The sequence below is a fragment of the Ammospiza caudacuta genome, chromosome 3 (genome assembly GCF_027887145.1).
Source record: "Ammospiza caudacuta isolate bAmmCau1 chromosome 3, bAmmCau1.pri, whole genome shotgun sequence".
NCBI classification, from domain to species: domain Eukaryota; kingdom Metazoa; phylum Chordata; class Aves; order Passeriformes; family Passerellidae; genus Ammospiza; species Ammospiza caudacuta.
The window spans coordinates 50,848,656-50,992,834 of NC_080595.1; the positions used below are offsets into that span (position 1 = coordinate 50,848,656).

General features: G+C 41.0%; 1 protein-coding gene and 1 long non-coding RNA gene across 6 annotated transcripts; both read right to left on the reverse strand.

Annotated features, from left to right (window-relative positions):
* Positions 1-444: 444 nt before the first annotated feature.
* On the reverse strand, positions 445-116,738 carry SASH1 (SAM and SH3 domain containing 1). 5 transcript variants are annotated; one of them, XM_058800820.1, is made up of 20 exons: positions 116,643-116,738; positions 93,751-93,879; positions 57,240-57,290; positions 57,069-57,118; positions 45,804-45,844; positions 44,426-44,503; positions 43,016-43,128; positions 41,305-41,406; positions 27,113-27,245; positions 22,238-23,073; positions 18,571-18,642; positions 16,120-16,263; positions 13,953-14,088; positions 12,902-13,071; positions 11,605-11,814; positions 10,764-10,914; positions 8,129-8,242; positions 6,178-7,316; positions 5,512-5,643; positions 445-4,686 (listed from the first exon to the last, which is right to left on the reverse strand). In XM_058800820.1, exons 1-20 carry the CDS (start codon positions 116,736-116,738, stop codon positions 4,426-4,428), a joined length of 4,158 nt encoding a protein of 1,385 aa, XP_058656803.1. In that variant the 3' UTR covers positions 445-4,425. The 5 variants fall into 5 exon arrangements, with proteins under 5 accessions (XP_058656803.1, XP_058656804.1, XP_058656802.1 ...); XM_058800821.1 differs by having other exon boundaries at positions 22,727-23,073; positions 44,426-44,512; XM_058800819.1 differs by having other exon boundaries at positions 44,426-44,512.
* A 13,951-nt stretch (positions 116,739-130,689) lies between these two features.
* LOC131555104 (uncharacterized) lies at positions 130,690-139,921 on the reverse strand. Its single transcript, XR_009274513.1, has 3 exons — positions 139,825-139,921; positions 138,274-138,422; positions 130,690-131,094 (listed from the first exon to the last, which is right to left on the reverse strand). It is a non-coding gene; the product is annotated as an uncharacterized LOC131555104 (long non-coding RNA).
* Between the last annotated feature and the right edge of the window lie 4,258 nt (positions 139,922-144,179).

Consider the following 144,179-nt stretch of genomic DNA (forward strand, 5'->3'; position numbering starts at 1 on the left):
TTATTCCACTGCAAAGTGGTAAAGCTCTCCAGGGGAGACCTGGGAGGCCCCTCACACATATCTCACTGAGCCCAGCATCTGGACATTCACAGGATATAACACACAAAGTTTGGACTGTGCTGATTCACATAATATAATTTAACAGCTGCTTCTAGTCCTGAATTACCTGGGCTTTGAATATTTTAAATTTTTTAAACCTTTTCCTCCTCCTGTAAATGTGTTGACAGTGGTTAACAAGGAGAGGAACTAGAGGCTTGGTAAGCTACAGGGTGAGGGGCAAATAAATAAGAAAAAAAATTACATCACTGGACATCACCGCGTAAGCATTAAATAGAGGATCTGTTAGCGAAAATAAAAACAACAACAAAAGAAAAACAATAAAAACAAAACAAAACCAAACAAACAAAAAAACCCCCCAAAACAGAAAAAAAGAGAGAGACCATGGAAATTTATTTACTTTTTATCTATGAACAGTATGACATATAATTATAGACAAGTTTTGATACACAGGAAAACCCTTTTGTCAACCATTTTTTTTGCTAAATGAAACAGCACAATAATCTTTACACATTCATATTTTGTTTTTGTTTTTTTTTTCTTTACAATACACAGCTTTCTTGGGTAGAAGCAAACTGCAGGACATATTGAGTACTGGTATATTACAGCTACTTACATCATTTAAGAACAGCAAATGGAGAAAAATAAGTTATTTAAATATTGATTTCATATACAGAAAGTGCAACTTTGTTAGTTGTTACATAACTTGCTTAACAGTTTTGATTCCCCAAAGGGTGTCAATTAATGCTAAAAGTATCTTGGACTGAAAGTATTATTTATTCTAAAAATAATACAGTACAACTGCACAGCTGTGACTTGGTGAATTGACCACTATTGCTGCTCTTAGACATGATGGCCTGTTTGAATAATGCAATGTTTAATGCTTCTGATCATGCTCCCAGTCTGCATCCACAGCCAGGCTTATAGAAGAGCACAGGGAATTGCCACCTGGGTAGCAACAGCAGGTTATTGATCAAAGCATATGATTATGATGGCATTTGGTAATATTTTGGGCTTGCTGCTTCTATTGTTAAATAGCTGTTTGGGTTACTAAGATACAATGGATAGATACTTAACATGGTGAGCCTGAGTAGAGCAGATTAAGATTCCAGCAGCAGGTTTCTTCTGTGCTTTCTAAGAGTTAATGAGTGAACTTTTGCTTAGAGCACTGAAGGTTGCAAGAAGATGCAAGAGGTTATGGCTGTCACAATGCACCACCTCAGCTGCTTGGGGAATGCCACAGGTCACTGAAACCACAGCAGGGAAGCTCAAACACTGAGAAGCTTAAGGCTTTTTTTGATTAGAATATAAACTAAAATTGTAATTCAAGTAAGACTACAAAGCACGGTCTATAAAAGAAAACAAAACAAATATTAAAACTCATAAATCTCAAACTGCTCACTCCAGTCCTGATGGGTGTGATTTGGTTTCCTTGGGTCACATAATCATTAAAAAGAATGGATTTACAAAGAGAGTTTGGCAAACAGGTTCAGCTTATTCCCATAATTCTCCTTCTGTTATTAAGAGAGGGGGGAGTGATTAATATGGGAGAGCTTTATTATATGACTTGTCTTCCCTGCAACACAAGGAAATTTGTTTCCTTTTTTTATTGCTATAGTCAGCATGGACTTTTCCCTCGCTGTAATATAACTGCTGTCCACTTACTTCTACTCTGTTCTGGTCCCTGCTAGCAATCCCAGGAAGTCTCAATACTCTTTCCATGTCCTGCTTACTGATAGTCACCATGTAAGCCTCAGAGAAGAACAAGAGAAAAAAAAAATTTAAAAAATCAATTAAAAAAAATTCTTTTATCTTTTAGAATCATAGAATATACTGAGTTACAAAAGGGAACCCATCAAGTCCAACTCCTGGTCCTGCACAGCACCATCCCCAAGAGTCACACCATGTACCTGAGAGCATTGTCCAAACATCTTTTGAACTCAGACAGGCTTGGAGCAGTGACCACTTCCCTGGGGAGCCTGTTCCAGTGCCCAGCCATCCTCTGGATGAAGTACCTTTTCCTGATAGTCAACCTAAACCTCCCCTGACGCAGCTTCAGGCCATTCCCTTGGGTCCTGTCTCTGGTCACCAGAGTGAAGAGATCAGTACCCGCCCCTCTGCTTCCTTTCATGAGGATGTGCAACGAGGTCTCCCCTCAGTTTCTTCCAGGCTGAACAGACTCAGCTGCTTCTCACAAAGCTTCCCCTCCAGACCCTTCACCATCCTTGTGGCCCTCCTTTGGATGCTCCCCAATAGCTTAATGTAATTTTTATACTCTTGTGCCCAAAACTGCACATGGGACTTGAGGCAAGGCTGCACAGATTTTCACCAGCTGTACAAAACATGTGTCTGCTCTGTCTCTCCTGATTCTGTCATATGAGAACATGCAGCTTATCAGACACCAAGAAGAATATTAGAGCTTTGCTTGAGAACAACTTCAAGTTGCATCAGTGACTTAGTTGCCTTCATATGATGGCATGAGAGACACTGGTGAAGTATGAAATGTGGGAAGTAAACCTAACAGCTATCAATTCTACCAGAAGGCAAATTAGTTATCATCTGTAGTAAAATGCATCCACTTAAAACATGACTGTGAAGGGCCAGATATAGTAAGGAATCATGGAGTAACCACAATCTTTCATTCATCAATCTGACAGCATTTTATCATAAGTCATTAGCTCAGTATGAGCTGGGATATCCCAGTATGAGACTGGGATAATTGGAGCACCAAACAGTGAAGTGCCTTGTCTGGTTTTATACAGTAAATTGATGTCAGAACTGATACTGGAAACAGCCACACATCCCAGCCTGTGCCCAGGTTTCTATTCTGTGCCCAGGTTTCTATTCTATCTCCCTTTAACTGCCAGACTAAGCTTGCTCTGTCTTCCACAGAGCATTTGCCCTACAAGAAGCTGAAGGACACACCACATTTAGACCCCAAAGAAAAATCTGGTTATGTGCTATTCATGATCATTTGTATTTGGTATATAAAACATGTACCCAATATAGAAAAATAAAATCTGTCATTAGTCACATATGCGACTGGAACATTTCACATGGAGGCAGAAAAATATCATTGCGTCATGAGAAACGGTTCATCACATTTGCCAGAACAATGCTCTTTTCCAGCAAGAGGTAATATTAATGCAGTGGTGTGTTCTAAAAATCACAGTGTTATTCATAAGACTATATGGGAATTTTCTTGTCCATGCCATGGAATTACTGGGTCTAATGATTTCTATGGGACACAATTTGCTTTTTCAATGCAAGTGAATTTTCATTTGTAGAAACCCACTGTTTGGAATCAATATGGTCAGGATACCAAGTCAAAGCTGCCGCATAATGATTGACAATATAACACAGTACACAGAATATGATTAAAATGAAAAGCAGTTACATATATACAAGGCAGTATATCTTGGAACAGTTTAGTAACAACAGTAAATGCAAACTGTAGTGAACAAGGAGTTAACATGACAACTGAAACCTAGCATATCCCTGCATTTGTAAAAGCACCTCTACAGTACAGGAGATGTTATGATGAGGCATTTTATAGAAGCTACTTCAGCTGGAAATCACCCTAAATGCAACTTAAGTGTGACAGGTTGAAACAAGGCTTGGAAAATGTGAAAACAGGTAAAGTGAACACTAGGTAACTGCTTAAAAGCTTATTTTAAGGCAAATAAAAAGCTGATTGCTAGAAAGCAGTTATAAAAATTATCTCAGCTCTGTACAAATAAAAAGAAGCTTTCTGACTCTCTGTGGGTTAGTTGCATTGAAGTGACAGAGATGGACCCCACTGAAAACTAATTTCAGTCCATCAGCTTCAGCCTAGCTAAAGGCTTCGTAGCAACTGGGACCTACACCAAGCAACAGCAAAGATGACTGGGGAGGGCTTTGTGTTTAGCTCTAGACTGCTGTAATAAACAAAAGACATTTGCCAAACAGCTTCTACTGGAATTTGCACCTTGATTTGTACCTGGTCTTTAGAACTGATTTCAGGTACCTGGAACCTAGATGTACAAAAGACCTGTTACTAGTATCACTATCACAAACTTGAGGAAAATGTGCAAGGATCCCTTAATTCTGTGAAGCTGTCTGATTCTCAGGCCAACCCTGTGCAGTTTATGAAATAGGAATACTTTAGATGGGAGTGAGGGGGGAGGGAAGTACCACATCTATGTTACCTGGTGGTTGCCTCTCTTCTCCTTCAGTGGCCAAATACTTTCATATCTTTTGAAGAAGATATCTGCCTGTCCTGGGGGGCCAACTCCTTGATCCCTTTAGCTATGTGAAGTGATTAGAGTGGTACTGGTGCAGGAAGAAGCAGTGGATTCTCGACCAGGCAATGTCACCCTATGGAGCATGTTAAATTGCCTCTGGATCAAGAGGTTTGAAGAGTCTTGCTGCTGCCAGGAGCTTGCTTATGTGCCTTTCCTCTGTGATGCCAGCTTTTTGAAGGCAAGTTTGTGACAGAGAAGGCACTTTGCTCAGTGTGTTGAATCCTGCTTCTGTGAGCAGGCTGGAATACATAGGCAGACCAATGGAAATCAGCCAGTCAGACACAGAGGTGATGAGTCCCGGGGATACCGGTTTACGGCAAATTTCTGTGAGTCCTCCACTTGGAATCTGGGGAGTGAAAAAAAAGAACAGAGAACCCTTAATGGTAAACACATGTGCTTGTTTTACAACAAGTCTTTTTTTTTGTTTGTTTTCTCTTCCAAACTGGTAGAATTTCATAGCAGATGTTCTAACTTTTCTCATGTCACATTTGTCAGTATGAGAGTGGTGTGGGCTGAAAGGCTCAGATCCCTTGGCCAGAAACACGGACAACAGTTTTGGCAATATAGACACAGTGGGCAGTATCCAGCTGCTTGGCTGACCTTCATGTACCATTCTGAATCAGTCTGAGTTCAGTAAAGAATACCCAGTAATAAGACTTTTCAGAGTGATGCATTTAATTTCTCAGTAAGGCAAGAGAATACCAATTTTGCCTAATACCTCCTCAGACAGACAAGTTCTCTCAGAAGAAGCCATTAAAGTTTTTGATGGTTTCTCCCTTCTGCTTTTGCTAAGGAGAAGTGGACACTAGTGCAGGTTAAAAAATGAAAAAGGAGTGTAAAGCCTTTCAAATTTTAATACAGAAGCATTTACTACATGCCATCCTTAGTGAGCAAGTCTCTGTTACCACTGCTTGCAGTCTGCTTAGACTTTTAAGATCATTATTTGGTCAAGAGAATGCTATCCACTTTCCTTTCAACTACTGACTGTCCTCCTTTGGGACTGGGGGAGGTACCTCCTGCCCCAGCAGTACTTCTACCTATCTTGTACCTGCTGGATGAATATAAGGAGTACTTCTGTACCAGGACTTCTGAAGTATCTCCCTTTACTACTAGCCAGTCCTTTTAACAGTCTGCTCAGAAAGGAGAAAATCTGCTTTATGGAAATACTCACTGCCATGCGATGCTGCTTCCTCAGCTGCTTTACCCGGATTTGGTCCATGTTTGTAGCCACATCCTTTTCAGGCTGCTCTAAATCTTCAGAGTACCTCTGTACCAAAGCCTCAGGAATGCCACAGCGACCATGCTGAATGTTCCCAGCCAGACACAAAGGAGAGAGGACAGGTTAAAGAAGTGTAGCTATACAGACCAACCAATGCAACAGAAAGAGAAGTGTAGGATGGAAGCAAGAAGGAGCTTTCCTCAAGGTTCCAAGAATACTAAAAAAGCGATCCCTAAAATATTCCTTCCTTCCCTCCACTACAAAAAGACGTACTAATTGATGCTATCAATTCAGAGTTTCTTGGAAACATAAAATCTAATAATTACTTCCTTTTTCAGCTCTATTCCCCCACATTAGCAGAGAGAGACACATTCCTATGTCCAGTGCCACCAAGGCACCAGTGGTCTGAAAAGATGATTTCTGAGTCCTACAACACAAGAACTACTTTAGTCATAAAGTGTGATAGCAAAGACAAACAAGAGCTGTAGAATATCTAATGTCCCAATGATTGTTGGTTTATCTAGGCCAGTTACCCACAAAAAATGACAGATACAATGAATGACAGACTATCCCTTGGAATGCTAGTGGAATAAAACCACTGCAGTGATTACCACTTACCTTGTCTGAGTATGGTTCTTCAGTAAGATCAATGTCTTCAGACTGCAGCTTGTTTTCTATCACCATTTCCAGATCCATTCCTCTGCTGCATGAGACTTTCCTTGCTGATGCAGGACCAAGCTTTACCACATGCTGCTGAACACTAGCAGTCTCTGGGAGCTCCGACAGCCAGGGTGGCAGCGGGCTAGGAGGGCTACTGGGCTCCTGCTCAGAAGATGTCCTGTGGACAGGTACTCCATGACAATCAATGGGAGTGGATGAGCTTGTCTTTTTTACTGGCAAACATGGTGCTTCTAAACTTGAGTGGTTTCCACTTGTGGTCGTGGGAGGATGATATAATCCATTAGAAAGGCGTTCTCGGCATTTTTTGGCAGGGACAGGTGGTGGCTGAGAGGGATTTTTTGGTTGCATTCTTGCCTCATTTGTGCTTTTTTGCTCAGCTTCTAGACCTCCCTTGAGGACTGGAGCATAATCAGCCTGTGCAAGGTCATGAAAACCTTTACTCTGTATTTCCACAGGTGTCCTTGTTGCATGATGCATCACTAAGGCAGGCTGAGCTTCACAGTTTTTCAGGGGGAACGGAGCAGGCTTTCCACCTGCAGTCTCCATTACAGAGCAGTTCAATTCCTTAGCTCTTCCCTTCTGAGAATTAGCAGCCCCTTTGCCTTGCTTAGCCATGACATCATCTACCTTACAGCTGCCTCCGTGAGACTGAGGTGGCAAGGCAGAGCCAGTTGCCTTTTTAGCTGTATCCAGTGAATCCTGAGGAAAAGAACCTACTTTCTTGTTAGCGTCCTGTAAGTTGGTATTGGGTTCTCCCTGGAGATCATCCAGTGAGTGGGATCTTGGCCACGTATCTACACCCTGGGGGCCATCCAGAGTTTCATAGCTTCGACACACAGCTACTGGTAAACTTCTGCGGTTCTTCTTCAGAGCCATGATGGCTGGAGGCTTGACAGAGCTCTTCAGAGCACGATGTGCACAACCCAGCCGACTCTCTTTTTCCCCTGGCTGCAGAGTTTCTATTGACTGGCTCAGTGGAAGAGTGGGATAATTTGATAGCTGGTTTCTGCTGAAATCCCTAAAGCTATGCTCAATTGCTGATTTAGAGGGTGGAAGACAGGACCTTCGTGTTTTACCTAGGAACAAATAAATCCACCATTAAAAATAAAATCTGAAGCATAATAAGAAATCCCTGTCAAATGCTTCTGAAACAAAATTATTTGTTCCCTTTTTGTTAATTTTAGTGTAGAAGAACTCAATGCCATTTCAAGCATAAAGATTTGATTTGACCTTCAGCTTTATTAGTAACTGTTATCTGTAAAGTAAAATACATCCAAAATACTTAATATCCTTCCTACTCTCCAAATGGCACAGATTTGAGGTTTAGCTCACATAAACCTTGTTCAGTGTAGAAGTACTGTATCCTACAGTTAGAACTGATACCCTATGCTCATTGTACGAAGTGGTTTGACAGGCCCCCCCTGAAATACCTCAAAAGATGTACATTTTTTTCTTTGTCTCTAATCTTAGTATATAAATAATGATGTTCATCTTTTAATAAAGTTTACTAGTTTACATAGGATTTTTTAAAAAACACCCTGTTTATGAATTTTTAAATTATTTGCCAATATAGTTATTTCTTCTTTTAAATGAGCAGCAAACTATTCACAATGGCAAAACAGAGAGCAAGAAAGTGCATGAGGACTGGTTTTGCATCGGCCCCTTTGGAAGGCTATTTGCAGTGAAGGCAGAGTTTTACAGAAAACAGTAAAAACCAATGAAAACCAATGTCTCAAGCCAAGAGGGAAGGAGGTGGTAGTCAGAGCAAGGGACAAAGTCAAGTGGGAAGTAGCTTGTGTTAGCTAGGGACAGGAGAAAAAGTATATGAAGATATCTTCTAAAAAGAAAAGACTGCAGGAACTGTAAGGCTCATTGCTGTCACCATTACCATTCTCCAGATTTTCACTGCTTTCATAGCAGCCAGAATCCCGAGGAGAGCATCCGCTTAGGCCTTGGCCTTCAATGAGAAGTTTCTCCTGAGATCCTGACTGGTCGCTGTTACCTAGAGGATGTGAGAACACAGTGAAAAACAGCCAAACAGAAAATGCAGCTGAACTTCTCAACCTTCCATTTCAAACACCATTATCTTGTGTGTTCAGAGAAGGGCAACACAGCTGGTGAAGGGTCTGCAGCACAAGCCTTATGAGGAGTGGTTGAGGGAGATGGGGGTGTTGAGCCTGGAGAAGAGGAGGCTCAGGGGAAACCTAAATGTCCTCTAGAATTGCACTGTTGTAGCCAGGTGGGGGTCAGCCCCTTCTGCCAAGCAACAAACAACGGAACTAAGAAGAAAGTGGCCTCAAGTTGTGCCAGGGGATGCCTAGTTTGTGAATTGAGAAAAATTTCTTCACTGAAAAGGTGGTCAGGTACTGGAACAGGTTGCCCAGGGCAGTGACTCAGTCACCATCTCTGGAGGTATTTCAAAGACATGTAGATGTGGCCCTTAGGGACAGGTTTAGTGGTGGACTCGATTGGACTTGGTGTATCTAAAGGTCTTTACCAACCTAAAGGATTCTATGATCTTTCCTTTTGTATTATTTGTATCAGAAAAGAGTGAGCATTAGGAAAGCCATCACAAATGTCGGAAACATTCATCCTATTTGGTAAATTATCAACAACAGCCTCAGCAAGAGTGTGAAGGAGCAGCATGGTACACAATGAAAGCAGAATGGAATTCCTGTGCTCCTCAGCTGCCTTGGGGCCAAGTTCTGCAACTTACCACCACAGAAATTTATTTAAAATGCTTATGTCAAAGTTCTTTCTAAGACTCAAAAAAATCCTCCAACACCTAAAGCAGAACAAAAGAGCTGAAAAGAATCAAGTCAAGTGGAAAATAAATAAAAATCCTAACTCTGAATTACCTTCCCAGAAGACCTGGAGGAAGGATCGAGACTAAGTCTGGCACATTAGATAATTGTCGCCTAAGAAAGGACAAAGGCACATGAAGGAGACTAATGATGCCAATTCCTTCCTTCCTCGGTCTATGTAAAAAGCCAACACTCAAGTGTAGTCCATCCAGCTTGCATACACTGGATTCCAGGAATTTACCCAGAATTTTTGGCAGGAACCATATTTCATAAAGAAGCTAAATCTGGAGCTGAAGATACAGAAAACCAGTGTCATGATACAAGAACACAGTTTATGCTGTGGTAATTTTCCCTCTACAATGAAATGTCAGAAATGGCTACTCCCATTCCTACTCTCAGCACATGACAGGTAATTATGGGGTAGAACTATGTGCTGTTGCCCCTCCCAGATTCCATCTGTCTGGTCTCCATTTCTCTTTCTCCTCATCATCCTGACTTGGAGCTGGAATTTGTACTTTCCAACCACCAAATCTTCAAGTTTGCAAACCAAAATTGAAGGATCCTGAAGAAAATTATTACTTCAGGGAAGTTCAGCATTCTAAATAGGTCTGCAAATAATGAAGAGAAGCTCATCTGAGGTGACAAAAAGCTACTCTGATATAAGTGAAAAGAAACTAATTCTGTAACTGCAACTTTATTAGTAGCTAGAGGAGGGAAAGGAAAGAGTGGATTGCCTCTTTGGGAAATGAACAAGAAAACTACACAGGCCACACAGCACTGTCTAAAGATGTTCACCACACATATTGCTGTAATTGAATTAAGCATTTCCGATTTAATAACAGCTGTTTAAATAGCTGCTATGGAAGTTTAAGCTAAAACATAGGAATTTGCACAGAAGCAGCTGAGAATGCCCTCACACAATCCATTCCACTGACTCTGCTTGGTAGATATCAACCTTCTGCTGATACTTGGGGATGAAGGGAAAATTCAGAACTGTCTTAGGTTGCTGCAGCTAGGCTCTGCTTACTTCTGTGCAGCAAAGACACCCTTGCATTTGACTGCCATGGCTTATTCCACTTTTCCTTGTCTTTGCAACCGCTTGCCCAAGACCACGGGGTTCAGTGAGCAAAACTGCACTGTTGTACATAGATAGGTGGGTCACTGTTTTTCACTCTGCACTTGACTGATATATTTGCTCCCTTTGAAAATTGCTGTTGTCATATACACAACTGAAGCTACCTTTACAATCCTGCAGTTAACAGTCCAAGAACCAAAAGCATGTGATAAAATTAATTCACATTATAATTTCTCCAGAGCCCTCTGGGATTTGACTTTTTTTAACTCTTGATAATTTTAGTCTCTTCCCTCTAATCTAGAAATTTTTTCTTTCTTATTCTCTGTGTCTCAGTCTCCTACTTTAAGTAGGTAATCTCATGATTTATTCTTGAGCATCAATATTCTGAAGTGTTATGTGTTTTTACACTTGATATTTATTAAATAAGTTGGGTGGTAAGGCTTACACGAACAGAGTAATTCCAGCAGAACCAAAAAAGTCTTGCGTCACCTCTCAAAAATCTAATGTTACACAGGATTACCCTGGAAATAACTATATTAGGAAAAAAAAGATCAAAATCCTGGAACAAGTTTTCTGGTTTAAGGGGTTCACAAGGTTCTTGGCAGAGCTCTAGTAAAACAGAAAACCTCAAACATTCCACGTACTATCATATTCCTGAAGAAGTTCCACTGCTGTGAGGAGAACAGCTCTGTGCTCAGGATCTCGGATGTTCAGTTCGTCCAAATCTTCCTCTTCTAAAAGCTTAAAGGTATCCAGATCTTCATAACCATTGAACAGAAAAGTGGGCATGTGCTCCTGCACAAAGGGAAAAAAATGAGTGGTAAGACAACATATTAATTCAACTTATTTTGTCAGTAAAGACACTAAAAGAGATTTTTGCAACCAGCAAGAAAAGCAGTAAGTTAAGTAAGTGCAAACCAATGCACAACAGCAAAATTATAGCATTGTAGTTTGCATAAGCACTGCTCTGAGTTCAGGGAGGTGGCTGTGCCAGAACTAGAACGCTGCACATACTGTTGTGTTTGGAATGCAGTGCATTAGATGGCCTGAGTACCATGCTACCTGAAGGCACAACGTGGCATGGCTCTGTATGAGGGGACAAGTATGAAGGGAGAATGACAGCCACATCAATTTATCCCAAGCACTTCTGAATAGAAACATGGAAAAAATGTCCTCTTTTAAGACAGGATAACTGTTGTTATTTTACACTTTTTGCTTGCCTCTGGAGTGTGCTAGCCTGTGGTCATACTGTGCAACAATTTCCAGTGTCTGAGTGTACACGACTCACAGCCTGCAGCACTTCATCAAGCCTGACAGGCAGTTCTGCACTTCAGCTATTTTCATTCTGCAGCTAAGACCCGATTCTGCTAAGCAGTGTGACAATCCTTAGGATTATGAATCTGGTGTGTAGCTTCCAGACCTAACAACTTCAAAGGCGTGCCAGAAAAAAGTGAAAGGGTAAGCAGAGACAGAGAGAATTTGGACCTTCAAATTGATGCGATCCAAGAGATCCTCAACTGACTTGGGCTGGGGTGGTCTGCTTTTTCGCCGTCTCCTGGTGGGCCGCTTCGGCTTCTCTTCCTCTTCATTTAGCACATCCACATAGATAAATTTGAAGGTGCCAACTTTGTTGTTCAACAGACCCATCCAAGTGCCCATGGGGGGTTTGCTGATTATATCAATGATGTCACCTTTCTGCAGACCAAAGAAGCAAGAAAGCCATTTAGCTTTCTGACAGGTATTTCAGCAAACACACCCACTTGGATTTCTATGTACATGGGATGGACAACACACTTCAGTTTAAAAAGGTTAACCACAGCAATTGCAAAGATGTCTGATTAAACTTGTTTTACAAATGGAAGAAAAAGAAATTTGGTGGTATGCCTCAGAGCAAGTCAACAAAAGATCCTGGAATGGACCCCAACGGTCCAGATTCACAAACCCACTGACATCTCTGTAGAGCATCAGTGCTGTTTTGGTACAAAAGTCTCTATGCTTGCAACTACCTGAAATTGTGCAAAGAAGAACACAGTGTATATGAGCAGAATTTCAAATCAGATCTCCTGAGCAAAGGAAGCCAATGCAGAGGGAACTGATAAAGTTGCTTTTCCTAATGTGCTCCTGACCGTAACGAAGAAATGGACATGCAACTGCTTTTGCATGCCTCAAGAGATTACCTTACATACATCTGGTTTAATAGGGATTAGCTGTCCTTGGAATTTTAAGTAATGAATGTAAGGAGTCAGATAGTTTGAGTTGACTACAGCATAACTAAAAATAATCAGAGCTGATATCCAGAAAAATTAAAGGGTGGTGACCACTCAGTTAGCAAAGTATTTCAATATTAACTCAAAACAAGTTATATTAACTGAAATGCCTTTAAGAGACACTGTGTGCAGGTGCATGCACATTTCTTCCAAGAGTTCTGAAAATTTTTCCATTGAGGATTATTTCATTGGCAGACAGAGTACTTTTCCAATCTTTTAAGCAAAATGGAAATGAGTTCATGGCACATCTTTAATTTTCCAGAGACTAAAGACACAAGTGTCTTTCCATGGATGCAGAGAAACACTAGTAGTTACTTACAGTCTATAACACTTTGCTATAGTTCTGTGATTGCTATTTAAGGAAATCTTAAATGTCGAAGACAGGTTAAAGGCCTTCAAAAACATATAAGAATTCATTAAAAGATTAAGAATTCTATAGTTTTTGTAAAAAGGTCTTAATTTAGAATTTTAGCAAAATAAATTTTTGATTCCTTAAAAACAGATATAGCTGGTACCTTGAGCTTCAGAGAATCTGTATCATAAGGACTCGGAGTAAAATCAGTGTGAACCCTGGCTCTTCCACAGAAAGGTCCTCTGTAAGGAGGCTCTTCATCGTCACCATCTTCTGATTTCACACTCTCCCTGTTGCTGGTTGAGGAATCTGTTGTACTCACTGTCTGACCACCTGTGTGAGGGACATTGGATCAGTTCACAAAAAAGTTTCTTTGTGAAGAAGCTTCACAAACAGACAAGACAGAAAATGGGTCTTCTTTCAACAAAACATGGTAATCAAAGTTAAAAGCCCTCAAATGCTGCTTCTTCTTATACACACGTGTGGATGGGAGAGTTAGCAAATTACTCTGCATTCCTGCTTTCCTGAATTCACCCCCTCAATATTTAACAGAGAAGCTGTTCAACAAGTGTCTCATCTACGGCACATCACAAGAAATTGACGACATATTTCTGGGAAGTTTTGCTCATAAAACGTTTGTGAGGAAAATAAGCTCTGAAGCCTGCAAGAGGGTTCCAGAATCCCTCTCAAGTCCAGAAATTTGGTGAATAGTGTAGCAAGTTCACATCACGTGTGTTCCATTTAGGCTGTTTCCTGTAGAGACAGTCTAAACCAGAGAGGTTTTAAATACTACCCTTCCTTTAACTAGTTGATGAAAGAAACTCAAGGTTTCTCTCAACAGAGAGTGGAAGGCCCTTCTGGAGCCCTCAGGAGAAATTCAGTGGAAGATGAGCCTGATTACTACTTAAACAGTAGTAAACACGTTAATTATTACATTAATTTAATATTAGAATATTTATATTGTAATAGCAGGACCCAGTAGATAGAAAGCAGGATTTCATTTTTTCAGGGTTCTGTATAAACATAAAGCAAAAAAGCACTGCCTTTGCACCAAAGAGCTTACAGTTCTTTGCAAACCCCTAATGACTAACCCTTCAGCCTTTCCACGTTTTAACCACTGTTTCTGCTTTGACCTTCTCTGATTCTGCTTACAGTGGAGATCTCTGCTCCCTGAAGCCACGGAAATGGAGCAACACAATTACAGCTGAACTTACTCATTGAGCTCTGACCACTTAAGGAACTCCTCAGGCTCTCCACCGAGCCGCCAGCTTTCAGCTTGGGTTTGTCCAGGGAGTCAGTGTCTGGTGGTGGCGACTGCGGGGAACCCGGCACGATCCCAGGGCTGGACTCCTGAAAGGGGTTGGACCATTTAAGTTTGATAAATGAACACAGCACTGACGGGAGCTGCTTGTCCGCCGCCAAGGAAAAAGATTCTATTTCCCTGCTCTTTATCAGACAGGCTGAAAACTTGTAAGTAGAAAAAAACCCCTTACACAAAACTCTCAATTCAAGGGTTTTCATGACACATTACATTTTGGACAGCGGTACTTGCAAAACAGCTAGTGCCAAATTCAGGTCTCTGAATCAGAATTTTGTACAAAGATTAACTCAAAAAAATCAGACAATGCAAGTAAGATATGAAGCAATGTTTTTGGGGGCTTTTTTTCAGCTATTTTTTATATCATTGCTCATTTATCTATAAGAACAACAAAAAAAAGAATTAGCTAGAAAATGCAGCCTATGCATGGTACAAATACTCACAAACATAAATGCATAAATATAAAAAGATTTTGCTACGTGTATATCCTGGTTGCTACAGTGTACAATAGTTGAGATAATTTCTCTTTTCATACAGTCAAACATTACTGAAAATCAAAAGGGTCTTTCCTAAACTGAAATTCTGTCAGCCTTTGTGAAGTACAGTTAAAGCAAAGCAGCCGATATTTGTGGCCAGCATAGCTTTTGCTTGTTTAATGCATGCAAAAAGAGATACTGGAACATACTTTGAATCATGATGCCTGAAAGTTATAAATATTCTAAACCAGCTGTGCCATAAAGTTTGAAAACAAAATAATTGTAGCTTGCATACAAGTGTGTTTTGTTGAGATGTATGGTCATAAAGCTTTTAGATTAACACTATTATTTGTATGGTGCAGAATCATTAGGAAAATCTGATCCCAGCATTATGACTTCAAAGGTTAAATCAATCTTAGAGTGACAGAGAGCAGAAGTATTGCTAAATCAATGTAAAGCAATTTCTCAAAGGATCCCTTTTCTTTGGCAGACTTTGCAGAGGCACACTGGAAAGTCAGTCAGACACCAAACCATCTTCTTACAAATATTAAATCATGTTATACCTTAAAATATTTTAAGTTTAAATTAAAAAACCATAACTGTAGCACTGCCCCGGTTATGAATAAGCATGGCTAATAAACAGTTCTGCAGGAAATGGATTCTGTAGTCACAAAGCACTGGCCATATTTCTGCCTCTCTTGGTGCCTCTGGATTCTTCAGTTTGGGGTTGTTACTACGAATGGTATGAAGTGCTCCTTTTACAGGCACTAAGGCTTTGCATCAAGAGCAAAACTTCCATTCCCGATTTCCCACGACTGCGAGCATCCCCCGCGAGCAGTCCGAGCCCACTGGGGGGCGGTGTTAACCAGGAAGAGCTTTGCCTTCCCTGCGCCTCTCCAACCTATTCCTTACACAATCCAAGTGGCGAGCCCGGTTTTAAACAAATGCCGAAGATTTTTGACACTCCACTAAAGGAAAAGGAAAAAAGACAGCAATTGTTTCTAGGCCACTGAAATTCAAAGTCTAATTTAGAACTAATGTACTACAGGTTCGCCTTTAAGAATAGACTATAAAAATCTGTAATGAAAGAATAATAGGAAAATCTTCTGACAGATGCCCCTTTCTGACTAGACTGAGCCTTTGTTTTAATAGACTGCTGCACAGGGCAAGGTACAATGGAGAAGAGACCTGTAATAGCAGAGAAGAGCTGTGTATATGTGAAGTTATGCTGGGAATTTAAACTAGGGTGTGAATTGCAGATTAAATATATTACTGTGACCCTGTGTCACAGGCTGGTTCCCTAATAAATTGTTATAGAAAAGAAATGGAAATAGAGAGTGAGGTGTGTAATGCCATCAATGACAGACTTCTGATGAGCTACTTAAATGAAAATCTGAAAATGCATTTTCCATGGTACTGGCATCTATAGGAAGCCATTTCATAGTGAGGGATTTTATAAGAACATAGGAATAAGTCACACCATATAATCTTGTTAGAAATTTCTTCAGAGATGCCTTGATGTGTGGGAATCAATATTGATTATCACTTCCACATTATTAAGTGGATTCCACTGCAGACCTTACATACCTGCTCAGACAAAGAGCTGCTGTATTTTTTTGACATCCTTTTCTTCATGGTTTCTTTTACAGACTTCACCTTTTTGCCCAGAGATATACGGGAGGCAGAGGGTGATTTGATCACTTCTTTATAAACAAAGTCTCCTTCTTTGCCCTGCAAAATAAAACAGGGCTTAAGCCTTTAAAACAAAAGAGCCATTTTCTCCCTCAGCCATCAGTTACTGCGGAGATGTCCAGGCAGACACAGGACAGCAGCACACTGCCCTGATGCCTGTTTCAAATTCACTGTTGAGACCTTCTGCAAACCACTGCAGTAGTCCACTGTTGCTTACTCTTAAGGCCTGATTTGTGACAGTATTGTGTGTGGATGTGCTGAGGACTGTTAGGATGCCTTTATCCTTTGAATTTCAGTAGGTATTTGATGTGATAGAAAACCCTACGTTTCAGGCTAAGCCTTTCTAACAGGACACACAACAGTAGTTGTGGCTCATATTGTTCAATGCTACAAAGAGTTTAGCAGGAATAAAGGTACCTCTGAGATATATATACACACAGGTACCTCTGTGTGTATATATATATGTGGATATCTACATTTGACTACCTAAATTTACTTTTTATTTTCAGACAGGCATTCTGCTAACCTCTGTGGTTTTACTATTCACCCTAAAAAAAAACAACAAAAACCAAACACCACAAAAAATGTACTAAATCCATCAATCATGGTAGGTTAAACTTGCACTGCTTTTTTAAGGCACACAACAGGGTACTGACAAACTAAATTAGCTTGTCCCTATATAGTGGATGACAATGACCAGCTGCTTTGAATTCACTTAACCTTTTCTAAACCAGCTTAAGGTACTGAGCACTTACTTTTATCACAAGTACACAGTTAACATGGATCAGCTGACATTTTACTAAACTTGTATGATTCAGCCCTTATTCAGATTGTCCAGGCAGGACATTAAACATGTTCTACTCTGTTTCAGGAAACACTGAGCAATGCAGCTCTATCAGATGTTTTCCAGCACCCTCCATTGGCAAGGGTACACCAAAAATCACAGCACAAAAAAGGACCAAAATCCATCGGGCCAGAGAGATTGACTATTGAGTTTGGTCTCTGATCTAGTTAAATTTCGCTACAAGAATTTAGCAAACCTTAAAATAAATGTACTATATTGTACATTAAAGATTTATCTTTTTTCTAAATTCATGTATGTTCTCTACTTCATCAATGTTCTTACAAGAAGTTTCTCTGAAATTCAACTTAAAAGTTGTTCATAATTACAACTTCCTTGGTAATTTTCATCTTTTTCCAGAAATTAGTGACAGCTTTTTGCCTAATATTTTGAAAAAAAGTTCTACCTAATGGATTTATATGTTTCCAAGAAAAAAAACACCCGCTTTGATCTGCATGTATTGATCTAGTACACTGCATCTCTCCCACTACTGATGCTCCCAGGGATAAATCTAGACTTCACACTTTCTTATATTAAAATCAATCTGATCAAAACAAGTATCTATGTTTAAAGATAAACACTATTAGTTCAGAAGTTAATTTGTTTGCTGAGTTGAAAATTGAAGACTAAAATAACCACCCACAGATTTAGCAAATTTAGGGGTAATTTATGATGTTAAAAAAAATAAGGCAACAAAAAACATGCCCAAAAACTCCAGCTGACATAAAAATTAATATAATTCTGGCATACAAAATGGTTGAAAATTTAGACTTGATTTAAGTGGACAGGAAGGTTATCAAATCCAATTCTGAAACAGAAAAGAAAAGCATATATGGGCAAAAGGAAAAAATATGTTTGCAATTTCATTTGATATAATGTTCTGGCTCATTTCTGTCCTGTTATTTTTGGCCACAGGCCAACCAACAGTAACAGTGGGATCAACATGACTAACATAAAATGGAATTAATTCTCAGGGGAGATGTGTTTTTTTTAAAAATACAAAAATGCTCTGAGATCAATTGCGCAGCACCCAGCGCAATGGGATCCTGGTCTACTCCAGAGCTCTGAGATACAATGAGAAAACTAATAATGAACTTCTTGCATAACAACTTCCATGCAAATAATTTGCAGATCTTCAGTGAAGTTAGCCTCATCATTCCAAATAGTAAATATTTTTACCAAGGAAGTATAGCAAGCACATGTTTTGCCTTGGGTGATGCTCTGAGGAAGTCAGATATAAGAATATCCACAGATGTGCCCCCAGATCTGTGCTTTGATCACTTGTTCCTACCTCTTTGCACATACTGTATATAAATACTTATACACACGTGGATATGGGCGGGTATGTTATTCTCAAAGCTAAGGAAGTTTGAGGTTAACAAAGATGCTCTGTTTTCTTGGATTCCCAAACTATTATTACAGACCGAAATTACACTTCAGTCTATTATAACTCTACTGTGCATTTCATTTTATGCTATTTCAAGCCTGCACCTTCTCAAACTCACCATTTGGTCAGAACTGTTTCCAATATGAAGGGAACGATTTGTCAAGTCAAAGCCTCCAAAGCTACAGGTTCTCTGCAAGAAACCAAGGATAGATAGTTTTATCACCATAATTAGCTAACTTAGAACATCTGCAGTTTGGAGAACACCAACTGAAACACAAATGTCTGCAAAAATGGAAAGAAACAAACAAACAAAGGGATGAGAGATTATAAATCAGGAAATCTGTTGCAAGGCAGTATGAGTCTCTCTTTTCCAGAGACAACTCCTTGGCCTAAGGTCTGCTGCTGTTGAGTCATCTACTGCCTACTCCTCTTTTTAAAAAGAAAAAAGACTTTTTGGTCTGAGGAAACTGTTGATCTTATGCATCAAGTTTTCCAAGGTGCTGGCAACTCCATCTCTTCACTCCCATCTGGCTTCATAAGTAAGTCCACAGCAACACTGAAACAGAGAACCACCAATCTTCTAAATCTTTTAAAGCACTGAATAACCTACCTTCTGAATAGCGGCATAGGCTGCATTTCCACTGAAATACAGGGAATCACTGGAAGCCTAGTAGGGTAAGCCCTTGGTAAGAGGAGGGAAAACCCAACTCAGCTATCCATAAGCATTGTGTCCCCAGAGACTCAGCTGATTCCAGATTAGTCACTTTCAGATTTTTTTTTAAGAGGTAATAAAACCTGACCAATGAACAACCAGCTGCACAGTACTCAAGTAACTGGCCTTGGCACAAGTCTCATGGGGCAATGCAGGGAAATGAAGGTATGGCCATTACAATAAACTTGCACAACTTCAGCTCTGGGCTCTGAGTGTGGCTTTGAAGACAGGCAGATGCCTGCTGTAAGAATTATTTTCAGAATCAGAGCTGAGATAAACAGGAGGCAGAAAATCAACGCTTATGAACTAAAAGTTCTTAGGGTCTGAACTACCCAACAGAGTAACTTCAAAGACCCTTTAAGAATCAACTAGGTATTGATTAGGTATTGGCTCAGACCTACAAAGGATTGAGTCAGTGAAAACCCACCACCTGAGAAGTACCAGCTCACTTAATCTATTAGGAAGAAGCAAGCTGTATAAACTGTGACACTTAATAAACAATTATAAGAATTCATTCATTTAAAGTAAACACTCTTTCTGTTCACCACTTAGAAGCTTTTAAAAGGTCTTAATAGCTTTTAAAAGGTTTTATTTATAGCTTCTTGCTGCTACACCCAGCAAACTTGGATGACAGTTTTTATACCTACTACAACTCTAGTGGAACTCCGAGCCAGCTTTGTCTAGGCCCCACAACATTAAAGAGAATGTTGTGATGTAGACTTTTTCTAAGTGTTTTTGTTTTTTTTTTTTTTTCCAGAAGGTAATGTGACTATGGCATGGGTTTTAAAAATTGTTTTTAGAAAACATTAGAGACCAACCACAAGTAGTGAGATCAGTTTCTAAAGCACAGCATGTTTAGCTAGGAGTAATTTGGTCCTTCTGTGAAGAACCATTATAACTAATCCTACAGCATATGGTAATCCCATCAATGAAGAGAGGATGTCTGGAACTGCTCTGAGCAACTTGTCTGTCAAACCAGCCAGAGCTCCTCCTAAAGAAGTCTTCTTGGAGAGCAAGACAACTGTTGGCTAAAAGCTTCTGAGTAAATGTACCTTATTAAAGATAATTGATGTTTCACTATGGACCTGCCCATACATGTAAAATTTAACTTCCATCTTCAGATTCCAGTAGGGACCCTGGCAATCCTACAGCAAACAAAAGGTCTGTGGATGAGGAGAGGGATATTCAATGGAATGGCCATGCAATCAAAAGTATTATTCTTCTGGGAGAAAAGAAAAACTGATGCCATTTGAAAACTTCATGCATGTCCAGGCCACTGAAACAAATATAAATGACAAAAATGAATGGCAAGGCAAGACAGAGTGACCAATTCCACTGAATACAGAGGCATTGCAGTTTCCCTGAGGTTGCAGCAAACAAACAGTAAGCGTTTCTAGGAAGGAGCAACATTAGTTGAAGCTTGTCAGCTATTTGCATTTTTAGGAAGTGCACTGAAAAAGTTAGTAAGGGCAGCAGGTCTCCAACATTTATCCCATTCACACAAGGCTGGAGAAGCAGCTGACTGAGAAGTTCCTCAACAACAAAAAAGCACTGTCCATTTCTTTAACTGTATCTCTGTGATTAAGCAAAGGTCAGTGCAGATAGTTTTCATAATGAAATTATTATGGCGAGACAAGACTAACTTGTTAGAAGAACAAAAGAGTTGTTTCTGTCATCTGTATTTATGAAGACAGTTTTAGAGGGTATTTTTCATTATGGGGCACCTCTAGAACATCTCAAGTATGCTTTTTGGTTTAAGATAACCTTATTATTCAACCCACAGAAGGATGAGCAAGGTTTCTCCTAAAACTGCAACATCCTTTCAGGAAAACAACATCATCTGAGTACAATGTCTGTAGTGATAGACAGTTTCCTGCGAGAGGCAGGTAAGCAGTCAATGCGGAAGGAACAGTAAAGCTGCCAAGAGAGAATGTTCATGGTGTTGGATAGAAAAAACCTCCCTGTATTTTGTGGCCAAAGAGCAAAAAGTGAACCATGAGGACTTGGTCACCTCCCACAGGCTATTCAAGCAGACCACAGCTGTCACTCTTGTACCTTATATCAGAAGAAATTAAGCAGAGACATCTCAAAAAAAAAAAAAAATCTATTATTTAAGAGGAAAAGCTGTTTCTACTGTATTGTTCACTGGAATATCTTGCTTAATGTTATGGGTGCAGTGCTGTTTCCATCCACTAAAGCAGGGAACGTTGTCAACTACACAACAGACTAGCTGGCTCAGCTTTGGAGATCTGGCACCAAAGGCAAGTTCCTAGGAAACTCAGAATCATGGTTAATGCAACTGTCAAAACTGGGTCATATACTCAAAAAGCAGCTTTGAATCCCTCTGGAGTGTTCAAATCACTTACATTTCTCACTGTAAGCACAATTTCCTCTTTTGGCCGCCCCTTGATCCCTTTCTGTAATGCTCTGAGGGAAGGTACCACCTTCATTCCATGCTAGAAAGAAGCAGCAGCCGTGACAATTCTGGTGGTGGTGAGCAGCAAGCAGGAGGGCAGTGACTACCTAGTGCCAAATTCTCTATCTTTCTGCAGTTGTGTATGTAAGGGAGAACACTGACTGGGCGAGTGAACTGATGAGATGCAATCTGAGAAGGGAAGGGCCAATTTAAGGCAATGACAGCTGAAGAGAAATAGAGCTCAGTTAAGTAACAATACTCTATTACTCTGAAAACCTTGTTCATCTCTTGGTACCTCTTGAAGAGAATACTGACTTCCAAAGCATCACAAAGAACATATTTGTAGCATCTCAAACCTTCTCTGTTCACTGGTGATCTCTACTTCTGCGCTAGGTGAATTAAAAAAGGAGAATTTTGTCATATTTGCTCACTCTCACTGAGTTATTCTGTACACACAGAAATGGCAGACTCAACAAAACTCTTCTCTGACAAGATTTTATCAAGCTCTTCCCTTATACCTGCATTACAGTGCTTAAGAGTTTCTAATGGCAAAGAAAGCAGAAGCACTGAATTTTAGTTAAAAGTACAAAGCAGAAAGTGTTCACTGCAACCTCACAGAAACTGGAAGACCACCTTCATGGCAACTCTTTGACTCACAGACTTTTGGTGGATTCTCAAGAGAACCCTTTTAGTACAGCGATCCACTGTGGCAGCCCACTTCCTCTTGGCCTCCTCATCCTCCTCCAGCAGGCATCTCCTCAGGTCCTGCTTGTCGGCCTTGCTCAGGGTCCTGTCAGTAACGGGACGCACCAGCTGTGAGAGGTTGAGGTGACTGTACAGGCTTCTCTCCACCACATAGGTAATATTGAACTCGCTGACAGAGGTGCGCCCTCGTAGCCTTCTGTTTGGGAAGCCACAACCTCCACCCCCTTTCGTTTTGTGCCGCAGCAATTGCAGGTCGCAAGCTGTGGGGGATGCTCCTTTCCTAGCAGGGCGCTGGCAAAGAAAAGCTCTGGAACAGGAATAGTTAGTATCCATTTTCTTCAATCGGATCTGCTTCCTTACACTCTGAATCTCCTCCAGGGACACCAGAAGATGGTGCTTGTGCCTGTTGCTGTCATAAAAGCAAATGCTTTCTGTACTTACCCCATGGCTCAGTGAGCCGAGGCTCTTCTTCATTTCCCCATCTGTCAAGGAGCGGCAAACTTTCTGGGACTTCTCCTCTTCTGGGTAAGAGAAAAATGTCCCCAGTTTCTTGGGAGGCTTGATAAGGCCACGGCTATCAGTTTTGCTGAAGGTCTTCACAAGCTTCCGGTTAGCTCCCCACGTATCAAGACTGCTGGATGAGGGAGAAGTAGTGAGTGAGTCCGAGTCGTCCTCTGGCTGCTTTTCGCAGGAGCTGTCAAAGTAGAATTGCTTCTTGTGAACTCCAGAGTAAAGTGCTGATCTGTCATCCAGTATAGGAGAGTTGTCAAGTGGGTGCTCTTCCACACCTGCAGGGGACAAAAGCAGCACAACACTTGTCATTGTTCATAATTCTCTAAGAGGTTTCCCTGTGGAGTCTTACTGTATTTATTCAAGATATCAATCACTTAAATTGGAAGAAAACTATTTTTGAAGTAAATTACTCAGAAGTTATTTTTGAGTGGATAAACTTGAAGCAGCTCCTTCCATTTGTAAAGTGAGAATGTGGGATTAGTTAACAGACAGAAGACAACATCCTGTAAGTAAATTCATCATTATTTTAAGTTTCTCTCTTTCATCTGCTGCTAAGACCACAGATGTTCCAACTAACAATCCCTTAAAAGCTGGAGCTGGAATCTGTTTCTCTTGTTTTTCTTCTGTTACTTGCATATGATGCTCAGCTCTAGTGAGCTTACAAAAGGTCAGAAGTACACCCAGGTATTAAAACCCAAATAAGTAGCTCTCAGGTCCAGTTTTACAATACTTAGTTCTCCTTTGGCTGCAGTAAGGAGTATTTTTCACAGAAAGTTATGGAGCTGAACCCCAGGATGAAATTTATTGTTCTGGGGTTTTGATGGGAGAAGAGACACCAGTTTTAATCACACAGAATTTATTTAGCAGATGCAAAAACAAAGAAGTAGGTCAAACTGCAGATGTGCCAACTTCAACAGTGTCCTGGTAATGAAAGAAACACTTAGTTTTCACCAAATTTTTCCAGAAAATATTTCACAGGAATATTTTGCAACATAAGTACTGGACATGGGCAGAGAGCCAGGTTTCCTTTTCAGAATGGAGAGAAGAAAATAAAGAACTTCAAACTGCAATTCCTTTTAACATTTATCATATAAGAAACTTTTCTCTGGTGTTTTCTTTTGAGCAAAGTATAGGCACAGGTTTTAGATGCAGTAACAAGGTTAGAGTAAAAAAAAGTACACATCCTCCTCTGTCTCCCTGACAAATTCCACAGCATTCCTAGCTTTGTATCAGACACACATACACACACAAATGTAGCTGTAGTTATTTCTTGCCAAAATAAATGTCTCGATGACATAACTTTGCCTTCATCTTTGATTGCTTCCACAGTATTACAGCAGAGTAAAATTTGAACTGTACCAAAATACCTACAATTTACTAAACAGGCTCATTCAATAACAAGGGACACCTTTCACAATGACAGATTAGCAGCCCTGTATAGGATTCCTGCCTCACTTTCAGTTCACTCTGTTGGCAAAACATTTTTAAAATATATTTGTTGAAACCTAAGATGCTATTTTACTATGATAAGGATCATCATGATATTGAAGGGATAGTGGATCACATCTGACATGCAACTTTCACTCTTTAGAAATTTATTGGGGTAGGTCTGTAGATTGGAGTCTTGTTTTGACACCACTTTCCCTGGACTGTCCAGCTTGCGCTTCTCCCCCTCTACATCTTAATTTGAACAGAAAATAGACTTTCTCCTGGGACTGAGTATGTACTGATAAACAATTTTAGTCCACTAAGTAAATATGTTTTTAAATGGCTTGTAAAATATGCATTGTGTGTCAACACTGTAACAGATGTTATTTGGAGTGAGTCCATGACACAAAGCCATAATGACACAGATGTAGATGTGATATATAAGAATGGTGCCCAGGAATTAGGAAGTTTCAGTTATTTGGCTCACTAAGGAGCAGATTAAGACAAAATACATATGGATTCAGATACTGGCAAAATCTAGTGAGTTTCAGCTCAGCCAAATGTGCATTCATTGTGATAACACAGTCAGTAATAGAAATGTGGGAGCAGAATCTGAGATTAGTGTGCTTTTCTTTAAAATCTACAGGAACTCATAAGGGAAATCCAGCAAAGTTGTTCTTTGTGAAGAAATTTTTGAGTAGGATTTTGCAGGATCTTTCTTCCAGGAAACTGCGTGTCAGTTTTCAAAATAAGTCTATTCTTATACTATACTAAAATCTGTTGAACATTAATGAATTTGTTTAAATTTTAATTATGTTATTCAATCAAATATTATAGCCAACTCCCCAAAACCTAGTCACCTATGATTTCACATTACTTCATATGCATAACACAGATTCAACGAACCATAGCAAACAGCTCAAAAATCAATCCAGTCAACTGCAGGTAACTTAGAAGGCCAGACAGCAATCTCAAACCTGACCACCCTATTTTTTGTCATCTTGCATAGCCCGTCAAAGGGCTCTCTGACATATGTATGGGAATACAGACCTCTATTATGAGAGATTGGGTAAATTAAAAGCACTTTTAATTTACCGCATGAAAATTTGTGTGTTGAATTTCCTGACAGAAAAGTCACAGATATCTACTGCTAAGGCCTGGCTACTTAAGGTGCCTTCCAGTTATACAGAAGTTATAATATATATAATATATAATCCGTGTTGTTATTTAGCACTAATTGGTCCTGCTATCAAGTTTTTTAAGAATAAATCTACAATGAAACTCCAGAATGATAGATAAAGTACAAACTCAGAGTTACAGATAATTTAATCAGAGAAGCCTAGAGCTAGAGAAGACAGACAGCAGATGGGAAAAGAAGGAAGGAGAACCAACTTTTTGTAATACAGTTGCTAGTTCAATGCTTTTTCTGCAGGGGTAGGGGTGGAAAAACTCTAAGGAAATAAAAGCCCTGGAAGGAGTGGCACACTTAAGTGAAAGACTGAGGGCTGAGAAAGGAAATAAGGAGGTAAAGCACTGTAAGAGAGGATACAGAGAGCAAGACAGATAAGTAACATGCTGAAGAAAAAGTCTGGTCCAACTGCAGCAAGGCATCTGTATGCCCAGCAGTCCCTGAGCTGCCTGCTCCTATGTCTGCTCACATCCCTGCAGCCTCCTCCTGATTGCTCCCTGCAGCTTTTCCCAGATCCCTGGGGAGAGAAGGAGGAGGTAGGACAGGCTTCTCTGAAGGCTATCTTTCCCCAGAGCAGTGGAAAACCAGTCCTATTTTGTTTGTCCCATCTCAAAATCCTCATCTTTGTTTCGAAGGTATCTGGGCTTTATGCTCACCATATGAAGTGATAAAACCTTTCCAGGCAGAGACAGCTGCCCATTCCAGAGCTCTAGACAGACTGTGCCTTCCACACTAGCCAGTAACACCAGCCATAATGTAAGAGAGGCAGGCTAGATCACAGATCTGCCAGCAGCTTCCTGCCACATACGCAAGATGCACGTGTTCTCCTTAAATGCACTAGGGAAGAATCAACATGCTGCTCAGCTCACTGCAGAGCTGAGGGGAATTGACATCAGCCGGGAAGGCCACCAACATAGAGAGGTGCCCACAATTCCAGGGAGGACTCAAGCATAGCTGTGCAGAGAGGCTCCTGAGGATCAGGCTCCATTAATCTGAGTGCTCACACATGCATACAGGTCATCCGGAGTTAATTCTGCAGCATCGTGTTCCCAGGGCCTGAACTCTGCTTCCCTTTCCCCACCCTTCTCCTCCTCCCTTCTCTCCCCCTTTCTGTAGGGAGCAGGGCTCATTTAGATGCCAAATTGCAGACAGAAACCCCTGGAAGTAGAAGCCACAATGCAGCCTCTATCCCACAAGAATGTCTGATAGAGGTTCTGTATATTTGCCACAGGGTGATGCCATGTGGTTCAACTGCACCACCAGCCAGCTGCTGCCCTCCCAAAATGAGCAGGAGCTTCACCTGTGTGCCACCCAGGGCGTGGGAGGAGGGAGCAGTGTGGTAATAGCTCCACTTACCTCCTTGCTGAGCTTGTGGGGCAGCTGGCCGGGATTGCTCCCAGGCTCGTTCCCTCCCCAGCATGGGGCATAAAACAGGACAACTTCTGATCTCTTAATGAGGGGCTCTCCAGCGCTGCTCTGAGAATACCAGATCAGCAGTAACCACATTCTAGGCTGTCACTTTCCTCCTTCTAAAGCCTAAAAATTCAGTAACTTAAGGCATGCACAATAGACAAGGCAGTTGTTCCTACCATCCCTTATGAATACTCCACCCCTTCCTCCCCCAACCCTCCACTTTCTGTCCCCTGTCAACAGAAACATGAATTCACACAAACAGTTTTAACCACGTTGCTTTTTACCTTCTGTGCTGGGTTTTTTCATTTCTTCAACTCTTATGAGTTTCTTCCTGACTCTGCGAGTAGAATTCACCAGCTTGTGCAACCTCTTAAACTTCACCGACTCCTCTGTTTCATCATCGGATTGTTCTCTTGACTGGCAAAGAAACAAAGGGAATATTAATAAAGCAGGAGTTCCATGGCTTGCTCCTTCAATTCAAGTTAACCCAGCTCATCTGCTGCGCTGTGTCAATGCAGCTCTGTAACTGGTGTTACATTTTCAGCTTGGGTCAGACAGAAACATTTAAATTACTGAGTTTTCTTTCTTTCATTTTTTTCTTTTTCTGAAAGCATGACGTACCATTTTGATTTCTAAATCTGTGCAACGTAAGATCCTAGGCACCGAAATGCATTCCTGCCCTTGTCTTTCTTCATATGCATTGTGTAATAACTACTTCCACGTCCTCTTCCAGTATGTTTCAGGCAGGGCTCTTTTCCAGGGTTCTTCTTACCATACCAGTTATGCTGCCGTGGTTTAGTCAGTCCCTGGTCTGTCTGGCATCTCAGAACTCGCTATTTAAATCTGGTTATAAACAGCTTTTCCAAACTGAAGCTGTCACTGACGACTTCTCTTTTTTTCCCCCCCAGTCTTCCCAGAAAATCAAAAACAGCAGCACAAGAAAGGGATGGGAAGGAAAGGAAGGAGGAGACCTCATCTGCCTCACTCACTGACTGCCACAGCTACAGAATCTTCCCTTTCTCCTCCCTGTTCCTTACACTCCTCCTTAAGGCTCTTGAGGCTTAAGATGGACAGAGCATTCCTCCAGCACTGACCAAGGGAAAACTCTGACCTTTTCAGATATACAGTGCAGTCCATATTCCCCAGCATCCCGTTTCGTTTTGCATCTGATCCAGTATGCTCAGTTCCAGCTGTTTTCCCTCAAGTATCAAACATTACAGAGACAAAAAAAAATTCCCTTCTCTCCAGCAGCAGTGACACAACAAGCTGAAACAATCCATTCCTTGTGAACGAGAAGACAACTTCGATTTTCGAGCCAGATCCAATGTTCAACGTGCTACTTCCTCTGTTTTAATCAGTTCAGAATGTGGAAGGTGGCGGGGGGAAGGGCAGGGAAGGGAGAGGAGAGGAGGCCAGCAGGGCTCTTGGGCTTGGCCAGGACAGCCCTGGCATCCTGCGCCGCTGCACATTCCTGCGCACAGCACAGGCTCCAGCTGGAGTGCAGTATGGATCGTATACCTTACTTTGTTTGCACTCACAGTCCCAGCCAATTCACAGCATTCCTAATGGCCAGCTCTAAAAACCCTCATGCAACTTCCTGTCAGTGCAGCTATCTGGGTTTCCACAGTGTGCTCATCCTTTTTTCTCTTTCTCCTTAATTAAACTTTCAAAAATAAAGATCCCCAAGAGATGTAAGCCAAGTAAAAACAAACAAACAAAAAAAAAAGCCATTCCCTTCTCTTCCCAGCAAAAATTCTGTCTGCTTATCTGGAGGATGAATAAGAGAGGCCAAATATAAAAATGCTTTCTACTTTTGTAGTGCACTTAAATACCAGGATGAGGTACTGAACGCAGATGCCATGGGGCAGGACATCAATTAGCAGCTGCACTGGAATGCTTCCAAAGGCACACGCAGTGCCTACAGAGCCAGGGCAGTTCTGAAAGCCTACCTCCCAGGCATGCACCTCACAAGGGCCCCAGAACGACACCAGAGCAAACTTCAACAAATTTCTGCAAGGGAAGTGTCCATTACCAGCTTCCCACGAACTTTGCATTACTCCAAAATAAGGAAGAATACCAAACTGACCACATATGGCAGTGGGAATTGTCAATACATCATCCAAGAATTGCACAAATGTGTTTACTCTGGTTACAGACTGGCTAGGTAATTAATAAACTTCCTTCGGGAAAAATAGGACTGTAAAGAGTACCCGGGTTGTTTACATGAAGTAAATTAAGCAACTCCATGACCATTAATTCCAAGATTATGCCTAGGACAACTTAGTGATATGTCAAACAAGACAGACACATTTAGAGAAGATGATGAATGGATTATTGACTGTAATCAAGAAGTTCAGTCACAACTTCTTGGGCCATTAAGTGCATCCTGGCAAGCAACCATCATGCACATTCTGCACTCAATACATGTTTATATTAAATGCAATTATTCTAGGAGATTGCTTTCCATCAATACTTTTTGTACACCCTCAGTTTGCTAGACTACTGCTTTTGAAACTGTGAGCTCTGTAAGACTTTGAGAACAGCACACACCTGATCCTCCCACCCAGGATTTCATTGAAGAATAAACAGCTGGTCCTGCTTTGCACCACTGATATATCTGATAAGGAACGGTACCCCCTCAGGGTTATGAAGGTTCAACAACAGCAACAACAAAGAGCTTTTAAAACATCTGACACTTGCATTCACAAGTACCACAGGAAGAGCAAGTGTCAAAACAGCCTCAGCACAAGGTACTGACATCAAACCTGAGTGGGTAGTACAGAGGGTGCTCACCATACTTCAAAATAAATAAAGTCCAATCACAATTAGGTGCCAGCTGCTTCTCCCCAATGCTTCAGGACTCCTAGCACCCTTTAGAGCTGGGGTCTTCCACAAGCAGCAACAGATCATTTCTATCCCTTGTGCTTCGCAGGTAGGTGAGAACAGGTCATGCTTTATGGATACATAAAAGACAGTCTCCCTCCAGAATCCTACTTCCTATCATACTAGGTAGCATGTAACAGAGAAATCTTCTATAGTGAAAAAGGATCGACAATAAGTTTATGCAAAAAGGCCTAAAAATTGCGACTGCACCAGTGCTGCTGCTCGGGAAACTTTATTGTCAGATAACGCCAATTCCTTGAAAATGAATTCATTTTCAAAAGGGTTACTCTTCACTTCCTGTTTTTGAATCAACTTTTTAAGAAAGGCCTTGGAATTATCAAAAGTTTCCACTTTGGCACATGGGAAACAGAGCTTAATTTTCCAGCTCAAACGCTCAAGCAATACTTTGTTTTTCAGCTAACATTAAAGAGAGAACAGAAATGTAAAGCATTCAGGCCATAACTGAGATATTTGGAAATCATTGAACTTCCCCAACACATTCTACCCTCCCCTCTTTCATGGTGACTGAATTGCTTTTTTTGGTAGCTTTCCCTGACTTCAGAGGGGAAATTACCCCAGTGTCCCCAAAGCATGGTCGGCTGGGCAAATGGCTTCCTGGGCAGCTCTAGCAGCACGGCCTTGGCAGAGGGCTTGGATGTAGCCAGTTGCCAGCCCCCTCTTGCTCTCTTCCCCTTCACAGGCACTCCAGCGTGCTGCGGCCCTGCAGAAGGGTAGACATGGTCTGTTACGGAGGGGATGGGTCTGCAAGATGCTCAGCCACAGACAGGCTCTCTGGCACTGGAGGAATCCATGCTGAGCTCTGTCCACCAACGCCTCCTGGCCCTGGCACATGGCTCTTCCACCAGGCCACGCCTCGGTGTCCCTAATGTGCCGATAAAACAGCCAGAGCCCCTCCAGCTCCCTGTCCCCCCGTGCGCAGCCAAGGTACGCCTCTCCCTGTGCCCTCAAGGGGACAACAAACAGATTTGCAGCACTGCAAATAGGAACAACTTAACTTCCATCTCCTCTGCTCCAAATTTTTCCATCCGAAAGCCCATATGGCTCAACTTTTAATTACTTTGGCTAATGCTGTATGTAGTAATTCTGTGGTGAATGCTAAAGTGTTTCATTTCTGGTTTCCAGAGCAACATTACATCAGATTGCAGACAGCTGGCTCCACAGCCCTAAACCATAGCAAATTGGCCAAAGCCGAGGCACAGCGCTGCGCTGGTTGAAGGGAGCGCAGGGCTCGGCCGGGCTGCCGGGGACGCGGCACAGCCCGCGGGGCCCCTTGGCGGGGCTGGCCGGGCGGAGCCGCCCTCCCCGCGCCTTGGAGCAAGTGCATCCCGCATCTGCGATGCTCTCACGGCGCGGAAACCCGCCAGCTCGCACAGCTTGGCTGCACGAACGAGCGAAGGACTGTAGGGAAACGGGGAATATATTAACAGCATCTGGAAATACCAAGAACTGCATGCAGAGGACTGCAGGCACCACGTACCACACGGCTGGAAAACTACAGAGAGCCACGGCCCATACCCACTGCTCAGCTTTTCACTGCAAACAAATGTGGTCACAAACAATGAAGATGCTCTCAAATCCCCTCTGCCACCTCTCGCCTCCCTTCACCTTGGAAAACTCCCAACTCGTGCACCCCCAAAGGCCACGCTTTGCATCACTTCATATGTAAGATCAAAGCGAAGAGCTTTACGTTCAGGAACAAATAGGAAACTAGCACACATAGTCTGACATTCTCAAAGCTCTTACAGTTCTGCTCCTGGCACCCTTCTTGCTTTCTCTCCTGCTTTTCTCACGCAGGCTCTTTGCTGCTGCTTGCTTGGGAGGCAGGACACACGCCTTGCTCTGCTGCTCTCTAGCAGCCAGCCCATTTCACACGCCACAGAAATAACAATCTTAACCTCCCTCTTCAAATTAGTGCTTCACAGAGAGAAAGGGAGAGTGAGAGAGAGAGAACTAACATTTATTAGTGTTCTTGGAATTAAATGGCAAAATGTAAACCAGAAGTAAGTAGTTGACTTTCGACAGGACTATGTTTGGAAACACTTCAGGGTTATAGCAGCAGCCCTTAAAAAACAGGCAAAGCTTGGTAGCCATGTCCCAATAAAAATGTGTAAGAAACACTAGGACAACATCCAGTTAAAGCTATCAAAACTGATTAATTTGCTTCAGCTCCAGAAAAAACCCAAACATATATGACTTTTACATGAGCCATGTAAATCCATTTAGAGAGATGTTAAAATTTTACAGTTCACTTTATGCCCAGTAATTCAGCCCCAAACTGAAATCTCTAGGAAACCCTCCATCTAAGAAAAAAGAAAATCTTTTAATACCTGCATAAACTTAAGCTGCAGTTCTTCTTCGCTATCAGACAATTCTTGTTCAGCAAAGTGGGGCAAAAATCCACATTTAGATTCAGAGACACATTACATCCCCCAGCCCTGGCTAGCTCACCTCAGAAGTACAAGCTCTACAGTAAATGTGGTTTTAAAAGAGACTTTGCTGTTCCCTTTAGGAGATGTAGCTACACGTGGCCTTTCTTCTTTCTAACAGGCTTCCCATCTGCCAAAAATCCCAACCATTCTAACTTTAAAAAGTTTTTCATTAAGGATGCCTGGATAAAGTCAGAGACAGGAAAATAGAACAGAAAAGAACTTAAAAGCCCAAGGAAAGGAAAAGGAAAGCTGAGAAAAGCTATGCATGCTGCACTGTGCCTAAGAATAACCACAAAAGCCTTTTCTCTTTCTCCCTCTCTGAGACAGGAGGCACATCCTCTGCACATCATGCTGCATGCTCAGTCACTTACCAGCTTCGGCATTTATAGGCCTAAAGCTCAGTTTCGAGTATTTTCCCCCGAGTCCTCAACCGCTGTCAGCTTTGTAACCCTAAAATTTAGGAGCAGACACTTCTTCTTAAGTATTGAATTTGCTCTGAATCCTGCACACAAAATGCCTCTTCTCTCGAGTTACATTATCAGACACCAAACTGGCTCCGATTCCAGTGCTGAATATGTAAAGAACAAGAAAGCGTGATGCTGGACTCAATTAGCTGTTTTCTGCTCACTGATTGATTCCCCCCGTTACTCGCTAGCTGCATAACTTGCAAGAAAGGCATAAGTCATCAGCTCTAAGCAAATCTTCTATTCACCACAAGGAAAAAAGGGAGTGTTGTACATGGCAAACAATCCCTGTTTTCACTGACGAAGGCTTGCTGACCTCTTGCTGGCCTCCAGTTCCTTAATTACTGTCTATGGAATTTCAGTGAAAGAAAAAAATACAGAGAATCTCTGCAAAGCCAGGACGAAGAGTGACCCTCAAACACCACCACTAGAGTGGAGGCTGTGTCTATAGGAAATGTAACTTAAACCCTTTACCAGGCTTTTTTTATTTTCTCTTTTTTAATTCTTTTGACAAAAACCCCTGGAGAATTTCCTTTTATAAAGGGCTAATTTGAAAGGAAAATAAACCTTGCTTAAATGTTTTTTAACTTGGTGAACTTAGATACTTTTTTTTTTTTTTTTATATTTCCCCTCAGTTTCAGTGCTAGAAAAGAACATAAATAAGAACTGGAAAAAGAAATGCAGGTCCAGAAGTGGTGGCTTTATGAAGTATTGTAGTGTGACTTTAAAGTTCTCTGCCTAGGCTGGGCTCTGATCTCCCTTCCTAAGGAACAGACTCTGAGATGCTCAAGTAACTTGGCATGCCTTTAACCAACCACACCTTATCCCAAACCTCACAAAAATCCAGAATTTGGACATTTCTTCTCGGAGCACATGAAAACAAGGACCAAGACTGCTGTTTATTGGGAACACTGCTATCCAGGGGTGGAAAGCAGTAGCATAGGCATACCACAACAGCACTCTCTTTAAGCCAGGGAAGATTCTCCTTTATCAGGACCACACTATAAGTGGCCTGTTTATCTGGATTTACTGCAAATTAATCATACTGTTAAATCATAGCTGGACTAAATATCTATTTCCTTTGACGGATAATTTTAATGAGCCCCCCCAGTCAAATAGCCTTTTTCAATTTCTCAAATCACTTTTTTAGTAGTGACTGTATGCAGCTTTTCTACTCCCGAGTGGTCATGTAAACTAGATTGACTAGTGTGCTGTAGCTGGGTTCTTACCCTTGAATTACTTCAGCCCCAAAACTCTGATGTAAAGCCCTATAGAAAATTCTAAGCTTCAGATAAAACCAGCTAGTGTTCTCCAGTTTCAATAACATACAAGCCCACATCAAGTGAAACATGACAGCAACTTCCTTGAAATGTATCCCAGATTCCCTTAAAAGTTCATGGCCATGAGTGAAACTGATTTAAGTTAGGGGCTTTGCAACTTGAGTTTTAAAGGCTTTGGGTTTCATTAAGAAAGCTTCATAGACCTCTAATCCTTGCAGAGGCTGTTTAAGAAAACTGCATGAAACTAAGATGTGATAATCTGTATCATCTCCTGAAGTTACAAATAACAGCCTCCAAAATTTTAAAGAAAATTAACAGAGGTCATCAATATATTTTTTTCCAAGAACATGCATTACAAGGGCTGTGCAAGTCTAGAATGTGCAGTGTCAGAACCCCTAGGTAACCACGTCTGGGTTTGGTCTGTGATTACTTATAAGAAAATCAAAAGAGCATCCAACGGCTACTTTGGTGAGAGATATATTACACATTAGCTGGTGACGACACTGCTTGCTGAAATTAGTGGGAAATATTTGTCATAAGTAACCAGAGCATAAAAGTTTAATTCTCCCAGGAGGTCTGCCTTGATACAAGAATAGCTGCTTAGGCAAATTCCTAGCTGTTAACTGTTTCCAGGTTTTAGTTTAATTTTGAGAAGCACATTGCTGACATTAGTATCTGCAAACTAGACACATTTTCTCATGGCAAAGTGCTTCTCTCACTGATTAGCATAATTAAATTTAATGAAATTACAACTGTACTCATGTACCACTTGTCATAGGTATATGTAGCAGAATGAAACTCTGTATTACATTATTTTGTACCTGTTACAATCCAACATTCTTTTCCAATTGTCCTGCAAACTCCTCTATACATGGAATCAAAAGTCTTTAACAAGACTCTCTCAACTGAATCTTATGTTTTGGCAGGGCTAAGAAGATTCAGGGAGAATTCCTATACTTGGCATAGGCTGTACTATTAATGAATGGAGTACTCCACTGGTGCTGGAAATTCAACTCTTGACATCTTGGAAAACCAAGGGTGAAACAGCAATACATGAAACACAGCAAAATTTGTATCAGAATTTTGTATCAGAAACCTTAAATCAATCAGGCTGTTAATGTTACCATCGAAAGCAGGAGGAAGGAAACACCAGCACTGGGAAAGGGGCACAAGTGGTAACCAATGAGAGGGCAATTAAAATTTTCTGTTGTACCACAAGGAAAGTTTATTCAGCCTGTGTCTGCCAAATAGGGCAGTGAAACACATGGGTTTTGAAATTCCTAATTTTTGAACTGAGCAAAGCCTTGTTCTAATTTAATAGGCTTGGGGGCAGGGAAACCACATTATGGATTATAGCATCTCCTGCTGGCTGATGCATGGAGGACAGGAAAAAACTGGTACCACCCCTCACCCTCTAGGTAGTAAGCAGAAAAAATAGGCAGCTGCCAAAAGCCAAGAAATGTATAAAAGTGAGCTAGTATGTTAAAATAAATATTAAATTAATTTGCCTTCCCATCTCCTATCCTCTTCAAACACATGGCCAAACATTTTGCAATAAAGTAATCCAACAGGGCTAGTCTGAATGCATGCAAACAGAAGTGGTTATGAACACGCCCAACTGCAGCCACTGCTTGGGTGTTACAGTAAGCTCTGAGTCATGACAGAAGGCAGATTTTTCTCAGAGACTTTACAACAGACTAACTACAGGAGAAACTCCTGCTGGCAGCGAGCAGGAGGTTTACTTGGGCTACATTCCTGCCAGCTGCTCAGTACAATCCTGTGGTGACAATGTCTAGCCCTGCTAGAGACACAAACCTAGCCCAGCTGTATCTCATAACAACATGGGTGGCTCCTGCAGGGTAAATAATGCTTCAAGACATGACACAGTTTTATTCTGAATAATTTGCAGCTGTTTCTCCTGCAAATTCTGAAGTGTTCTGGAAAATTTCAGAAAAAATAGGTAAGAAACTCCGTAAGAGTGTTCTACAAAAGCAAATACAAACACATCAACGGTCTCATGCTTTGCTATCATCACTCCCCAGCACTGACCTTACTTTGGGTTGTGCCATGGGAACTGTAATGACGATTTCCATTTCTCTCATGAAGGTTTTTGTATCACTGTACCCATGAGAATTCCTGCTCTTATGCATAGATAGAGAGGAAAGATCATAACAAAATATGCTGTAATTCTTCTGCTACCAGCTTTCACCCAGAGGTGCTTGACACTGTCCCTGTGATCAGTGGAAAAGGAGGGCAGCCAATACCTCTCAGGACAGGTCCCTGTGACAGGCACATAGTGTGGGAACTCACCATTACCATTTTGAAGCATGTCTTATTATAGGTTCTTTTTCATCATAACTGTTACTAAGCACTAACAGTATTACAGGAATTTGGGTAGTAACAATAAATACGCCACCCAATAGAATGAGGCACATCAGTGCCTTTCAGGAAATCTTAACAGAAATTGGGTCACTAGATTCTTTGGAGCAAAGATGAAAACTCTGCATTCATTCACAGCCACACTCAGCAGCAGCTCCTCTCTGTTACTTGAAAGAGCATGCAGGGCCTGGAGGCAGCAACAAGTTCTCCAAGAAGAGCTAAAACACAGAAAAATCTTCTTCTACCCTTTAGCCTTTTAATGGAAAAGAAACCTTACCAAAAATGGTGAGTCCTGGGATAACAGCAAAACCAGGGCTAACACTTCAAAATATTCACATTGCTTCAAATTAAATAGTACTGATTAAAGTAAAACAAACCTCATCACACCCTACTCTCTATGATACCCAATGCCGATTCCCAATATTCATTGACTCTGAGCTGATTTAAAACAAATTAAACTGAAAATGCCAAAAGAATAACTTTTTTCTGTTTATGCTAACAGTCCTGTATTATGAGCAATACTGATGTTAAGCAATGGTTAAAATTTTTAAGGATCCATCTGTACTATGAATAAAAATCAGTTAAAAAAATAGCTGCATTTAGAAAGCATCCACATACTGAAATACAGTATTACCCTGAGTAATGTGGATTTGCTGTAATTATGCTTAGATTTACTCTTGAGGTAATTGGTGCTACAGAAGTTACACTTTCATTATTTCTTTTCTTCCTATTCTTCACACTCACCAAACCCAGTAATGACTGTCATGTGTCAGAGATAATTATATCAGACTTATTTGTCAGAGTCAGGTTTGTACCGTGGGTAACACAATCCTGATTCAACAGCTTCAGCATCTCTGAGACTGAAATGAATACAGCCCAAAGTCCATTCTCATCTGTTACTCTGCCTTTGATGCCTGTAGCAGACAGAAACTCAATTCTGCACAGCCTTTCAACTTTTATCCATATTTAACCACTTGCTAAAAAAAAAAAAAAAAGGAAAGTAGAGGAGCAACAAATTATTGTCTCAGTTCAGCTATATCTGTGTGGACTCCATGGACCGCCATCTGTTAAAAAATGGATCTATAGAAGACAGAAGAGAGAGGCAACACAGGAATTGTACCCAACATCAGCCTCATGGCAGCTGCAGATGTGCACAGCACACTTACAGGTCTGCACCACTGCTGCCACTCTCCTCAGAGAAACCAAATGGGGTGCCAGTTTCCTACTGGTAAGGTAATGATCCTGGGAACACAAGTGTTGGGAGGGCAGGGATGCAAAACAGCACTGCAGGCCTACCCACTGCCTATGTGTGGGCTATATTATTGGAGGGAAATGCTGCTTTTGTTCTCCCCACTCATAAATATTATGGCCTCTCTCCTGAGGCTGCTAAGGCACAGCTGGTAGGTGGGGTGATGTCAGACAAGCATGGCACAGCTCACTGTGGCACCTTTCAAATGAAGGCCAGCTACACTACCTTGAACTTCCCTGGATGGGTGAGCATTACCCGCTGATCGAAACCAAAATACAGAAGATGAGACCAACAAACCAGTTTGGTTCAGAGATAATTACAACTTCATTCAACTTGCATCTACAGAAACTGTCAGTGAACTTAATTAGTGGTTTGTGTCAGTGTCAGCACGCATATGATACACACTTCTGTCAAGCTCCCTGGTGCTTCATCTTCCATTTTCCCCTGCATGAAACATGGCAAGTGGTACAATTCGTGGTCTTTAGCAGAGGGCACAGTAAAGAAACTGACTGCCACACTGAATATACTGACTTCTCCTCATGCATGGGCTGGTGCCATAGCAGCAAGGGCTCTGAGGATGAAGCAGCCCTATTTTAGATGAACTGGGAATGTCAGCACCCAAAAGTTATCAAACGATCTTCTATCTTTAGGAACCATAAAAGGCACCTCAGTGTAAAGAAAGAATGCGATACAATTTAAAGTCCTCTCTTTCCCTGGACTTTCTGACTCCCGAGGACAAATAGGCCCTTATCTACAATCCAGAAAGAGATCCATTTGTAATCTGCACCTGCTTTACATCCCAATGCTTGGCACAAGGCAATGAAAGCTTGTCTACTGTTAATGTGAACTGCCTTCACTGCAACAGAGATGAAACGTAAATATTCAGAAATAAATTTGTAAGAAAATCATGAGGCTTTTTATAGCTTTGATACATCTGACTGAAAAGAAAAACAGTTTCAACTGCATACCCACATTAGCAAATAAAGAACACACATATTTTGTTGTGAAACAGGGGGACCACAGTAGTGAGACTGAAAGCTACTAATTACTCCATAGTGGCAAAGAACCAGGTCACCTACTGGCTTGGGAAGGCTTTTGTTTGTTTATTTGTTTCTTAAGAACAAACAAACAGGACATACAATTAAGAGCACAGCAATGACATTGGACTGCCTGCCTTGGGATGCTGACCTTTCTACTCCTCACTCCTTTGTGGTTCATCTTTAAGGTTTAGTTTTATTGAGGGTATGAAACACAAGTTTCCATTTCCTGGTAGAGTAATTTAAAAGAGGAGAACCTGGAAAATAGAATCCTCAAATCAATCCTTAAAATGAGAATCTTTAAATCAACACCAGTTATGGTAGTCATAAACATGATAGCTATAAAAGCTTTTTTTAAAAAGTGGTCTTTTCCTAAAAAGGAAAACGATAACTTATGATATATGCACTTTAGATATTATTTGTAGGCTGTGGGCATGGCTGACTTGAAAAGAAAGGATGACTTAAAACCTTAGAACACTCCAGACATTCTGCCTTCATTTTTAGATTCTCTCATTGCTTAGATTCCAACTTGTTTTTGTTTTGTTTACAAAATGATCACATTGTTTCATAAAAAACTGCCTAGTAACAACTTGGCTGTGAGACTGAAAAATAAATAAATAAGTTTAAAAAGCAAACCAAACCAGAAGAATCATTGCCCAAGGACTTCAAATTCAAACGAGAAATGTTTAGCTCAGGGACTTGTATTTTCAATTTCTTTCCTAGTGTAAGTATACAGCAGTGGGCTACCTAAAAGTGTATTTTTAATATATGGAAGACCATCTGTGCCTCATGGCCTATATAAAATGAGTGGGGAAATTTTAAGTTGAGGTTCCAAATATGCAGAATATAAATCACACAAATGGCACTGAAACTCAAACCAAAACTCTTTCCCAAAAAAATTTGGGAAAGACAGGGCTTGAAAACAGAATAATCTTTACATGTCTCAAAAGCTGCTCATTTCAGATTAGTAGAGAGGTCCTTTGGCAAAAAAAGTATGAGTGAACACATATCCTATCTCTAGACGTATCTGATACTTTTCTTTGTTTGTTTTTCCCTTTTGTCAATTACAGCCCAAAGTCCTTCACACCAGAGTTAGCCTCAGTTTCATTCTTGTCCATCAAAAAAAAAGATCAGGCTGAGTTTTGTTCTAACATGTACTTTCATTTCTGCAGATGATCCTGTTTCCTTGAAGGCAAGCAGTTTCACAGCTTCTGTTAAAGTCAATGGGGACAAAAATCAGGAGCAAGGGCAAAAGTCTTGAGAATTATCTACAGTGATTGAATAGAAATCCTTGTAGATAATTACTGAAGTTAGCAGAAATTTGGTTCAAATCCTACCAGAACATCAGAGAGAGGCAACCAAGCTGTTGGCTCAAAGTGCAAAGATGGCTTAGGAAAATAACTTTAGAGAAAAGGTGCCAAGGCATTCCATTAGGGCAGAAATACTGAATCATGTTCAGTCCTCAAGAGATACACACAGCTTTCAGTAATTCAACACAAGCGCAAACCACTATCAGAAGATTTAAGAGAAATTCATTATCCTTCTGAGATTTGACCATGGTAAATGAGAGTTTTGAGGGGCTTATGCTATAGGTACCCTGGACAAAAGCCTTAAAAGAAGGGAAAGTTCAAGCTATAAATACTAATGAGGAAAGATCAGACATCTTTCAGCTGGCTAAACAATCAGTTCAGGAGAGTCAGGATCCTTCCTTCTCTATTCTTTGCACATTTTTGATATATCAGAACAGAGTGTAAGGCAACATCAGTTCCCCTCTGCTCCAATGTAACTAAAGATGGGCATATTTTTTTGAACACAAACAACAAAATCTTTCTCTGCCACCAAATATGTTAAACATCTCATAAAATGACATTGCATTCCTTTTTTCATTGAGGAAGGAGGAGCTAACTGGCTGCTGCAGTTAGCAGGAAATTCCATTGACAATAAAATAAATAAATCAACCAATCATCTCAAAAGCCTATGATTCAATTATATGGGTTACAAAGAGCTTGAATTTGACAGTCAAATGTGTTCTTCTGTAAGATTTATCTGTGAACTTCCAATTAGAGAACTGAAGTGGAATAAACTAGTCAGTGAAAATGAAGATATCCGGAAGGAAAAAATAATTAATTCAGCATGGCATAACACAAAGACTGTCTGGTGCCCATAAAAACAACAGAAGTTAAACAGCTCAGAAGGAAAAAAAAAAAGGGAGGAAAGCTGCCTTACTGTTTATGGATCTGACAAAAGCCACAAACTCTGGGCTGTGAGTTTGCAAATGCAGAGACAGAAGTGTTTGAAGGCAGCAGGCAGCTAGGATTTAGCCAGTTCCTCATCTAGAATGTATCAACAAGGGCTAGAAAAGCCTGAGAAATTCTACTGATGAATCAACAACTTCCCTCTAAATGACCTAAAAGCTATTTTCTGTGGGTTTTGACACGAGGGGGATTTTTGCCTGGGACAACTTGTGTTTCAAAAGCTCAGTGACAAAGGGGTGAGATTTAAAAAGAAAAAAGAGATATTATGCAATAAGACTGTTGAAGTCTATGACAACAGATTTTGAAGATTTCAAATGCAAGTTAAAGATTCTTTGCACACAGAACAGAGCATCACAAGGTCAGTGATACATTTGCTATTAAGGAAATTGCCAGGTAAATCAGGATATTTCAGTACTGCAATGAAAGAATTTAAATATTAAATGACACTAGGCAGGTATATCACAATGACAGGTACTTACATTACAATTGGAAGACCCATCAAGTGTCGAGTAAGAGCCATCAGGCCATTCTGTAACATCTACAGCACTCGATTGCCTGTGCTGGGCTTCATACTCTTTCAGCTGAAATTTGAAAAGACAGAAAGAACATTTTCCAGGGACAAGAAGAGATCAATCTTCATTAAAATACCAAGAGTTAATGCAATTTCATTCTTTCCCCCTGTATCATTGTGGATCTGGGAAAATCTGAATTTTTCCACTGCACATCTCACTTATCCAAAATAAATTGTCCAACAATGGGAAACAAAAAAAATGAGTTGCTGGGGTTTTTTTCTTAGAAGGAAATGACCTGTAAATACTGAAATTTGATGACCTATTGTTGGTAAAACATAAATTATATGTCCCCATCTTAGAGGCAGAGTTTACAGTGGACAGACTAAATCACAATGACCTGCCAATTTCCTTCATAAAGAAAATGATCTGCATTAAAGACTAGGAACCATTCTTTGTAAGGAAAAAAAAAAAGAAATCTCTCCCATTGTCCAATAAAAGGCTTCAGACAAAACCATTACTAGAGGAGTCAAAGTGTTGTAAGGATAAGAACTGATATTTTAAAAAACAAGGCTGTTGCTAGTAGCTCAGACCACTAGAGGGAAACTCTACCAGTCCATAGATGAACTATCAGATTAGGTACAACCCTTTCACCCCACAAAACTTTAACAGCAGAGAAGAAGAACTATTCCCAATATTCCAACCCAGTAATTTTAAAATCTTGCATTTTTCAGTATATGATTTCCAGCTAAGCAATATTTTATTCAGACAATAACATAAATTTATATTCTACAATAATCTATTTCACAATGTAGTATGTCAGTAAAGATATTTATCTGACTGCCAACCAATCTAAATGATGTTTTCTCCAATGGAGCCCATACAGAACATCCTGTGTTCCATCACAGTATTTTACACAAAGGTTGTGTTGAAACTTAAATCTTCCTTTGGTTCCTGAGCAATTAAAACCTTGGCCCTATTGCTGCACAAATGCAGTAATACTTTATAGTTCTTTTTCTTGTGGGTTATTAACATTTAGAATTTGTAAAGAAACACTTGTGACAGCCACCCCACTTATAAAAAATATCTGTGTTTTTCATCTGACATAATGACATATGTAAAAAATGGGTGAAGATGTTTTCTTGAGTGTTATATAAGCAAAAAAAAAAATCTCCTTTTTGGCTAAGAAATAGGCATAAAAATTTTAGCTTAAAGGAAAATAGTAAGAAATATATATGTTCTCTATTGAGTAAGGCAAGTTCAGCAAAACCTGAAGCATTTCTGTTGGTACTTAAACCTATGAACATAATAACTAAGAGCTAGTACAAGTCAGAGAGATTCTTCTCCCTCACTTTAGGCAGCTGCAATGAAAAAGTCTGCACTTAATCTTTTCTCTGATTAGTGCTTTTATTGTTAATGGAGAGAAGCAATGCTTTTAGGACTCCATTTACCACGTACTGGCTATCAATTTCTGGTTGAGTGAAATCTCACTCAATAAACAAATCTCACTCAATAAACAATGGAATTCCTACCTAATTTATGCTACCTATTGCAATGGGGCAAACAGGCAGGCCTTCTCCACCTTCTCCTATGTTTTGTGAATGAAATAAAACTCCAGATTGATACATCCTACGCTCTAAAACATGTTTGTCAAGGAGACTGAAGCATGCACATATCATACCCTAGCAAGTGCTTCCTCAATGGTGATCATCTTCTCTTTCACCATCATCATCAGCTGGATCCGTTCCTCATCACTCATTGTGATCTCGCTGGCCACATAACCGACATCTTCTCCTGCACAAAAAAAGCACAAATATTTTAAGCACGTGTAAGAATTCATACACAGGGCAGGGTACATTGAAACTGGATTTTACCCAGTGCTCTAAAATCTTGTTGTCACATGGATCTGGCAGGCCAGAAACACACCCTCCCTACAGCAGGCTGATGGTATGTTTTCAATAGACTGACTGATTCCGAAGTAACCGAGCAATAAAAGGAAGCAATTTAGAACTACAAAACAAAGTCTACTTTGATACTGAAAGCAAGGACGAAAAGGAGAAATAAAAACTGACCATCATCACGTGGCTATTGACCCTGAAAGACAAGAATTAAAGGAGGAGGTGCTAATGCTGGAAAAGTCAAGCACTCAGCCCTGAGGATTACTGGAATCAGCTGCCAGAACTTGCCTGTTCAGGAATGTTGAGCTGGGCGCTTGCAGCTCTCTGCTGTGGACTGGCCACTGCTTGTGATCTATCCAGACTAGCTAATCACCCACTAATCTGGCACATGGTATCAGATGTACTGCACCCTCAGCTACTTCACCTGCTATGTGCTTGGCATGCCAGCACAGACATTTAGAACTTGCCTTGAGAACCAGCAAGGACCCACACTTAACTGCAAGTGTGTCCCTTCTGGACCTACTGAATGGGCTTTTGTCATCTTTCACAATCTACCTGAACAGAGAGACATGGGGAAGCATCTGCTTGCAACATAAGAAGCTAACTGATACACATGGGGAAACAGAAATTTTCTGTGGAAAGAGAAACACTCAATGCAATCCTCAGCTGCATCTTATGCAGGAGAACTAGAGAAAGACACCTGACAGTTTAAGTGGAATCAAGCCTACATTTGCACTGGTCTCCAGAGACACTTTTACTGCTCCTTCTCGTAGTGTCTTCTGCTATGACAGGCTGGATTCAAGCCTAAAGCAAGCAGGTCAAAGTAACGAAATGCCAAAGAAAGGAGAAATATCCTTCTAATTTAAGCAGAACAGTATTCCTCTTACCAAGTCAGGACTAGGGGGGAAAAAAAAGGCATCTTCTTTAGATACATCTATCACTTATATATTAACTGCACCACTTCACATGTGTGCCATCACTGGCAGTAAGGACCAAAGGCAGCCCAGCTTCCTGTCTGCAGTCTCAAGGATTTGACTTGTCATTCTGAGCACTGCCACAATGAACCAAACCTGTGACACTTCCAGAGCCAGAGACCCCAGCTGCCACACTATCACAAATGCATTTTATCCCTTTGTGATGCTGGCTCCTTATGTTTTATATGGATAGCATGTGCACTACTGAAAAAACTTTACCTTTTGAAGTCTGCCTCATTAGTCCTTTCTGGTTCTTTCGGAAATTCTGCCAAAAAAACTTATTTTTCTTTTTCCAGTCTGCTTTCCCTAAAAGGAAAGTGGAGTGGGAGGATGAGGGGGAAGGGAAAAACAATTTTAGAAAGAAACATTAGTTAGTAAATTCTAGAGACACTTTCAAACATTACATTCCATTTTTAAATCAGAAACAAGAATAAAAAACCCTCCATTTTTCTGGTTTTCTTGATTTATCCCATACTAGAACTAAGTTGATGTAGCTATTTCAGGGCAATGCCCATTCTTTTATAATTGCCAATGCTATAGAGGATGGAGATAAGCCAGTAACTTACATATTTTGAATTATAAATATAAAATATTTTACATCAATTTGGATGTCTTTTGAGTTGTTAATGTCAAGTCTGGAGGTGTTTTTGAAGTATTTTGTTGGTTTGCTCTCTTTAACTGAATCACAATTACGCAGCCTAAGCCACAACCCAGGTAAGTGATTTTCTAGTGTATCTGTGCATATCTATCAAGAATAATTAACATATATATACATGCATACACACACATGTTCTGCTACTTGGCATGAGATCATCAGCTACACCTGACCCTTGCTCTCTGTATGCCTGGACTGTACAGGGCTGGGTCTCTATGTCCACAAGCACTGGATTTCCATATGGATTGATGACCTCAAACTAAATAATTTGGTCTAGAAAGACAAATGAGACCTAGCTCAAAGTAGGGCATATATATCTGTTTTCTGTTGAATTAACCAGGGCACATGCTATAAAGTTTATGCCACCTACAAATGAACATACTGTGCCTGATCTGGCAGAAATGCTACTGACAAAGAGCTATTAGTATTTAAGATCTCGCCCTGGATGACCTAGAGCTGAGCTTCTGACTCTCTGAAATACTGCTTAAGTTTAGACTGTGTGGACATGTCCCTAGAATAGCATTAAAAGGAAACAAAAAAGAAAAACCTCCTAAATTTATTTTTCTTTTCCAATAAGCAATTTCAGAAACAAAGAAAGAAACTCTGGCATGATACAAACAAAAATAACAAAGAACCTCCATTATTTACTGGTGGTGGTAATTTTTGGAATACAAAAGGACAGGCTAGCTGTGATCTAACATGCAAACATTTTCAGTTCAATATAACAAGTCAAAAGATGCATATTTATCACATGATAATGCTGGCTGGGCAGTTTCAGTGATCGCTGAGACACTCAGCATCAAACTGAAAGCTGCTGAGACTAGCCCTCCACACGCACAAATGTTGCTGACTTCTGCCAGCTCTTCACATCCCAGCAGAAGCAAAACTCAAAAGCTGTTTAAGAATTCCATAGGAGTATCAAATAAAATGAAATATACTGACCTACAGAGCCTTCTTCTGAACTTGATTTATGAATGGAAAGCCTAGGACACAAAAGAGAAATGGACTTATTGATGCAGGCTTTTCACATTTCAGGGGAGTTGTCTGGTTACAGTAAATTATAGTTTCCAAACAATATATCATGAGCTGCTTTCTCTTCCCTTTTCTCCCCAACACAGCAAGTTGGAAATGAAAACTGAACCTACTGGTCTGACCACAGTAACTGAGTTTCCTTCTGAAATCAGCCTTTTGTGACCAGCATAGAAAAATATATACTGACAGAAACCAACAGTTAAGGCAAAGGAGTCCAAGGATTCCTCAGAAAAACAATTATTCACATAGTTTCCCCGCTTGCATTTGTAAAACAGTAATTTTGCTGCCTTAGAAACTGTAGAACTGGGACACTGCACTTGTTTAGCTGTACATCAATTTTCAGTTCTATTTGGTTTTTATCTGACAATCTGTGTAAGTATGTGCTCATTACACCTCCAGAAGCCACCATGTGGAAGACAGCAGTAGAGATTTAAAGACAAGGTGGAGAAAGTTTGTCCAGACCGTATGAAGTGCAACCATAACTGACTGGAGACTACAGCTTCTCCCAAATCCCTTCTGCGTGTGCTTTCTCACCAGGGTACGCTCCCTTCCTCGAAAGCTAGCTGGAGAGACTTAGCCAAGGCCAGTACATGGGCTTTACAAACAACTCACTAAAATAGCAAATATATCTTTTGTTCTTGGTCTTTATGTTCACTGAACCAGTTTTCCACAATGGATTCCAATTCAGTGCCAACAGTTCATTGTGGGATCTCTGATGAGACAACATCACCCCGCTTCACTGCCTTTTTATTCTGTCTGCATAAATGGAGCTAACAGAAATTACCAAACCTTGCATTATTCTTTGAAGCCTTCCTGTGGGAATTGCCATTTAACCACGCTGCAGCAAAGCAGTGAACAACTTCTGCAAACATCAAGGGCTTTGCTGGAGGCTCCATGTGCAAAGCATCACTCCAGTGTCTTTGCTGCGGGCTCAGCCCCGTGACACACCAATGTCCCATTGTGTGGTGGCTGTGCTGCAGCCAGGCACGATGGAAGCACACACACCACAGCGTACCAAGCAGACCTCAAGCCAAATCATTCCCTGAATGAGGCCATATAATAACACACACACGACACACTCTTGTTGCTGTCCATGCACACTGTCTGCATGGGCTCCCTGAGCTCTCTCAGACCCCCGGCAGAGGGCAATAAAGAGTTTCTGATCAATTCACTAAACCACTTGAAGGGAAATTACAGTTCAAGCCAGGTCGGTGTTTAGAAGAAACACGCAATTACTGGCCAACATCTTATAAGCAGGAAACACATCAATTTGCAAAGGTATCATTAAAGGGGAAACGAGACAATACAAAGTTTCAGGGTGATTCAGTAATTCATCTAGACAAGGAGGGTCTGGCATAGTGAAGCTCTGAAATACTCAGACTGCTCAGAAATTTAATCCACCACAAACTGCAAACTAATTAAGGCAAACAAACGTCAAATTTTTAGTGCACCACGAGAAGGGAGACATTTAGTGTCTTCCTTGCTGGTTTACTCTTGAAGGGGAAAAGTCAATAATATACCAGCAGATGCTTAATTTTTAAGAAGCCTGGTGAAAGGTGAAAAATACAAACCCCATACTTTCGGGATGAAAATTTCCAGCAAAAGCCCTTCAACAGCACCAGGAATTAATCCAGACACTTCAAAGTAAAGTTGTCAGCAAGTATTTTTCTAAATAAAGGTAAATCAGATAAAAAAATTATGTGGAGTTGGAGATTTTTCTTTTTATGAAAGCCAAGCTCTGTTGGAACTGACAGAATTAATCTGCTACATTTTTTGCAGATGAGCATGGACTCCACCCATCAAGCAGTTATTCTATTTATTTTAAATTAATTTAGTATCCATGAATTGTACCAAATCACTATCCTCAGAAAATGAAATCTGTTAATGATAAGAACTCTGCGTCACTAGTGAAATCACCCTTAAAGTGGAAAGGCAGTCTCTTGTGTTCTGTGGCCTCCAAATCCATTTTTATCCTTTTCTTCTCTTGCACAGTTGCCAAGAACGATGCAAGTAAGCAGCAGGTGTAGCGGCAACATTTGTGATGTGGACATCTGTTCAGTAAGAGTTAGCCTGAGGCCACCAACTCATCATAAACTGGCCTCCAAAGAAGGGGAAGGGCAGTAGGAGCGAACATCTGACACGCCCGAACCAGAGGGGGCAAGGAGGAAAGCAGGATCCACAGCAAGCAGACCACCTTCTCATTTATAACTGATTTAAGAACTATGCTGAGTTTCATCAGAGGATGCAAATTCCAATTATCATTTCATGCATTCCTTCAAGAGGAAATCTTCCATGCCTGGGCTGACCTTGAAAATGCTAGCAGCTGCTCTGAAGAGATGGAAATGCCAACAAAACTTACCACATAGTGCCTGATAAGGCACTTGCGTTTCAGCTCCACCTGACAATTCCAATGCTTAAAAATCCTCAGTGAAGTCAATCAAGCATTTTACTTGCTAGATGTCTGGTGAAAAATTCCAGACTACCTTGGTGTCGCTGTATGTTTGATTTGTAAATTACACTCCCTTACTCTGTTAAATCTGCAGCGCTTCTGTGAACGTGCCCTGAAAGTGATTTGTGTTCTTCCATTCATAGACTGATAACTTGTACTGAAAGTTAATGATGCAGTGACACTTGGCAGAAGTTTCAGCACTGTGTGTCTGAAAGGGAGCCAAGTGCCATTACTCCACCATGGAGGCCTTCATTTTTGTTGTGGTCTGATGTACAACTTCATTAGCAAACTTTCACATGAAATGCACTCTGTCACTGCATAAAGCAGAAGAAATGTATGGGTATATGTTCACACAATGAAGAACAAAACAAGATTTACAGCTAGAGGGAAGGAGTATTTTCTTATCAAGCCATAATCTCTGGAAGCGGGCAAGAGATGGGGTCAAAGCTTTAATTCATTAATCTCACAAACCCAAAACCATCTCTAGGCCAGTACTTTGTGCCTCTTCAAGCCAAAGTGCTGAAATAAACAAGTGAGAAAAAACCTCACAAAATCCAAAACAGAAATTGAGCTACTTTTTAGAGTACTCAAATATTACTGCCTTAGAGAGTTGATGGGTTTGAGCAGAACTTAGCAAACTACATCAGGCCACTAAGTGATCAGTGACACAAAATTTAGTAGCAACAGCTGGAGCAGAGAACCTGAACCAGGAACTTGTTGACTAGAAGGACTGGCTTAACAGAAATGAGTTTACATTCAACATTAAAGTGTTCAAGTACACAAGACAGACACAAAAGTCAGTCTTTCAAATGCTGGAGGTCTGCAAATGACAGAGTACCTGGGGATATCAGGTAGAAGAGGATGACTGAGAAAAAAACCTACATATTATTCCTAAAAGGCGTAAGGATGGAAAATTCCAATGGCAGTAGGAAGACTATGAAGAACTATATATGGGAATGGCTGTACAACCATCATTATTCCTGCTCAAGAAAGACAAATTCAAACTAGATATGGTATAGAGAAAGCTGTTAGAATAGCTAGGGAACTGGACAGCTGATCTTACAAAAGAAAGCTACGAAGTTTTGCCTGTCAAATTGGAAAGCTGCAAGAAGATTAACTTACTGCCTATTAATAAATCAGGCACAGAAACAAACAGACACATGCTGGAAAAAATTAGAAAAAAGAAGCTAACATTTCCTAACTATTTGGACAAACTTCCAACAGTAGGCAGAGAAAGGGAGAACAACTTAAAAAACTTATTTAACTGCTTTTACAGAAGGCTGCTTGAAAGATATGACACCAGACCAGACATTTTAAACAGACCAGACGAAACATCATCATAGGGATTGCCTCTGGAGGGCACTTTTGGTTCTTGTTTTGCAGCCTGGGGGCTCTGTAAGAGCAATGTCAAAGCCTGACATCTAAAATGGTCTCTGAACTACCTTTCCATGAAATTGCTGCAGTGGGGATAACACTGTTACACCTAAGCAATACCTTTGAAACCTGGAGGTGGTCTCCAAAATTTGGTGTGCAAGGAAGACCAAATGCACACATTTGGTCACAAGCCAGCCAAGCCTGTCTGATTATTAAGACTGGTTTTAACTAGGCTACAGCTTTCCAGTTAATACTTTACTGATTCTGATCTCAGACAGAAAAACACTGGGGCTAATCTTTCATAGAGAGTGGTTGATATTACAAGAGACACAGTCATACGTGCCCCAGGAATGTGCTGGTACTCCACAGAACTGGGAACAGAAACAAATGACACCATGCGCTGCTTTCATGAATGTGCCTGTTGATTTTTGAAATCTCATCATTCCCAAAACAGAACAAATATGGGAAGTGAGAATGATGGGCATTTGTATTTTAAATGCAGATGTGCTTTAACAAATGTCCGTGTCTCATTTATGGGCCATAAAATCCACAGGTGCACAGCAGCGTATGATGATGAAACCACTGCTGTTACAATCTTCAATAAACTGACAGTGCCCCTCTCATTCCCTACCAATGATTACTTATAGTACTCTTTGGAAAATTGTATAGATGGGAATTTTAGTATATGAAATTTATTCATATTCAGAGTGGTGAATAAACCAGTGCAAAAGCGCATGCTGGCTCTGCTGCAAAGCCATTTGGTTATCCGTGTGCATTAGAAATGGCCCACTTACATAATTAGTATGAAAAACTGACAGACTTGTAACTGCTCCTGACTGAATACAAGGTAATTTATCTAACTGGAGCTGGCACAGGGAAGAAAATGGGCCTTTGGTATTTTTATCAAATTTGCATGAACCTGAAGAGAAAGGAGGCCTGCAAGGTTCTGACCTTGCTGGCACCAGTGTGAGAAAGGGATGGAAAGCAAAGAGGTTTCATTCAATTATCTTCTCATTAGGTTTCCATAGCAATGGCTCTTTAAGCAGGTCAAAACTTTCTCAGTGGAAACAAACACTGAGCTGCTTGTGGGCCATGCGTGTGTATGCGTACCCTGTAGCATGGAAGTCACCACACTGGTCCCGTGGGCTTGGTCTGCGGACAGGCAGCAGGCTGACAGGGGTACACCATGTATTTAATAACAGAATACTTGCTCCCAGCCAGGGGGCAGATAATTGCCAGCTAAAAACTCTTCGAGAGCAAAGAGCAGGGCCCAACGCTGCAGGCAATGCTTCCCCTCCTATCCATGTATAGCTCACTCTGTGCCATCTCAACTTGCTGTGACAAGTCAGACTTTCTCGTGAAATGTGCCCTTCATACTTCCTTGTACAAAATTACCAGGCTTGAAATCTTCTTCCAGCTGCTCAAAGGCACACTGGTTTGCCTCCTCACGTGTCCCAGGCAGCATTTTGGCTGGCCTCGCACTCCCATTGTGTGGGTTATTGTGGGAGTTTCCTGCCCTACTTCTCTCGAGGAGGCTGTTTAAAGGCAGCATGAATAATTTGCCTTTGACTAAATCAGGCCTCAAACAAGTGAAAACAGGGCCATACACATTCAGTGATTTTTTTCAATTCCTGCAAGGACAGGGTACAAAAAAAATATATCTTAAGTTAAAACATCTCAAGTAAAAACCCTCTTCTTTTTCTTCCAATATTCTTTTCCATTTTAAAACTATGCAAAAGAAATAATTTATTCTCTTGGCAATTAAGTGCAGCCTTTATCTACCTCAGTTTGGGGGATTTGTTTTTTGCTTTGTTATTCTCAGCTTCTGCCCTCTCTCAGCCGTACATCCTCTTTCAGACCTGCACTCCTCTTTTTTTGGAGATGAGCTTACAAATACCTGCCAGAATTAATCTGGGCAGTCTGAGAAGCTGCCAGAATCTACATTGATAGAATTTAAACCCCCCCCCATCCATGACCTGGAGGGATGATTTAATAACCTCCTCCATTCAATTCTTGACCTGCAGTTTGGATGCTGCAGGGAAAGAAGACTAGGGAATCAAGCGTTAAAAGCTACTGGCAAAGGCCAGTAGATGAATGTACCACCAAAGGGGGCAGAACTGAGGCTTGGATGAACCTTTCTGCAGCTTTCACTAAAAATCATTGTGGAAAATAGGAACACTGAAATGCAGGCTCTATCCCAGCCTTAGGTTGATACAGAGTTCCAGTTTATGCCACGGGATGCTGGAATGGCCGTACCACAGCATATTCATTGCAAAAAAATTCTTAAAGACCGATTCAGTCAATCGTGTCTCCTGCAATGACAATAGATTCAATGCAGATAGGAGCCACTTGTGCTGTGGCCTCACTGTTTGCCTGCTAAGAACCCCAGAGAAAGCCATAATGCCCGAGGAGCCTGCAGCCCGTGCTGAGACATTCCCAACAAGGCACCAGAGATCTGGCCAAGCTGCATGAGTGGCAGGCATGAGTGGCTCAGTACATCCTGCACACACACAGGGTGACAGCCATCGCCCTCTGGAGCAGCTGAAGGAGGAGCTGAGGTGCAGCTGCCAGAGGCACAGCAGCTCCCGCATGCCGGGGGAATGCAAAGCCCCTGAGAGATGCTGCCCTGTGTCACCTGCACCCCACACATGCCTGCTTTTCTCCTTCTGCCTGACATGTGTGCTTCTGGCCAGTTCCCTGCTCTGGCAGAGTCTCAGATTTAGGTCTTGAGTAGCACAGGGTCAAGAATGTTTGAACTGTACTGAGCCACAGCCTGAGGAGTACAGCAGGATGAATTGTGGCACTTGATATGAAGGGTGACAGTTTACTGGTCAGGAGTGCACTTGATTGGTACAGTTCAAGGAAGTGCAGTAGATCAGCATAGAAGGCAACAATTCATAACATCCACTGCCACACAAAGGTGGTGGAAACGACTGAAACATCAGAAACAAGACACAACTGTTACCTCACACATTATTTTCATCCTTTCTTTCTCTAGCAGAAATATTAGAAAAGAGAAATATTAAGGGACTTTGAAAAATATTAGTCTATAGGAATGTCTGTACCTCGTCCTATTTGTATGCAGTGCTCCTGAGTCTCTCACCCACTTCCTTTTCTTTCCCAGCAGATCTCAGATACAACATATCTGAAACACAGCCCAAAGGCTGATGGAGCAAACAGTGACAGCAAACAGATCTATTTCCAAAGAGGGAAAACACACAACTTCCTTTCTGCAACATCCCCCCAGTTCTTCTAAAAACAGGATGAGAGTCAGGATGCAGAAGCCTGAGTTCAGGGGACTGGGTTTAACCTGGATTTCCTGGCAAACATGCAGAGCTCATCAGTCTGTCATGTAGACTTGAATGCTCAAAAATGGGAACAGGCTAAAAGTTGGGTTACATTGTTTAAATGCTCTGTTTACAATTATGAGAAAACTCTGCTCAGTCCCCTATCTGAGTAAACATCCTTGGGGTGTTGCCAATCTCTTCGAAATAATAGGAATTGTATATACAATACATCCCCAGATGAACAAGGTATGGGGTCAGAGAAGTAGCAGTAATTGCTAAAGAACACATTTACTGCATGTTTTCTACACTAATGATTCTTCCAGCAAAAGCAGAAGTCAATGTGTCTTTTTAGAAGCACCTGTGATTCTGGGGAGATTTTTGTTTAAAATTTAAAATATCACTGTTAAAGATGCTGTTGCTACTTTACTGAAGGCACACTGAGAAACAGCAAAGTTACACTAGCACCACAATTGTCAGCAAGACCACAGTTTAAAAGATGGAAATCTTGGAAAAGGCAGAGGAAAGTGAAATTTATTATTCAGAGAAGAAAGCTACACCTCATTCCGTGCTCTGCATTAGTTGCTGAATATGACATAACTTAGAAACCTGGCAAACTGTTTCAATTTACAGAAGGAACTCCAGTAAGGCCAAAAAATCAGAGCAGTTGTGAAGCAAAGCTTGAACAAACATGACTTTGTTTTCTGTTGTTTATGGCCAGCTTTTCAGGCCACATAAGTACCCTTGCTGTTATTCACATAAATCTCAGAGGGCTTTCCCTCTGAGTGAAGATTTTTCTTTCTTTGTCAGAACCAGTCAAACAAAAGGCATATTTGGTAGGGCACATATAACACTGAGTAGGTTGACATATGCAGTCTTTTTTGGTAGCTTCATCTAATTAACAGGAACACTGTTGCTATCAACAGTGGAATGTAGTACTGCCCCAAATGACTTAGGGGGTGGGGGGGTGGTGACAATGACTCACAGTGACAAACACTTCTGCCTCCAGGTTCATTTAATCCCTCTTGCCTGCCTACAAGCTCTGCTGCTGCTTGTCTGTGTTAGAGCACATCACTAGACAGATGCTTGTTGAGCAACTTGCTGGACTGAGGGCACTGACTAATTCTGCACTGACTTTACACCACACTGGGCAGCAGGGTTAGTAAGACTCAAGGCAAGACTGAACATCCACTTCTTGTCCACACAAACAGGATTTTTTCCTACCACAGACCACCAAGGTTAATCTGTTTTCAGTGTGGCGTACAGTGGAGCCTGTTGGGCTCTCTCTTCCAGCTGAGCAGCACAGAAAAGGAAAACCAAACCAGGTTAAAGCAAACATTGCTCTTCCCAGGCTCCCTCAAAGCTTCTTTCTGTCTGGAATGTCTAAACTCTGGCAAATTAAACAACCATCCAGATGTGTTATTTTAAAACTTTAGACGTTGGTAGCATTAAGCTGTAGGGTGTGTAGGCAGCAGTGCTGGGTGAGGGTGCTACTGAGAGTGACTGTATTCCAGCCAGACACCTTCTCTCTCCTTATTTTACTATATATTTTTCCTTGGGACTGCCCTTATTTTCTAAATCAACCTGCTCAGAACACCAGACCAGAAACAACTAATTTCACCCTAGGAAAACATTTGGATTTTCAATATGTAGAATTATAACTGTTCTTGGATAAGGTCTTACTTGTGGAAGAGTATTCAAAAAACCACTTTTCCCAGCTCCTGAAAGTCTGTATGTCAAGTTTTGAACACATTTTTCCTTTCGCCCCCCAAATCTTTTGTGAATAGGAGAAACCAGTGTACCTCTGCATCAAGTTTCATATTTGGCAAATTAGTCTTCTTACAACAAAGGAAGTTTTGTAGAAAGTTTACCACACATCTTTCATGCAGCATGAGATTGACATAAAAACTGTGTCCCCAAAGGAACAAGCTTCCATGTTTAGCAGCACGCCCACATGGAAAATTCAGATGAAAGCCATATAATGAACACCACAAAAATCCCTGGGGCCTACACAACATCCTTCCCTGAGAAATATTAAATTCAGCATGTTAGTAGCAAATACAGGTGTATTGATACAGGATGGGCTTGAAGTGGTCATTTTCCTGCAGATCAATTTTATGAAGCTTTCCTGCCTGGAAGGGGCAATTTCTGTGAGAATTCAAGTCTTCCAGGCTAGAGGGGTGAAGCCAACACTGATCTGTCAGGCTGTCACAAATAGGCACAGACTTGTATAATTTCAGGTTTCAATAATTTGTACAGTATTGAGTAGAGACAATTTATTACTTTCAACACCTTGTCCAATTATCCTGTGTCACATGGCCTTGCTTCTTATTGTGCAAGTATCTGGCACAACCTGTCCTGCACCAGTTTCATATGTATGATCAGGTTAATCACATACACCCTTCTACAAATCCTCAAGCGGCACATTTTCATTCTTAAAAGGTCCATGAAAATCACATGTCCCTTTCATCTGAACTAAGATAATATAATTTCCTTTCAGTGAGATAAATGGACAGTCTCAGAGGAGTCACTCAGGAGATTTTTTGCTGATACTGTCTTCTCACCCAGTTATTTGTGGTAGAACATCTGCATAGAGACACAACTTAGGAAGCTGGCTAAAACTGCTAAGTGGAGGTTTTTCTGAGTTGTGTGCTGTTCTCCTGCAAGAGCTTCATCTCTTTATTATCTGAGGTGGGATTATGATATTTACCCATGGGTAAAGTGCTTTGAGGCTGAGAGAGAAGTTGTATGATTATAGGCTAACCTTGCAGGTCTGCTTCCCAGATTACAGCTCCCACCTACTTGGCACTTCTGGTTTCATTATAATGTTGGATAGCCACATATCCTTCAAAGATTCTTTTCCATATATGAGAAGTCTTTCCTAAGACTTCTAGGCCTTCTCTTTTACCAGCATGCAATATGGGGACAGTGATGATACCCGAGGTAATTCACCTTATCTGTCTTAGGCTGCTTTGAAAATGAGCATCTACCTCAAGCAAACCATCTCTGCTTTTCTCTCTGCGTGATGAAGCAAGAGAAGGCACCTCTAAAAGGCAAGATATCATGTTCTAAACCTTTATCATGAATCAGCTTCCAGACAAGCCCAAAGGAAGCCCCTAAGCAGTTGTTCACTATCATACAACTGACTTCTATATGGTCAGTGCCCAGCAAAGTCCCATACACCACATCCACCAAAGATTGCTCTGGGACTGACAGTCCTTGTACTGAAGTAGCAAAAGCAAGAAACCTTCCTATTACTGCCCATTGATGAATCACTTGAGAATATTCAAATGTGGGACTGTAAAACCATACAAAAGCACATCCCATCACAAATGGACTCCATGTAGTCCCTCTGAACTCGTCCAGCTGGCACTATCCCATGAAAGTGCAGGCAATTGGACACAGAGTGTCAGTTGTCTTCATGCACCACTGCATGTTACCCTCAGCAGCAGGGATCCAAGATCTTGGGATCAAAGGAAGGAGGCACAGAAAACAAGCACACACATTGCAGCAGGAAGTGACAGTAAACAGAAACCCTCTCAGTGCTCATAGAGAGGTTTTCATTCAGGACGCTAAAATTAAAGCTCCTTTTAACTTGGTTTTAAGTACTTTTATGCCCTTGGCACCTTCTTCAAAAGCACAGTTACAAACTCAGGAGTTCACAGGAAAAGGAACACGATGGAAGTCTGTAACTGTCCCTTCCCCTCACCTATCTTTTTTTGGCTGCATTTAAGTCTAGTCAAAGAGAGTAATTTTTAAAGCAGGTGTAATTTGCAGAGAATGTGAAATCACTGATGTTCCTCAGCAATGACTAGCAGTCATCTTAGTATATGCACACCCCAAGAGCTCACAGAAAAAAGAAACAGTAACCCTCCCTTGACATAAAAACCCAAAATAATAGAAGGCCAAAAGTGAGGAAGAGGAGGAGCAGTTTCCAAAACAGGTTTCATTTGCGGCGTCTGGATCTGAACTCTAGTAAGTACAATCTAAAATTAAATTACTCCAAGGAGAAAGAAAACATACCAAATTCCCCCTCCCTCCTTTCTCACTTCCTGTGCCTTCACTTACTTTCTTTCAGTGTCAGGTGTTGATGCAGTGCTGCTGAGACCAAGTGATTCCTGCAAGAGAAGACATGCAGCATTGAGAGTAGGCACTAGAGAAGCTTTTACCCAATTTTGGCAGAATATCAAATCAAAGAACAAACAAACAAAAGTTAATGATCAAAATCAAAGTGCTTACCTCAATCTGGGATCGCAGCTGTAGAGATGTGGGGCTGGTATCAGGTTTCTCCTAAAATACAACAAATATCAACTTAAGGAAATATCCAAACACCAGAAAGAAGAAATATGAAGGGGAGAAAAAGGAAAAAGACAGTAGCAGAATCAAGAACTATTTCAAAACAGTTCATACAGGAAATATTAACTACTTTAAAAAGAACTGCTTTCAGGATAAGTTCTGAAATAATCCACTAAAACAGCTAATTTCATACTTATCACTGCAGAATACAGAAAGTAAAGCTGCCCGACAGAAGTCATTCAAAACAAAATAGAAAGAGGGGCATTTTATTTTCACTAGATCATCACCACAATTTGTTAGATAAGTTCAAGTGCAATTTCCAAGAAATTACCTTCAGGAAAAATTTGGCATTAGGAGAAAATTCTCTGAGGAAAAAATACTGAGAGGATGCAGATACCTTCCATCAAGACCAGCTTCTCACATAGAAACATGTCAACAGTATGGAGTTCAAACCACTTTTCTACAAACACCTAGGATTCAACCATCTACTCCAATGAGAACTCCAGAGAACTCAATTACCCAGGCTCCCTTTGCAGTTGATGGGGAGACACAGAAACTCCTACAGAACAACTTGCCTGACTGGTTTCAGCTACCTCAAGTTAGATGAGGGTTTCCCACTGGTGGTATCTAATTGAAGACTGCAAGCCAGCTGCTTAAAAGGCACACACTATTAACATGTCTAGCTGAAATTAGTGGGAAAACTCCAGTTAGAATGGAGGAAGATAATACAGTCATCAGTACTGAGAACTACACTTTGTTGTGTTGATCTTCATGTGAAATCATGGGGTAAACTACTTATTCCTACTTTATTCTCAGCCAGCCTTAGCCTTTGTGAAGTTATTGCAAAGTGAATTCCATAACTTACTCATCACAGCTGGCTAAGCAGTGGTGCACACGCTTCAAAAAAATTAAAAAAAGGACATGGATTTGTTTCTCAGTGCTGAAGGACTTCTTGTTCATGCATTCCTCAGCCTACATGTAAAAAGCTTATCTCTGTGGAATTGTACTTCCTATTCCCGTTGTTTACACAAAGGGTGACAAAACATTCTTGGGATTTAATTAAAAAAAAAAAAAGAAAATCAGACAATTTTCTGGAAATGCAGCCTTTTAATGCTAAACAGGAACTTACTGCTGACAGCCATGAGGTGGTGTTGGACTAACCCACTCAGGAAGTCTGCAGATCTGGAGCAGAAAGGAGCCTGCTCTGCCATCACACAACAGAGTCAGCTTGCGCTGCTGGCCACAGGAGCCAGGGAGGGCACAGGATGGCCCATGGCCACGTCCTTGCTCGTGTGCAAGGCTGACACCAGGTCACTGCCCTGCTGGGGGATTTTGCCTGACCATGCACTGTCTGCACATCTGTTTTTGCTGATTGTGTAGCACAAAAAGGGAAATGAAGTCCTTGGGTGAAAGTGGACATGAAAAGGCGATCACGTTCACTTACTGACAGATCCAACAGGACTCCTCTAGTCAAGCAGAAGCTGGACTAAGGCCAGGGGAATTCCAGAGATGTTCACAGATAAGAGAAATGAAAATGACTACTTGGCACCAGGCATCCCTCTCTTTCTCCCTTAGTTCTGTCAAAAGGAACCTGACTAAATTTTGTACCTGGAAAAGGCTGCAGGCACATGGCTGAGAATCTTCCTCAGACACTCTCCAAGCCCTACCTAGTTCTTTGCAAGGAGGGAGAGAAAGAAGAGCTCCACTATCCAAACACTTGCCATTCATGAGCACCTCATCTGTCCATAAAATGCTGCACTGAGGAGAAAAGGAACATTTTATCAGTTTTATGTTACAGTTTCAGTATGCCAAGTCAGGAGAACCCACCATGTCCCCAACAAGGCCTTTAGATCCCAAGTTCCTGATGATTTATCTGCTGTCTCTAAAAGCTACTTTGCTTCAAGTGGTTTGTTTTTTTATTTTTAAAATATAATAGTTTTGTGTAAATTTGTGTAAATGCTTGAGCAGATGCTCATGAAGCCTGAGACTACAATTACATGAAAAGTTCCTACTCAGCTGAACAGTCAGCTGCATCCCATGTAACTAAATCCTAAAAAACCTGACTTATTTACTTTCTTTTTTTTTTTTTTCATTTGCTATCAAGCTCATCCTGTTAGAACAGGACCTGTTTTATAGGAACAAGATGACTGTAGAGGGCAGAAGCAAGGACAACTTTCCCTCCTCCAGAGCACAACTTCGCAATGCTGGAATGCAAAACACCTGATAGTCCTACACTGTTATGATTAATATTCCTACCTGCCTTTCCAGCAGAATGGTATTTTTTTCTATTGCTATTTACACAAGAAACAAAAGGAAAATACTTGGGGAAATAGTACTCTCAACTAAACTTCTGGCTTAGATCTGTATCAGAGGTCATAGAACTTTCATCAGCTTTGAGCAATTCTATTTATTTTGGTTAAAATCCATTAAACCTCATATTAAACCTCACTTTAAAATCCACAGGTTGTGCTGACTTTAATCCATCAGGATCAGGGCCCTTTTTTACCAAAGGCTAATTTTAGAAGGTTGAACAAATGTTGTACTGTTGGCATGTTCTCCAGCACACAATACAATCTTTTCAGAAAATATTTTTAAAGGTTAGTTTCATTGAAGTACATCTTTCATCCTTCTGAGCCAAAACTTAAAAATGAAACCAAGGATAGCATGGGCTTATGGAAACAGGGGCTACAGCTACATCCCCAGCCTGCATTTCCAGAGCTCTTGTCTAGACAAAGCAGGCATCAGAGCAATAGGTACCTTCTGTGCAAGCAGCCTTCCTGCCCCAGATAACTGCCCTCTACGTGTGCCCATAAAGCTTGTCTGAAATGTACCATAAAATTCACATCACCTACACACTACACAGTGCTGAAGAAACCCAATGATCTGAGAAAGTATCTGATCAAGTGCACATTCCTTAAGCTACACTATTAAATCCAGTGTTTCCCAAATTGACTGATTTCTAGCAAGGCTTCTGGATTTAAGGGGCCCTAGGCAGGACACCTATCCTGTACTCAGAAACTGTTGGTGCATATTGAACTTGTCCAATACACTATTAAAACCAGCAACTAAGATCTGAGGATTGTGGAGAAACTGAGATGTCCATAAATTGTATCCAATCCCTGGGGAACACATTAGATGGAAAGTGCACAGTGGCTTAGCACCAGTTTGTCCAGCTCCCCTGCAGGTCCAAGGTCAGCACAGCACAGAATCTCAAATACTGATAATAAACCCAGGAGGAAGTTTTAAAAATCAGTAATGCTAATATCCTGTAGAATAAGCCCACTGAATTTAAAGTAGGGATTCTTCTATCAAGTCACCTACACCTGACCTAAAACATTCTCAGGTTGCAGAGGAATTTTGTTCTCTCACCTTCTGTTCTCCCATTTCTTAGTCCTGATAGGAGTCCTATATCTTTCCTTTTGCCTCCTTTATCCAAAGCCACCATCATCCAGAGGATGGGTGCAGGACAAGGTCCTGAGGCCCTGGTAGAAGCTCTGATCCAGCAGCTGGTAGAAGGGATGAATTTCAGGTGTCGCACTGCCCAGGAATTGCCTGGGATTACCAACGCTTCCACACTGTGGGTGCCACAGAGAGCAACTGCAGAGCCACACTGGTAACCTTGGGAGCTCTGGTGCAGAAGTTCAAATTGGAGAAATGCTTTTTACAAATCTCTTTTTTTGGAAGAAAACGTAGTGGGTAAGCTTAACAAGCAGGATTTGTAGCTTATGCTTCAAACCTTTAGTTGTTTGCCTTAGGGACCAAGAAAGAAGCTTCCTTTGCAGGTAGCTTTTTCTGCCTACTTTGTGAATGAATTTATGTGATCATTTGCATACATTTTCTTTTCAAATTGCTGAAGGTTTCTAAATATTGTGATTTTGGTTTTATATACTACTTTCTTCATAAAAATCTTATAAACAGTTTTGCAACCATTTATGAGCTAAGTCTGAAAAAGCAACTGTGAAGGAAGTACAAAGCACAAAATACATGGGAAAGAAGCTGAAAAACCATTTCCTGACTGGAATGGCAGATTTTGAATTCATGAGGGACTTTTTCTTCCATGACAACTTCAGTTCACTTGTTCTGTATGTAACGTAACATGTAAAAGGTGTATCACAGCCTATCTGAAGGCATTGCTGTTCTGCTCCTGAAATACACAAACATAGCAGACAAGAGTACCTAAAAGGAAATTTAGTTATCCAGTATATGGCACATCTAGGGGGAATGTGCATATTTTAATTACTTAAACATTAAGCCCCATCTATGCTCCACACAACTTAGTTTAGGAAATTGTATTCATTGAATTAATCCCTTCTAATTAAAAATTCATAAACCTGTTCACAATTTCTGCCACAGGAGCAGTATCCATTTGAATCATAAATTTAAGCACTCCTCTGCAGATCCCAAGACAGAATTAATCTCACTGTGCAGACAGAAAGTGTGCAAAGTGAGACTCAGATGAGTGCTGGGAAAATACAGTGACATAATCAGTAAAAAGTAGATGACTAAAAAGCTTATAGATGTATAAATAATTTTATGAAACCATTTCAGCGGGTGTAAATAAGGTATATAGAGCAGAAAACTTCTGTTAGAGAATTCTGCCAATCCATCCCCAAACGTTTTCTCTCTTTGCTCTGAACATGCATTGCATGTTCTAGTCTATCTTCTAAAATGATTAAATGAAGATGCATCTGAAAGACAGCAGAGCACTGAAGGCTTGTATGAGTTTGATTTACTTTGAAAGCAGTAATTCTGCCTGGAGTCCTCCACCACACTGTATTTCAGCCTCTGCAGAGGTGCTGGGGAAGAAGGAGGGAAGCCCCTGTAAAGAGACAGCGCAGGTATGCAGCTATGTAATGGAAATTGCCTACAAGTCACTAGATATGAGCCACAAGTCAGAATAAAAAAAAAATTAAGATCTGTTCCTGTGTCAACCACCTCAGCAAGTGTTTGAGGGAACTAACAATCCAGTCAGTTTCCAGTGGTACAGATTAGTTAAAGTCTCATTTTGAGTTTCAAACCACAACCTCTGGACCATCCCCTTAGCTGTTTCAGCAAAGAAAGATTTTTCTGCACCATTGCTCTTGCACATTAGAGCCTGAGTTGACACATGCTAAATGATAACATCCTGCAGCAGCAAAACTCTGGATCAAGGAAATGAATTAAACAGAAGGGGTGGCTAAAAGAAAAAAAAAAAAGAAAAGAAATTTCACACAATAAATACTTCTAAGCATGAAACAAAAGTCCAAGTGTCTCAATGCCTCATAGAAAAGTGCAGACATAAGGTAAACACTTAGCTAAACTACTGATGAAATGCAGCTTCAGAGAGAACACTGATAGAGTACTCACATGTCTGCTTTTAGTATTGGAAAGGGAAGAAATATCCTGCCTCTCAGCTTGATGTAAACACCAGAATCTATCAAACCTAACACATCTCAGGGCAAACATTGGACCCTCTCTCTCCCATTTGCCAACAATGAAAGCAGAAGGAATTTTTTTCACCCATCTCAAATACTCCGCATTTAACACTAAGGCTGGGAGCCACAGGGCCAAAAAACATCTCACAATGATTTTGAAAAACATAATTCATTAGCAATTATAGAGAAACTGCAGCTTTTGTAAAGCCATGTAACAATAAAAAGTGAGGCAGTGCTAAGACATAAATTCACTTGTAACTAACAGAAGCAGAGTCCAGAAAAATTATGGCATAAACACAAAAAAAAAACCTCAATAGAAATGGGCTTCAGAGAAAGGAAAGTCGATATGGGAACACAGCATTCTGCAGCAGAGAAATCAAATACCTTCTGATCAATTTTCCAAACACGATGGAGCGAGGCCAGAACTATGGCAGCTATCTTTGTGCTAAAACCATATTAATATAAAAGCCAATATGTGATTGAGACACAGCAGGCCTTTGATTGATGCATTTTACACTTGTTACTCAAACGGTACAATACTCAAGTGCTGGTAGGAACTGCCTCTGTACTAGAGCTCTTGCTGGTATAAAAAGATGAGTAAGACCTGCCAGCTCTGCCTAGAAGTCCTTACATTAGTCAGCACTGATTTTTATTATACACGTGAGGCTAAAAAGAACTTCTGTGAAATAATGTTGGAAAACAGTGAAAGACATGGGTTTCCAGGGAGGACTTTAAGATAGAGTGGTTTTGGCATCAGGAAGAGCTGTAATGTTTCAGTGGAATGAAAAAACCCTAAGCAGACCACATTAAGAATGGTTAAATGTGAAGCCAGAGGACTCAGGATGTGACACAGACAAGGGAGGCATGAGGTAAAGCCCAACTGGATACTGCCCAAATAGGGCCCTTCTTGTTCAAGAGCTGACACTGGGCCTGGGGAAGAGCCACCACTTCCCCCACTGAGAGCATTTTGTCCTGTGGGAAAAGCACAACAAAAGGAAGAGAGAAAATAAATAAATAAACAAGCAAATAACAGTTTGCTACAGGGTACTTTGGGGTAGGAACAGTCTGGTCAGATTCCTTGCCCAGATGCCGGTTCTCTGGCAAGGACAGCTAATGGCAGTGTGCTGTACCTTGGCCTCAACCACCTCCTGAACCAATACCCACAACTAATGAGGAAAGCAGCACCTCCCTGAGCCACACGTCCCTATCACCACCACCCTGCAGCCTGCTTTCTGTAACTGTGGGGCTAGGAATTTGGAGTGGTTCTGAAGTGAAGCACTCACTGATAAGATGAGAAAACAAGCATGAGGAGCTCCTTGCCATGAAAGCCATGGCTGAATATGGCAAACCTCTTTCTGAATACCAGTGGTCCTGATTTCTGTGCTCTTCAAGTTCAAGCCACCTATTCCTTAGGGCCAATGATGTTGTCCATTTCTCTAAAAAAACACTTTTCAGATCCTACTAATTCTTCATTTTCACGTACACAAAGCTGTAGTATATTTCTATTAAGATTATTTGCAGTTTTCTCAATTTCTCTTCAGTGTTTCCCTGAACAACAAAAAATGTATTTTCTTTTTGAAAAGAGGAAAGAAAAAGGAAAGCTCAGACTTAGAACAATGCTTCCAGGAAAACTTCTACAGCCATGCTATAAATCCTTTCAGACACACCATGGAAACAGAGGCTAACACAGGTTCACTGTCATTTCTATTGATACTATACTTGTGTGCCTACATGCCAATATCCATATCTCAAACACATGGAATTTCAGATGATCTACACTGCAAATGAATGGAAGCTTTTGTGCTGAATTAATCAATATGCTCAAGGCTCAGGGATTCTTCTAATATGGGCTGTTACCCAAATACTGATGACTTTTTGCAAGTATAACCCCATTCACATCATCACTATGATAGCTAACATTTAAAAACCATATGTTGCTTTTACTTTATGTTTTATCAAACAATAATTTACCAAGAAAATCAGAAACTAAGTCAACTTTGAGTTACTTAAAAACCTTGGTAAAATTGAGGAGGAGGTAAATCAAGAGAAAGCACTGATCATTAAGAGACCTACAAATGGTTTTTTACCACAGATGTATCAGCAATGAAGCCCCCCATTTCAGGGGGAGAAAATGCCAACATTTTGCATTAATTCAGTTCTGGGAAAACAGTGATTTGCTTTACATTGTTCAAAAGTAGATAGATTTTTTAAAAATCTTAAAGGTTATGTAGAAAAAGAAAGGATATTTTAGTTTTACACTTCCCACTTCCCCACACTTTTTTTTCTTACCTAATTTATGACAAACTGATAAACTGCAAGGCATTTTGTGTCAGGAACTTTCATCATACAGCCACTGCAACCTGCAGTAGAATTAGACAGTTCTCTCCCTTTTTTTTTTAATTGAGGCCTCACATTGCTGAGACTTGACCCCAAACCCAAGTACACACGAAAAAGATTTGACTCTTTCTGATAGGTTCTCTAGCTGTAGAAGGCAAACCCAAAATTCAGAACTCAACAGCACTGTGGGCAGTGGAAGAAATCTGGCACTACATCTTTTTTCCACAACTGCTGCTCTTTGGGCTGCCTGTGGCTGCTATCAAGTCATGCTCTTCAGAACTCCTGACCTCCTCTTCCTTCATAATCCTCTAGAAAAACCTGCACCCACATCCATGTTTCCACTTTTTAAAAGTCCATTTGTATAGATGTGCATATACCTGCTCTGTGGTTTTTTAAATTTTTTAACATGAAATTGATCCTTTCACAGCATGACTAAAGCCCTTATGTAATTCAAGAAAACCAATTTAAAACTGTCCCACACCCAGCACAGAATTTCTGAAATTTTTTGTGTTATTGTTCAGGAAATGGATTTAACTTTGAACTTTTTAGAGAAGTGAAAGAATCCAGTAAAAAACAAAACAAAAAAACCCCAAAACCACAAACAACACAAAAATCCCCTAAGATCACAGAAAAAAAATCCCAAACCAACCCCACCAGGAAAAACATGCAGCAGAACCATGTAACAGAGAGTTGTGCTGAGTCAGGACCTGAGCAACATCATCCCTGACAAGCAGCCTTATCACGAGGCTGTGCCCATATGCACATTTACTGGTTTTCTCATCTTTCCATGAAGAAATTTAAACACCCTCCTGTTGCATCTTTTTGTGCAAAAATAATTGCATCAAAATTATAAACATTTGGGCAAAATAGATTCCTGCTTTCCTGCTTTCCAGCTGACAGTAACACTGTACCTCTATTTTCCTCTTTCAGAGGTTAAAAACGTCAACAGCTGCTAGCTCAAAAAAGCAGACATCCTGAACTCAGATCTTTGTTGGCAGTAAGCCTTGCAGCCCAAGCTCTCAAGCCATCCATTCTTAAAGTTGAGACTGATAAGCTCCTTCTGCTGATTTGCACCATCACTTTAATTTTTTTTAGTTAAGTTCCCCCTTAGTGATTTCTATGTTCATTATTTCATGAGAGGACCACAGTTGAAAAGCTGTAAGAACATGACATATTCTGCATATTTCAGGACTTAAAAACATGCAGGGCTGGTGGGGTCTGACCCTCATTTCAGCCACTTTGACAATGAAAACATCAGGAATAAAAATGAGAAAAGGTTTTGAAAAAAAATTTCTATCACACAAACCTGTGTGAGCATATTGGGAACTAACTTTGATGACATTTCTTTATGACAATAAACTCGTTTTGAAGAAACAGTTTATTTCAGGATCCTTTTTAAGAAGGCACTTGAAGCAAGAAAAAAACTGATCATACTGGGAAAAGTTTTATATTAGATATACATTTTAAAAATCTTAGCTTTATAACCATTTTGAAAAGCAGAATAAATGTACAACTTGAAATCAAATTGGTTCTGTTTAGTAGGTTGATATGTGAAACTGAACACCTGAAAATTAAGACTAATTCCCTAGAGCTGGGCACTGCCTTCTTGCTCTCAAACTGCATAAACACACTCCAGGAATGTGAGTGGGTGAGGGGAGGGAGACAAAGGTTGATAGCTGGATGCTAACTTCAAAGTCTCCTACAAAGTGAGAGGAGAAATTAATTTCTTGAACAAAAGAACTGAAAACAAATTAATCATATTAATGCAAAAAAAAGGACTAGACCACAAATTGCTAGTCTGTACTTACTCATTCTTCCTGCTATAAAAACTACCTCTGATAAAAGAACTTTTAAATTAGCTGTTCTCTCTTTACCTTTGAAATTGAAGCCTGTGCTTTGGGATGGATGCTTTGGGCCAGAACCTTACTTAAATCTTTATCACTGGTCATTAAATCTTCATCACATGATCATTATTACAAAACTAAATTTCAAATAAACTCTGATGCTCTAAGTCATCATGGAAGATTGCTCCCTCGGAGGGAAAAATTATTATTGAATACCATTAGACTATCTGGCACAATTTGGTTATTTACACAGAAGATTTTCAACATCCCTATTTGAGAAAATTAGAAGTAATTATTGCCTTCTATACATTCACGATAAAAATCTTTATCTACACAACTATTGATGGGAATATTCTCTGTTTTCTGTTTACATTTAAAGTAAGACTGGGATAGAAAATCATGTGCCATAGATGTAGGAGTTAACAGGAACAGCCCTGACTGGAGGTGCAGCAAATAGGAGCCTTGCTCTATGGGATTACTGCTGCATGCTTTGCTTTGAAGGGTTATGGTGCCACAGTGACATCTGACAGCTCCAACACTAGTCAGCACAACAGCTGGAAAGGGGTTAAATTAAAGGCTTTAATCAGCTATTAACAGCTCCTGCTGCTGGGCCAGGCTCCAGCCCAGCTGCAGACCTCCAGCCAGTTTTTGAAAAGCTCAGCTGTTCTGCTGAAAATGCACAAGTGGGATCCTGCCACATGACCAACAATTGGGGTAGAAGGTGGGATTTCCTCTGGCACACAGGTCAAACAGAAGAAAAGTGCTTAACACAAGTTTCAGGGATTCTTAAAACTAAAGGGTAACAAATCTGAATTCTGAGGCTCCATCAAGCAGTTGTAAAATTCTCCTTTCTTTGTTCAAAGCAGGAGGAGCAGAGATTTTCCCCAGAAGAGGACAGTGGAAGCCAGAACCCTCCCCCTGGGGCCACAGCAGCCTCCTAGTAAGATCTGCTCATGCAGTCCCTGGGCCTGACTGTTGCTCCCTCTAGCCCAGGGGCATTGCCCCACTTTCAGGCTAGCAGAGGGTGGCAATGAACAATTTTTCTTTGCCTTGTTGGGTTGTTATGCAACACGGGATTATCCCATCGCTGACTGAGTGAGGATCCTTTCCCACCTTTCCCAACAAAAGGCCAATTGCTGAATGATGAACAAACTTAGTACCAAGAATGTCTGCAGAGAAAAAATGACAAATGCTGATACAGAGAAAGCATTTCAACCTCAGCAAACATCCATCCTTCAGTCAGTACAGACAACTCGGGCCAGAGGAATCTGCAAAGAAAACTGCCACCACTGTTCCAAGCAAATCATCTGCAATCACTATCTACAACTATTCACTGGAGAATTAGGACTACTGCAGCAAACCCTTACAAATTATTCTCTCGCGTAACGTTTTTTCCTTGCTTATTCCTGAAATTGCTCCTGAAGCAGCAACTACAACAGACTTTTTCCCAAGTTCCACTTGAAACTTCAGTCTTTTTCCACCACACTTTGGGACACACTTGACTTCAAGAGGGATGCACAGAACCAGCCCTGCAGAAACAAATGAAGCACAAGTGCAGGGCAGCCTTGCACTCCAAGAGCCACCCATAGTTTTTCAGTGACACAGTGTGTACAAGCAGCACTTGCACTTTGTTCCAGCAAAGCCTGTATAGCTTTGCACTCCCTCACGCACCTTCTTTTTCCACTAATGGCCATGTTTTACTTAAACATGTTAAAGGAGTGCTGCAATCACAGGTAATCAAATTATGGCATTAAAAAGGCCAGCATGCTTTGGATTTTTATAACTTGTCTTTCAAACACACATGAAGCAAAACAGAGGCCTCAGCAATGAACAACTGCTTTTGTTCAGAGGTCCATTCAAAACCCTGCCCCTTTGCTATTAGCACTAAACAGTAAACTTATGCAGGCAATCTAGCAGCACAAGAGTTGGCCAAAAGTTACAGCAACGTCCTGATGAAGCAGGCAAAGCCAGGCCATTAAGGGAGTAATGCCTTACCTGTACTGCTTCCAATTTTCTTCACCATCCCACTGTAGAGGAGTGAATAAGTGGCTGTGTGGGGCCTGATTTCCAGCTTGGGTTAAGCCACAACTATCCTTCTTGGTGCCCAGCATGGGTCTTGCAGGGTTCAAGATAACAACAGGTTTGACTGGAATGTGCTAGATTGAATGTATAGCTGTAATTGCTGATTAGCTATTAATTGGCAGGTGCTTGTCAGGAGCCTTGCTTGCCTGACTGTACATGAGAGTCCAGTGCTCATTAGTGGCTGGTTTTTGCTCTCCCTGCTGCTGTGCTGCTTTATCAGCTGGCTGTGCTGTGCCTGGGAGCACTGTGATAACAGCAGCAGGGATGTGCCGGGCTGGCAGCGCCCAGGGACTCGCTGTGTGTCTGTCCTGCTGGCCTGGGCTGGCTGGGGCTGTGCTGGGAACTGCACTCCAAGGGACCCATGGATGGCTCCACATGGGAGCAGCTGGATCTGTGTCAGTCAGGACAATCTGGAAGTGGCTGTGGCTGTGTCAGTGCAGCAGCAGGAACCTCTGAAGGGATGGAGCCCAGGGATAAGGCTGTGCTGCAGCAGGTGGATACTGACACATCAGTGCCTGTGGATAAATCCATGCTGGAGCACCTGAAAGCGTTTGGCCGTGGATAATCCCACATGAGAGCAGGTGCTCCCCTGGAAGGACTGCAGCCATGGGTAAAGCCATGACAGAGCAGGTTTATCTCTGAAGGGGCTGTGGCTGTGGGTAAGGCCACAGTGGAGCAGGTGGCCTGTGGACAGGCCCATGCCACAGCAGCGATACCGCCAAAGTGACCATGGCTCAGAGATAAAGGCTCTGCTTGGAGCAGGCACAGCCATATGGGACTGCAGTCTGTGGATAAACCCTAGTCAGGCTGAGAGCAAGAGAATGTTCAATGTTATGGTCTGGCTCAAAGGGACAAGGGGCAGAGATTTTAATGGATATAGATTTAAATCACTGTACCCCATGATTTGGGTTGCATGTCAGAGGAATGGCTACAGCAGGACCCCACAACACTGGAGGACAAGTTTTACAAAAAGCAGTTTCAAGGGTAGCAGCAATCCAATTTGAACTGGCTTTAGTGCCCAAAAATTCCACACACCATACCACCGCTCCTGTCCTCAAAAAACTCAGGGGACATTTATGGATGTTTTACAGGCATAGTCCATAGGCTAGGGGAAATAATATCTATGTTTTGTATCAAGGAATAGAAGGGGGTGGCAAATAATGAGCATGTGTTGGATAGTGTGGTACCCGAGAATGATGTAAATGGTAATGAATGAAGAGTGGAGAATGTGCTGGTTTTGGCTGGGATAGAGTTAATTTTCCTCACAGTGGCTAGTATAGGGCTCTGTTTTAGATTTGTGCTGGAGACAATGTTGATAATTCAGGAACATTTATGCCATGGCTGAGCTGTGCTTACACAGAGTTAAGGCCTTTTCTGCCTCTCACCAGCAAACAGACTGGGATGCACGAGAAATTGGAATGGGACATATGGCATCATGCTCAACATACACAGCTGGGGGAAGGAGGAGGAAGAGGGTGGGGACACTAGGAGTGATGGCATTTGTCTTCCCAAGTCACTGTTACAGATGATGGAGCCCTGCTTTCCTGGCTGAACACCTGCCCGTGGGAAGGAGTGAAAGAATGCCTTGTTTGGCCTTGTTTTTGTGCACAGCTTATGCTTTACCTAATTAACTGTCTTTATCTCAACCCATGAATCTTTTCACTTTTACTCCTCTGATTGGCTCCCCCATCTAACCAGGACAGGGGAGTGAGCGAGTGGCTGTGCTGGGTTTAGTTGCCAGCTGGGGTTAAACCACAACACATTGAAGGGCAGCAAGAGCAAGCAAGCTCCACATTAAGCCCAGTTAATTTAAGGTCAATATAAAGGCCATCTGCTACTGTCACGCTACAGAAACCTGGGGCTTCATCATGACTCCTACTTCATGTAGCTAAGTCTTTGCAATAATCTTCTGTGTGCATTGAACAGAAACAGACAAAAAACCAATCCATTAAAAACCAGAAGGAAAAATTAAATAATATGGGCAATGACATAACAAAGCACAAGACTAGAAGTGACCAAAAAAAATGTTGACAGCTGGGGAATTTGTAGTAAGAGAAAGACCAAAGCAGACTGTACACTGTAATCCTCAGGATAAGCAGTGTCAAGCCTGAATTCATCCTGGAGATGGACAAAATACCTGTAATAAAGCATGATCAGCAAAACCATAACCAGCTGCACAAAACCCACAAAGACAAAGGCAGCACCAAAGGTACAAAAGAAAAATAAAACTCACAAGCAACTAGTAAATGAGACCCACAAGTCCAGAAACCTTGGTGCCTCCCAACATTGCAGTACCACTGTGAGCAACAATTTGCGATTTCAATCTAAACCAAATGGCAGTTAGAGCTTTAGACTGGGAAAAAGCTACTGAAGACAAACCACTTCAGTTAATAATTTGCTGCTAAGCACTTTCAATTCTGCTTTGTCACTGCTGCAATCCCTGGGAGCAAGCGCACTGCGAGCTGCCTGCCTGCAACAAGGCAAGGCTTTGCTACGGGAAGGGAGCGTGCTCGGTCCTGTCTTCTCTTCCCTCCAGCAAATGTAAATTACGAATGCAAAGCTCCACGAACAAATCACCAAACACCCTGTCTTTGCCAACGTCTTTGTGTAAGCAGTATGACTCAGTTTGCTGGTAGGCATTCCAACTAAATTAATTTACCATGGTATGGAAAACCTGAGAGAAGTAAAACTTAAGCTGTACAAACACCTGCAAGAGTTTCTAAATGCCTGGGCTTTTGCAGCCAAGACCTGCTTGTTTGGGCAGGTGCTGCCACAGTTATCAGAGTATACACGATACAAATTCCTCTGCTCAACTGTCTTCAGCAGGGAAAGCAGCCCAGACTTCTTGGAAACAAATCTGCTCTAATCAGGAAATCAGGACAGCAAGAAAATGTCTTGACCAAAAGCTTCTTTTTTTTTTTCCCTTTCCTCTTCATACCTTAGGGGGTTTTCTTCCAGGTTATAGCCCTAATAGGGTTTCATTACAACATCTTGAGGCTCTATTAGTGTATAAATTCATTTGTAAGTTTTTATTGTTTCAGATCCAGTTCTAACACAAACTTCTCCTCAACAATACTGTCTCTTATTCAAGGTTATGTGAAGTCTGTGAATAAATGCATGCCAATGGTTACAGAATTGAGTTGTCAATTACACAAGGTTTTGCTAAAAACAAGTGAAATAAAAATAGTACATTAGTAAATGTAGCTGAAACTACAGAACAGTATCCCATATGCTACACTAAACTTTCACATACACCAACAGGTCCCTCTAATCGAATAGGAATTAGATTAAATATACTGCAACGTGCTCAGCATGCTACTCACTTCTATGAAGAAACTATGGGTTTATGCAGCTCCATTGACTTTCAAAGCAGAAAGAGACACACTGAAGTCCATCAGCATCAATTTTTATTCCCTGTCTCATCTGCACTTAATTTCACTTACTCTGATAATTCTTACATATATATATATTTAATATAATATTTCAGAGAAATTGAGGGGTTAGGACAACAAAGTATTTAAGCACACACCTGGCAACAGTACTGGTATGTTTAAACCTCTGCATGTTTTTGCATGCTTTACTGCATTAGGTCCTGATCACACAGGACAGTACTAGCAGTAAGACAAGTTAGTAGATAATACAGATACCTTAATTTTTCATTGCACAGGATTGGCACTCCTGTAGAAACTGCAGCTTTTATTTCATAGTGCATAAGCTTTCAACTTGGATAACAACTATCCAAGCCTTTAGAGGACATATCTTTCTGAATTTGGAAAAAGAGTAAATCACTTGCTGTCCCAGCATATCCAGAGGCCACTCTTTATCAGTGCCTCACATCACAAAAGGAAAGAAGACAAGAGGGTGGAAACTGGTCAGTGCTTAGAAAGAGTGGGGACTGCAGCAATGATAGAGAGATTACCTGAAGCCTGTTTATAACTCAACATTCCTTATAAATTAATGGAAATCCTAACACCCAGGTATACCCCTTATGCATTGAAATTCCACATGGGCTCCTATAACTGCAAAAGTGGATTCAACAGAATTCCTTAGATATCAAAAATCTACTGGTACTCTGCACTTCTGAAAACAAACTCCAAGTGTTCATGAAATTGTAAGGTCAAAATCTGATTAATTTCTGATTTGAAGCAATGCTTCTTTCTAGTGTTTCCCTGTCCCTCAGAAGTACTCAATTCTAGCTTCTTGAAAATAATCCATGGTGAAAATGGATAAAATAAACTATAACACAGCCTGTTTTCATATCATATATATGATATCACATATAGCTCACTATGACTTTAAAAAGGCCAAAATGTAAATAAGGTGATAGAATTGATTTACCATGATCTTTATCTTTAAACTTTTTAAACAGTAACCAATTTGCCTCCCAGCTCTCAGCTTGAGTCAGACACTGTTAATTACAGAAACTCAATTATTAGCCTTTCATATTAACACTTCTGTTTCCTCACACCTTTGCTATCCTTCAAATCTAATTAAACACCAACTTTTTACAGCACAATGCTTCCCACTGAATGGATTCTCACAACTCCTCTGCATCTGCCCTCCCTTGACAAGGCCTTGAAACGTCTACAAGGATTCAAAATGCTGCTGCTGCTGTTTAGGTATTAAAATGTGAGATCATTTCAGCAGATCTCAGTCCCTTTGCTGGCTGTGCAAGACATCTACTGTAAAAAGTGTTCTTCATGGTCTCTGCCTGTTTGCCACTAAATTAATCTGTTTTCTTTGCACGTCCTTGGCTTCTCTAGCACTGGCAAACACTTGTCTTTTACACCATTCCTTTCTATCACTTCAAGTCTCAGTAGTAGAGGGCAAAAAGACATTTTGAAGTTTACTGCAAAAAAGAAATGTATGAGATGATCAGAATGAAAAAATGAATGAATTATTTGCTTTACTATCTTGAAAATCAGTTTCTTGGTAGCTCTAAATATGACTTTAATTGTTATTTTCAACAAAATTAAAAATAATGAAACTTTTGGCTAGCACTCCGTGTAAAATGGGGTGAGTTACAGAAAGACCACTGCAGTTTTAGGGGCTGGCATGCAAAGCTAATTTGAGCCCATTTATCTTTCCAACTGTTTCTCCCATCTCTCCAGTTCCAGGTACTCTACAAAGTGATAAATTTTGATGTCCTCCACACTATGAAAAGGGAAAGTAAAAGTCTTTAGAGAGAAAAAAATTTCCCCTGAAGTTTTCTTCTGCATATTTTGGACTTTGCATTGCCTCAAGGTAAATATTTGCCTTTTAAAGCTGTTTTACTATACACTGTCCTTGTCTCTGTAGAACTTGCTCCCAAGGGATTTTTTCCACAGCTACACATGTAAGAGACGGGATTTATGTGGTGACCGTGAAACACACATTGCACCGCTATTCCCAGGAAGGGAAAAACTAATCCCAAACCTACTCAGTCTTTAGACTATACCTGCCACTAGGACAGCCACTGGGCTCACATCTGTCATACTGCTTTGAATCCTGTCATTGGTACTGTTGAGGAGCAGATCAACTCCTAGGCAGTAAAAACTGGCCTAAGTATGGTGTGATGGCCAGAAGAGAACAAGGCACAAAGCCCAAACCGACAGGAGATGGCATTCCTTGAGAGGAAACAGCTGGAGACAAAAGCAGCAGCAAGTGCAGTGCTGATGTATCCAAATTAAACTCCACATTATTCAGATGGCTGTGGTCTTCCAATGGACAGCAAGGCTTTCCTACTTCTTGCCATAAACTAGCTCAGAGCAGTGCTAACTGACTCAGAGTTCATCCAGCAAACCCATAAAGAAAGAGTTCTCTCTGCTATTTTTATATGCTCTGGCTGCAAACAATCTGAACAAGGCCCTCCAGGATTCAGGAGCCTGAATGACCCAGACTATGACATCACAGAAAGTAAAACACAGCTCTTACTTGTGCCTGTTCTACCTTGAATTGCCAAAAAACATTTGTAACATGCCTCCTACGGTGCCCAAAGAAAATAATGAGAATACTTTGTTAAAAGATAAAAAAGGGTCCTCTTGAGGTATGAGCCCAGGTGAAAAACCCAAACCCACCATAAACGCAGCACTAAAACGACAGTGTTTTACCTCTCACTTTCTGTAAATGGCACTCCCAAAACAGCAAGAAGGACATCTAGATAATAAAAATATTCAGTCCCTCTTCTAGTTCTGGTACTGGCTTTCTGTATTATTTCAGGAAGTTACTTGAATCCTTTGTGTCTCAATATATTTGCCTGAAAACAAGAATTCTTACCTACTGTATTTCACAGCTTTGTCAGAGCTGCCAACACATTCAGAAAAGACATATGGAGGTGTAAGTAACTGGAGTCACAGTTTACATCTCCTTCCCTTGGTGTCCTGCATTTGCAGCAGAGGAGAGGACTCTGCTGCAGCAACCCCCTCCTTACCAAAACCAGCCTTGAAAGCCACTGGTGAGATGATTACTGAGAAAGTAACCACAAAACTCTCTGTGATTGTGTCCCACTCAGTACCACACAAACCTCTCTCCATAATTCTTAGAGGGATGCATACTTGGTGTTTCTACCTGCATATTTTCATTAGACCAGATTTTAATTAGACCTGGTGACTAAAGGCAGGAGTAGTTATCTCTAGTGGTCTGAGAAAGCAGAAAGAGACAACACAGACAGAAAGGAGATATTTTGCAACTTGTCTTTATGAAAGCGAAGTTGGCAAAAGCCCCAAGAAACAGATAAAGTCATGTTGAGTAGGTTAAATAGTTCACCCTGCTTTATGTAATTGCATGGCTACTCTCAGATTCTTGAGTTTTAAAGTAAATAACCATTTTGAAAAATAAATGGGAGAAAACAAAAGAGTATAACTTTTTAAGATAACATTCTGAAGTCCTGAAAACTCATTTTTTTCAATTTGCCCTGCTTTATTAAAAGACTGCTTGCCAAACTGAGATAACATCTCTTACTGTTATAATTTTTAATCAGTGCAGCAATTCATGATTTACTCTTTCTCAGCTCTGGCTGTGATTCTGGATACACACTCACAAGCAGCCCTGTACATTTCATGGACAGTGACAATGCTTCAAACACAACCTCAACTGAATTATCTAACTTAATTTTCATCCTTAAGCTTCCTGTGTTTTGAAAAAAAAAAAAAAGCATTTAGTAATTGTGCTCTGAAAGCAGACTTTGAGGAGAATGTGTCAGCAGTTAGCACTGTGTCCCTAATTAAACCAATATATTTATGGTCTCCATAAATTCCCTCTGCAGCTATAATATAATGCTTCTATATGTCAATTTCCTGGTATACACAAATGTTTTCAAATTATCAGCACTGCCTTGCTGACTGTTTAAGATAAGGCCCTCATCTAGCCATGCAAAGGAGACTTAGGCTCTGTCACACATTAATGAGAAAAGGGAACCATTCACAGAGGGCTTTCTGCTCCTCCAGAAAAATCTCTGCTGACTGCATAAAAATGTTGCCTTTTGTATATTAATTAAAGCAACAGCATCATGAATATACATTTCTTTTCCTTCTTCTGACCTAGCATCTCTTAAACAGCATATCCGTAATTTTTGCTGCAACTCCTTCAAATGCTAATTTAGGTTCCTTTGGTTAAGTGAAGTGCTGCTTTCTACACTTGAGAGTGCAGAAAACACATATAATGAATGTCCTGAAATTTTCATCAAGTTTGGAGAATGAACATTGCTACAATTAAACATTCGCAGGCTTAGTTTATTTTCCTGCAATTTTGAGACAATTTGTCTTGGCAAATAAAAATCCAGGAGTGGTCAACAGCAAACTGTCAAGAAAATGGGGAAACCAAAAGCAGCAGAACATCCTGTATGGCAAACACCAGGGACACCTGGTTGCTGTGTCATTCTTCAGTGTCATCATTTGTCATTTGTCAAATCCAGTCAATTCCACTGTTTCATACCCAATCAAGGAAATTATCGTTGTCAGTATATCAAAGCCTAATACTTCCATTACTTAACATTTGAACACCTCCGTTAAACTATCTGTAAAATGGACATTGTAGCATTCAATGCACAGACACAAATCATATGTAACAAGCTGCCTGCCTACAAAGTAACAGCACAATACCAAGACAAAACTATAAAGCCTGTCCTCTTCAGAGCATAAACCACTACCGCAAGATGTGCCTGCAGAAAGAGATGTCGTGATGACGAAGGACAGAAGCTATCTTACATGACATGTCCTTACACTTCTAAAATGACTTTTACAGACAAATCAAATGAGCACAGCAGAAATCTGCCTTCCTGCATGGTTTTAAACTTTTGATGGAGAACAGTATTTTCCAGAGGAAAGGAACGGGGGCGTTGGTGGGGAAATCTGAAACTAATTTCAGCAGGAGTTTGTGAATAGGGTATTCTTTCATATTAATGAAAACCAGATCATAAAATAGTCTGTGAGCTAAGAAACGGGCAGACAATATATTAAGTATACAAAACCACACATATGATAAATTTATATGTATTTATGTATATAAATAATTACATAAAACTGTATTAAAAACAATAGAGTTTTCCCCATCATAAGATATGTTCAGGATATTGTTTTTTAATAATAACAAATAAGTCAGAATTCTAAAATGCAGTTCCACAGAACAACAGAATGTCTGACAAGGGAAGACAAGCCACACAAATAATTTTGTATCACAAAGCTATTGCATAATGTAAATCTGTGCAATATAGTTGGTCATTTGATTTCAAAGTCATCAGGCACAGGAAGAATGCAACTGTGTTTAGTTTAAAAACACTTCAGGAAAATTTCAAAGCATATACAAAACACGAGGTATTAATATTATTGCATAAAATTCAGAATAAAATAAACCACTTCATTTTTTCAGGTCAATTATTTTGAAAGGAAGGTTGATTAACAGTTGTCTTATAACCTGAGTTGACTTCCTAATTTTCAAGCAATAAATAAGGCCTTCAGGGTTCAAGATCAAGTAATCAATTACTAAATTTATGAAAGGCTCTACTACAAAAAAAAAAAAAAAAATCAATAAATAGTGACTAAAGAAGGCATTATGAATAAAACAACTTCATAATACTGGTAACTCCACTTGAGAGGATAGCAAAATTTTCTACATAGCAAGTACATGCCTAATCAATCCATGTAATATAATTTGCATTGAACAAACTATTTCGCATTTTGCACGTGACCTCTGTGATGAGCCAGGTTGAGTTATCTTCCATCTTTGTGCAAGGTCACATGTAAATACAGGGTGATCTCTGGACCCTCCACTCTTACAGACTGTCCCTTTCCTGCAAATATCCACAGCAGGGTATGCTTTTCAGAAGGAGCTGAAAAAACCCACCTCCATCAGTGAAGAGGTAATGGGACTGGGCAATTACAAATTCATTCTTGTCAAAGCTAGTGAAATTTATATGAATATATACCTATTGGTTCACACATAGATATTAGATCAATAAATATATGCTTGATCTCTGGTGAAAGATTAAATGAGAAAGGTGCCTGCTTCTGTTACTGAGACGCACAGGGCTGGAAGGTACTGACATTACCCATTAGAGAGACAAAGGTTGTTGTCCTTTAAGGCTCCATCCTAAAGAAATAAACATGTCAATCCACCACCACTTCTAGGGAAACAACTGAAAAAGTAGGTTATTTTGGCCTAATGTTTGGGAATCAGATGCTGTGTAATACTGAAAACTGGAAGGTACTGCATTTAAACCAGAATTGCCCAGACAAAGACATTCAGGACGAGGAACATCTGGGGAGCTAAGAGGTTTGCTAAAAAGGATGCAGGGATTACAGTGAATCATAAGGTAAGCACAAGGCTTCATGGCACGTTGTAGTGTAAAGAACCACCATTGTATTACAGATATTATGAATGCTAAAATAGTTTGCCTAGGGAGACAGTGGAATTAACATGCTGGAACAGTTTAAAGACAGGTCTGATCAACATCTGTTAAGGATGATAAGGACAGCTGAATCTATCTTGGGGCAAAGGAGGCACCAGGTGATTTCTCAAAATTATACAACAAAGCCAAGGCAAAAACCATGAAATACAACAGTACTTAAAAAACAAAATAGGTTCAGTAACACACCTTCAACCACAACAAAAAAAATTCAGATTTTGTTGTATTTGTGCTTCACTTCTGGTTTACACATTTCACATATAACTACAGAGAGAATTTCCACTCCTTCTTTTGCAATAACTGGAAATTTTATCCCAGAGCAGATGCTGCAAACTTAATCTGGTGTAGCTGAGATGCAGACTGCTTATGGTGATGTCTAGTCCAAAGCTGTAAGCAGAGAAGTTAAATAAACAGCTTCACTTTTCATTTATTCTGTGTTTCAAGGGACATTTTACATGTGGACTACCATCAACTCTCTAGTCTCAAAGGGATTGAATTTGCATAGAATTCTGATCTTTGCTATTCTTTCTATTGCTATTCTGCAGAAGTAGCATAGCTGGTAGCACAAAATCACTGCTCTTCAAGAGGTAACAACATCCAAGCCAGGCACACAAATGCAGGAAAGAATAAGGACAGGACAAAAAATAGGGTGTAGAAGGTGTGCAGGGAAAATAAAATGATGCATGTGGGACAAAATGAATGGAGAAGGGGTGCTGTGAGGACTTTTACTCCAAGAAAATCTTGTGAAGCTTTGAAAAGATGCATGGGTAGAGTAAAATGAGGAAGGCAGGGGGGCATAGGCTGAGCTACTAAGGAGCGGGATGCAAGGGGAAGATGACAGCGACTAGTGATGAGAACAGCCTAGAGAACAAACGTTGTGTCATGGAAGCAGAGTCAGTAGAGAAGAAACAGAGGGTCCTCCATACCTTCATGTCTCCTGTAACAAGGCAGTACAGAGGCAATATCTGAGCTCTCACTGAGGGCTAAATGTGATTAATCTGGAACAATGTGCTGCCTCCTGAGGTATTTTATCCTCTATCTTCTCTGGGAAAGAGGCTGACAAATCCAGCACTGGTGATCAAAGCCTTTCATCTGCCACTTAGCTGCCCTGACACAGCAGTGAAAATAAAAGTCTTATGCTCAAACGCAGAGATAAATAATCCACAACATTCCCCATTTGGAAAATACCTTGCCACTCAACATAACTGCATCTGTGTTGATCTGAAGCTGCTGGTAAGAGAAAGGGTACAAAGACTGATACGCTTGTGTTTCAAAAAATGTCTTGCTTTTGCGTAGCCCCTTTCTGCAGGCTTATAAATTCTTTCTCAAAAGAATTTCCAGTGTTCTGAAGGTAATGAACAAGGATAAGTAACAGGTCTGACTTCTGTAAGCCTTGCTCACCTGTCCAGTCCTGACATGAGCAACAGCAAGTAAAACCAGGGTAAGCAGTGTGATTTGTGCCTAATAAAGTTAATTTTCTTAATATGATGCATAAGATGATTTTTTGCACACTCTTACTATAGATAGTGAACTCTACCAAAGCCAGAGACATGGACAATCAATAGATTCCTTAAAAAAATCTAATAGGCTACTCTTAATAAAAGGAGGTATTAAAATTACATTAAATACTCATGGGTTGTACTTGTTCACAAGTAGTCTTCATTTTGTTTTCATTCCACTGTTCAGACAACTTAAAGAGCAAGTAATGTAAGACATCCTTTTATATTCCCAAATCTCCTTTGGTGTTTCTGTTTGGTGTGAAGTGAAAAAAATGTGCCATTTGCCTCTAGTTAAAAAGTTAAGACAAAACACAGCCCATTTTGTACCGTTCCATTTTGGGTGGGTTTGGGCTATAAATAAACTATGTGCTACAGGGTCAGCATTTCTGTGTTATAAATATCACATTATGTAATGTATTACCATGATAGGATATGCATTTATATGGAAAAGGAAACAGATAAACACTGCCACCAAATTTTTAGGATTACTCGTTGACAAAATATCTCTCCCTGGAAATAAATGAAAGTTGCTAACTGTCAAGGTGTTTCTGAGGTAAGAGATCAATTACAAGGAATTGCATTAGCAGTAGGAACTAGAATGGCACTGTCTAATGTATAAGATTAAATTCAGATTATTTTTTTCTTAAGATGGAAATTGTTAGGCCTCAGTTTGTGGCAAACTTGTGATCTCATACAGAAAATATTCCTGTTTTCAAGACTGATAGAGGGTGACAAGGACTGTGGTCATAAAATGATAAAGGGAAATAGGTGTAACAAAAAATACAAGAAGACATATCCCAGAGATCATGAAAAACATGCAAGACCACTAGCTTTTTAAGAGAGTCCCTAAGTTTATAGGTAAAGATTTGAAAAGTGCTGTGATAATGTCTAAAAAAAGCTTTCATACTTGAAGAGCTGCTACTGTGCAATCAAAAATAGCCTTTCAAAGGAATAATCTCACAGTATGTCAATGATAATGAATTATAAAACATTCTTCAGTGCCAGGAGGACCTCAAGATTCAACAGAGAAGAGTTAAAAAAGCCATTTATGTGAAAAGCTGAAAGGGAACAACATAAACCCAATAGTTATGTCTTGCCTTAACTATACCCCTTTTACTGTCAACAAAGGCTACTATAGAATAATGCCTGTTTTAGAAATCTAAGTCGTTTCAATCAGAAGAATCTCAATGGATCACTAAGAAGAGAAAATCAATTGTGTTCCTACTATTTAGGGAAAACAATAATATTTCCTGTTGCATGTAGCATGGATATAGAGTGTTTCCCACCATACTTTGCTATGCTTCCCATGAAAGTGACTTTTGGAAAAATGCCCATTTCCAACTTCATTGCAGACCTCAGACATTCAGTATCACTCACTCAGATAAAACATCTTCCGGCTTTCTTCTCCATTTGCTGACCGAACTATGGTCAGAAAGGTATTTCTATTTTTGTAATTTTAAAGAGCAGAAGAAATACATTTAGGATGCAAACTCTAGGGATACTCATTTCCTTCCACTGCTCCAAATGAAGCTATAATAGAGTAGATACCTTCTGTATTCTTAGTTTTTTTCCACTGAACTTCTGCAGTTCATTCTTAAACGTAAACAGTTTTAATTCCTTCTGTCGTTTTGTGAAGCTGAACTAAGACAGGGCTAATTTCAATTTTATTCTTTTGCCCCTAAGTGTTTTCAGGTGTATAAAACACTCAAAAAACCCCAACTGTCCAACCATGACATGACTTTCTTTTTCAATTCTTTCATTTCTTTTTTCTCATTCGTTTCATCTTGGAGCTTACAAAGTTCCAGAGCAACCTATTGTAGTGGCAGTCAGAACCTTGACTGTGGCTCAACCACTTCTCCTACAGTACCTATAATGAAAAGGTCAAAACTGTTATTCCAAATCTCCTCCTTTGACCTTGTGCCTTATCAAAGCAAGCCTCATTATGGCCAGTGACCATGACAGATTGACAGAAAAAGAGTGCATTGGTGTGTGAAGACATTTCTGCCAAGAACTGACAACCATTCTAGCTCTAATTTTTAACAGCTTGTAACATTTTTTGCTGCCTTGAAATGACAAGTTGTGGTGTATAACTGTGGAGATTTTTTAAAATGTTACTTGTTATTATAAATTATATTGCACTATTACAATATTCTGGTCCATGCAGACAGTTCAGGTCTCACATAAGCACAAATATCTTGCTGCCCTGAGACATTTTCTGCCTTTGCAGCCACAAGAGTGCATCACTTGTTCTTCTTTACTCCACCTTAGTTTTCTAGTCACCTATTCACCCAGCCTTGTAACACTTCACTCCTTACCCTTCGAAGCAAGCAATGACCAAATCTCCTTGTTTCCTCTTCTTTCACCTGAGAAATGCAGAGGAGTCTGAGCTCCTGAGGCACCTGGTCCTCATGCTCTTGGACTCCCTGCCCCACACTTTCTGCCCCAAAGTTGAGGCTTCTTCCTTGAGCACACATCATCTCCTGTGCCGCAAAAAACCCCAAATACAAACAAAACCTACAAGAGTGGAAAAGCTGAGCAAGAAGCTCTGAAGAAGGCAAGTCCAACTGCCAAAATTCACATTCACCTTTCCTTCCTCCTAATGTCCTTTCCTACCTTCAGACCAAAATTACAGCTACAAAACTTGATGGCTACTTAGCTTCTGTAGAAACTGTTTACCCTAGCCGAAATGTAAAACACTGAAAATAATGTATCTAATTTATCTACATGTTTTTAACAAAGTATGTTCCATGTCTAAATACACCCTGTCATTCAGTCATGGAAAGCTTCATGAAATACTTCATATTTCCATGTTACCAAATAAAAGGGTAGAGTTGATGCAATTCTTGATGTTATTCCATTTCCACTGTTTAAAGAAAATTTGAAGAACATTAACATTTCTTAGAAAATTAAGATGACTGCTACATAAATCTGTATATATTTCAAGAGCAAATGTGTGAGTTTACAGGTACCACCTGCAATCCAATAGCCACAAGAAAATTAACCCACTAAGACTAAACCAAACTCAGCTCAAAGGAGGAAAGCCAAACAAAATTACCAAATCTGTCAAAACACTCATCCAGCCTAGCATTAAGCTAGTCTTGCTATTAACTTGAGAGGCTACTCAAAGAAAAAAAGATCACAGGAGAGAACTTTTCTGCTATTGTCTACCCTACAAACAAAATATTATCCAAACTAAATATGGAGTAAAAAATAGCAATAAAGAAAAAGAAATTTGAATTTTGCTAGAGGGTCAGCATCTTAGTTCCTTTTTAGACTATCATTCTGATGTGAAGTAACCAAAATATATGAAATAATTTAAAATATGTAAATGTAATTATATTATTATTTATTTTCTATAAAAGTGTAAAATATAAAAATATAAAAGGTGTCAAAAAGCCTTGGGCTAAGATTCACATTCCTACTCCATTAATGTTCAACCATGTTTAAAATATCTTAATTTTTTAACCTGCTAGTGAAAAAGAAAAGATTCATGAACTTTGTGAAAATGCCTACCTGGAAGATGAGATGTTGCTATTCCCATTGCTACACCAGGAACTGTTTACATATGTGAATAGGGTTGATTAACAGATAACGTTAAGACGGAATATTAAATTCCAGAGTACTGTGCTTCAAGATAAGAGATAAGAGTTCAGGTTTCCTCAGGCAGAGGGAAGAACCAAACTTTGCTTTTTTACAGCAGTGGATCAAACCACCACCTCCTACTACTTTGCATGCCATGCCCTTCATTTCTCGTGCTTTCCCACAGGTGCTCAAAATGAAATATCTCATTTAGGCTTTAATAAGAGCATTTTTTCCAGTCCTCACCAATTGACATTATGCCAGTGAAATTAACATATTGAAGAAATCAGGAGTCTCTTCCACAGCACCTCTGCATTTCTGTTACCCCTGCCACACGTCAGATGATTATTTCAAGTACAGGCAGGATGGTAGAAATGAGAGATGGTGGCAGTCAGCTGCTGACCAAGAGAGCTAGGCTCTTCATCAGACCTCTACATGCCAGCTGCAAAGGGAAGGTGCCAGACCAGGAACACACTGAACAGTGTGGCACAGTTTTGAAGTACATCTTGCTTTCTTGAAGTGTGGTCTAATGGACTGGATTTGAGGCTTGAGCTGCAGGTCAGCCATAGCGTCTGTCACCTGCTGGCTTCAGTGCTTCACTGGCCAGGATTTGTTCACAGCTACACCACTGTGAATTATTAGGTTGTTCTGAGCTTACTATAAATTTCAGGTTACTCTGTTGTAAATTTAGCTACAGAGGAGGAATTAGGGAATTACACAGGTAAATCTTCATCAGCGGCTGAATCTCAGGGAGGCAAGGCCTAAATAGGGATAATGATCCTAAAATTACCAGCTTCAAAGGAAGCAACAAAGGCTAATTAATGTTTTTCAAGGGTTTTGAGGGTGGAAAATGCTACACAAAGAAGAAATAAAACTATTTGGTGAGCTTCTGTGTGGGCTAGCAACTGAATGCTCCAATTATGCATAGCTTTCAACAGTTAACCACATGAACAAAATAAAGCTACTCTGATGACTGACTTCCTTCTTACTTCTCATTTGTGTGACTTTCAGCACCTGGCATGTGCTTCAAAACTTTAAAATCTCTCTCTTTTTCAAAATGGACTCCATCCATAGCTTAATCTTTGCTCAGCTACCATGATTCTGAGATTAGCTCAGTTGGTTAAAGCCTGGTGCCAAAAAAAAAAACCTTGCCAAGGTTGTGGGATCAATCCCTGTACGGACTGTGCACTTAAAAGTTGAATTTGATGATCCTTGTGGATCTCTTTCAACTCAGAAGACTCTGATTCTTTGATCTGTGGACACACCAAGACAGAAAGCTGTCAGAGGCCTGAACTGTGTGCCCCTGGGAAGGGAAGGGGAGATGGACTTCTTTCAAATACTGTTAATCAGCCTATTTTGTCTTAGAGAAACTTACAAATTCTGATTTTTCTTTTGCCATCTTTTTATCGTCTAATCTGGATGTCTCATGAATAAAGCCTTATATGATGAAAAGCTTGTCTATTTTTCCACATCTATAAATACTGATTTATTATGATGCTATTCCTATCATCCTTACAGCCTTAAATGCACCGGGGTACACAATTCTACTGCCACTAGTTTCACATGAATTGTAAACCAAACAATTTTAACTGTGGTCTTATCAGGTACTTCAACAGCAACAGGCAAAAGACACTGACATAAAGTAAAAATTACCAGTCTGTGTTTCATAATGAGCTTATGAATTCCAAATTTTGCTAATCATTTCAAGTCTTTCTTCTTTCATTAGTTTCTAATCCATAACTGATTTTATTCATCATGGCCACAAGCAATGCAAGAAATCAACCCCTCTGATAAGGAACTGAAATGGAATTCTTTTAAACATATTACCTGTTCATTTTCATATGTATATTTTTACAGGATTATTGCCTTTGCCAACTCTATTTGCTTGAAGAACCAAAGAAGCCTTAGCATCAGGGAAAAACTGGATGTAGTAATCCCAGATTACTTTGTTCCCTTATGTAAAATAAAGCTGCAATCTAAACCATTGGGGAAAACCTAAAAACATAAATCAAGAGGGATATGACATATGGAAGTCAGGAAGAGGGATTTCCAGCTGACAGCCATTTCTTTTCATTATTTTGTGGAAAACAGATTGATCATTCGGCAAAGAAATCACGTCTCTTCAAATTGCTTGAGTTCTCCTTCAAATACAAAATTCACAGAGCGTCTTGTTTGAAATGGAGCATTTCTCTGTGTGCTTCAGGCAACACTGCTGAAACAGGAAACCTACACAACACTCAGAGAAGATAAAGCATGGAAAGATCAAAGGAGAGTAGCTGTGGAGCACCAGAACCTACATCATGAAGAGCAGGGGCCAGGCCAGCAGCAGAGAAAAAAAGGAACCAGTCCCTTTGAATTCACAGATGGAGGCCTGCCTTCCTCTGGGCTTCTTTGCTGGAAGAGTATCCTCCTGCTGCAGAGAAACAGATATTCCAAAGCACATCCAGATGTGCACCAATACTCATGATGTGTTTCTCATTCTCCTCACAACATGCTCTTGATTTATTATTGATTAAGACCTGTTTGTTTTCCCTAATGACCTGCAAGGCTGTTCTGGTTCTTACAAGTGAGATTTTTCAGCTAACCTCACGACATCCATCTTGAGCAGTATCCTTACTATTCCTTGAGGACAGACAGTGGTGTTTCCCTACTTGGGGACTTAGAAGAGGCACAAGCAAGTGCTACAGTTAGTTGACATTTGAAGTTGCTGCCAGCTGTCTTCAACACACATAGATGGACTGGTGAGCAGTGGCTGGGGAACCACAGAAGGAGAGCACAGAGAGGCTGCCTGGGGAGTCAAGCTGACACTATGCAAAGACAAAGAGAAGTAATCTTAATAGAAAACATTACATCTTTTTGGTTCATTCCTCTGTTGGTTTAGCTGCTATCACATCACAAAAGTCTGACACTCTTCTAACACAGCCAATACACATTGCTGTCCTCCCAGAGTAATGCCACTCAGTTGGATATCTTGGAAATCTAGTAATATGTGAATGTGAAGTTGGGCTGCAGGGCTGCACATCCCATAAACTGTTCACTACAGAGTTTAGGCAGGTTTGAGTTGATTTTGTTCGTTAGTTTTGGTTTTTCTGGTTGTTTTGTTGGTTTTTTTTTTTCTCCCTCAGAGATGCACCTTCTAAATGACAATTTAATTTGCTCTCTTTTTAAACAATTGTATCCATTGCAATGAAATTTACCAGCATGGTGCTGTACATTTCCAATTTTGCTGTCACTTTTAAATTCTAAAGGGAGAAAGAAAAAAAATAGATAAAGGGAGCTAAAGTTAGTCAATCAATTACTCCTTCCCTCTAGTCCTCAGGCTCCAATGAGATTAAATCACAGAGTTAATACAAATCCAGTCTGTCAGTTCCACCAGATCTGTGCCGTTTCTGGGATAAAAGAAGAGCACAGTAAGAATATATTCAACTGATCTAAGGTTCAACATAAAATTCCTGCTGTATGCAAAGGGGCAAGAAAATGATTACAAATGATGTTAGAAGATTAAGAACACCTAGACAGTTATGAAGCTAAAGAGAATTTCTCCCCTCCACAATTACCAGTCAGACTACCAGAAGTCAGTTATCTTTTCTATTTATAACATAAATATAATTTTGTGTATAACAGCATTACCAGCTCAGAAAAAAACAAACAAAAACCAATTACCTTTGACAGCCTATTTTTCCTGTAACACTGACATTATCAAAAATATTTCAGAAGACCAGAAGTGCTAAACAAAAGATCCTACTCCAAAAAAACAAGGGTCCTCCAAAAGTATGAAAGGAAGATAAGGTCACCCAAACCATCACAGCTGCAAAGTCCACTGAGTCTCCAGCCTACAAATGAACAGATTTTGCCTAAGGGATTATTCATAAATGGCCTTCCAACAAAAACAGTGGTGAGGCTGCAGGAGGTCATTAGCTTGCAGAAAGTGGAGAGATTTTTACTTAGTCTGCTAGTATTAAGTGAACTAAGAACAGTTTAAGAATGGTATTCACTTTGCTGCATATGGAACAAGCCTTGCTTTGTTTTCATGTTTAATGCTAGCTCTATATTTAAATGCCTTTGCTGCCTTGGTCTGTGATGTGAGACACTAAAAATAGCCTGTCTGTTCCAGAATTTCCATTGTGTCTACCTTTAAAAAGCTCCATTAATTATGAAATGTCATTATGAATTTAAATTATAAATATAAGCCTAAAATACTGAGAGATTGAGACTGCACACACAGTAAATCTTCAATTATTATTTTCTAGGTGAATCTACTTTATGTAACTCATACTCAGGCCCAATCCCCCTTAGTTCAATCTGTATTGAGTAAAAATAAATCCACAATGATGCTTCAAAGTCCACACCTTCTACTGCTACTTTTTCTTCTGCGTATCTGCCCCATAAGACCTGGAGACTTTAAAAAAAATTAGGAAATCTTATCTGTGTTCTCCAGCTCTTCTGTTTTTTTTCTTTTTGTGCTGTAGATACCTTTTAAATTAAACTCAGACGTTGTTTATACTTTGGAGGGCCTCTTACAGCCAGCAAGACAAAACAAAACAGTGGGATCTTATTCCAGTGAGATGCAGAGGTGTCCTCTCAGGACTAATGATAACAGCAGCCAGTACTGAATTTGCAAAGCAGAGGTGATCATTTCATAGCAGGAATAAGCAGTCTATTCTAGGATCCTGAAATATTAATATATGATGTGAAGAATGGCAGACATGACTAGTGTTAGCTATAGAGTAGACACATGCACACTCCACAAACACATTCAGCATCCCATCTCCAGCTTTGGTGGCTAACTCTCTTGAACATTTTTTAAATATACATCAATCACTGACTGCAGCTGTTCTGGGTGTTTTAGTGTGCTTCAGCAAAGGCTGGCTAGTTTCTCAAACAGCCTGATGATAATGCCAACCAGTAGTACTATAACAGACAAATGCAGCTGTAAAGAGGAAAATTCATTATTATTCTATCACTCAAATTACTAATTACTCTACTTTTGCTGCTTTTTCTCCCCTTTTTCTTGCTGTACATACCATTTATATGAGATGACATTACCTACATGGTCAACTCCATCTGTAAACAAACAACTGGATGTTGAGCATCTCATAAAACCATGCACAGACAAGACTTAGGAAGACTACATTGATGTTGGAAGTAGGACAAGAAACTTATGATTGTTATATGTTATTTTGTATTTTCTGGCTTTGACTGTGTACATGTGCAGGTATTGTAAAAACAGCCAGGATTAGGCAAGGTAATTTTTCCAAATACATTCATTGTACTTTATCACAGTGTACAGAGAGATTTTGAACACTTCCCTTTCTACACAATGAAATTAATTACATGAATGTGGGAAAAAAGAATTCTACTATGCCATTTAGCTTTTCAGTGGCATTAATTTTATACAATTTGCAAGACAAAAGATGGATGCAACTTCTCGGTGCCCCAACTGTAGCTGTCAGAGTCCATCAGAAAACCTCAAGCCATTCTTTGACTTCAAGCTCATCAGCTCCAATACAGACCTCGGCAGCAGCAGTTAGCTGGCTGCTGTCAGTGATAGATGAGACAACAGAACGCAGTTTGCTCTTTCATGGCTAAGTCAATGCTGTCCTGCCCTGCCCTGCTGACAGGCAAGACAAAGCTGCTTTTGTCAGCAAGCCATGCAGGTATGACCCCAGAGACACAAAGGAAGCAGGTCACAGAATGGTTTGTGTTGAAACACATCTCATTCCAATCTCACTGCAATGGGATTGCTCAAAGCCCCATCTGACCTGGCTTTGAACACTTGCAGGGACAGGGCACCCACAATTTCTCTGTTCCAGTATCTCACCCCATCACTACATGCCCTTGTAAAAAGTGCTTCTCCAGCTCTCTTGTATCCCCCTTTAGCTACTGGAAGGTTGCAGTGAGATCCCCCTGGAACCTTTTCTTCTCCAGGCAGAATGAACCTAGTTCTCTCACATCTTTCCTGTGCTGGGGACCCCAGAACTGGATGCAGAGCATCGTGGAAGGGAACAATCACCTCCCTTGACCTCCTGGCCACACCCCTTTTGAGGCAGCACAGGGTCTGGTTGGCTTTCTGGGCTGTGAGCACACACTGCAAGTCATGTCAAGTTTTTCATCCACCAACACCATTAAAACCTTATCCCCAAGGCTGCTCTTCATTCATTCTCCTCCCAGCCTGTACCTGTGCACAGGATTGCCCCAACACATTTACTGGACCTTGCACTTGGTTTTTTTGAATGTCATGAGGCTTCACAGGTCAATCTCTCAAGCTGTCCAGGTAGCCCTGGATGGCATCCCTCTCCTCCAGTGTGTTGACCACTGCACTCAGCTTGGAGTCATCAGCAAACTTGCTGAGGGTGCACTTGATCCCACTCTTCCTGTCGCCAGCAAAGATGTTAAACAGCACCAATCCAAACAGTGCTCCCTAAGGAACACCACTCATCACTGATCTCCATTTGGGTACTGAGCCACCGGAGTGTGGTCATCCAGCCACTTCCTTATACACCTGAGCAGTTCATCTGTCTAATTCATGTCTCTCCAATTTAAAGACAAGGATGTCATGTGACCAGTTAGAAAATACCATCCTCACAGAGTCACTTCTCTGGCCACAACTATATTTTAGCAGATGTCCACCTCAATATTACCAGTGATACATTCATTATGGGCCTGCAAATCCACTCTATCTACTCCACCTGCAGTTCTTCCTCAGTGTACAGGAATAGGCCAAATGCTAGGAAATGTGGGCAACTCCCATGCTGTTCACAAACATTAGTGTCCAAACCCAAGCACATTCTTCATTACAAAAACATAGGCAAAACTCCAAACACAGAAAGCAGTTATCGTGTTTAGAGAGAACTAACAACCCTTGACAGCATTGCCATTTGGAAAAATATTCTGGGTTCAGCTCCATCTGCACCCACTGTTTTGTTACAAGATATGCTGCTTTCCCAAATAATTTTACCAAGTGATTTTTTTTTTAAATTCAACTTCAGAGCAGGATATCTAGACTGAAATGGCCATGGTGTGATAGGAAAGGCTGGAGAGCTGATTAGAAAGTACAATATACAATCAAGATATCAACACTTGCGCCCAAACAGCTTAAATTATTTCAAAGGGTACAGAAGCAGCAATAAACAGTTCATATTTCTGTCCTTCCAGTGGACGTGCTACAAAGGGCAGTCTGGGCGAGCCGGTGCTAAATACATGTTCCTGCCAAAGCTCTGCCAACTCAGGCATGTCTTTGTTATTGCACTGCTCCTCCTGACAGGGCCTCTCTGTGCACGGTTTACAGGATGCTTTGACTCCTGGAGTGACCTGCTCTTTTCTCTTTGTTCAGAGCATTCCGTAAAAGCAGCAACCTAACCTAACCTTTTATGTTTCTGCTAAGTAATTTTATGCACTCAATACTGCATTTTCATATGGATTCAGTAACCACCACTCCATCAAACCCCTGAAAATATGCACTAATACTGCATGCATGTCAGCTCTGCTATGTTCACTTCACTAAAGAGAGGGAGAAGACCTTTGGGGAGGGGAGGAAGAGCTGATACACTGCCCACCTCCAGCTCTGGCACAACCCCACTGTTGGGAAGACAGGATGTAGAGACAGCACTGCTTTCTTCATCTGTGCTAGAAGAGCAATGTATGGCAGAGCAAGGTCAGCCTAGGCTAACAGACCCACAATACTGGTGCATAATCATTTTGGAGCTGCATATATTTGCTATCTGGCACATTTTTTTCTTTGCTATCATAGCACATCTGGGATGTGCATTGGGCATTTACCCCAGCACTACCTCCCATTCACTATCCCCAAATGTCTGCCAATACACTGCCTTTCCTCAAGCTGTATAGAGACAAAAAACACCAGAACAAGTGACTCACTCTTCTGCTCATCACACTAAAATCACATTCTGGTCTACATGGCTATTTCTCCCTCTCTGTGTAGCTAAGTCAAGCCTGCCTGTTCATTGATGAGAGCAAGATTCAGCTGCAGTCAGCACTGTTTGGATGCAGTTTTTGGGCAAGTGAGCTAATATCTATAGGCTCATATGTTATCAGCAGAATGGCTATCTTATGTCTAGAAAATGCATTATAGGAGTGACAGATGTAGCAAAAATGGAGCACTAATTTAATTTTCAATTGCATTGTCTTCTCTCTGACCTGGCAGTTCAAGAAGTCATCACTGGACCACTAGAGTAAGCAAACTCAGTATCAGAGAGGCTGAAGAGGAATCTCCAGGCTGTTTTTCACACAGCCACTTTCTCTGACTACAGCTTCTCTGGAATAGAATTAATCACTTGATGGTCTGTCTTTGGTTAGCTCATGTCTATTTAAACCAGCATGAAGATCTGCACCTTTGATGTGAGTTAATTAAGCTCACATGGCTTTTTCCAGCCTGGCTTCTGCAGCTTCAGAAGTGAGGGGAGCCAAATTAGGCCCATCTGTCTATGGAAGGGGTCCTCTCCTGCCATAAGGCACCCTCCATTACCCAGCACAGGAGCTGGCTTCCAAGAGCACCAGGAAAGGGGGTTTCATTGCTGCCAACAGGCACCGAGAATACCAGGGCTGCCAGGTATGGGGGTTTTCATGAGAATCACAGTTCTGTGCCATCACTTCTCTGCACAGAAGCCTTAAGGGTCTGTCTACAAAAGAGTTTCCTGCAATAGCTTTTTGTTTAACCCTTGGAACTTCTCGGCAACAACAGATATGCAATAACATTAGCTTTCTTTTTCTATATAAAAATAAAGAAGAAGCTAACAAACTTCAGTGGGGCAGAAGATGACTCCCTGCCTTGATTCTGCTGCCACTAATTGTGTAACTGAAGTTTGTAGTCTCTACAAACTATGGAAGCCTCTCAGTTGGTATCCTGGAATCCCAAAAAGAAAGAAAGTAGCCTTAAATAATCCACATCATCAGCTGTTACCAAGGCACTCTCAAGGACTTTTGCCTGTGCTCAGCAAGAAGAGTTGGGAGATTCAGCTCCAAACTGTCAGAAAAGACAGTTTCAAGATGATCTACTGGTATCTGTGGGGAGGTTATCAAAAAGGCGTGTTTCATGAGAACAGACAACAGGTATAAATTGCTATGGAGAGGATCTCACAACACATTACTTAAACATAGAAGTTCACTATGAAGATAGCAAAGCAGTATTAACAGGTTTCTCAGAAACAGTGCAGTATCTGCATCCCTGGAGGTCTTCAAACTCAATGAGAAAGCCCTGAGCAACTTGGTTTGAATTCAGTGTTGACACTGCTTTGAGCTGAATGCTGGATTAGGGACCCCTGAGGTCCCATCCATCCTGAAAAGCTCTGTGACCCCGCATCACCTGCTACAGGTTAGACAAACTAATGGAAAGGAGTTGGCAGAACTGCTTACATTTGGGAGCCTGGAACCAGTATTTGCACCCTGGACTTTTGAGAAGCCCCTCTTTACACTTTGTACAGCGCAACTGGAAACCTCACAGTTTCACTGTGCTTACACTGGGATCATCTTGGAGCAAGGAAACAATGCTTTAGCCAGACAGTGCCTTGCCTCTGAGAGTTGAGGATTGCAACCAAATGTATGCAAGCAAGAAGTACTCTAATTAAAGAAGAAATAAAAAATGCAGACTCCAAGGCTTAATGAATCATAAAAAATACCTAGAAAAAAACTAATCCGGCTAATTCCAAGCGTTTAATTGAGTTGGCTGAAATGTTTGCATGCGTGAACACAACCACGAACAGTTATTTCCCTGGGTAGAATTCTTCAAACTGTAATATTGATTCTTCATCTGGAGCATGAATGGCAATTATTTGTTAATAAAGTTGTAACTGTTCTACATACCAAATCAAGGTCTTGGGAAACCCTCCTCTTGCGCAGCTCTTCCATCCTCTCACACACATCTGTGAAGCAGGTGTTATAGTAGTCTGCATACTGCTGGGCCAGATCATCAATATTTCCCAGTGACCCGTCCTACAGGGAAGACAAAGAAAACAGGTTAATCAATCTTAAAATTCTAATTTAAAGGTAGCACCACAACTATGAAGGAAACCCCTGTCCCTGCAGCACATCATGCTCAGGTCATCCTCTCCATCCCTATCCCAGAGCACATTAACAGGAAGAACAGCTGTGAACTGGATAACCAGAACAGCTCCTCACAACCAGGTGGGACTTTGTTAATTCCCACAGAGAGAAAGAAGGCAGGGACAACAGTGCAGTGGAACAACACATTCTCAGGCACCATCTGCCTCAATTCTCTCCCAGCAGCATGCTGGGAGCTCAAGCATGGATCTCCCGAGCAGTGGCTCACTCTTCCAAGAGCCAGCCACTACAAACATTTCACTGACCTAACCAAGAGTAGCCCTGCTTTAGCCCTAGTAACTGCAACTAAAATATTTCTTACCAATACACCAAACCAGCCAGACTGCAAACAATGACACCCACAAAGACATTCTGCCAGTTGGTCTTTTAAGATGTACTAGAGGTGGCAACATGGTTTGCTGAGTCCCACGTCTGCTTTGCAGGGTAGGATTGCTACACTGCTAATAAAATGGCAGTAGCCAGAAACCTAATTGTATTAATCTGCTAATTACAGTCCAAATTCATACTTTAAAAATTATGAATGAAGAAAATAAGATCAGAACAATAAGAAGGCTGAATTTTAAGTGTCATGAGAAGCCTTTCTAAACATCAGATATGTATGCTCCATCTGTAAAGTGAGGGGGTGGGCAGGTACAATATGCACACCCTTAAGATACATCCAAATGGTGGGATGGAATAATCTTGTATCCCTACTTGTCTAACTTATGAAAGAGCATGTATATCACTGAGTGCATTCTTTAGAAGGTAATAGATGAAAAAGATAGGCTCTCTATGCCTATCCTGAGAGAAGGACAAGAATACATTGCAGACTATTACTTTATTGCTGCTGTTAATATATGCACACATATAAACATAAAATTATGTCTTGATTATTAAGAAAAAGCTAAGCAAAAGAGAAATAATCTAAAAATAATTATGCTAATAATATACATAAATTGCAAAGTTGAGTTATAGCATATGAGCTAGGAGGATTTTTTATTAGTAAGCAAACCTTAATGAAGCTGTTGTTACTTGGAAATAAGCACATGGTCCCACCCTCAGGGTTCTGGACTACACTGAAGAGGTAGGTTTGCTCTAATGAAGCGTCACTTCCAGAAACATGGAAAAAACTTTCAAGTTTAAATCAAAGTGAAAGCCTATTAAATCTCAGAGTCTGTGAAAACTATTTTCTACTCTTAAAGCGTAATTCCACAGGTGGAACAGTTATCTCCTGAAACTTTTGCAGATTTCCCCAGAAACTTTTGCAGAACCCACATTCCTAAAATTTAGAACAGCATTTTCTCAACACTACTGTGTTCAGTATGGGTGGAAAACAATTTGCACGTCACTTGTTGGAGCAGCAGAAGCAAAATAACTACGCTAAATATATATCTACACTTTGTCCCCTGCCCCCTGCTCCCATACCTACATCATTTTTTACTGTAGTTCCTATCTCTCAACCTGCCAAAGATCTCACACAAGAGATGTTTCAAGCATTACAAGATTGGGGTCCCTATACAAATACATTTCTGGGAACTTCAGACTTTCCAGAGCTTTGGACAAACAACTTCCTGCACTGCACACAACAGTGCTACCCTGCCTTTCTACAGGAGCCACAGTGCTACCTACTCACAGCAGAAGCCCACGTCTTCCTACAGCACCTCCTTGACATCCCTCACTTCTCAACAGCCTGGGGAGGAAACTTGGACTCTTTGACTGTACCATGAGTTCCACAAGTTTCCTTGTGCCACTGGACACTCCTCTGGTAGCTGAGGGTGGGCTTTCTGGTCCTACATGGACTACGCGCTGCTTTCAGTGTTTAAACACTCAGTAGGAATAACCAGGAATGCACTGCTGGGGAAAAAATATGAACACCAAACTGAAGAAGGAACCCCAAAACTTAACCTTCATTTGCTCACTTTTGTGGGCATTAAGGGAACCTGTATGACTTCCAAAGAGACGATGGGACATCTGAATCCCAGCCATGTAATCATAACAAACATCACTCTCTAAGGTTTATCAAAAATTCTCACTTTGGAGTATCTTCCCCAACCAGAGTCTATTTATTCTTTGATAAGCTTTGCCAGTTGAGAATATTCAAGTTGGAAAGAGTCATGATATAAGAGCAACACAGGGAAGCATCATCTTACTAGAACAACATGAAAACTGCCTATCAGTCCATCTCCTCTCACAATTCTGGAAACCATACATACATTCCATAAAGTTCACCTGCTCCAAAAATACCCATAATTTTCAAAGGTAATTCACAACTTTGAAATTGCCTGAAATTGTCCAAATCCAATATTATCATGTGAACTTCAGCTTAGCTGAGAGCCATTCAGAGTTGAGGATCTCAGCACGCTCCAGTGCTCCTCCCCACACCTCCTCAGACATGTGGTCACGGGCCATTTGCAGGATAGCAATGGCACTGCCAGCGGATCAAACACAGCCAAACAAGTGCTCATTTTTTGCTTGTGCTGGCATGCAGCTCACTGTGCTATTTTTAAAGATACCCTCCAAAAGGCTGAAGGCTTCTGACTGTCCCTAGAACAAAATTAGCTCAATTGCAGCATCCCCATTAAAGCCTGCAGAAGGTGGGTGGCCCCACTGCCAGCAAGCACATGGCTGCAAAGAAAGGCCTGTTCACAAGTGACCAGAGGAACAGAGCTGCAGGCATCACCCTGCCTGATGACAGCAGGGATTGATGGCGGCGCTCAGGGCTATGCTGCAAATGAAAACAAGCTTGATGTCCAGAAAAAGATGAAGGAACAGAAAAAAACCCGCAATATGTTAGAACATACAGCTGACACAGAGAGAACAGACAGCTGGCACACATGCTCATTACAGCCCTGCCACATGCTTTTGCTGGGGTCCAGACTGAGGCAGCTACAGCTTTATGCAGTTGCCATTCCACAAAGGCTGCATGCATCCTCCTTACTAGATGTGGAGAGCGTTGGTGTTTGAAGCCCCATAGCTTCAACAACACCACAAACATTTGCATTTGGACCTCAACTTGCCAGAAAGGTACAGTGGAAAATGCCAATTGAAGGATCTGTGTCTGTGGCCAAGAGTTGCTTTTATGAGTTTATGTATGCAGGCAATACAGAGAGCATTGGTTTTGTAAAAAGAAATAAAGATACATAAATCAACCCAAGCCAAAGACAGCAAGCATCTCATGGCCTGCAGCATCCATTCATGATTTCATGTAAATAAATGTCATAACTTAACAAAGGATTATATATTTGATTTATATGACCTCAAATTTGATCCCTACATAGAGTTATCTCCATCATCCTCCTTTATTCTTCAAGCACTACCAAAAACATGGCAAAACTTAGAAAAGATGCTTCATTCTTCTACTGCACAAATAATGGCCACAAGTATATCTCATCTGAAGAACCATGACATTTTGTCTGCTCTTTAAATTGACCCCTCACAACGTCTCCAAATAATTCTAAACTGTCTCACACAAAATAACCAGCAGTGTGCTTTGCAATTCTATTTTGCTTTGAGTCTTTAAAAATATTCAATGCAAAACATTAGCTTCAGCTTGATAAGTCATGCATTCCCTTACAAACAGAGTCAAAGGAGTAGTCGGAGATGTTTTTAAAAATCTCTAGAATTATTAACAAAATAAAAGACTAAAAGCATAACTAAAAATATTTTAAAAAATATTTCACTCTGATGCACAAAGAGTAAGATCCAGTGGCAATTTTCATAGGTTTACACAAATGTGGAGTGCCATTTTAGTTTCACAGGTAAGAAAAAGCACACAGTTATTTGATACAAAAAATAACAAGCCAATGCAATAAATAATAAGCCTTCAATAATGTACCACTATGTCCCATTTTGATATAGATGGGCATATTGATATTTGAGACAGCTTATGTGAGCAATGAAAAAATATATAGCTTTCAAATTTGTTCTTACCAATATATCTGCATTTCAGAAGCCTCTGAAATGCTCTGAACTGTCAGTAACACTTTTAAAACCAAAACCTCAGAATAACCTCTGTCATTTTGTTACAAATGTAACAGTTAAGGCACTATCATGAAGAGTATTTTACACCAATTGTGTTTATTACCATGCAAACTGCAATGTTCCCACTATATAATCCCACAGATCTTTCTGATGGAAAAAAATTTGTGAGCAATACAAATATTGAGCAGGAAAACCATTCCCCAAACATTTCATTGGTAAGAAGTTACAACATGTTTCCCCTAAGACTCCACTACAGCACAGACTCTTCCACAAAATAGTTTAATAGCCAGTAAAATACACAACTCGTTATTTATAAAGGGTTAAATGTAAAATGAAGATTTAATGAAATGAAGCCTAATGAAAACAGAAGTTCTCTCAGATTTCTATTTTCAGCTGTGATGCGTGTTCCTAAATTTCCATTTTATAATGTATGCATGCAACATTTTTTGGCATCATAAAACACAGAGCAAAATGATGAATTGCCCTGAAATTCCCAGAGAATTAGTTCTGATATGCATGTGAATACCAAAGGAATCTACTGGGATTCCTGCTAATGGAGCGACTACAAAGAAAAGTTGGACTGATTTGGCACTTATTATAAAGTTAGAATTTATCGGTCACTGCACATCAGTTAGTTTAATGCCTTGGCAGAATCCTCTGTATTTGACATCTGAAAGCGTAAAAGAGAAAAATTTTTTGCTAGAGAGTTCTGCTGGCTGTAAAATTCAGTAAAAATATATTCATAGTTTAATAGTATAATAAAATAAAAACACCAATACTAAGGAGGAATAACAGACTTTGCTAAGTAACAAATACATTTGATGAACCTGCATGTGTACCAAAATATTAGCACTAGCAGAGCATGCATACTTTCTGCATAAATTTCTATGCAGAACAAGATTTTTAGAAAAATCTTCCAAAAATACAACTATTTTATTCTGTACTTTTCTGCCTCAGAATCTGAAAAATATGTTACAAAGCAGCATATTCCAGCATATCCTTCTCCTATTCTGGCAGCTATTAGGAATGTCAGGAAAAAGGTCTTGATTACTGGATGTGCTCACTGTCCCAGCCCCTGGGTAAAATTCACATAACTGCATGAATCTCAGAAATGTAGAAAGATGTGATGCTACAAGCCTGTTTGTTCAGCGAGACAGATGGGTCTCCATCTGCACATGGCAATGCAGGTGACAGCACACAATGCAACTAGATGAGTCCAAAACTTAAAAGCCATTGCAGCTATGGCCACAGCACATGCATAATCTGGGATCTTAGGAATAGGTCAGAAACTGGAAGACAATCTGACTTTTTTTCCTAATAAGATATGAATGAATGTGGAAATGGCACTGGTGAAGGGAAGGTGCTATTTCACAACACACAGCAATCATGCCCTGGCAAAGGCACATTTTTTGACCTTTACAAGCTAAGATGAGAAAAATCCATTTCCATGCCTGAAACACAGGACTACTGTGTGGAGAGTCACTGTAAACATTAGCAGTTTATTTCTGGCAGTTAGACTTTAACAGGGACGCCTACTAAAAATTTGTGGAACATGACCTTGCATTTCAATAATACCTTTGGTTTGGACAGCTCAAAGAAGTACATAAATGAAAGCCAGAATGTGGGCCAGAGCAAACAGGCTTGTTTGGGGAGGGGAGATGGGCAAGAGGGAGGAGGGACAAAAAAAGCAGTGAAATGAGAACATATGTAGGAAAATATATTTGTGCCTAATAAATGCAAGGAATGATCAGATTTTCATGGGATAACTTTGACTAAGATGCCACTCCTTTGTAGATATTTTTACTAATCATAAGAGTTCATAAAAGCTTGAGAAATTTTGCATCCTTCCCAAAGTGACCTTGGACTTGTGGCAGAACTCCCTGCATTCCAAAATATACTAATACCTGAATTCAGGCTGCACTTGATAAACCTGAGACACAGTATTTCAGGTTCCTTTACAGTTTTTTCTAAGGAGGCAGATTGAAATCAGATCCAAACACAAGAGTTAAACCTGCATCCATCTCTCTGGCTAGAGCTTGCATCTCAGTTTACTACAGTAAAACACAGTGAGGATAGGCATCTGTAGGAAAACCTGCAGAGTTCCAGTATAATTCTGTTGCACATTTCTGACCCCCTTGCTACCAATGTATTTCTGCTAGGAATAGGGCTGATATTTTGCCTTCTGGCACAGCTTCAAAATGCTTGCATTGAAAATGAACCCAACAAGCTGCTTGAGAAATACTCCTTTCTATTCCTAGGGCTCAGCAAGGACAATCTTCCATTCAGCAGAGTTAACAATTCTACTATCCATGCAATGACAGGTTCAAAGCCTGTCTTGACAGTCAGCAGGGTCAGAAATGTGAGTGAGACAGAAGTGCAAGGCCAGGCAGCCAGCGCTTCCCTTGATATTCAGAAGAAGGCGTAAAATACTCAGCGTACAAGTCATGACATTTTTATATTGAGAACAGCTATTTTTGAGGATGCTGAAAAGTTGTCATGGTTCCCTTGACCTCTCTATAGCCAGACACTGTGAGAACAAAAAGAACATACAGACCAGATTGATTCAATAGTCTTTCCATTAATTTTTATGGCATCTGAGGGTTGAGTCATTAAACCATGTGGCTTTACAGACAGTTACAAAAATAGATGTGATACTACTGTGTCAAGCTCTCTGTAGCATGGTTAAAAGACTTATAGATTCTGTACAATAAGCAGAAAGCATAATGGTATACTTTGATATCAAAGATTTTGCAGCAATTATCTGAAATAACTAATACAACCCACCAAGTTCAGAGCACAGTCACTCTAGACCCAAAAAATCACATTAAACCACAGAGTTTTCCAAGTTTTTTTTTCCCCATATATATCTATATATAAAACTTAGCCCAATCTTTACATCAAAAACCCCTCTTACTCTTTTCAAAATTCTGAAATTAAAGTGTTTCCTTTACCAGTAGCACCACAGTTTTTTCCACCTCCTTCTTTTTACTGTAAAGCCCCAAAGTCTTTGTCAAGAAGGTATAGCAAAGCAGCTCTGGAAAAAACATTCTGAATGTGATTTCTCCTTTTCCTTCTGTAAATTAGAATAAATTTAAAAGCACACTACTGGGACCCCTCTCTGTGGTTTGCAACCAAGGAAATCCTCTATGGAAATAATAAAAATATATGAATGCTAACAAAAAAGTTGCATCTATGCAAATGTACTTTCCAACATACTTAAAAATTTGTTATTTATTACAAGTAGGACCAGGTCTTAACAGACAAGAATATATGCAAATTTTATTCATGACAGTCAGTTCAAAGCACCCTTAATGTCCAGCTTCCCTAATAACCGCATATTATCCTCTATCCTCCTTTCCCTGAAGAGCTCTGCACTAAGCTCATCAAAATGTAACTCAAACCCCTTGTCTACTCTGATACCTAAAAGGCCACCACCATCCACCAGACTGGTCATCAGTCAGCTACGAGTTGCCATTGTCAGCTTGTAAAGCAGAACAAGCTCAAGCCATGTAATAGCTGCACCTAACATCGCCTCTCATTAGTTTTTCCTCCCTTGCTCTTACTGCCTCCTTCTTTTGCACACTCTGCTGAGACTTTTTCTCACATTAAGTGAAAATTTGTCACTTCATGTGCACCAGCTGCCGTGGGTTCTAGCCTGAGACTTGGAGCAGAAACAAATGGTAAACAAAAGAATGGCAAGGGTTAAGAAATGTACATATATCTGATAAAAATACCATTAAGGAGATGGAGGTGAATTTCCTGTTTCAGATTTGGGAAATTTAGCATATATTACGGGGGTGGCTTCATGTCTGAGATAAGTTAGTGTCTAATGAAATAGATAGGCAAAAGGTAAACATCTCAAGTAGATGTTGAAATAAATATTTCAGGGAGTTAGCCTTATCAGCAGCAATAGTGAAGGAAGTCTCATTAAAGCTCTTTTCCTTATATTTAGTAGTAGCACAGTATGACAAATCCAAATCTTCTGTGATAAATGGGACTACATAACTGAGGTGTGAGTAATCATTAAAAGAGTAGCCTGAAAAAATCTAAACAAAAAACATGTAAAAAAATATTTGGATATTTAAAGGCAAAACAAACTGAGTAGTCAACAGTATCTCAGGTCAATTGTGTAATCTCAGCAAGTCTTGTTTACAGTATTTCCCCAAGGTGTTAAAGTTGCTCAGAGAAAGCAAACTTTGGTAATGGTTATGTGCTAGTTTCACTAACAAAATTACTTTTCAAGTGTCAAGGCAGGAGAGAATGACTGCCTTTAAATTGAACTGTGCAACGCTTTTCCCCTGGACAGTTTGGCAGAAGGAGGGCATACCTTGTCCAGAAAAAGTAAAGTTCACTCAAAAAAACTTCTCATCCTTCTTTCTCTGTTCCCCCTGCCCCTCCCCCTTGCCTCTTCAGTGTACTATTGTGCACTCCTTGATGCTTTACTGTGACATCCAGGCCCAGGATCCTGGGCAGGTCCCTATGGACAGCAGTTCCCCCAGCAGTACTGGCTTTGGAGATGCACCAGTGTAGGAGGGGAACACTCCACGCCTTCCCTCATTTCTTACCATCCCAGCAGCTAAATCCTGCATGGGACCTTCCCCTCAACCACAACTACTGAGAGGCAGAGGAGAGAGCACAGTCCTCTCCCACTCTGCAGCACTGGGAAAGCCCAGCAGGGCTGCAGTCGTCTGCTCCACATTTCTCATGGCTGGATGAGCCCATTACCTCATCTGCACTTGCAGGGCAAGAGCTACAGGGCAGCACGCACCTTGCATCATCACCCAGCTCGGCAGTGACAGTCCCAGCCTTCCGAAATGCTGCTCTTAGGAAGCTGGGTGTGACAGCAAGCACAATTACTCCCACTTGTACAGCCACTTTGGATGCTGACTTCCAAGAGGAAGCTCTCCTGCTATCCATGTTAAGATTTCAGAAAGGGCAAAGGAAATGTCAAATATTTGCCTTCACTTCAAACTGTTTTTACAAAGCGTGAAAAAACACTGCTCTGCCACCAAGGCATGACAAGACTGCTCCTCTTTTTTGGGAGTAGGTATGGACACCAGCAATCCTGGTTGAGATGCCCAGCAGCACAGGCCACTGTGTGTCCCAGAGATGCAGCCCTTGATTCCCTGCTGCAGGTGCAGAGGGCAGCCCAGCCGCCAGCCGTGGAAAGCCAGAATGCTGATGTTTAAACTGCTTTCTCAAACTCTGATATGTTTCTGGTTTTTCCTACTAGAAATTCAGCAGCTTGCAGCCTAGAGGATACACCCAACACTTCTACATAAGCAGGGACTAACCTTGTCTTCACTCCTACCGCTTCCTGACAGGTCATCTTTTACCAGGAAAGGAAACAACTGTAATTGAGCATGGCAGCAATCCATGTAATCTTAGCAGCAGAAGAAATTATTTCCCGTAGCTCCCATACGCAAGCTGGGCCCAGGCTCCCCCTCACCAATGCCACCCATCCTGCCTGCCTCTGCTATCCCTGCAAACCCTCTCTCCTGCAGGGAAAACGTGCTCTGCACCGCACAGAGGGGTAGCATTAATAAACCAGGTTAAGCAGACACCCCACATTCATACAAATCTGAAACCAGAAAGGCTGACTCTGCCCTAAAACACTTCAGTGAAGCCTCAGCTTTTGACTCTTAACAGAAGTATGGCACTGTTAGTACAGTCTCAACCACTGCAGGTAGCATACAGATGAACTAAATATAATATTGCTCATGCAAAACTTCATGGTGCTGGGCTCAGGTTTTTTATTGCCTTAACTAAGCTTTCTCAAGTCTCTTTGGAGAGTGTTTTATTTAGGAACAGTAAAGCACAGTTACCAAGGGGCTTCAGTTCATTTAATTAAGTTGAATACAATTACACTCCAGTGGGTCTTAAAAAATGAAGAATCTATTTAAATATTATTTAGATGCGTGTCTTTCAAGTACCACAGATTGCACAGGGCTTCATGTTTATATCAATTAGGGATATCAACCTAGCAATAAGAACTGTTATTGCTTGCCAGCTTATAATCCTTTCCACTCTGGGATTCCGTATTTTATTTACTCATTTCCCTTTATCTGTGTACAGTGAAGAAGGGCTTTTTGCGTTCCTGTGTGCTCACACTGCTTCATCATTGCCAAAGCACTTCCTAATTAGGCTAAATAGGCCTCTTACACAAATACAAGAGGAATATTTCTGCCTATCAACAGAACACATCCTACAGAGTCTGGGCTTCAATAACAGTGTGGCTGCCGTATCTCCCAGGTATTTCAAGCTCATATTTTTCTGAAGGGGGGACATGAGGATGTCATGTGCTTGTTTCAAGGAAGTGCTTAATCCTGTGGCTGCTGTCAGTCCAATGGTTCTGCCCACTGATAAAAGACATGAGGACATGGAATGAAGCTGCATCACAGGAAGTTCAGATGGGACATTAGGAAAACGTTCTAGATTATGGTCCATCACTGAAACAGGCTCTCCATGGAATTGGTCACAGCACAAAGCCCATGAAAGTTCAAGGAGCATCTGACAATGATTTTAGTTCTGTAGTTCAGTTTTAGGTGCCCTGTGAGAAACAGGAAGTTGGACTAAATGATCCTTACGGGTCTCTTCCAACTTAGATTGTCTGTGACTCTACGTGGCTTTTATTGGAGACGGAATTAGTTACTCAAGTGTTGCACATCACAGATGCACCTCAAAGTGAGGCACAAAACAATTTGAAAAGCCCCATATGGCTAAAAAGGTCATAAGAAGCAGAAGCTGGCAGAACTCCAGTGTTAATGAAGCTCACAAAAAAATTGTGTCTACAAAACCTGGCAGTTGATTCTCACTGACACAAGGCCCTGAACCACAGGCTGAAAGAAAACAATTGCAGATAAAGACACTTGGACTTGGATGGCAAGTAAAGCCCTTGAGCAACTTCTTTATGCATAGTGACATGAACATCAAAAGGACAACATCCTGCTAACTAACCATTTGTCAGGACAGTTGTCATGCCAAAGAAAAACATCCCACCTAGTTGTAAAAGTGGCAGTAACATGAAAAGAAAGTCTCAGATGGAAGGAGTTTCCTCACAGACTCTGCTTCTCAGAAGAAAAAAGTGGCCAGCAGTCTCAGGGAACACCGCCCCATAAGCCCAGCAACAGTGGTAGGACAGGCTCTGTACCAGGCTGCATCTGAAGCAACACAAAACCAGCAGAGAGCTCTCTAAGCAAGATGTTGCATCACTTTCCACAGTCTGCACCATTATCAATTTCAAAACAAAGGATGTGTAGTAAATAAGCTCCTTCATTGACAGAGAATTAGGATTTGAAAGAAAACAAGGATTTTACAGTATGACTCTTTCAAATGGAAAGGAAAATCATGTATTTTCAGATATGGCAACCTCTTCAAAGCTTGAGAGATGCAAGGGCTGGCTCAGAAGGAGTTACATGTGAACAGGAAAACAGGGCATCAGACTGTCTCCAGGAAAACAGTAAATTGCACTCTCATGCCCAGCTTGTTGCAGCTAACCAGCCCTCTGCTACCAATTACCCATTCAAAGCATCTGCTGGCAATACCTTAATGGTTTGGTTTTACATGACTCACCCACATCAATGGTTACCCACCTATAGCCTACATTTGTCTCTAAGCAAAAGCAAAACAAGGTGTGACCAACTAGACATGAAGGCTTACTTTGCACTGTGACATCCTTATTCGGTGCCTGAGATAAGTCTTTTCATTTCTAAACCAAGCTTAAATCTCCATTATTTATTTCCCACATGCTCCCTGACGTCCACACAATTCAGCCACCTCCTCTGGGTCTCCAGGAAGTCAGCCTGCACACTGACCTTCCCCAGCCAAGGCCCCAGTGCGTGCTCCAGCCATTTCCTGCCATGAAGGCGGCAATTCTTCCTTTCACATGATCCTTCTAAATCCCTCTTCCTAGCAGTTGCAAGTCACCCTTCTCAGCTAGGAATCCTCCCACTTTTCTGGCCACAGAATACAACTCTGGATACTGACTCACTGCACCTCCTGCCATCCTCTGTTTCCGCTTTATATGAGAGGTACTTTCCTAAGACAGGGATCAGTCTGAGAAAAACCTCTGCCATGCTTTTTAAAATTTTTTTGGTTTTGTAAACCGTCCAAAGCTCCCCCAGCAACAGAAAGGCAAAATGGTCAGCAGCAGTTAACATACCTTTTTATCCCCCTTTCCTCTCTCTTTCTTGGCAGTTTATAAAATAATTAACTATCTGTAAGCATTCTGCAGTAGTTGTTATTAGGTTTGGCAGATGAAAAATGAAGATTTGTACAAATCTTTTGTATTCTATGTACACTTGAGACAAGATTAAAAACCCACAAGTAGTTTGGCAAAGATTACTTGAAGCAAGGACCATTCCAACAGAGAGAAAAAGCAACACTGAGAACATGCACCTCTTTTTTTTTCCTCCTTTCACAGAATCACAGAAATTCTAGGTTGGAAGAGACCTTTAAGATCATCAAGTCCAACCCATGTTTTAACACCTCAACTAGATCATGGCACCAAGTGCCACATCCAGTCTTTTTTTAAACTCTTCGAGGGATGGTGACTTTACCACCTCCCTGGGTAGATGATTCCAGTATTTGACCACTCTTTCTGTAAAATACCTCCTCCTTAATTCTAGCCTGTATCTCCCTTGGCGCAGCTTGAGACTGTGTCCTCTTGTTCTGTCTTTCCTCCTACTTTTGGTATTTAGGAACTCAAACTCCACACTAAACAAACCCAGTGAGACTCATCACGACTAGGATAACAAGGATATGCAGAAGGATCCCTTTCCCTTCTCATTTATGTGTGACCACACACCACATGTGGTATGAAGCTATTCTTTATTATCACCATCGTGCCAGTGATTTTGGTGAGGTCCTTGATCTTATGTTCCCTGTTAACTTCCTGAGTTTAGACAGCTATCATGCAAAGCTTAGGTTTTACAAAGTTTAGGTTTTAAAAAGTTTATCCATCTGCACATATACTCATTCCCTGACACAAAATCTAAACAATGCATTGCTGGGTTTGGGCTGAGCAGGAAACAGTACACCTCACTGCACTGAAACATCCTGGTGTCCCTTCAATTCAGCACATCAGTACATGGCACCACAGTGGAGTGGGATTAGACTCCATTTTTTTGTCTCATGGTAAACCACTGAAAATAAAGGTAAGTGTAACTAGAGAGGAAAACAGTTATTAAGGAGGGGCAGTCATTTTGCACTACCTACAACAGAGCAGTCTCCACTGATTAAAGAAGAAACAAAGCAGATCTTTCCCCCAAACCTCAGAAGAAAAATTTCCTCTAGAAATTTCCTCTCCCTACAAGGTTTTTTGGTTTTGAAGTACAGTATCATTACCAGTCCTCTGATAAAATGTTGCACTGGAAATTCTTTCTCCAGCCTCTGTAAAAAATATATCACCAAAAATACTCTGAAGCATCGTGTTTTTAAAGCATAAACATACAATCATCTTGAAGATGGAAACTTGAAGACAGGAACCACAACTGACAACATGCCCACAACCTCTTCCTGTTTTACAATGGTTATTTATGAATTCTAAGGTGGGAAAGAAACCTAATAATGGAATGGAAATCACAACCTCCAAGTGTTGGTGGATATTATGTATGAATACAAACACATTTATTTATAAAACAGGATTTTTCTTATTTTCATCCTTGGGGATTATAAACTGAAGATTAAATGCAAAGGATTTATCATCAGCTTTCAGAGGTACTGCCCTAAAGTGGCAAATTACAAAGCTCCAAAACTCACAAGCATTAAATATTATTCTGTTTAACTGAAGGTTGTGTTAAGTCTATGCAATAATATTGATAACAATATGAAGCATGTCTGACATGGATGGTAAAAGAGATGACTCCTAATTTAGCAATAGAAAATAAGTATTTTCAATCTGCTCTCCATTCCTAAGATCGCACTAGAAATTTTTGGTGTAAAACCCCCTTTTGCCTGAGTGGCACATGTCTGCTAGAAAACAGCAAGCACAGAATCAAAAGGGAAGGAAAATGTTTCAGAATTGTAACAGATATGGACAAACAGATAATAAACAGGCAGAACACAAACATCCAAACCTCCATGCAAGTGTAAAATGTGTAAAACACACAGATTCTTCAGCATTTCTATTCTGACATATCATTTCTAAAGGTATATACTGTGACTCACAAAATATTGCTCTGGCAAGCAGAATTCTTTAAAAGCCTAAATTTTTTTTTTTTTTTTTTTTTTCCTGAAGTGCGATGTAATGCTATGCAATCAGCTCTAGCACGTGTTTTCATCCCAGCTCCAGCTGTGGATGTGCACTCGATGACAGAACTTTTAACAGCGCCACCATGGTGCAATGAGCTCTCCTGTTTCCTCCATCACGTTGTGCTGGGGTTGCAGACAAGCAAAGATCAAGCTCTGCAGAGCAGGGTCAGCCTGCTGCTGGCATTGAAAGGCTCAACTCATCTGAACTTATGAAAGAATAACAAAAGATGCATTTTTCTTTTTTCTTAAAACTCTACAGGCCACACATTGCTCCACTATAAATAAACTCGTGCTTTAGGCTCCTGAAGTTTTTATGTAAACAGTGCAGAAAGTAGACCCTTTATCTTTTGTTTATCTTTTGTTTTCATCATACCTATCAGCACTGCATAAAGCATCTTCAGTTGCTGGTGAGAGGGTTAGGAGCATCTCACAACCAAGAGATTGCTCATGTACTCTCAATTTAATATTGTAACAAGCATGGTACTGTTTCCACTATCATCCATCAGCTCTCATCACGCTTGCTGCAAAGCTTTCAAAGCATTGCTTTTATTATTATATTAAACAGTTACCTAATCTCCTTTACACACACTCCCACACACAAAGAATACAGTCCAGGTGGAGAACACTGTGAGATTAAATATTAGTAGGCTGTAACCTACAAAGAGCAAAAAGCACTGTATATCACTACAAATACAGTGACAATAATGAAACACAAAAGGATGTATTCATATTCTAGATAACTGTATTACCATGCTTGTAACCTTCACGGTGTACATTTGCCCACACATGTGAAATGACACATCTTCATCCAGAGGCCTGATGATGCAAACTGATGTCAAGAGCATATCCCCATGTCCATGCAGGGCCACAGGGAAGTCAAATCACCAACGTCTAATGGGCTTGAAGGAGAGCAGATCTGCAACAGCACTTCAAGCAAATTGCACTCAGATTGTGACACAGATATTGGAAACCAGTTCTCCAATTTATTGTACGGCTTTCCATTAAAAAGCCTGAAAATGTGATTTATAAATCATTGTTGTATTATACTCTTTAGCTTGTTCATCCAATTTTCCAGCTACACCCTGCTTAGAACTGTTTTCCAGATAGGTTATACAATCCCCACTCTACAGCTCTTCATAGGAAACATGCCTCTAAAACTAGTATGTAGCTCAAAAATGCTTATACATTGGTGTCATTGGAATCTACACCATCAATTATTTTATTATACTAATCTTAGTTCAAATAAACCTGGTACAATTTTGAGTCTGTGTTTCAAAACACGGCAGTAGACAAGAAAGCTGTGCTATTACCATAAGCCAGGAAAAACATTCCCCTTGCCTCAAGAAGATGAAAGCAGAGCCACCATGCCCACACCTGACCCACACCACAGCAACTGCACTGTGGGAGGAGAGGGCACTGGTAGCTCCTTTTATTTTTAATGTCGTTATTTTCAATAACAGAAGTCTGTGTTGGGAGCCCTTGTGCCGAAAATGTGTTGTAATTTTTCCCTGCCAATGAAATAAATAGAAATAAAACCCTTTCGTATCTCTTTACTTTATCACACAACATGTTCACATATATTTTAATGGAGAATATGTTTTTATAGTAGAAATCTGACTATTAGACTTGGACATAGGAAACCCACTTTCTTCCTATTGCCCATTTTGTCAGTGAAAAACGTGGAATCCAGACCCTTGCAAAGCCACCTCAGCATCCCTGCAGCCACAAGCACCTTCCTCCTCCTCCCACCACTAATAATGCCAGGTGGTTCATTAGTCATCAGCTGTATCAAGCAATCATCAAGACAAAAAATGTTAGCAGCATCTAATGTTAAAACAGGTATTGTGACAAATCATTTTGCTGGGTGTAAATTCAAAGTAATTCCTATTCCTCCTGTGTTTTTGAACCCCCATAAGTCCAAACACAGCATGTACTCTATGGCCACTAATATTGTCACAACAGGCTGAGTAAAAAAGAAAGCATAGGCTGCTGCATGAAGGAAAAGCTACTAGCACAGATTCCAAACAACAAGAGGGTGACCCAGGAAGGTGCAGGAAGCAGGGCTGGGTGCTGCAGCACCGAGCACCCTTTCCTCCACAATGCCACCTCTGAAGGGAAAAAAATCCTGAAGGAGCATAGCCCAGGGCCAAAACTGGAACAGTTCAACCCAGGTCTGGACGGAGACAATCTGACTCAAACTCCTTTGCCCTGGGCACTAACTGTTCCCTCTGTCCCTTGGCCATGTGCCACATCCAGCAGTGACCCCGTGCTCCACTTCTGTGTCCCGATCCCTCCACTCTGCTCCTGTTTGCACAGCACTTTATACAATAAGCACTAATTTACACAGATTTCTACACAGCATCAGACTAAGTTAAACTAATTACCTACTTCTGTAAAATGTCATTTGCTCTAAGATACACTAAAAATAAGAGGTTTTCACCTAATTGTAGAAAATGGTAGCCCAACATGTGTAGTGTAGTATATTTCATTCCATGTAATAAAAGTCCTTTAAGTGCTCATGTGCAACACCTTTTCTTTTTCCACATCAATTTTCACATTTTCTTTCTCCTTAGAGACTGTCATTCTTTTCATATCCAGAAAAGGAAGAAGGCATCATTACAGGGAAATTCTAGCAACCTTGTATTCCAATGCTCTTAAAAAAAACAGAGAGCTTGGTTGACTGACTTTCAAAAGATGAAAAAAGTATGACGAAAAAGAGTATTTCCAAGTTGGTATTCACAGCAAATTAGCAAGAGGAAGAATTTGCTTTCAGGAAGGAACGAAGAAGGCACCAGAACCAAAAGCTCTTATCACTCCTCATGGTGTAGGGTCTTATGGGGACTAAACTCTCTGATGGAGACATCTGTTTTATGTGCCCTGACGTGCAAGAAAAAGCCTAGACCAAAGGTTATCTCTGTGAGCTGTCTTTCCTCATAAAGGGATTAGCATTGCTAGGCACAACATTTCTTGGAAAGGCAAAGGAGATGCAACAGGTTAAGTTTAAATTATAAAACTGAATCCAACACTCAAACTGACATTCAGTCGCTCTCTCTTTTGACTTCTTTATTTGAAAGCAAAATACCCTCCCTGGTTTTGTGAAATAGACAAAATAATATCTGCCAGTTTGAAAGTGGAGACCAGGCCTTCTGGGTTTATCCTTATTGTTGCAAGTGGCATATGCTTTAGAAAATGTGCTCCAAATAGAAGTCGGAACAAAAATGTTTTGAATCAGAACATCCCACAGCACGTTTTGAGTTAACTACACAGTGCCACAGGCACTGTGCTGACATGTCATCAATACAAATCATAAAGAACAAGTATATTGCATTTTCAAAAGCATATCTACCTGAGGCAGCTATTCATTTACCTGCACATTTCCACAGAGCTGTGCTGAGCATCCATGATCTCAGCTGGAGTGCCTTTTGGTGCCAACCTGACACCAGAAAAACAGAGTCACCCAATGAGAAACTGAGAGAGCAGCAGTGCAGAGATTTCCATAAGAGGTTCCAGTGATTTAATGAGGGTTTAAGAAGAGCAATCCTGGAAGAAACTTTGGGCTGGTCTTAGCTGCCACAACTCCTCCTGGCAGTTCTACAACTGCTTTTATCAGTTGGGGATCTACTTCCCTGATCCTTCCAGATACCCAGACTCCCTGGCTTAATATCAAATTCCTCTTCCTAAAGTATGTTAGCCAGTATTCAATTATATGTTATCACAGTAGCATTATCAGCTGGCGTCTCTTTCTCTTTTGTTTTTTTTCTTTATTACTTTGATAAGAAATTCAAATAGTCTCCTAAACATGGAGACCAAGATAGATTATATATGTAAATAGGAGGGCTCTTGGTAGCCAAGGGAGCTTTATTGCCCTCAAAACACTCTGTTCTCTTCAACTAACAGCAGATGGTGGGAAAGGACTGGTTTTCTCTCAGCATAACAGCAAAATACTATTGAAAAAGAAATAATTTTATTTTGTTACAGCTGTTATAACTGATTCAATAGTTTGAAACAAGAAATTAGCTACTGCTTTGAAATAAAAAGCTGTAAAGACTTCTAATTCTGTGACATCTCTTTCAAGTTCTGTTGGATCTTTTGCATCTTGGCCATTGAAGACAAAATCTCCTCACACAAATAAGACACCTTCTTTGGTGAAACTCCTATTACAATTGATCAGAGTTTTGTCAGTGATTTCATTAATGTCAGGATTCGACCCAGATATCTCTCCTATGTATATATAAAGGAGGAACTTAGCATAAACAAGAGGGGCACTGGAATGACTTCCTGGTACTAAGGTCAATAGCCCATGTTTTGAAAGCACATCTTTAAAAGAATAAAGTTCCTGATGTTAATTTCATATTAAAATTTGTTCTCAGATCTCATAACATACAAACTTTTAGACCTTTACATAGCAAACAAAGAATTTGCTATCACCACATCAATATATGATTCTGTGCCAAAAATATCCCTTTCTATAGCATTGAGTTTTAGCAATACAGAGAATTGCTTTACTATTATTCACAATCTACTTCTCTAAAACCTTAATACACTTCCAACATCCACTGTTGCTCTGAAACACTGAAAATTGTAATTATCCAGTACATTCCAGCATGTGCTTGCTACAGACTAAGTGAAAGCTTTTGGGCATAATTTTGTTATCTAGCAAGCTCCATTAACAACACAAATACCTTGAGATGCTTATACCACAGCTGCACCTATGGAATATTTCATTAGGAAAGTGCAAAAGGGAAAAGTCACATTTGCTTCAGCAAGACCTAGTACAGCTGCAAGCACACACCCAGTATTTATCAACTATAGGGCTATTAAGTGGCTTCAAAGTCCACAAAATATGCTCCTTACAAGCAGCACTTGACAACTACTTGCTTCCCCTCCAGACCTGGGATCTGCCATCACAGGTTCCTCCTAATGAGATCCTATTTTAAGGAATGCAACTAAAAGTACAAAACCAATGAAATATATTTATCCATATAAATATGGAGAGGGGCTCAATTTGTATTTCAAGTAACTCCATACTGAATACCAGCTGTGCTGACACTGGCCTCTTCTCCTAATTCAGCACCTAGCGCAGACACCATTACACTCCACAATGCTTCCAGCAGGGCCAGTGGGAGGAAGGCAACACCTTCCCCTCCTCCTCCCCACTGCTCTGACTTCTCAGTATGGGGAGGGAAGAATAAAACATTTTATCACTTCTATGAAAAACATCTCTTTTACCATAAGGACAGCAAATTGCTGGAACAGGCTACACAGAGAGATTGCGCAGTTTCTGTCCCCGGAGGTTTTCAAGATACAACTGAGTAAAGCCCCAGGCAACCTCACCTGATCTCAGATCTCTCCATGTTTCAGCTTGAGGATAGGCTAGATTCTACCTGAGGTTCTTTCCACCCTGCATCATCCTACAATCATGGCTTGAAGAATGTGTTTTTATCTTTAATTCCATCAGCAAACATTGGATGATCACCTTCTTTCTTAATTTCATTCTAGTTTTCTCCTTCCAAGATCACAGAATCATAGAATGGTGTCTGTTGGCAGTGACCTTAAGGATCATCTAGTTTCAACACCCCTGCTATGGGCAGGGACACCTTTCACTAGACCAGTTTGCTCAGAGCTCCCCATCCAAGCTGGCCTTAAACACTCACGGGAATGGGGCACCCACAACTTCAGGCAATTTGTGCCAGTGCCTACACACTCTCACAGTAAAGAGTTTCTTCCTAATACCAAATCTAAATCTATCCTCTACTAGTTTAAAGCTTCTCCCCCATGTCCTGTCACTATATGCGCTTGTAAGAAGTCCTGTGTTTGTTGTAGGCTCCCCGCAGGTACAGGAAATCTGCAACTAGGTCACCCTGAACCCTTCTCCAGGCAGAACAATTCCAATCTCTTGGCATTTTCTTCACAGGAGAGATGTCCCATCCCTCTGATCACCTCGGCAGCCTTCCTCTGGAATTGCTCTAACAGTTCCATGTCCTTTCCTGTATTGGGGACCCCAGACTTGGATGGAGCAGTGCAGGTGCGAGTCTTACAAGAGCGATTTTGGCTCTTCTCTCCTGACTCTCTCGCTCTGACAGTGCATTCCTTTGGTAGATTCCAGGCTGTTGCAGGGCCAACCTGGCCAGCATATCACTGCACCAACTTTTTCATTTACAGAGCCATCCCCAGTGAATCACTCTGGTGTCTACATCTATGCTCCCCAGACAGTTTGAGTCATGAACTGCTACAGATCCCAGGAAATTAAGACCCATGCTCTCATATAATTGACAATGCAAAAGAAGTAAGCCAGCTACACAAGCCACTGATGGGGCATCATGGACTACAACCAAGCAGCTACTGACTCCCATTTGGAAGCCACAACTCCAGTTCACTGCTTGCCTTTTGCAGCACAGGTTTAAAAGAGGCGCCACAAAGATGAGCAGTGGAAATGGCACTGGAGCTACCTCTTCCTTGCCTTCAAATAAGGACAGAGCACTAAATAAATTTATCAAACTTTTGATTCTCAGTTCATTTTAGGACCTTATTTTACAGCCTGAAAGACTAGAAATTCTTCAAAAGTCTACATCTGAAGAAAACTGACAGCATGTAGTGAGAACTTCAGTCTTCCCTCTTACAGGAGACCCAACACAAGGTATCTTTTCGTATTTGTAATTGTGTTGCAACACAAAACACTGAAGTAATAAATGCTAACAAGGCTTGGTGATGTTTGTGACCGATATAAACCAGCAACTTCATAATCACAAGATGATTTCTTTCTGTAAAGCTGGCCAACTGTAAGACAAATTATTTTAGCAAAGTTTCATTAGAAGACAAATAATAATTAAATAGTCCTGGTTTCCCAGGAAGGAAACTAGCTCATATTGCCAAAAGAAACCTATTCAAAATTATTAGTTGTGTGACAATCAGATCTTTTTCTGCACTGAGCTTCAGCATGCTAGGCTGCTGGTCTGGCCTCCTCAAAAACTCCTTCCCAGGCATCCAATAGCACTTTGCTCTTACTAAATGCAGTACTGAAACCTGCCAGAAAAAGACAGAAAGAGACTGTTCATAAGTAGCAACTGTGTGCTCCTTACAAACTGGCAGAACTGACTCCGCTTGCATTCTAAGATTAAAATCATTAACAGTGAAAAAGTGTACGCAGTTGGGTGCTATTAAACTGAACATCAAATCAATGGAGAATTTCTATGAAGAATAGGAATAAGACAGGTTTTTGAACCTGACTTTGAATATTAACAATAAAGTCCATGTCATAAAAAATATTCAGCATAAAATGGTAATTAAATTATCTGTTCAATTCTATAACATTTCTTCTGAATTGCATCCTATGGGTTTACCATTCATTACGTTCCATGGTAGTTTTCCAAAAAGTATTTCTCATAATATTCTTGAATGTCTGCTGGTTAAATGCTAACAACAAAAACTAACACGCATCAAGCCTATTCATTTGCTTTTAAAATGAATAAACAGGCACTCCACTGTTGATTACCACATTCCTGTATCGCTGGAAGGCTGCCAGCTCCAGTACGTATATAACGTTAGTATTTGTTTTTTTGCTGAGTGGCAGTCCTCTGCGGTAATTATCATCTTGCAACTAAAGTAAATATTATTCTCTCGCTGCAAGTAGAAATAAAGGATTGACTCTTCCTGTATTTTTACTGTTTGCCATCCAGTCCGTCCTGTCGGTACGCTACGTGCCCATTAAACGTAATTCCTTGCGCCCTCGTTACTGGGGCCATCTCTTTTGTCTGTAACTAGTGAATTACGAGGATTAGTCGCTCCTCAGAAGATCACCGGCGCAGAAACTCCACGGGCCGTAACCGAGCAACTCGTCTCCACAAAACTACCGGCAGTAAGGGCTCCAAAGCCGGCGCCGGGGAGTGCCGGGGGCGCTGCGGGCCGGCCGGCCGTGCCCGGGACCCCGGGGCAGCGCCCCCTCCGCGGGGGCTTCACCCCGAAACGCGGGCGGGGGATGCAAAGGCTGCAGCAACACCGCCTTAGCCCCAGCTGCCCCGTATCGGCGGCACGCCGGGCCAGCGGGAGACAATGCGCCCATTGATCCGGCTGAAGCAGCGCTCCCGCCGGGGAACGTCCCCGCCAGCGGGCAGCCCCTGCGCGGACCCGCTCCTTGAGCGGCCCTTCCGCCCCTTCCACCGCGACAGCCCAGAGAGCTCCTCCGGAACGGCGGGGTAGGCGGTCACCGACACAACCCGTGGCTTTGCCCATGAAGTTACTTTTTCTGGGACGTACGCGCCCGCACACGGGCACGCTTCAACTCGGGCAAACTCCGCAGCAGGTGCCGGGAAGACCCGGCGAACGCCCCGCAGCATCTCCAATTCCCCCCCACCCCAAGCCCTCGTTCCGCGGTGGGCTGCCCCCACGGCCGCCCCGGTCGCAGACCCCGTCCTCACCACACTCACCAGGATGCCCATCACGTCCTCCCACAGCTGGGCGAACACCTCCGACGTGCCGCTGTCCGCCGGGGTGGCGGGGCCGTCCGCCCGCTCCCCCTCCATGCCCCGGCCCGGCCGTCGGATCAACGCCGGCTCCCCGCCGCCGCCGCGGCCGGCCCGCCCCGCCCCGCCATCCTCCCCCGCCCCGCTCCGGCCCGCCCCGGGACACCGCGGGACGGCCCCGCCGCCGCCCCTCAAGTTTCGACCCAGCGACGGAGCGGCCGGCGGTGCCACTGCGGCCCAAACCCCTCCTGCGCCGCCCGCCCGGGGGCTCGCCCGGCGCATGTGGCCGCCCCAGGGCGGCAACAAAGGGCCCAGCGCCGCCCCGGCGGCTGCACGCACCCCGAAAGTCCAGAGCGGTGTCGGGACACGCGCGGTCGCCGGCGCAGCTCCTGTTGCTGCCATCCTCGTTATCCCCGTGCCGGTGCCTCGCCTGACGGCCAAGTCAGCAGCGCTTTCTTAACACCGGGGAAAGACTCTCTGGGAAGAGGTGTCAGCCGCACGCGTCACACGGCGGCAGGGCAAGGGGCACCCTGTTAGTTCGGGTTCAGAGTTTCGGTACCGGGACCGCATCATTCTCCTGAGGAGCGGTGGTCTGCCACCTATCGCCCTTGGGGCGGGACTGTGAGAATGCTGCCGCCCCTACGTCTGTGCCTCATGCTCCCTGGTACCACTCCCAATTCCCCATTATAGTCAAATTAAATAATTACTAACTACAGACAGCAGCAGTGATGCTCCTGCATTCTACTTGGGAAACTGCTAAGTGCCCACACACACGCACTTCTTGTGGAAGGCACATGAAATAACAGTGGCCAAACCCCACTGCCTGTGAAGGGAAGGAGTGGCAGAGGTCAGCAGAATGACCTGAAGGCCTATCCACCACCTCACACCTCACTCCCAGCTTCTGCTGTGACCAGCAGCAAGGAAATCTTTTACTCTTAGTGCTCATTCCTAAGCTTTGAAATGTTTAGATGCTTCTTGAAAAGCTCCTGTTTCAAGCTGCCATTTATTGGAAGCACCTGTCTGCCCGGGGTGGCAGGGAAAGCAATGTATTTAATGGATACGCAGCTGTCACATGCTGGCCAAGCATTTTGAGGGCTCACAAAGCCGAGCAGCCAGTGAATCCTCCAATGTCCCTCCTGCCCCGCTTACTGCCAGGCTGTATGTTACATGCCCTGCACCACCTAAACACAACTCAGAGCCTGCCCTAGAACCTGTGCTCCCCTCCAGGCTCTCTGTTCAGCCCGGGTGTCCCCTGGCACCAGGCTCCCCTCAAGTCCATTCACCAGCCCTACAGCTGACAAGGCTCCCAATAAGGGCACAGCACTGGTGGCCTGGGAGGGCTGGAGCAACAAATGATACCATTTGCTGTCAGAGCTAAAAATAGTATCTGGAGAATGAATAAAGGAAAGTGTGGTTATTGCACTCATCTTCTCTCAATGTTCTCAACAATGCTCTTTTTCTGTCCTCAAAGCTAAGATTTAGTTTGTAGACTAGCACTGGAGAGGAAAGCTGGCCAAAACACTTCCTTTCTCATCAACTGCCACACAAAGAAGGGGACAAGACTTTTCTAATCACTTTGTTACTGCAGCTTTTGCTGGAGTGGTTGACAGCAGAATTTGAACAGAGAAAAGGAGGTGGGGAGCAGAGGCAGAAAAACTAAAATAAAATTATGCTGAGAGAAAGTGGTAAAGAAAACACTGATGACTGACCCTCCTTTAGGATGCTCATGTAGGATACACCCTGTGTAATCCACCTTATTGACTAGTAATGAGAAATAATGAAAGACCCAACCAGGTATAAAATCTCTTCTAATTGGCCTTTAAATTGTACGCAACTATAAGCCTATGAAGTACGAGACTAAAGGCGTGTCAGTGAAGTCTCTCAGTGCTCTGAGATGGCTTGCATAACTCAAAACTGGTTTAATTACTCAGAAGTAATTTACTGACTGACCCTCTGAAATTCATGTTGAACCACTTACAGTAATAATGTCAATCTACTTTAAAATATCTGAACGAAGCTCACTTGATCTCAGGATTTAAGTATTCTGGGTTCATCATGCACACTATCTTCAGTACTTTGTCTTTTTTATAGACAGAGGCATATTAAGATAAACAAACCAACAACTCTGCAGCACACAGCCTAACTCCCCTCACTGTTGTGTCTTGGGCAGCAACAGATGAAGATCAAATAGGTGCCAGGGGCAGTACTCCCACTTGCCTGGCTCCTCCCTGCGACCGAGGTCATTGCTTCTGTGCAACAAGGACTACATCACTTACAGAGGCAGGCCCTGAACAGCCACGCTTTTCAGCCTTGCAGTACAGGTAACAGAAACTAGATTGCGAACTGTGGTGGTCCCAGAGCTGCTTCCCGAGCCATTATGTCATCCCTTCTATGGAGGCAGAGCTTTCATCAGAGAAGCATGATGCATGGCTGTGGCAGTCTTCCCCTCAGCCTTTAATTTGAGACACAGAGCCTTTGATTTCAAGAAAGTGAGATAAGGAAAGAAAGATCTTGCAAAATCACATGACTCCAGGCAGAGTTGCTTTAAAAGCAAACAGACACGAGAGAATCAAGGCAGTTTACAATAGCTACCACCTTCTATGGTCTTGCAATTATAGTATTTATGCATTTTCAGACATTCACAACATGCCATTTTCACAAGACATTAAATGAATATAACATGCTAAAATTATTCTGCGCTCTTCTCTCGAGTAGAAGCACCCCCTCCTTCTAGACAGGACAGGGTTCTTCTATTTTAATGAAGGCAATGTCCTGCAGAACTAAATCCCAGGAGTATTTTACAAAAATCAGCTGCAACAAGAGTATAGGAGTTTTAGAAAAAGCAGGAAATCAGATCTTCAAAGGGTTTTGAAGCCCAGCTATGAGTGCAGTATTTTGTGTTACAACTGTTACTACGAAATAAATTACTGGAAATTTGGCATGTTAGAATACAGTTTTTGTTTGCAGTTTTTATCTGTAGTTGCCTAGATGATAACTCCAGCATCTACAAAAGACTACTCTCTAAAACCATCTTGTGCTGGACCTCTCTACAGCTATTGGAAAAAATAAATCTTATCAATTTTCTGAGATGTTTATGACATTTCACAAGAGGTCTGACCAGGTGTGTTTCAGAAATCTTGAAAAAATGGTCACTGTGCCCCTTCAGAGCAGCACTGAGCAGCAATCCTGATGTGATTCCCCTGTGTGGTGCTGTCACAAAGTGACTATGAAGCTCCCTGTGGCTGTTCTGCAAATCTCTGAAGAGGAGATGGAAACAATTGACACATATGTGGTCAGTCTAGTCCTGCTGAGTTATGGCAGATGCACTGTGCATATGAGCCTGTCTTCCTATCACTCCATCAGCTACACGTGGGTGTCAAGTTATTATGAGTTCCCCACATGTACAAGCCAGGCAGGATTAACCAACTTGGAGAGCACTGCTCTGTATTCCAGAGAGATGGACTTTCTTCCAGAGGAATACTCCTAGCTCCATGTTAAGGTGGCCATAGAGAAGCTCATCTTTCTCCTTTCTTTACTGAGGGTTTAGGGAGATGGCCCTCACTAGGACAAATTCGTTCTCTGTGAAAAGCACGAACTTCAAACACAAACCTCTGAGTCATTAAGGCAATAGATGACAAACTTTCTGTTCCAAAGAGGTGTGTGCCATCTCACCCCAATGTCACATAAATGTTTCAACAAAGCCTTTAATAGGGAAAAAGTGAAATATGCATCAAAATAAACTAGAAAAGCCAACATGCACTATCACAACTGTTGTCATCTGCATCAAAGGCATTTAATCCAGGAAATCAACAACCTTGAGCACTTTTAAATCAATCAATTTTAAACTATATACAAGGTTGCCTCAGAAAGGGGATTATGCTCCACAGAGTAAATGGACTCCAAACTTCATGAGCTCCTGATAAATGACCTGAGGGAAATGGCTTCCTGCTCAGAGACCTGGCAATTAACTCTGCATGCATGAACAAAACACATGAGGTTTCTCAACATCACTAACAACACCCTGCCCAGTAGATCAAGTCCAAATTGGAACATCAAAGCCTCAGAGAAATAAATAAGCAAGCCATTGTATGCAGAGAGGCTGCAGGGAAAGGGAGAAATAAAAATTCCAGCTAGCTCCTGCAGGTGACCTGCCAAAGCCCTAAATCTCTTAACACAAGCACATGACAATGGAACACCTATTACCAGTGATTGCATCTCCTTTCAGCTCTCTCCCTCTTCCTGCTCGGTGGAGGTCATTAAATTGAAACACGCAAAGTTTCACATCACAGTCTTTGACTGGAAATGCAGCTCTTAGTGGTTGTAGGCTTCATCCCATCAACTTATCAAGATCCATCTCAAGACAATTTTATCTCATTGTCCTTGCTACATTTTTTTTTCAAAGTCCTTCTAAAATATAATTTCTTTTACCTCTCCCGTTCAGTTCTTCTTTAAGAACTGTTTAAGTAGTATTACTATTTCTGGTAGCATAGTCCTTTGGAGTAGGGATCACCTGTATCAGCCAAAGGGGCCAGCAGCTGCTCTCCAACAGAAAGCAGACATGCCAGCAGCTGCTTCAAAAACTGCTCTCTGCTGTGGGATAGAATGAGGACCCACACACCTGACCCATCAGTTGATCTGACAAACAGGCTACCATTGTCCCAGACCCTCCCAGAATGTACATGCATAAACTACAGAGAATAGAAGATCCATCCTGCATCCATGATCCATCCATGTATATTCCAAAAGGGTCATATTTCAGCACCTGCCAGTTAGACATCTATAGAAAATAAAATGTTCCTGATTTTAGAAGTGATACAGACAGTACTTATCCAGTGGCTTTAAAATGGATGGTATTTAGATCACATACTATATACTGTATGGTCAGAAATCATTATTTATTATTTTAGAGGTTTAGCTGTCAGCTCCCAGTCTTACTGCCAGCCTCATGACCAGAGTAGCACATCCCAGTGAGAGTGGCACACTAATATGCCCAACAGAAACCAGATGGAGTTAAATCTGTTTAATTCTATCAGTAGAAAGCAGTTAGGAACAACAAATTGCTTTATTCTGACAGAAGTCTGAACTCTGCACACTACACCAAATCTATCACTCCCCTAGATATCAGTATTCTACTAGATTAAAAAAATAGAAGGTGGAAGAGACATATGCCCAGTGGAATTATTCCTGTAGTCTTAATATTTTGGGCTAGCACCACACTCAGTAGACACAGAAGTACTGTGAAGGTTGTCAGGCTTCATTTAAAATACAGTAGCTGTCATTTACATGAAAAATCATATAAGGAAAAGAAATCTAAACACAGCAAGCATCACAGCCCTCCTGGAAGGATATCTTTTGACTCATAAGGAGAAAGAAAAGGTTGACTTCCTTCCCTTCCTGCTCCACAGAGGCCTCTCATATCCTGCCTAGTTCCCCTGCCAGTCGTGGAGCACAGCATCACATTTCTTGACTGCAAGGTGGTAGCACTAGCTCAGCCAATGGAGGGGCTCTGGGAGCTGGAGCATGACTGCTGAGGAGCACATACCCCAAGGGAAACCACGGCCACAATCCTGCTTAGGGGCACATCAAGCCACTCCAGAAGCGCCTGCAGATCAGGACTCCAGCTGCTTCCCACAATGTCAGGCACTGTCTGGAGATTATCCAGAAATTACTAAGACTCTTTTTCTTTGTGTTACTTCTGACTTCTCCACCTAAACTCAGCATCCCCTCTTCTCCACCTGCACAGCAAAACCAGTCTTGATGTGTTGTTTTTTTCTTCTCAGCATTGAAATAGTTAGCATTCACTTTTTCCTTAGCTTTCTGCAGCACTTTTTACAAAATGTTTTCTAAACCTTTATTATTTTCTCAGAAAAGAGTTCAGCATCCTTTGAGATACCTAGGGGTAATCTCTGCACTGTCATTCACAGGAGGTTGCTCTATGGATTCAATTATTTTCATAAGCAGCTGCTAGAAGGGATGCATACAAATTTTTTGTAAGAGACTTACAAAGGCCATAGAGACAGAAGTATTAGGCTCAGTGTCCTTTGGCTGCTCTTCTCCCAGATAATTTTAGAACTGTGGAAGTAAAAAAAGTGAAAAGCTAGCCTCAAAACTGGGAGTAGAACATCAGTCTGTCCTTTTTCCAAGTGTGGTGTCCTTTGATTCCTTTGTTGAAACGCCTAGTAAATTACTAATGAAAAGGCGTCAGATGATCTCATCCTAAAGCACACATAAAAGCAGCATAAGGTACAACTCAATAGTGTGTGGTAACTGTGTATTTCAGAGATGCTCAGTGCTGATGTAAGTATCACTCCAAGTTAGCTGCAGTAAGATGAGAAGAGCATCAACAGAGATGACCAATCTCACAGAGTGACACCTATATTACTGCTCACTTTGTGACCAGCACAAATTTTTAAGGTAAAAATGTATGCACCTCAGAGATGATGCTTATTGCATCTCCCTTTGCAAGGGAAATGAACATTTTTAAAAGTAATACTTCCTGGAAAAAGAAACCCAAGAGCTTTCAATAATTTAAGTTTCATTAATTGTATCTTTGCAAAAGCAACCAAGCAAGAAATGCAAATGCAGATCTTTAAATAAAAATGTTACCTGCCTGTTATAGAGAAAACTTTGCAGAGTTGCCCTTAACAAAATATTATTACAACAAAGTACATGTGACCCAAACAAGTCAACTATAGACAGTTGGGAGAAAACAAAAGATGAAGGATTGCTTAGCTTCTCATTCAGAAAAGATCACATCCATCCAAAAGCTACCTCCTCCACACTTCACCTAACACCCATTCCTCAATTTACATATTAAATAGTGCCATAAAACATAGCAGAATAAAAATTGTTCCTCAAATGATTCTCTGAAAGTTAATACTCTCCCCTCCTCTCACCTCCATCTGAACCAGCAGAAAACAGACCCTACCAAAGACTGACTTTCAGTCCCACAAGGATTCAGAACTGAGCTTAGGCTTTGCACTTTTAAAGCCTATGTTGTAAGTCACATAAATATATTAGCAGCAAAGGAGTAAGTGGGCCTAGTTAATGCAGAATCTGACCAAAGAAACCTGCCTGATGCCCTCAGGCACAGGTTTCTAGATGTGTTTTCTGATGATCTAGGTGCACGTGACCAGATGTGATCATCTGATGTTTGCTTGCATATCATGTCAGCCGGAGGTCAATTGTCCCTACTGCAGCCACTGGATAACAATGTACTGGCTTCAACCTCTTCTTTCAGATCAGTTTCTGTTGGGGTAATTCCTGCTCCATCACCAGAGCTTCTCCTCTTGCTTCCATCCCCAGAAAGAGCTCTCATCAGCTCTCTTCCTTCGCTTGCCAAACAGCACTCCTTTCCTTTTAAATGCTTTCTGCCCATTTTCCAAAGCACCACATCTGACTAAAAGAGGGGTCTCCTCCCCACGTCAGAGCTGCACCCCTGACCGACCTGTGTGCCATGCAGCAAGCCCAGATATGAACATAAAGAGAGTTTGTGGAAAAACAAATGGCAGTTGACCAGCAAGCAGAAAAGCAGTTGTGTTGCAATTTCTATTGTAATGATTAGTGTTCAAAAATCACAGATGTCAGGGACCTGAATACTACACTTGCATTTAAATATAATGAAATTTTAAAAGTAAGACTTTTGGAGTGCTTCAGCTTCAATTGTCTAAGTCATTAGGGTGCACTTAGGTCTTCATCTTTATTCTTTTATTGAAAAATAAAACCCAGAATTTACATCTCTGTTACTTAAAAAACAGCAGCAAATTGAAATTTTTACATCACTGGCTGCAGGTGCCAGGATGTTAAATAAATCAGCAAGCCAGTGATGAAATCTGGAGCATTCACAAGACTGAAAATGTAGTCAAGATGATAAGTACTCATTTCAGCTGTGGCTGTAAACACAGGCATGAGCTTGATTCAGAGTCTGTGCTCCTCTAGAGAAGCTTTATTCTTCACTGCCCAGCAAGCTGTACCATCAATCACTCTGGACTCTCTCAAATCAGAGATTCAAATTGCCATGGCAAAATATAATAAAACCTGCTTTGCACTCTCTAATGAGAGTTATGAAAGAAATGGAGAATCATATCCAATCTGTAGATTTCATTTTTCCTATATTGTTAATAGCATGTTTCACTTCATAAAACTTCATTCAATCCTAGAGAAAAGAGAGAAACAGCTTTATACAAGCAGACCCACACTGCACTTTGTGTCCATAAATTCATTGAAGGGGCACAAGACACTTATTACTTCTACAACACAGTGAGGAGGGGGAGTAATTCCAAGGAGCAGCTGCTTCCAGTTAGGGTAGCTCAGCTGGAAAGGAGAGGTGCCTGTCAAAGTAATTAAAATGAGAAGAAGCCATCTATCTGAGACTTCAGCTTTTAAGCACTGGCCAACCCCCTCCCAAAATGTAATTATAAAAAAAAAAAAAAGAAAGACAAGTGAAAACAGGCTTAAGCATTGCTGAAAACATACCTCCAAGCTATTCTCTCAATAAATATTTTGGGAAGTTCATGAACAGAAGGATTATTGTGACTGTGGTGGTGTGAGTGGGAGGAATTTACCCTCCACAACTCAACCAACTGCATCAATGATGATAAAACAGCCCTTGAGGGCAGTGAGCTTACTGCACTGGCTCCACGTTGATGAAGTTTTACAAGAAATTTTTTTTGTTTAAATACATGTAGAGTAGGCTGGTAGCTCTAGTTCTCAGAAAAAAAATGAATTTTCATTTGCAAGGATTTAATAATTAGGTAATTCTATTTTACAAGGCCAAATATGCTGCTTCAGTACAATGTGTATCCTGTAGCAACATATGACTAACAAAAAGCAATTGAGACTTGGGTTTTTGAAAATTACTAATACACTTGATCCCCCAAGTGCATCACACGTTCCCTTTTGACTTCTGTGGGAAGATGTTATTTGTGAGAATACATTTAAACAAACAACTGTTGCTTGGCTAGATGAAGGTTAAAGGGACTGGAAAAGATGCAGCAGTTATCTGAAAGCATGAAGGGTGTGTAAACACCAAGGGGAAAGCCAGATTGCAGAAGAAAGCTCAAGAGGGTGTAACTCAGGGCAATGAGGTAAATATATGTGTTTTTAAGCCCTGAAATACCGGCTCATAAAACAATGACATTATTTATGCATACAAACTGGTCAGTTTGGTCATTGTTGTGTGTCACTGAGGACAGAATATGTGAGAGGGAATAAAAAGAAATGAAAAAAGTAGCTATACCACTGAGAGGAATATAAGAGAGCAGTGGTAACCCCATGTCTTAGGGACAAGCCAAGTGACCTCATGGATACTCTGCATATTTGCTGTCCCTACTGCTGAAGAAGGAGCAGCAGGGATGGGTGGTGAGCACACAAGGCTTTGGGCTAGATACAATCCATGACTTAATTTCACATGACTCGCAGCTCCATGAATTATTTTGGGTGGTTTTAATGGATAATTCTAAGGGGTATGCTATCTGAGCAATTGCCTAGAAGTCTGAAAAGCCTATGTGGCCCTTAGGTTTCCCATGGTAACACATGAGGCATTTAGGAAATACATAAGTACACAGTAAGAAGATAATTTTCATTACTCACCAAATTTCAGGGGTGTATATAGAAATCTAAAACTCCCAGAGATAAAAATTATTATATTATTGTATATTATTATTTATTTATTATATTTGTATATGTAAACTGCATGTGCAGACAGATCTAAGGAAAGATTGCTTTTAGGAGGTAAGGAATTTGTCTTTCTGACAGATCAAAAGGCATTCTTCAAGTGTTGTGATACCTTTTAACTCCTAACATTTTCCAAATACACACTAATAGATATGGAGTTCTTATTAATAGAAAGGAAATATAATTATCCTCTTGGATAGTTACTTAAATCAGTTTTCAGTGTACAAAACATGATTTAAACATATGCTTTCTATTGCCTGTACTTGCCTAGCTAGTGTTGGTCTGCAAACAGAAAATTATTCAAACGACCCCCAACATGCACAATATTATCCTAATCTGTAAATAGATTCCAGCAAGGGAGAAACAGGTTTTAAATATTTTAGCACCCATTTCCCAAAGGTGCTAGGGAATACATACGTACATACACACCAAAGTGTGTATGTATACAGGTAACAGAGGATAAAAAGCCAGATTATTTTATATGGATGCATGAAAAAGGACTATAAATAGCTTCAGGTATGACAGAAAATTCAGGGCAGTGTCAAAGGGCTAAACACTATTAGAGTACTTAGTGAGTCTGGTGCTTTCAAATAAGCTTAACCTGCTCATTTTCATCCAAGAATGCCCAAGCTTGGCTTCAAGACACAAGGATTTTGGCAGTAATAATGACTGCTGTCTCCATCTCTTGTTCTCACTCCTCTGCCATGGTAATTATAAATGAGGGCTCATGAAGAAGAGAATTCAAGAAGGCTAAGAGAGGGCAAGCACGGGGCTGGAAAAACACACAAACAAATTATATAATGTTTCTTTTTCTACCCTATTATCCTGTAAGAGTTTTAAACAGCCAAATGGATTTGACAAGAATTAATTTTGTCAAATCAATCTAATTTCCTACTTTGGAGGATAATTGGTAGTGGATAAGAAGTAGCAGCAGCTGGAATACATATTGAATTTAATAAGGTTTCTACCTTACACAACACAGCTGATACCATTATAAGGTGGTACACAACTGCTTGAAAGAAACACTTTCAGAGATTAGTTTTCAGTGGTTGGCACCAAAAGGAAAAAATATATTGAGTGAGGTTTTTCAGGGATCTCTTCTTCAATATTTTAATTAACAGGTTGGCCAGTAGAATAGAGAATATGCTCATTAAATTTACAGATGACAGACAGCTAGAGTGCTTGAAAATAGCTCCTGAAAGTGCATTAAAAAAAAAGTCATCTTCCTAGAGAAGAGCAAGAGAGTACCCAGTACAGCCAGTAGGATACAGAACCACCTGCAAGACATAGCAATCTGAGCACTGCTCACTAAGCCCAAGCTGTCAGCTCGAGTTCTGGGTTGTGTTTTGACCTAGTGTGCCCTAGATGTCAGGACTCACATGGACTAATGAGAGAAAATGTAAAAGACAACCACATAAATGAGATGCTTACAAACAGAGATTGAAAGAATGAGGATGTTCTATCCAAGACAAAAGAAGATTGCCAGAGAATAGGATAATAATTTTCAAATATGTAAAACTTTTCCTTCACTAAGAAAAACAAACTTCTCTATTTGGGATAGGGCAAGAATGAACAGGTTTAATTGCAGCTGGGGCAGTGTTCAGTTAAACACTAGAAAAAGCTTTCTAACTGCAAGGTTCATAAAAGTAATGGAATTGATTGCCGGGGGTCAGTGTGGTGCCTTCATCACTGTCTAACCTGTTCTTGAGAGCCTCCCAACATCCCATTATTTCAGTACAACAGATTCTGCTCTGGCGCTTGGAGCTGGCTACATAACCTTTTAAGATTTCTCCTTTTTTTTTTTTTAATAAAAAATTTTTGTATTTTAATTCTTTAAACCAGACTACGAAGTCCTTTGCACAGCAGCCAGCACTTACTCCAAAGGAGTCCGAATCACACTCATGCCAAAAGGCCAAGATACAATGCCACAAGTTAGAATTAGAGTTTACAGGTATCAAGGATCCACAAAGGCCATTGAAATCCTTTGCATGACAGTGCCACAGAAACAACCATTGTCACCTGGAGAACTTTTATACAGGCTATTTGTAAATACTAGCCTAATTCTCATGTTGCTCCTGAACTGAAGATCTATCCCAGAGTTTGCAACCACCTGGCCTGCATTTAATATTAACATTTGCACAAGATGTTTGAGTGGCTGTGGCAGCATGTAACTGATATGACTGGGGATGGCAGTTGCCAGAGGGACAGGCTGCTGCACAAGGAAGCCAAGAATCTCAAACTCAATATGCTTCATAAGAGTAATTCTAAAAATTACAGCTGCTTGTGGGCAAGAGGTTTGTTTGTTCATTTATACTCCAACTGAAATGCATTAAATACTTGTTTGGATATTCCTATCCCTCTTGGTCATATCCAGTGCCAACCACTATTAATTACAGCTACCTTTCTGAAAGTGAAATCATCACCTGCTTTCTCCAAAGAGGCAATTGCTGGGAAAACATATGTATCTTTCAGGATTTAAATGCTGGAAGCACATTGCAAGTGTGGTTTTCTTGTGCACACCAGACCTGCCAGGGAGTGTACAACCTTCAGGTGAGGTTACACTTGAAACAGTTACTACATGTTTTTTGTATGAGACATATATATGTGCAAGAACTGAGCAGGATGGTGGCATGTTAAGATTAGCAAAAATAATTGGGACATATTTTCTTCTCTGAGACCTTCTCACCCACCAGCCTTTTGGAAAGACCTCCACCACTTCTGGAATCCCCAAACTGGACATTTGCAAAATCCCTCCTTTGGGAACCTGAAGTGGGAAGGAGGAATGGAGGGATGTGGGCATTCACACATCTCCAGAGGCAGCATTTCACAGACATGTTTGTGTTTTTATACATACTCGATTATGCCTGTCATTATGGGATTTCACAGACAGTGCTGCTATTTCTATGAAAATACATGCACACAATAGCATCTGTGGCTATACCTAATACGATGCATGGTAGCCAAGTCAACAGCAAGTGACCAATCAGCCAAAATGGCAAATTCAGCACCAAGGAGGTATGAATTCCCAAGAGGATTCACAGGCCAGTTAGTGAGTTACTGCTCTCACTCTTCATCCAGCAGTGAGTTAAACAAGCTGCTCCTGAGGAAAAAAGGGCTGAAATTCCAAGACCCACGCTTTCCAAGGCAGGATGCATGGAGAGTGTAAGGTTCTGTCAATTAGATACAACAGTAAAATGGCATCCCATCTGCTCTACAAATGTCATAGAGCTCCATGGCACCTGTCTGGGAAAGAAAAAAACCCCACCAAACAGAAAAGAGTAAGAGTTTACCACAGATTTAAATACTTATGTGAAACAAAGGCCTCTTTGTGCTAGAGCTTTCTGTAGCAAAACTACTTTAGAAAAGTTTGGAATTTTTTTTCAGTACTATTTTATATCAGAACATGAAAAAAAAGAAACACTTTCCACACTTTAGCCATACCACAAAAGTCAGAGTCAGTTTTTTTATAACTTTGAAGGTGCAAAAACTATAGCTGAAGACTCCACTGACAGGAAAACACTCCCTCCACTCAAGTACAAATTTTGAAAGAATTAAGTTGACAACTTACACTTTATGCATCTCATTTCCCTTCCAGAAGGGTCTAAACACATTTGCAGTGAATCTAAGCTTGCATATTGCAAAAGGTACAATGCCAATCAGAATTCACCCACTCATTTCTCTGGAAACAAGAGCAGTGCAAAGGAGCAGCAAGAAGTTTCCTTTCTCCTTCAATATCCAGGCAGGGTTCTCCCTCTGTTGCACTGAGCAGACAGAAATCCCAGCACTCCCTTCCTGCAGCCTCTCAGCATCAGCCCTGTAGGCTTGCTTTAAAATGTCTGAAAACTAATGAAATTTGCACAAAACAGAAAGTTAGTGTTGACACAGATACAAAGTTATTACCAAGGCTTGTGAAAAGAGCTTTTTTCCCCCCACCTTGGTATGACTATCATCTCTGGTAAAACTGAACTCAATATAAAATCATCAGTGGTTGGACTTTATCATAGCTGAAAATTACCTTGCAGCTGTAAAAGGGAGTTCCCTCTTTTCAAAGCAATTTGCCCAAACTGCTATGATGCCAGCCACCCAGAAGTCAAGATATTATAATTCTTGCACTAATAATGAGTGACAGTGTTACCAAAATTAGAGTTACCAAAGTCAGAGGAATGTATGAAGTAAAATGGGACCTTTTGTCTACACATAAGGTTCTGAAAAGTCTAGAAATAAATAGTGCAGGAATAAATAAAGAAGTCAGAAATTAGGAGTAGTGGGACCAGGTGTTGGGACCCTAGTTACTGAGAATTCCAGACTTTCTGTGTGGACAGGCACTGACCCCCAAGAGAAGACTGCAAATTTCTTGAGACAAATGTTTGCCCAAATGGATCTCCTATGTTGTTTGACTTTCTAAGATGTTTTGGTACCTCTACTATTACTTAATATGCATTGAGTGTTTATTACAGAAGCATCACCTAAAGAACAAGATCTGTCATACTGTACAAAACAATGTTTTCAGATTAAAAGCATTTTCACTCGACATCTGAGTCAGAAATAGAGGGTGAAGATGCAGAAAGTTAAAGTTATCTGCTATGAGAAACACAGGAAATAAGTAATTGAGCCAAAAAGGAAATCAGGGTCTTCCAAAGTTGTGGTCCAAGGCACTGCCAATGGGATCACGCTGTCTGTATTCCTTGTGCTGTACATAATCATGCACCAGTACAGGCTGCACATCACATGTTCCATGACTCTAGGAAAGCAAAGATATTTTAGGAAATGGTCTGTTTTGCTGTGAAACATTTATACAATGAGGTATAACAGAAATAAACCTGCTAAAAAAATTACAGAAACAAGAGGAGAAAATAAGCAGCTGAAAGGAGACACTCTTGTACATGTGAAGGGTAAGTGCTCTGTAAGTCCCAAATCATGTAAAGACATGGAAGCACTTGCTGGAAAGTAGTAATTCGGTACTATGTAGTGCATGTACAAATGCAGAGTTTCAGAAGAAACTGAAATATCAACTATTTTTGAAGTATTTTTGCAAGGAAACTCGATTCATGAGAAGTAAAAGTATTATAGTTGGGAGAATTTTATCAGCACCATGATCATTGTGGAGGACAGCATAGCAACAGTTATATTTCAATTCTATTTTCCATTTAAAGCTATACTAATGACAATTCTAGAAGAAGTGGATGTTACATCACAGGGACCAATGGTAATTATTTACTAACACTGTACTGAAGATGAAGAATCATAGAGGATTTAGCTACAACTGCACTAACCCAAATTTATATGATACAGCAATATCTCTTCATTTCAAGCACTCACATCTTTCTGGATTTCATGTTCTTCCATAATGGAAAACTATATGGTGATATGGTGAAAGGGGGGAATGAAAAATGAGAGATTTAGAATAATCTAGATCCTGAAAGCCTTTCCAGATCATCGCCACTGGAATAAAATGACTGCTTTTGAAACCTCTGCTGCTAGTCTTTGCTGCTTAAATAGATTAGCAGATGCTTCCTCTTGTTTACTAGCAGTAATGCAGGTAACAAACACTGTGAATTCACCACAAATTCCTAACAGATTTTATCTGAAGCTGTGGTTTTCCACTTGTGGTTCATGGACTTCTGAGACCTCACTAAGTATCTTAATGAAGTCCTTATAAAGTCATTAGGAAAATTTCTTAAGTTTTTAATAGTCTTAAATTCACCACACTGATTTGCATCTGTGCCTGAACATCCTCAGGAATACAGAAAGGTTGCAAATTACTTTTGCTGTCGAGAGTTTGAAACTAACTAGAAGATGTATGGTGTCAGATTGATGGTTAAACATGTAGGGAATGCCATTTAACACTAAGTATTAATGGTAGCCACAGCTAATCCATGGAAAGTGTTGCAAGCAAAAAGTACCTGGGATAATTGCTTATTCTGGGTCAGTTTAGTAATCAGTTTTCATGGCAAAGTCCAAGAAGTCAGGTGACTAAGTAGCACGGAGGCCCTCAAACGCACCATCACTAAACTGCACCATCTTTTAAGTAAGGAGGAAGGAGCAATCAAGTGGTGGAAGTGGTCACAATATTTTCAAGGAAATTACAAACACTTTTAAGATGTCACAAGATTTTTCTCGCAAGTTTTTTTTAAAAGCTGTTTAGAAGTTTGTTTCCCTTGGTTAGGATCTTGATTTTCTTCCCTTGCTGTTGTTTGCTCTTCAGTTTACCAGGAGCCCAGGCATTCCCTGCCTGTGTGGGAAGTTCTTCTGCTCCTCTCCAGGTGCTCAGGCACCTCAGTGACTTCCTGCCATGAAGAGTTCTGGTCTCTTTCAGGAAGCTTCTCTTATTTCAAAAAGTGGAACAGGAAATGCGTAAAAACAAACCCATGTTTTCCTAGGGAAAGTGGGACAAATTTGGACAACAATTGGGCTAAGCAAGACAGCGCAGGGGCTGCCTCAGCACCACCTTAGACCCTACCAACTCAAATAAAACACCTGGCAGAGAGGGGCACACATGGACACGTGGGCACACACAGACATGATGGGGCTGCACACACAGGCGGTGCAGGGGACACTGCCAAGAATGCTTTGACTTCTTTCATCATGGAATAATGGCTCCATGACAGATGCCCCACTATTCTGCTGTTATCCATCTAGTGAAAAAAGACAAAAAACAACAAAGTGAACTAAATTCTCCCCTCTCAACTACAACAATGCAGACTAACAGTCAAAACCCAGGCAGATGATTGGAAATAGGGAAAAAAAATAGCACAAACTATGGAGAGGGAAAAAGAGATACTGGAGTTCACTGTAAGGTCACAAAAGGGACAACAACAAATAGCAAACACTGGCTATCATATTAAAAGCCTGTGTGCTAATAAAAGTCATGAAGAATAAACCAGGACAACCAGATGTCTTATTGCTAAAAAAAAAGTAAGATATCTAACTGGCACTAGGGAAACTTCCTTGGAATTCACACAACTGAATTACTAATGTAGAAAATGTACAGCTTGTTTGGGAATGATAGGCAGGGGAGAGGCCTGTGGTTGTATTTCAAAGGTAACCTAAACTCATCCCAAACTCACAAAGACAGAGCAGAAAGCCCAGTTAGTTTGAGGGCATTAAAAAGGGAGGAAAATAACAAAGGTTCTGATACTGTTCAACACCTACTTCAGGTGACTACATCAGGTATAAGCTGAATAAAGATTCAGCCCATACCTGGGCTGAATAAAGATTTTTCCTGAATAGTACCACACAGAGCAGAACCTGCTGGTAAGCAGAAAGACTATCCAAAAGCTGCCGAAACACAAACACCACAGGCCACTAAGCATATCTTTGATATGTGAGAGGAAATGGTCATGGCATATGTGGTTTGGGCATGAAACAGGTAGAGAAACTCAGTCCTCTCACTCCCAGAGAGGTCACCAGAGCAGTCTGGGTTGACACAGGCTCCCCAGCCCCTTGCAAGGCTGCCCCACACCAGCACCCTGGTCCATGGTGCCTCTGCCCTCCAGCTGTCATTGCCATGGACAGCAAAATCCTCCTCCACACAGGTCTGGAGAGATCAGTAGCACAGATCCAGGCACAACAGTGCAGAGCATAGAGAAAAGGCAAGTAAATGTTTATCTCTATGGGCCAAAAGTAGGTTTCATATGGGCCCCACTGATCTTTCAGTCTGATGTAAATCTGCAGGAAAAAGTTTGAAAAGAAACACACGTGCTATTTTCTAAGCACATGAGGATTTTGAGGTCGCTCGCCCTTGCAAGCAACTTTGTAAATTACTGTCAAATAAAGTTAATTTTTGTTCAATAATACACCTTACAAATAAGAAGGAAACAAATAAGATATAGCTCCATTTTTACAACGGTTCCCAGTGCTGCTTCACATGGCACATTCATGAAGAGAAGGATCTACATGAAACTGTGCAGGACAGGGAAATCACATCAAAAAGTATTTGCCAGTAGTTCCTCATCAAACTGCAAAGATGCATCAAGACATTTGCACACTAGTCAATATTCTTACATGTATTTGTTTAGGAACTGTTCACATTTTGAGTCTTGTGACCAAGACATCCATTTTGAGGCCCTTCTGGGGCCTCAGTGACCATCCTCTCCAGATCACGGTACTCAGCAGCAATCTGCAAGAAGTGCCCGAGCCTGCAGAGGACAACAGAAAGCACTAAAAACCCTGAGTAAGAGGACCACGTCTGTTGATGACAATGATGCAACATGATTTCTGAGTTTTCAACTGCAGAAAGCTAGACAGAGCTGCAGGAATAACAGAGAGCAGATTAGGTACACAGATGGATATGGAAATAAGAGAAATGGACTAAGACAAAGGGGAAGCAGTATGTAAAAAGGACATATTGTTGCAAAATACTGCACTTGGGAAGAAATAAGTTAGGAGAATGAGCAGGGGATGGGAGACAGCTGGCCCTGCGGCAGTTCTCACAAAAGCATCTGCAGGCTTCAGGCTGAGCAGGAGTCAACTTCTTTCCTGCTGTCATAGAAAAGCAACCATTAAATAAAGATTTATTAACAGATGGCATGTAAAATGAATTGTTTGCTCTCCTCAGCATTGCAAGACCTCTATCATCTGGGCTATGAGACTCATTCCTAACACTGCACTTCAAAAAAATCTCAAGCAGTTATGAAGAGTCCCGAGGAGAACACCTTAAATAATCTAGAGGCCTAGTTATTAGGTCCACAAAACATGTCCTTCTAAAAAACCAATTGCCTGGGAGTTACCACTAGCTCAGTTGGAAGACCTTCAACCTGAGAATTTAAGACAGTTGACATTTCCTTGCCCCTCTACATGAAGTTACACAGGCTTTTTTAAAATAGAAATAGAGAGGAAAGATTTTTAGTCCTTTTGATTTTACAGTGCATGAAAATACAACTTCAGCATTTTTCAAATACTGAAAAAATTCACTGAGCATAAAAGGAAACAAAAAAATATATTGGGGGAGAATTGTTTACAGGAGAATTCTAATTATTCAGGAAGCCTAACCTAAACTTGTGCAGCTGAGATCAAGAATACTGCCTATTTACAACAGTCTATAAGAGGAAGAAAACTGAAAGTGTTAAAGATGCTGCTCATATATTATGAGCAACCATAGAATAAGATCCAGTTTATTTAATTTTATTATTATACCTTAAAATAGACAATCTTCACTTAAGAGATCCTCCCTCCATAGTGATACCTTCTTACAAGATATTTGAAGTGGTGTACTTCAAACTCATTTAAATTAGATGTATAACACCACTACAATATATTTTACTTTTTTTTTTTTACTTTGTCTACTTTCTCCTTTCAGAGGAATACACATTTAGATTCAGTCCTCTTCTTTTTTTATTTAAAATTCTTATGTAACAGAATATGTGAGACGATCAACTTGTGGAAATCCACTTATTTAGTTGGAATAGGAGTCTCTGTGGGAACTTTAAAAATAATTTAGTTCAGGCCTACACATAATTTGAAGAATTAAGAATCTTAAGATCAATTTTATACCACCTATTATAAAGCATATACTATAAAGTGCACTTTATACTTTCAAAATTTTTAGAATTTATTTTGTTGAAGTATAGTCTGAATTTTTTGAAGTTTCCAAGTTACAACTGGCTTATACAAAAGGCACTGCCATTAAAAGTGACAAGTCCTCATTTCAATGCCAGCAGAGAACCATGCTACCATAAGCTTTCACACACAGAAAGTTTGTAAGTCATGTAAAAGTTCCAACTGAAAACCATACTGATTTCCTGATTTTAGTTCCCTAAAGGCCTTTGGTTTGACACCTAATTTAATTCCTGGAGACTGAGAAGTGAATATTCTGTTGATTGTGCTCTGGGATCTTAAAGCTCAGCATGTTGCTAACATCCATGCATCATTGGAAACACTGGATGCCCCCAGGCATGTTTTTTCCCATCTTGACTGCATTTTCTCAACTGAATTATCCCCACCCATTTGGCAGACAAAAGGCTCAGAGGTATGCTCTGATTCAAAGGCTTTACTTTGTAAGGGAAAGTCACTCTTAATTGAGGTTTCATTTCTTGTGCCATCCCTGGGGAGTAGTAACAGTTTCAGCCACCCAATGAATCATTGAAGTTTTTTTTTTTATGTTCTCCCATACAGATGCCCTGAACAGAAAATTAGATCTAAACCAAGTGAATGCATGGGAGCAACATTCAGTCTCTCTTGCCTCTAAAACAATGTCAATAGGTGACTAATTAGAAGATGAAGCAAATGGAAAACAACCTGAATTCAAGCTAAATTCAAGAAGGAAATTTTCACTAATATTTAAAGCAGAGAGAGAAAACAATATCCTGCATGACCAATTTTCTATCCACTTCTCAAAATTTGTATTTATCACTCTCTTTCCTTGCAATTTAAACATTCCTCACATTCACATTTATCCACAAATTTCATTCTAAGGGATAAATCAAATGTATAAACCAACACATAAATCTTACCTGTAATGATAATTAACTGTTGAATTTAATTTCTTGCCTTTTGTCTGAGAGGACAGGAAGCAGCAGAAGTGTAATGCTTCTATTTCTCAGGTGAAACCAGTTTGAAAGTAATATTCAATGTCAGGAACTACTAAATTCAGCTATAATTAACTATATGACAGATTTCTAAAAGGCACAAATGTAGTCTATAGTTTGAAGACACAATATAGAAATATATGAAGATGGAGTGCTCTCAGTGACTTACCATCTGACACTGATGAACAGCAACTGCCTTGGCAGGAATTATTAAGTTTATTCTTCTTTACAGCCCAGACTATTCTCCAAAACGTCTGTGCCACTCACTTCTCCATCAACTTCCAGACACAGAAAGGGCAAAAACCCCATCAGCCATCAAAGCAGTACTTCATACTCCAGATGAAAAGCATCAGTAAGCCAAACAGTCCCATTCCTGAGGAAGAGCCCTGTGTCCTAAAAATGCTGGGTAACCACTCCTTAAAATACAAAAAAGTAAATTGACAGGCACATACAAAGGCTCACAGGAGCTGAGCCAAAGGCCTTGCTGACTCCCCAGCACTACACTTCAAACAAAGGCAGAGCCACCCAGCTGCAGTTATCTGGCTGCAGCCCCCCCTTTGGAAACACCTTCTTCCTTTCCTGCTGGACATGTGTCACTTCCAGCACCACGTGCTGCTGCTGCTAACACCAATGTGACAGGTCTGTGCCTGGAACACACACGGGCTCTCCAGCCTGAGCCTGAGAAGGGAGCAGCCAGCCCTGCTCCCCAGCATCACCCTGAGGGTACCCTTCACCCAGAGACTGCAGCCTTGGCCCAGCCCAGGCTGGTCCCTTCCCAGCTTCCCCTCCAGACTGGACCAACCCGAGTTCTGCCGCTTATGAGAACGGCTGATAAGGATTGTACCGCCAATTTGTTATGGCCCTCTGAATCTTATCTAGGACTAAAAACAGCAGAAGCTTTGTAGCTGCACAAATGAAAGTGAGCTTGGATTGCAGAAAGCAAGTAAATGTGTTGAAAACTGTATGACTTATTCCTACATACACATACACAGAAAAATTTCTCTTAGGCATATGTACACACACGAAAGATTTTAAATGTTATGCCTTTAGCAAGATCCCTGTATCTAATTTTCTAAAATACCTTTTAGCTCTATTTGGAAGCAAATTAAAAAAAAACAACATACTCTATAAAAGACATATCACTACCAGTTCAAAAGGAGAAAATGATTCTGAGATGGAGTGTCATTTGTGAAGTCCCACCACACAACTGTAAGTCAGTGATGCTCTCAGATTTCATCCTTTCATGTTAAAAATGTTTTGATGTCCTTAGAAAAGCAAAAATGACATTGCTGTTTTGAAGCACCAGAAGTGGCAGAAAACCACTCTCTACAGATGATGGTGACTCTGATGATTTTAAGTAATTGCCCCACACCACATTACTTGCATAAGCTCACCTTTCCAACTCAGCAATTCCTGCATTTGCAAAGCAAAGCTGTGCTCTAGCAGCAGCTCTATCCAGCTGCTATAGGTGACGTTTTCATCTGCCCAATTTAATTGCCCTATTAAATTGGGCAGTTCTGGAGGGTCTGGTTCTGCTACGCTCCTACAAGGACAAAGAGGGCACGATCTCAGTATTACAGGGACAAACAGCACAGGCTACAACTGCACAACATCCCAGCCCCACCAACCATCCCTGAGGCTGGGGGAGGAGGAACCAGGGCTGAGATTAGGTGAGATGCATACTACAAACAGCCATCCTCACAGTCCAGGCAGGGATTTTACACCCACATTTACATTCAGCAGCAATGGCCTTGTGGCCAAAGTGAGCAGGAGCAGCCTAAGCCCATCCAAGCACAATGCCAACTGTCCATGGGAGGCAAGAGGCAGAAGCACCAGAGAAAGAACAGCATGTGGGATGAGGGTGCAGGCGGGTTGGGGGCTGAGCCCAAGAGCTGAGGGTCCCTGGCAGAAACAAAATGGGAAGGAAGCAGGAAACAAGCTGTTGCCTTTTCTCAAGGCTTCATTTCAAGTCTTGTGAATCTCCTGTTTTCATTAAAAGAAAAGGAAAGGAAACCCCCTTGTTTACGCCTTCTGGTATCAGAAAAAGAGATTAAAGTGAACTAACTTTAAATTCTTCCATATGCCTCCACAGGGTTTAAAATTTAGAAAGTAAATCTGAAGACTTTACCAATCTATTTTTAACCTCATGATTCAGTCTGATTCAAGTATTCAAGTGTTTGTATATAGTCACAAAGGGACTAAATCCTTCTCAACAAGACTTCCATATGCTTTGTATGTTTGTGAACTTTATAAATGTTTAATAACAAATATCCAATTAAAAATGAGTGCGCATTCACAAGCCTGGTACACCTACCCCACACTAGGAAATCTATAGTGTAAAAGGGACAAAAAGAACAGTACGCACTGCACTCCGCCTTATTTGTATGGCAGTGTCAGACAGAACCAATTTTCAGTTTTCAAGTTGATCAGTTTCCCCACTGAAAGCAAGGCTTCACAACCTCTGCTGAATAGCCACAACATCAGAGAGAAAAGGCTTAAGCTTCCAAATTTTAAATATCAGTGGGAAGTAAGCCAGTGAACTACCTTTAGCTGACTCTCCCACTATACATTCATTGAAAATAACAAATGCCTAACAAGGAATTCCCAAGAAAATTGTATTGCCATCAGTCTTGTGTCTTGCACTGCTGAGAAGAGTCTCATTGCATACACTGCCTCTACTATGCATCAGACAATAAAAACATGGGGAGAAAGGGACTGGACTTCTCCCAGTGCCACACGAGAAATTCCTGCAGCTTACCATGCTACCAATGTCCCCATGCTACCAATCCTACATGTATCCTGTGTCCTCCCAGTGTGGACTCCTCTAACACCTCCAGGTGTCACAGCATAAGCCGCAGCACATGCTGCAGTTGAGACAGGCACAATACACAGAGTATTATCGGACAACTTCAGAAAGCTTCAACCCGTACAGAGTAACACCTTACCACTTCAGAAGCCTTCAAGCATTGGCCCACACACAGGAACCCCACATCACTTCAGAAGGCTGCAAGCATTGACTCTTGTTGTTTAGCCCAACCTTTGATACCCTCATGTTGATGCACTGCACCTGTGTGCCTCTGTTCCCTTTGGTGGTTGGTCAGTGCCCCTGGGCACTCCAGCTCTCATTGCCTTCAGTGCTGCTCACCTGCTGCTCACAGCTGGGGCCCATTGGGGATGAGGCTCAGCCAATTACCACAAACTGTGTGCCTGATCCAGGTACGGGTCTGTGAGCATGAGGCATTAATTCATGTGTGACCCTTTGCCTCCTATTGTGCCTCTGTCCTTTGACACTTGCTGGTTGCTACAGTCTGCTCTAGAAAAATTATTTGTGTATTCCCTTATGTTACCTATCCACACCTCCTGACCAGGACATTTTAATGCCCTCCTGTAGCAGACTGTGTGTCTGCTCCGATTTGCCCCTCTTGCTGGATGCCTTTGTGAGCTCGCTTCCTCATTTTTCCATGTCTCTCAAAGACTTTTTAATTACATCTGACTTGCCTACCAGAGTGCTTCATGCCTCCTCCTCCTCTCACCCTCTTCTCCTTTCTGCTTCTCCACTCCATTTTCCCACCTCCTGCTGCAAGAGGGAGGCAAGAGGCATTCCTGGCCATCCAGGCACTGACTTCACAAACTGTATCAAGAGACTAAGTGGGGAAGATGTTTGCTGGTTGCCATTAATGGATATGACTCTCAATCATTTATTCATTTATCTGCCAATAAAGTTAATCTGTTATCTATTATCTGTCAATAATGGAGAGGTATGCTGTGGTTCCCCTTAATTCCTCCACTGTCAGTTTGTTTGCTGCAGGCCAAATCCCCCAATTATTTAAAACCATGAACTGAGTTTGTCATGCAATGTTTATGCCTTTAAACAAAATCTATGCATTGTTTATATATTTAAACATAAACATAAATGCATTAAATGTTAAATGCATTTAAACAATCCTGCAATGTTTAAATGCTACAGATGTGTAAACAGAAATGGTCTAGTGGAATGAAAGACCTTCCAGGGTGCCCTGTTGAGATTTACACAGTCTTGAAAAATGGAATAAGGATTTATTCTGTGTGTCCCCTTGTGCAGGGCTTCCCTGCAGCCATACCCCCCACCCCCCCAGCCAAGGGAATGCTCCAGAAGACTTCCTTGGCCAGGTGAGGAGGTTACCATGCAGGTAAGACAAAATTCTTACCCCTTGGCAGGGAGTTTGTGTCTTTTCAGGTGTGTGTAACTCCATATTCTTTTGATGTATCTTTGTGAAATATCCCCACCCTTGATACTTCAGCAAGCCCAAGGACTGCTTTTCAGGCATAGCCAGGCTCTGCTGGAGTAAGGCAGAAAAGGCTATCTCCCAAAATCCATCTTGGCTTTTCTGTGCCCAGAATACAGTATGGATTTCCAGTCCAAATGACTGGAAAGAGCTTCAAATTCAACTGATGCAAGTTTTTGAGGCTTTACTGAGTTAGGGTTGCCACAAACTGCTGTCTCAAATTCATGACAGCTTCATGAACCTTTCCAGCAGCCCCTTCTGGTCATGGGCTCCTGCCAGAAGCCATTGCCTGGCAGGGACAGTCAGGGCAGAATCCATCCTGGCAGCCTGCCACAGAAAGGGCTCCCTGCTCAGAGTGCTCAGGAGCAGCAGTGTGCATCCCTGCCACAGCCCACCCAACATCCTCCTGCCTAAACCTCACCTAGGGCTGAAAAGGAGAGGGCAATAATACACAGATGCTACTCGGTATGACTGTGAGCCACATCAGTCAGTTAAGGGAAACTCTGTGCATTGAGTGATCAATGGATTAGTCTTGGTAAGTGATTGGTTATGGATTCCTGGTTATTGGTCAGCATATCAGTCCTGGCTGAATAAATCACAGCAGAATGTCAGCCCGACTGCTTTAAGAATACAGCTGGGTTCAGGGACCTGGTTTCAAAATCGTTCCAATTTGTAGTGCCAACAGAATCTTAAGAATATCCTATAGGCAAGCACAAGCCCCAGGCTATCTCATTTGTATTATTCCTTGTTCTGCTTTCTCTTTCTTTTTAAATAAGGAACAATACAAAGAATGACAACTCAAATTCCGAGTCATGCTGTCAGGAAGAATAATAGACCTATTCTATACAAAAATGCCTGTATTGTTGGTTTGTTTACTTCATCTGTTGCATGGCCATGCTGCTGTCAGAGTTCTGGAGACAAAGCCTCAGCTCTGAGTCTGTCTCTGGGTGCTGGGCAGGGAGATCTTTTCCCTCTGCTGCTTTTTACCAGGGTGGCAGCAGCAGTGCACCCCACCCATCCCCATAAGCAACACTGAGGGCAGGAGCTGTGAGATAAATTGGAGACATCTAGGCTTCCCATTAAATCCAGCCCTACTACTAAGATCCAGTATCTCAATGGCACATGGGAATTTATAGGCAAAAAGCCTATTAAGCATGCAAGGGAGTTAGGCATGGCTAGTACAGCTCTGCACATCTGTGAAGAGTGTTTAAAGCTCAGTGTCTTTCACTGGAAGGGCGTCTGCAGAACTACACTCTGCTTCGTGTCACCCCAGTAATGACTAATACACTGTCGGAACGTCTCTGTTAAATTGATGACAAGGAGGGGGTTTTAGAGAGTCCCAGTTCAAATAAATAACTCGACCAAAATAGTCTGTTCCCATACAGCTATACCAACCACAATCTGCTAGAAACTTTCTCAAGAAAAAAATAGAGGATAACAGTACTACATGAAATCTAAACAAGGAACAAAGTAAGAAAACAAAGGCAATGGGTAAAGGAAGGAGTAGATTGCACAACCTACAAAGAAAGATTCAGCATGGTGGGGTGACATGCATATTAATGGATGTCTGTTTTTGTGGGATCTGATCTCTTTTTAGATCTATTTTTAAGCGGTTTTCTCAGCTTCTGGAATGATAGTTAAATAAGGAAAAAGTTCCAGTCGTGGGTTACCAAACTACAAGAAAAACAATTATATCTGACTGTCAAGTTAAAACCTAGAATGGAGAAAGCAATTTCTCAATCTCGGAGCAGCCTATGGAAGAAACAATTCTGCTACTTTATTCCAGCAAGTTTTAAAAAAGACATTCCCATTCCAGTTAAGCAGTCTAAGTTTCTTAAAGAAATAGTGTCACAGCAGGCCATTTTGACTGAAACAGGAATGAGTGCATTTTCATTATGAGTTTCTTAAATTGCCAAGAGAAAGTCTAAATCTCACCCTCCATCCCCCCAAACAAATCCCCCACCCAGCGCTGAAGAATCAGCTGTGCTGCTGCCACATTTGTGATACAGCGTGTCAATACAGTGGAGGGAGGGAGATGATCCCTCTGCAACACAGAGCCTAACACAGAGGAGCTGTAAACAAGGCAAGGACCGAAAACAAAAACACCAAACATTTTGATGGTAAATTCGATTTAGTTGAGCCAACTTCATGCAATGTTAATTTAATTCAGTGTTACAAAAATATGCTCTCATGTGAAGTATTTTCAAATGCCTGCAAAAATGTTAGTGTGAAAAATTCTTTAACTCATCCAGTTCATTCCCGACGATGTTTCCTGCCAGCTACATTCACCACAAATGCTGTCTGGTAAATAGCAGCTGCAAAGGAAGGATAAGGATGCCAGGGTACACTTCAGTAAACACTCATTCTCAGTGCCTCACTATATCCTGGGCCAAGCGAGCTAATATACATTCACAGCCATGTGCAAAAACCCTCAAACTTTGCTTTCGCTACTTCCCGAAGGTGAGGACAGTGGATGCACTCAGTGCTGCGTTTGTGGGCAGGGGCTTTTCGGGGAGCCAGGCGCAGCCCCCGGGCCGGGCCAGACCAGGCCAGGCAGGCTCTGCTGCGGCTGAGGCAGCGGAGCAGCACGCACCGCGGTGGGCACGCTTCCCTGCCACCCGTCCCGGGCTCCTTGGGCCTCTGCCCTGCCTTCCCACCCGCAGCACTGCTCAGGAATTACACCTAGCTGTTCTCATGCCTCTTCTTGTTTGCTCACCCAGCCCGTCTTGTTTTCTGAAGCCAACACCTTTCCCCACCGGCTGCCAGGCGCAGGGAGGAAGCGGGTGCGGGCCGCGCTGTGCCACAGCCAGGCTGGCTCAGCACAAAGCCCTTGGCAGCGCCATGAAGCCACCTGTGAAGGATGAGGCTGCTGTTGAGCAACACTTCCCCTAGATCCTGCCCAGAAGGGGCTCCCCGGGGAGAATGGCTGGAGCCGGACAAGCCGCGATGACCGACCTGGGAGACTACTGCAGGCGCCAGAAAGCAGAGGGAGAGCCAGGGTTTGCAGGAGCCACACCTGCGGGGATAAACACACA

Excerpts from the sequence above, each read along its gene's own strand:
- SASH1 (XM_058800819.1), bottom strand. The coding sequence starts at position 116,738 with ATGGAGGGGGAGCGGGCGGACGGCCCCGCCACCCCGGCGGACAGCGGC. Across the intron at positions 8,243-10,763 it reads ACTTCTTCAGGAATATGATA|GTAACAGCGACCAGTCAGGA; the intron begins GTACGTGGAATG and ends CACATCCTCTAG. Across the intron at positions 4,687-5,511 it reads GGAAGCAGCATCGCATGGCA|ATTCCAAGTGGAGGACTCAC; the intron begins GTGAGTATTTCC and ends TTCACTCCCCAG.